Source organism: Mytilus californianus, unplaced genomic scaffold (genome assembly GCF_021869535.1).
Source record: "Mytilus californianus isolate M0D057914Y unplaced genomic scaffold, xbMytCali1.0.p SCAF_3, whole genome shotgun sequence".
Taxonomy (NCBI): Eukaryota; Metazoa; Mollusca; class Bivalvia; order Mytilida; family Mytilidae; genus Mytilus; species Mytilus californianus.
The window spans coordinates 125,508,035-125,610,335 of NW_026262679.1; the positions used below are offsets into that span (position 1 = coordinate 125,508,035).

At 32.4% G+C, this 102,301-nt stretch overlaps 1 protein-coding gene and 1 long non-coding RNA gene across 33 annotated transcripts; both read left to right on the forward strand.

Annotated features, from left to right (window-relative positions):
* Positions 1-28,419: 28,419 nt before the first annotated feature.
* LOC127736098 (heparanase-like) lies at positions 28,420-89,476 on the forward strand. Of its 31 annotated transcripts, none has more exons than XR_007998801.1 (12): positions 28,451-28,619; positions 33,306-33,520; positions 34,294-34,472; positions 34,906-35,079; positions 35,307-35,481; positions 35,820-35,870; positions 36,258-36,455; positions 44,424-44,538; positions 45,228-45,343; positions 47,485-47,625; positions 48,431-48,881; positions 61,638-61,800. XR_007998801.1 is itself a non-coding variant. In XM_052246624.1 (11 exons), exons 2-11 carry the CDS (start codon positions 33,342-33,344, stop codon positions 61,350-61,352), a joined length of 1,494 nt encoding a protein of 497 aa, XP_052102584.1. In that variant the 5' UTR covers positions 28,420-28,443; positions 33,306-33,341; the 3' UTR covers positions 61,353-61,800. The 31 variants fall into 31 exon arrangements, 28 of the variants coding, with proteins under 28 accessions (XP_052102584.1, XP_052102609.1, XP_052102608.1 ...); XR_007998800.1 differs by having other exon boundaries at positions 48,431-48,856; positions 61,613-61,800; XR_007998802.1 differs by lacking the exons at positions 35,307-35,481; positions 35,820-35,870; positions 36,258-36,455; ... (3 more) ...; positions 48,431-48,881; positions 61,638-61,800 and adding exons at positions 56,055-56,229; positions 56,566-56,616; positions 56,999-57,196; ... (3 more) ...; positions 86,647-88,301; positions 88,519-89,476 and having other exon boundaries at positions 28,453-28,619.
* LOC127736110 (uncharacterized) lies at positions 39,340-41,372 on the forward strand. 2 transcript variants are annotated; one of them, XR_007998805.1, is made up of 2 exons: positions 39,340-39,927; positions 40,094-41,372. It is a non-coding gene; the product is annotated as an uncharacterized LOC127736110 (long non-coding RNA). The 2 variants fall into 2 exon arrangements; XR_007998806.1 differs by having other exon boundaries at positions 39,340-39,761.
* Positions 89,477-102,301: the final 12,825 nt, after the last annotated feature.

The window sequence follows — 102,301 nt, forward strand, 5'->3', positions numbered from 1 at the left end:
GTAGGATCAATTACCCACAACTGTCAAATTCAAGGGAATATTTTTTTTCGACCTATTTTCGTATGCAACCGGATGTGACGTACTATGATTTGGTGGTATTACACCTAAAGAAGACTTTTTTGTTAAATAAACTGAATGTGACTTTTTTCCTTTGTAATACTGGTTATTTCAAGCATTCCTGTCAAGTTTTGTCATAATCCGTTCAATAGTTTGAGAAAAATCTAGTATAATGTAAGACGACATCTACAGCGATTCGAGCAAAATTTCTTCGAAAAATCCAAACCAAGCCGCATCATGATAGAATATAGTGTGGACCAATAAATGATCAAATATTTATCTCATCTGCCTACAAACAGTTGAATATGATACAAAAGATGACTGTAGGATGATAAATACTACTAATGGACCTCTTAGTCTTCCTTATAAGGTCTCTTTTGGTCCATTTATACCTCTCATTTCCTCAAAATGTCTACTTTTTAGGCCAATAAATAAAAATTTGGTGGTAAATTTCACTCATTTATGATAGAAATGTTATTATAAACGATTAATTGAAGTATTCAAGCTGAATGAACTATCCGTATAAAAGTTTACTGTCTCCAAGGAGGTTTCAATAAGTCCTTACGTAAAACTTAAATTTACACCGCGTTCCAGAGAAGGACATAAAGAGCTTCTCTTTTGGTGAATAATTTGTTGTTACTGCTTTAAAAATAACTTCATTTACTTAAAACTATATATTTATTTAAGTATTTCTTAGGAAAAATTTTCTAGTATAGCAGAATATAAGAAATAAGGAGAAAAAGCTCCCCAAAACTCTAAGTATGGCTTGTTCTGTCAACTAATATTCATGGTAATGTCCTATTTCAAGGAAATTTTCTCATAAAATGTCTTTTGGAGACTCAATCGACTCAGAATATTTCATTATTTGTAATATTTCACTTAAATAGCAAGAAATTTTAACACATGAGAGTACTCACAAGGTCAAAAGTGCATGTACAGCTTCCCATATTAGGTGTAATACCACCATTGATTTTCCCCAATTAGTCTTTGTTAAATTTGCACTTTTCAAAAAATTGTGCAGAATTTATCTTTGTTTCAAATAAAGAAATACTTGGCATGAGTAAAGTTTTATCCTGTCCAGTACTATAGAAAAAATTTCACATAACATTTCATTGCATATAAGAAAATAACCATCACTGGAAGTTAACCAATCAAATTTCCCCCCTTTTTAACCTGTGTACAAGCTTTAGTAACCATGTAACCTCAAGTTTCCAAAATATTCTATAGAAACCCCAAATAAAAAATTAATTGTGCTTTGAAATACCCAAGATATATGTTTATGACCCAGAAATGTTTTACTGCAATGAAATGTAGGATCAATTACCTACAACTGTCAAATTCAAGGGAATATTTTTTTTCGACCTATTTTCGTATGCAACCGGATGTGACGTACTATGATTTGGTGGTATTACACCTAAAGAAGCATTTTACAGCCTTTAACTTTAGTCTCAGTTCTGAGCTTGTCTTTTATCAAAGAATTAAGTCCTTAACTTTAATGAGTTTCAGTTTCGAACCGTTACATCTAACTGACTAAAATTGATGCAGTCATCTGCGTTCAGTGAGTACCAGTTCCAGCACTATTGTACTGATAAATACTCCAGTAATCACTGTGTCTGGAATTTAAGAAGGTAGACCTAAACTAAGGTACATAGGCCTTAAAAATCACGGATATGTTTACCATTTTCATAAATATACTGTACACTTTCAATTAACAACGATTTTTCGGCGTTAACTTAAGCTTGACATGAGTGCCTATAATGCATTGTTGAAACTGCCCGTACAAACACATTACCGATTTAAAGGGTTACCTCCCTTAACCTAGGTTCATTCCCTTACTAATTTAAATTCACTATTTGTATGCAAGTAACTGATAAAAAAAATATATAGAATTACAGTAGCCAATGTTTGAATAGATTAAATGTACTTTGGTCTCTTGTGGAGAGTTGTCTCATTGGCAATCATACCACATCTTCTTTTTTATACTTAGCTGTATTTGGCAAAACTTTTAGCAATTTTGGGTCCTCAATGCTCTTCAATTAAGTAGTTTATTTGGTCTTTTAGACTTTTCTATTAGAGCGTCACTGGTGAGTCTCACGAAACGTGCGTCTGGCGTACACACATTTTAACCCTGGTATCTATGGTGAGTTTATTGTTATTGGCATGATATAAAACATAATCACAAGCTGAAATAATTCAAGATTGGGTCTTGAATTTTTACTGTACCCGTAGAAATCTTATTCCAAATAACATCAATATCATTACAGTGATATTTTCTATACACCTCATTAATTCAGTTTCGATCCATATAAACCATTTCTTTCTTTGAATAAACTCAATCTAATAGGTCACCAATTTTGCATTACAGAAAGATCTTTAAATATTATCTTTATCTGTACTATAACCATATCATTTTGAATAGTTAAGTACATAACTTCAAACTCAATGAGTTACCAGTTTGTACGCAAGACGCGAGTTGCGTGTTTAGTCTACACATGACTCACCAGTGGTGCTCGAATCAAAACACTTAAAGGCCAATGCATTAGACGTTGAGGAGCATTGAAAACCTAAATTCTAAAAGTTGCGCCAAATAGGAATTATACATGTATTTCACTTTCAATTATAATTCTTTAAACAGTATCTACGATGGCGACCGGAAGCTCATATTAAGAAGAGTAAGTAGAATTAAACTCCTGTCTATGTGTTGAGTTTGAGATCAAATTTCTCACATTCTTTTATATTTTTATATAAATAAGAAGATGTGGTATGAGTGCCAATGAGACAACTCTCCATCCAAGTCACAATGTATAAAAAGTTAACAATTATAGGTCAAAGTACGGCCTTCACCACGGAGCCTTGGCTCACACCGAACAACAAGCTATAAAAGGCACCAAAGTGATTAGTGTAAAACCACTCAAATAGGAAAACCAACGGTTTAATCTATATAAAAAACGAGAAACGAGAACACTCATGAACCACATCAACAAACGATAACAACTGAACATGCTTCTGACTTAGGACAGGTGCATACAAATGCAGCGGGTTTAAACGTTTTAACAGGCGCCAACCTTCACCCTAACCTGAAACAGTAGTGTAACATCACAACATAAAAAGACACACTATAAAATATCAATTGAAATTGCTTACCTCGATCAAAAAGACATATAGACAAAAACAAGTAAACATACACTGAACGAATAAATTTGATCTATGACACAATACCAATACAATATTATTAGAAAAAAGATTTAAAACAATGTCAAAAAGACAACTGTAACCTGGGTCAAAATGGCATAAAATAAAATAACGTACACAGGAAAATTTAAATATATTAATTTTGTTGTTAGGAGTACCGAAATATTTTAAGCATACTTTGATCCTTGGATGTAGAAACATCATAGCATCTGGAATAATTCATCTGGAAATACTTGTTGTCTACATATGCTGATCCTGGATCTTGACAAGCAGTTATTATACTGTTGGAATTGTTACAGATCCCCCCTCTCGACATGGCACCTCCGACCTCATATGTAAACTGGTACATTCCTTCTATTGTTGTTATACAGTTAATATCGATTGGACTCATTCCTTTGAAATATACATAAAACACTATTTTGTATTTCAACATGGTAGATTATCAATAATGATAACAAATACAGTTTTTCCCTGTCCCTGCCCATTTAATGCTATATAATCAATGTGATGCAGAGTTGTCCGACGGTACACAAATAGACAAAAGGTCCAGCTTTTAATTTCAGCTTTTGTAGGTAGGAAAACCTTCATCTATACTTTCTGAAAAAAAAAACGTATGAACTGATTTCCATTCCCCTGAATAACCTCTTCTAAAGCGCAACTATTCTCAAATTAATAACACTTTACTATGCCTGTAGTATATGTTATAATAACATGATAATATAGAAAAATAAATATGACGAATTGGACCCCTAATGGCGGATTTGGGGATGAATGGCGTAGATGGCGTCTCTCTTTCTCTCTCTTATTCATTATCTTTTTCACTCACTTTCCATCTCGTTTAGACACTCGTTTTGACTAACTGGATATATTCCTCTGTATCTCGTTTACTCCCTCGCGTCCAATCACTCTCCTCTCTCTCTCTCTCGTTGACATACTAACTATTGTTTGCTCAATGTCTCGTTTACTGACTCAGTCTCTTTAATAGAAAAATAAACGATATGGGGTATCCATCTATGACCCAAAATCAGTAAATGCACACACTCTAACTCGTTCTTCTGTCACTATTTTTCGCTCTCTGTCTCATTCTGTAAGCATTTTTCGCTCTCTGTCTCGATCAATCACTTGCGTTCTTTCGCTTTCACTCACAAGTGTTTTGGCACTTTCACTCTCTTGAACAATCAGTTAATCTCTTGTTCACTCACAAGCTTTTTTCACTCTCTTTTTTGTTATCTTAATAACACATACTCTCTCATTTATTTGCACCTTCATTCACTCACAAACTACCTCTCTCACAATCACCTACCTTCACTTAGACACACACTGTCTGTATCACTCACTCATTTGCACACGATCTGTCTCACACAGACTCCTTTTCTCTCACCCACACTATCATTCACTATCTGAATCACTCTGTCACTGTCTCACTCAAACTGTCTCTCATACACTCATTCTCTCTCTCATTCACTCACCCACTCACCTCGCGTCTCCGAGTGAATCATCTTACTACTTTAAAATCAAAAAGTAATCAAAGAGAATCATAATGGCTACGATATTAAAGAAGCCTGGGAGTTAATTGGTACACTTACTCCAGTTACCTTCATTAGGTATAAGTACAAAAATTAAGTAGACTGTGCATTACAATATAAAATAGATATTTTGAGGTATTTTCATATTTTTTATTGGACAATTCTATTTTGAATGTAGAACCCATTTAATGTTGTTTCCATTTGCACTTCGCTTGTTTAATATCCTTTTACTTTTCTTGTTCAGTTAGCTCTATATTTTTTTTCCTATATGTGTTCTTAAAACATTAATCGCGATGAAATAAAGGATGCTAACCGTGTTTCCTTTATATTTCATTGTAATTCAACAACATAACAATATATGGCTTCTAGGTATAATATTTTAGATATGTTAAACCAGTTCATGTGTAATCAGTAAAGTATTAGAATATAAACACAACCTTAGGACGCCATATAAAACGAATAAGACGTTTGTTTGGACCTCTCTCAAAATGGGGTAAGTTCGTTTTTATTCTTGCGGATATATATTTCTATAAATCACTACAAGTATTGAACAACACCGCAATCTACACAAAATACCAGTTATTAACGCGCTCAGCAGAAAGCTACAACAAATACCAAAAAAAAAAAACAATAAAAAAGGATAAACGAAGAATATTTAAAGCCTTTCTCGTTTCAGACACAAAATGTGCCATAATACTGATATTCATTTTTCCATTCTCAAAACACCTTCTCAGACACCCATCATAAACAAATAAACCATACAATGCACTGCTGCTTTAGTACTAGCAATTTATATGTACATCTGTTTAGATGCATATAAACTGCACATATAAATATATCGTCAAGTTATCGGAATTCCAATGGGGACTAACTGTGCACAACTTATTGCGGACCTGTTTTTTGTATTGTTATGAGTTACAATTTATGACTAAAATCAGCAAAGACCCATCGAAACAATATCTGATACAAAAATTTAACAATACTTTTAGATATTTGGATGATATATTGGCTCTCAATAATGACAACTTCAGTATGTATACTAAAGAAATTTATCCTGTTGAACTTACTTTAAATAAAGCTAATACTAACAATACCACTGTCCTTTCCTCGATCTTGATATCTATATCATTAACGGGAAGCTTAATACAAAAATTTATGATAAAAGAGATGATTTTTCATTTCCTATCGTTAATTATCCATTTTTAGATGGTGACGTTCCCTTGTCACCATCTTATGGTGTTTATATATCTCAACTTGTACGATTCGCTCGTGAATGTAACAACGTATTAAATTTTAGCGAGAGAAATTTATATATTACTGAAAAATTATTACACCAGGATTTTCGATATCATAAACTAGTCAAATCATTTACTAAATTTTATCATCGGTATAAGGACATCATTCGTAAATATAACTCAACATGCAGACATCTTATACGTTCGGGTATTTCACATCCAATCTTTTATGGTAATATTCTTTACAAAGCACAAAAATGTCAGTATTCACCTCAAAAGCTAACAAAACCTTTAAACAGACTTATTAAGAAGGGATATAGTTACAATACTGTTGTCAGATCATTAAAAATTGCATGTTTTGGCTTTAATATTGATTCACTTATAGGGTCTTTGCATCGGAATTAAACATATTTATTCTAAAACCAGTTGTTGGCATGACACGGGTTATGTTCTTCTCATATATTTTATGACGGTTTAATACTAAACCCCTAACAGGAGGGATTGTGCCTGATATTCATATGATGAAGACATAATCTTTCAATCAGTTTAATTGAGGTCTGGAGCTGGCATGTCAGTAACTGCTAGTAGTCTGTTGTTATTTATGTTTTATTGTCATTTTGTTTATTTTCTTTTGTTTCCTATTCTGACATCGGACTCGGACTTCTCTTAAACTGAGTTTTACTGTGCGTACTGTACGTTGTACGTTTGTTTTTTTCTACATTGGCTAGAGGTATAGGGGGAGGGTTGAGATCTCAAAAAATGTTTAACCCCGCCGCATTTTTGCGCCTGTCCCAAGTCAGGAGCCTCTGGCCTTTGTTAGTCTTGTATCATTTTTAATTTTAGTTTCTTGTGTATAATTTGGAGTTTAGTATGACGTCCATTATCACTGAACTAGTATACATATATGTTTAGGGGCCAGCTGAAGGACGCCTCCTGGTGCGGGAGTTTCTCGCTGCATTGAAGACCCATTGGTGGCCTTCGGCTGTGACTGCTCTATGGTCGGGTTGTTGTTTCTTTGACACATTCCCCATTTCCATTCTCAATTTTATCTATTGAGATGCATGTAAACTGTACATCTGTTGAGATGCATATACACTGTACATTTGTAAAGATGAATATAAACTATACATTTGTTGAGATGCATATAAACTGTACACCTCTTGAGATGCATATAAACTGACTGCATCTGTTAAGATGTATATAATATGTACATCTTCAAAGACGTATATTAGCTGTATATTTGTAAAGATATATATTAACTGTGTATAGACATCTTTTCACGTATGAACAGTTTATATGCATCTCAACGGATTAACATTTTACATACATTTTCACGTATGCACAGTTTATATCTATCTCAACGGATTTAAATTTTATATGCATCTTACTAAATGTACATCAAGATTGCATGTACTAAAGTAGCTATGTATATGTTCCACAAGATGCAAAAATGGAAGGGGAAGAATTTTTTATGTTACCCAGGCGTAAGACTTTAAAAATGCATGTCATTTAATATTTGTTGTTTACAATATGTAAAATAAAATTTGTTATATTTTATTTATTATGTAATTTTTTTTTATTTATTATATATTATGTAAAATTTGTTATTCAATATATAGTATGTAAACTTAGATTTTTATATAAAAATAAGAAGATGTGGTATGATTGCCAATGAGACAACATTCCACAAGATACTTAATGACACAGAAATTAAATTTATAGGTCACCGTACGGCCTCCAACAATGAGTAAAACCCATACCGCATAGTCAGCTATAAAAGGCCCCGAAATGACAATATCCATTTTGATTGTCTATCAGTTTTCACTGAATAAATTGCTATGTAAGGTATACTTTTGGTCATCATTTTTATAAGGGTATATTGGTAATAGACTATTTCATTTAACCAGCTTTAGACACAATGTCACTGGATTGTATAATTTTTGACAGGTTACCTACTTTGTGATAGGACCTTCTGGTACACAGTCAAGTAAGAGCAACTAAAAGAAGTAAAATCAAGCTTACAGTTGGTTCAACTTGGGGATCCAATGATTTTGTAGTGTATAGAAAACATAAAACAGTTAATTTTTAACTGCAATTACACGCTCTCAAGTATACAACTCTTGACAGATATTTATGAAATTCATATCAAAGTTTTATAATAGCAATGTCTCAGACAGATTTCAAAGTCAATACAGATCAACTATTTTTAAGATTCAGAAATATTAATTACAGATCTATAGAAAACTGCTTTGTAAGCACTCTCACACTTACATTTCTTGTAGGTTTGCTTTGAAATTTCTATCAAAGGTGTATATCAGTAATGTCTCTTGTGAGTTTGAAAATCAGCACTGATCTGTTATTCTAACAGGATTATGTCTCTTTGAAATATGATATATATTTAAGATTGCATTTTAAGCACTCCTGAAACTACTATTCTTGTCAAATATTTATATCAAAGGCTTGTATCAGCAAGGTTTTAGAAGAGTTCTGACCAACTATTTGTATACCCCAGTCGAAGAAGGCACTTTTATGGTACACCAATGTCTGTCCATCAACACCTCGTACTATGACTAAAGTTTGCTTTAACCATATATCATATAACTTTAACACAACAGAAGAATTGACAGAAGAAAACTCCTTTTCAATTTTTTTTTATAATTTTTGGCTTTGATGTAAGGCAATTTCGCGTACTAACTCTTGTATTCCTGAATTGATTTCCTCCAATCTTTACTTTATTGTGGGGATTGATGAAAGGAAGCTTTCTTGGGATTTTTTCTTAATTTTCTGGTTTGTTGTTCCAGAGTTATAGAACTTTAACTGTTATATTTAAGTCAATTTTTCACAAATCACACACTCCCCTTATATTTAATTATTTTTTTTCGAAAATCACACACTAACTCCAGTATTCCTAAATTGATTTAATCCAAACTTTACAGTATTGTTGGTATTAATGAAAGGAAGTTCCCTTGTAATTTTCTTTATTTTCCGGTTTGTCGCTCCAGAGTTATGGGACAATAATTGTCAGATTCACAAATTTTTCACGTATTGAACTATAACTTAAGTTTGCTTGGATTGATTTAGTGGGAACTTTACATAACTGTTGGTATTGGGGAACAAAACAAACTGTTCAATTTTCAAAAAAGGTATCCTCAGACATGTTCTTCTACTGAGCCATTTTATTTGCTTATGCGTAAATGCCTTCGAAATATCCCATTTTATTCTTACAACAATTTCAATATGCACAATAAGGGATATTATGCACTCTTTGTGCAGCTGTTTATTACAGGAGTTATGCCCTTGGATATAGAAATATATGGAAACAACATTGTTAGCAATGTCAATTCTTCATTCTTGTAAAAGATGTTTATTAAAAGTTTAAAAGAAAAGAAAATCATTTATACATTACCCTTGGACAGTTCAAATATGTGCAACACAGGGGACTTTGGAACTCTTGTATTGTCTAGCTTGCAGCAGTTCAGTGTTTCTGTTCTTCCGTTTTGTTTCCTCTTATAGTTGATGTGTTTCCCTCAGTTTTGGTTTGTGACGCGGATTTGTTTCAGTTAAATCGATTTATGACTATTGAACAGCGGTATACTACGATTGCCTTTATTTGCAACATTTATGTTGCAGAGGCAAGACATAGTGATCCTACATTCTATTGGGGTTGGTGGCATCACATTTAGGTTCTGTCTATTGTTAAATTATTTAGACACCAGTAACTTGTCTTACTTTCGTGGAATTTCAGACATTTGGACAGGAGAATTTTTATGAACTAAAGAGAGTATCCATGCAGAGCAAAATAAATGAAAATACTTTTTTAACTTTCCTGTTTTTTTCTAATGAAAGGACTTAGATTTTTGGCGGTTAACATTAGATACAGTCTGGTGTTAAAGTTTGTGAGACATCAATTACTTTGAAATCTTCATAGATTTTTATGAATTTTTAGCGGAAGCTTCTTTAAGATTAAGAGATAATGTCTGAAGCAAAATTTTGAAAATATATATATTTTTTTTTTTCAGTAAAGATTTTTGCAGTCAACATTTGCAAAACAGTCGGGGATTGATTTTTTGACATTATAAATTCGTAAACCTTCATGTATTGTTAAGGTGTGGATATTTGTTAAATTGGTTACTCTGAAAAGAACTATATAAACTCAATCATCAAATGTATCTTTGTTCTATTTTCAGGACAGTTGCCTTGAATGGGAAAACATTAAAAGTGAGTCCTGACTTTACTATGTCACAAGTCACAGACATTCCTGAAATGGTTAATGGAACATTCACATTTCCCAGCAATTAATCGTTTGGGTTTATAGTCATATCAGATGCAAATGTTGCTGCATGTAAAAACAGGTTTTTAAATTGTATATGTCCATATGACAGCTTTTATACAAAATCTCAGATCTGGTACAGAATATGTTTAACTGTCAACTGTTTTATGTTTGACTGATTGTGATGCTTGGATTGTAAATATATGAGTGGTCCATTTATAGTTTGAATTAATGTTGTTCTTTTATTTGATTTTCTGTTGTTTATACTGTTTATAATTTAGAGGGTAAAAGGTCAGGACACATCATATCTTGTATTTGATGCCTTATTTTCTGAAGTTTCCGTCTGGCATATGTCTCTTGTCTTTGACATCATTTTAATGGTTCAATGACTGCTTAAAACATAGTGTTTATCACATCGTTTGTTTACTTATTGTGAATAATAGGATAACTTTATTTGATATATAGAATTATTAAAAGATCTACATGTCAGTCAGACAGCAGGGTTCATCTGACCTTGACCATATTTTCATGGTTCATTGGTCAATGTTTTGATTTCTTCGTAAGGTTCATTTTTCAGATACAACAATTACTACTAGGGGGTGTTTAACGACCTTGACTACCCATGAGGGTCTCGCACGGTCGGAAAAAAGTCAATTATTTTTTTAATGTATGGAATGACTGTTAGGTGTACTTATCTGTCTGGCAGGGTTCATCTGACCTTGATCTCATTTTCATGGTTCTTCGGTCAATGTTACGTTTTCTAGTTAAGGTCCACTTCTCAAATACTTTAAGCAAAAGGTCAACTACATTTAATGTTAGACATGAATGTAAGGTGTACATTTCCGTCAGGTTAAGTTGTATGCCCCCGCGCTAGGCGAAGGTGGCATTATGTGTTACACTTTGTAATATTAAGTCAATGAACTATAAGTAATCCTATAGTCTGGGAAAACACCAAGGTCATGGCATCTGTTTACTATCAAATGTAAGTTCTTATCAGATCCTAACTGTTACTAGCTTTATAAAAGCACTGTTTCCAGATCAACATCACTTGCGTGCTTTATACTTGACAAGTAAACATGTACAATGTATATAGTTTAGATTAGAATAAAACATATGTATATATCAAAAGAGTATATATTTGCCTCGCCAATATAACACACTTGGCCGTCCTTCCGTCCGTCTTTCCGTTCCTTCTTTCCGTCCGTCCTTCCGTCCGTTCCAAAAGTATTTTCACATATAATTAAGCAAGCTTGAGCGAGGGCCTTCATGTCCTCAGAAACATTCTTCTTTTATTTGTGATTAGGTCCTTTACACAGACTATAAGCAATATATGGTAACTATATTTAGTTAATGAAATAGTTTTTAGATGTTCAGGTCTGTCTTGTAGGGGCCATATGACCTTAACCTCAGTTTCATCGAACATTGGTCAATTTGAAGTTTTGGTCGTTTATATGTTCATTTCAATTATGTGTCAAAGTATTAAATCTAACTTTGATCGCAGTTTCATGATTCATTGTCAACCGAGAAGGTTTTGTGGTTTGGTCCGTTTCTCAGATATATTAAGCAATAGACTGCATTTGGTTATTGTAAGGTATACATAACATCATGGCAGTATTTATCTGACCTCTGCCTTATTCTCATGAATCCTCGAGCTTGATCAATGTAAAGGTTTCCTGGTCTGGTTGGTTTCTCAGATATTGTAAGCATTAGGTCAACTATATTTGGCGTAACGATTGTAAGGCGAACATGTCCATCTGGTAGGGTTTATCTGACATTGATAATTTTCCATGGTACATTGTCCTACGGTTAAGTTATTGTGGTTTTGTCCGTTTCCCAGATATCCAAGCAATATGTCTACTATATGTGGTGTATGGAATAAGTTTAAGGTCTGCATGTGTGTTTAACAATTGACCATGACCTGATTTTCATGGATCATTTATAATGATCAGTTTATATACCTGTAGTTTAATTTTTATTTTAGAGAAGTTCAACATTTAATGCAACCAAGATCCAAGAAACAGCAAGACTTCTCAACGAATACACCCGAATACACCCTTTAAAGTTTATAAGCAGAAATACTAGAATGGTCAAAAAAGGACCAATACTCTTATACGTAGGAGTCGTTTAAAAGTTTCATCATATGGCTTTTTTGAAATTCTTGTTTTGCTGATCATTTTTGCTGTTAACAGTTTCGATGAATATTATCCTGTCTTATCAACGTTTTCAAACAAGATACTAGTAGCAAAAACGCTAAAATGTGTCATCAAAGGACAATAATTCTTATAAGTATTCACCTAGATCTGTGGGTCAGGTGAATGACTTATATTTAAAACAAGTGCTAAAGAGATGCACAATCTTATGTATACAAGAATAATGATTATATTCATCTGAGAAACATAACTTAAGAACTGTTAGTAACACTCATGAAGTAGAGGCAACATCAGTTGACGACAAAATCTTACTATAGATATACATTGTGTATCTCAATATAGATATACATTATACATCTCACTATAGATATACATTGTAAACCTCAATTTAATTTTCATTCACAATATTGGCCATATTACCAACTGACCTTTTTCGTGATAAAAACAATAGACACTGGAACATATGGATTTCTATATGAGCCAAATATATCTTCTTATTACTAACATGTTGTCCTTTGCTTTATAAGGTCAATGCCTCATTGATATTTATTCAACATCACCTGTGCTAAATGTACAAGTGCAAATTTGTAACTTTAAACATCGAAGGTACCATTCACACGCCAAGAAAATGATTTATTTTCTTCATCTAAAGGTTAAGGTGTGATTGAGATTTGGTTACTCCGCTTCCAAAGATAATATCAGGTCATCTTTTAAGGCAAATATCATAAAAAATCCTTTTTTAACCTACATCTTTGGTTTTATAAATTTTTGTGGAATTACGCTTATAGTTTCTGGTGACCAGGGCCGTTAATTAGAACTTGTATAATAGGAGGCATTAGAATATGCGGGGGTCTTGGGAACTTACAGATCCCCAGATGATATGAAGTTTTTATGTTTTATCTTGCTTGTTTGTCTCACCCTGGAGATATTTTGACTTGGTTTCAGAAAAAAAAAACTGTCAAACGTCATAATTGAAACTGCAATCTTCATCACTGATAATTTCATTTTCATATTTTGAACATTGTTAGTTTATGACCATAATGTGTCAAATTCATAATTTCGTTCTTATTAACTTGCTCCTAATTTTTCGTATCCGGAGAAATGATATACCTAGTGTTCGAACTTAGATACGAATCTTCACAAGGTCACATTTTCAGATTCAAGTTCTATGGACAGCGTTTTTACTCAAGTAAGATTTTTTTATATAAATTTTGAATGTATTTGGAAACTCATTGAACTGCGTCTGAATATCTAAAAAGTGAATTGTGTATATTTTTAGAGATAATATCTAATAAAACATTATGAAAAGGATCTATAAATGTATAGAATGAATGTAAAAAAATCATTGATAAAATATATTGTATGCACCTTGAATATCTCGAAATTCCAGCCACAGAATTACACGGATTCGTTTTCAAGTTCAGTCAAAAATCAAATACAGTCTCGGTAATGTAAAGTGACAAAAGCGTCGAAAAAAAAAATATCATATTTTTCATACATCACTCAAACTTTAAAATGATTTTAAAAGATTGCAAAATTGATCTGGTGACCACTGATATTTTCATATCACTAAACCGAAAATGTTCGCAGCGATAACATATAATTTAAAACAAATAATGTTGACGGAATTATGAGAAATCACAAATTAAATCGAATAAAATGCATTTTTTCCGTCACTTTTTACCTCTAAATTTGAAGGTAGAACTCTATTAGAGACATGTAATAAATACCTCTGGTTCTTTGTATCTCTAGAATCTATATGTCGTCTCGTGCGGTTATTGCCGGCGGATTTACCAAAAACTATGGTAAAATTTACAAAACACCGCAAACCTAGCCAAAACGGATATGAAATATCTATAACATGTACCATTTGTTCAATATTCTAATGCAGTTCAACAAGATTTAAATGCATGCCAAATTTCGTAAAAATCCGATATATCATCCAATGATGTGTACTTCGCCTTAAGAAGTATCTGACTTGTCGATAGTGGTTTGTTTTTGAACTTCATATCATTTGTATCATGAACCTGTTCAAACTGTTTCAACAGCCAATCTTATGTATTCGTTTGTGATCTCTATCCAGTTTCTGCAAGAGTTCATAGGAACTGTTTGTCCTGGTTCAATGGGCATTCTCCTTGATCATGCATCAACTTAAATTCAATGGCGACTTGGGATTTATCTTTCATAACAGGTTTCCTTATATTTTTACGCTTACTCGACGCATTGATGACCTGGTAATCGTGATTGTACCTAGAATTGCCACCAGAATTCTGAAATCTACGACTGACTTGACAACTGTTGACAAGGCCAAGATTTAGGCAGTACAACCGAAAGGGTACAAAAAATGTTCTACTTCACATTTGGAAAGTATTGAAAAAAAGTCCAGCTTTCATTCTGCGTTAGGTTTTGTTATACTGAATTCGAAATGCCATGTGATAAGTTTTTTTGTGGATTGTGAGGACGAATGCAAAGACAATTTTTTGGAAGCATGATGAATGAAATTTGTGAATGGGGTTTGACATGCATGTTTAAGAGGTCACGGGGCACGATAGATATTCTACAGTGTCATGACAGGCATACGGTGTCAAGATAAGAACTCTCAAATAATATATCATTTTTATTATCGATTATTATTTTTTTGGTCGGCTTGCAATAGGAGGCAACTGCCTACATGCCTCCACATAATTTACGGCCCTGGGTGACAGTTAATCTAGAAGAGAGCATTTCAACAATTAATGTCTGTTCAGTAATGCTCGAGGCCAAAATATTAATCCAAAGCTTATTAAAAAGATGAAGAGCTATAGACCAAAAAGGACACAAAAGTATAGCCAAAGCTGGGCAAGAAATCAGAGCTTTGCATGAGAGAGGTATATTCGTAAATGAAAGTATTGCGACTTTCAATTTATACATCGAAATACATTGGGAGAGCTAAATATGAGGAGAAGAGCACTATAAATAGGTCATTTAGTAGGGGAAAAATAACAATGATCTATAAGACAAAAACTATATTCCAGGCATAATAAGCGGAGTTTGATCTCATTCTAGTCTCGTGCTCTGGCGTGCAAAATTGTAAGTCTGGTATCTATGATGAGTTTGCTTACTTTAGTAAAATGATATTCTTGGGTTTTATAAGACAATGAAAATTCATCTTTATAATGTGATAATCATATCAAGAGAAATATAAACTTTATTTTCAATTACAATATTTATGATTGTCATTCTCATTGTTTTGATTCCTCGTCTGAACTTATCATTTGTTTATGTGCCATTTAATATCAAAGAAAGCCAATGATCTTTTATTAAAACAACATATTATTAAACCCAGCGTTGATTCCTTGGCGCGTTCAGGTCATACATTGACTAGGTGGGATTTGTTAAGTTTAACGCTCGTCTGTTATGCCCACTTGATACGTTGTTTAAAATAGACATTTAAACCTACGGAGTCGCCACAGGTTTCTCAATGCCTTAAAACAAATAACTCGAAACAATACTACAGGAGTTCACCTTGAATTTTGATTTACATTGAATACTTTGACATTCTTCACTGGCGTGATTGTTAAGTTTCGATAAACAAATTATTTATGATATCGCACGTTCTTTAAACATAAAAATAAAATGTAACTAACTTTAAAAGTAGTAATGAATGTGTAAACAGTTACCATTCCTAACTTCAAAGCGATTTTACAATTGTGGTTTTTGTCTCGCTTGCGACGAAAGTCGCAGTATGCGAGATATAGGTATAACTTTCCGGCGGCGGCGATGTAAACTTTATAATTCAGAAGGTAGAAGACCTGGATGCTTCATATCTTGTATGCAGATAACTTATGTTACGAAGTTTCCGTCTGTCATATGTCCATTGTCCTTGACCTCATTTTCATGGTTCAGCGACTGCTTGACAAATAATTATAGCTTATTTGTCATTTGAATTTCTCACTTATTATGAATAAAAGGATAACTATATTTGGTATATGGGTTCCTTGCAACGTCTACATGTCCATCAGCCAGGGTTCACCTGACCTCGACCTCATTTCATGGATCGGTGATAAAGGTTAAAGTTACGTGATTAGGTCGTTTCTCAAATATTATAAGCAGTAGGTCAACTATATGTGGTGTATGGAATGATTGTAATGGGTACACGTCAGTCTGGCAGGTTTCATCTGACCTTGACCTCATTTTCATGGTTCATTGGTCAATCTTCAGTTTTTGTGTTTTGGTCTGTTTTTTAAATACCATAAGCAATAGGTCAACTATATTTGGTTCTTTGTAATTCTGTCCAACATGTCATATCTGACCCTTATGTTAATGATCTCTGGTGGCCTCTCTTGGTGCCTTTCATTTATGACATCATAGTATTGACAGAGATGCATGTGGTAAGAAGAGGAGGCCAGTGCCATCATTAACTTTTTTGAGGTATTCGTGTAATTTATTCCTGAGTGATAAAAGATGAGTAGGATCTAGTAGATAATTACCGTATATATGCACAGAATTAGCGTAACTAACATTTAAACTTTTGACTGCTATTGAAAAATTTAATATTAATACTTATATCATAAATTATTTATATATCTATGTATCTCAATGCTTGGAGTTTTTTTCTGATAAAATAAAAAATTACAAAATAAAACTATATTTGGTTTATAAAAGAATCGTAAGGTGTATATGTCTGTCTGACAGGATTTATCTGATCTTGACCTCATCTCATAGAATTTAAAAAATGTTAATAGATATAGGAAGATGTGGTATGAGTGCCAATGAGACAACTCTCCATCCAAGTTACAATTTATAAAAGTAAACCATTATAGGTCAAGGTACGGCCTTCAACACGGAGCCTTGGCTCACACCGAACAGCAAGCTATAAAGGGCCCCAAAAATTACTAGTGTAAAACCATTCAAACGGAAAAACCAACGGTCTAATCTATATAAAAACGAGAAACGAGAAACACGTATGAACTACATAAACAGACGACAACTACTGTAATCAGATTCCTGACTTAGGACAGGTGCAAACATTTGCAGCGGGATTAAACGTTTTAATGGTACCAAACCTTCTCCCTTTTCTGAAACAATAGTATAACATCACAACATAGAAAAACACACTATAAAATATCAATTGGAAGGCTTAACTCAATAAAAAAACGTAAATTAACACACAATGAACGAATAAATTTGACCTGTGACACCTGAATGCAAATACACAGTTAATAAAAAATTACAAGGGATAAATAATTAAAGTCAAAAGTAAATAAACAGGTTTAAACAAAGTTAAAGTATGATATCACTGTGAAATTTCAAACAATTTATAGAAAATCATCACTTTTGAAGTTAAGCTTACATGATACTTTTAGTAAAACCTTTATCTTTAAGATTTTCAACATAAAATCAATGGTCAGTAAAGCAGGCGAGACATTTCAACGTGTGCACTCTTGTCTAAAATTCGTTCTTGCTCTTTGTATCTTTCAGTTTATATCATGTCTAAAATTTTATTTTAAGGACAAATGCATGATTCACTTTAAATCCTGGTGCAATTAAAAAATAGAAAAAAGTATACTTTCGTACGTTCTTTTTCGTACTTGCAAGATATTGGACAGTAGAAAGCTATGTGGACCTAGCTTGATATAATTTGCATTTACTTTATGAAATTGGAATGATCATTCATTTCAATATCCAAATATAATTATTGGTTGCAGTAATTTATTTACTGGAATGTTAGAATCAATTGGTCGGACGTTAATCTGACTTACTCGGCAATCAGACTAGGTCTTGACCATTATCTAGGATAATACATTATAGTTTGATGTATAGGAAACTAGAACTTTTCTATTAACCACTTTAATTAAGAGAAAATACATGAATATGCACCGACCACTCATCTTTTCTGAGTGTGTTTTTTCAGTGACCTCCAATTCAAATTTTCACAGATTACCGGAATGGTATTCATCAGACTTTTTTTCTTTTGTGTCTACGTTAAACCTTACAGTCCATGGTATAAAGCATTAGCTGAATGATCAGATTTGAAAAATATTGATGCTGTCTTAAAAACAAAAGCGAAATACCCGAACAACAACCGCAAGGATGAATAAACAGACTAAAAGTATTCGTTCAGGAATCAGCAGCCAATTGACAAACGATTACATGGATTATGCAAACTGATGTTGGAATGTCAATTTTCGAGAACCAGTTGCATATTTTACCACTTCCGCTTACTGTCAACCAACTATTTTTCGCGACTTAAATAACGCGAATATAAATAGTCGCGAATATATAAAACTTGAATCTTTCCATTCTTATTCAAGGAAATTGTTATGAAATAAGGAATATATCTAGTCATTCGAAGCTCAGATTCCTTGCCGTGCTTTGGCTATACTTTTTGTCCTTTTTGGTTTATAAGCTCTTCAACTTTTTAATAAGTTTTGGATATTCAAATATTTTGACCTCGAACATCACTGAATCGACATTTATTGTCGTAATGTGCATCTGGTGCAGAAAAATTGGCATCGTTAATGTTATTAATTATATATAGCTACATCAAGTAAATTTGAAAATCGCTTAATTACATCGCCGCTATGTCGACTAGAAAGGGTTAAACGCGAAAAAAAAGTATTCGCGAAAATAAGTTGGTTTACAGTAATTTCTAAATTTAAAAATCATTTTATTCATTGTAGTTTTGAATATATAACTTCTTTCATTAATCACATAAGTTTTAAAGAATCGGTAATAGGTTTTATTGTAGCATTCCTTTCTTTTCTACTTTCATTTTCTAAGTTGTTAAAAGCCGCAAGTCGTCTCATGAATATTTACGTCGGCTGATATCAATGGCTGGCTTTACAGTTGTGATATATAAGGATATTTTTGTATCATATTCACAAACACCAGCTGCAGAGTCTTGTGAATAATGTGGTATCTCAGTGGAACATCAATGTTTATCAAAAATCATCTTCCCCATGGGATCCTGTGGATCAGACCTGTTTTTCTTGAGCTATTTTGGTCTTATATATAAAAATGAGGAGATGAGGTATGATTGCCAATGAGACAACTGTCCACCAAAGTTCAAATAAAGTGGATGTAAATAAAGGCAACAGTAGTATACCGCTGTTCGAAACTCATGAATCGATAGAGATAAAAACAAATCCGGGTTACAAACTAAAACTGAGGGAAACGCATCATATATAAGAGGAGAACAACGACACAACAAAAACACAACATTAAAATGTAACACACACAGAAACGAACTATATTTTAAATTTTAGTTTCTTGTGTACAATTTGGAGTTTAGTATGGCGTTCATTATCACTGAACTAGTATATATATTTGTTTAGGGGCCAGCTGAAGGACGCCTCCAGGTGCGGGAATTTCTCGTTGCATTGAAGACCTGTTGGTGACCTTCTGCTGTTGTCTGTTCTATGGTCGGGTTGTTGTCTCTTTGACACATTCCCCATTTCCATTCTCAATTTTATAATATAACAATGGCCATTTTCCTGACTTGGTACAGGACATTTTAAGAAAAAAATGGTGGGTTGAACCTGGTTTTGTGGCATGCCAAACCTCCCGCTTTTATGGCAACGTCAAACACAACACCAAAACGACAACATCACACGACAGGACCACAATACAAATAAATGGGAGAACATATAGGACATAGAAACACACGAATAATAGCTTACAAAAGGTACTAGGCTTAAAATTCAATACGCCAGACGCGCGTTTCGTCTTCATAAGACTCATCAGTGACGCTCAGATCAAAATAGTTAGAAAGCCAAACAAGTACAAAGTTGAAGAGCATTGCTGACCCAAAATTCCAAAAAGTTGTGCCAAATACGACTAAGGTTATCTATGCCTGGGATAAGAAAATCCTTAATTTTTCGAATAATTCATACTTTTGCAAAGTAAATTTATAAAAAAAGGGACCATATAAATAAAGGCAACAGTAGTATACCGCTGTTCGAAACTCATAAATCGATAGAGATGAAAACAAATCCAGGTTACAAACTAAAACTGAGGCAAACGCATCAAATATAAAAGGAGAACAACGACACAACAAAAACACAACATTAAAATGTAACACACACAGAAACGAACTATAATATAACAATGGCCATTTTCCTGACTTGGTACAGGACATTTTAAGAAGAAAATGGTGGGTTGAACCTGGTTTTGTGGCATGCCAAACCGCCCGCTTTTATGGCAATGTTAAATATAACATTAAAATGACAACATTACATGACAGGATTACAATACAAATAAACGGGAGAACATATAGGACAAAGAAACACACGAATAATAGCTAACAAAAGGCACCAGGTTTAAAATCCAATACGCCAGACGTGCGTCTCGTCCACACAAGACTTACCAGTGACGCTCAGATGAAAAAAGTTTGAAAGCCAAAACAAGTACAAAGCTGAAGAGCACCAAGGACCAAAACTTCCAAAAAGTTGCGCCCAACACAGGCAGGGTTTTCTGCCTGGGACAAGAACATCCTTATTATTTAGAATAATTTATAATTTTGCAAACAGTAAATTTTATAAAATGACTATATAATAGATATACATGATAAAACCGAAGTGGGGACTAACTACAGAATAAAAACGGATACATTACATAAAACAACTTAATCCAGCACATAAAAATACACAGCCGAGTTAGCCAAAGCCTCAACGCACAAAGTGACGTCACATTTGAAATTCTAAAAAAACACACAAAGTGACGTCACATTTGAATTTGTAAAAATATTTCCCAAAAATAAGATAGGATTAGGATTGATTCAAGATTAGATTTGTAATACTGACATTACATTTATTAATAACAATGAAAATTACAATACTTATTAATATCAAATTGTGGTAGTAATTAGATAATTAATTGTATTTTCTAGCTATGTCGGTGTTTCTTCTGAATCAAACTGTAAGCCGAATATATCGTATAAATTTCGTTGAACCAAACTAAAATCTAATAAATGAAGGGGGTGATTAATTATCTTTATCATAACACACGAACTATGCAACCGTGCGGCCTTCAACTAATAGTTATTTTGTCTTTTTTAAGTAGATATGGTCTTGTCGTTGGTATAAACAGTTATACTTTAAGTCGGTAGGGGAAAGGGACGCTTTAACTGAAGAACGTTCCCATACTGCACTCGGCTTCTCTATTATTTCCGATAACGCTATTGCAACAAAACTAGGTAACATTTTACTGTATTTCATTCGATGTATGCAATGGTGGTACCGAAGAAATGAACATCACAACCAAGAGGATCAATGGTGGTACCATAGAAATGAACATCAGAACCCAGAGGACCAATGGTGGTACCAAAGAAATGAACATCAGAATCCAGAGGACCATTGGTGGTACTGAAGAAATGAACATCAGAATCCAGAGTACCAATAGTGGTACCGATGAAATGAACATCAGAACCAAGAAGAGCAATGGTGGTACCGACGGAATGAACATCAGAACCCAGAGGACTAATGGTGGTACAGTAGGAATGAACATCAGAACCCAACCCAGAAGAGCAATCGTGATACCGAAGGAATGAACATCAGAACCCAGAAGGGTAATGGTGGTACCGAAGGTGATATTCTCTAGAATGATCATCAGAACCTAGAATATCGATGATGGTACTACAGTTGTGAATATAGTAAAACTGTAGAGCAATTGTGGTACCGAAGGAACGAACGCCAGAATCCAGAAGAGCAATGGTGGTACCGAAAGCATAAACATCAGAACCCAGAAGAGCAATGGTGGTATCGAAAGAATGAACATCAGAACCCAAAACAGCTATGGTGGTACCGAAGGCATGAACACCAGAACCCAGAAGAGCAAAGGTGGTACCGAAGGAATGAACATCAGAACCCAGAAGAGTTATGGTGGTACCGAAAGAATGAACATCAGAACCAAGGAGAAGGAAGTTACAAGCTTCTTAAAGGTACTTACTACTGTCCTTAGAAAATGAGTCATTCCTGGGCATTTTTTTTTAACTTACTCTACGGTACAGATTTTGCTCATTGTTGAAGGCCATACGGTGACATATTATAGTTACAACAGCCACGTCTTTTTGTCTCTTGTGTATAGTTTTAGTGGTAATTATACCACATATCTTTACTTCTGTGTTAGTGGTCTGCCATTTCAGACTTTTTCTGATTAACAAACTCGTCCATACTTTGGATTTAAATCTTTTTCAAAATGTGAAGATTATCTAACAAAAAATGAAGACGCTACAATACGCAAACAAAGTGATGACGGTTGAACAGACGAACCTGTCAAAAACTTTGTTGTGTGGGGTATTAAATGTGCCCCCTCCCACAAAATATATAATAAATAAAAGTACCGATATAGGAGTTTGTTTTTCAACAGAATTATAGGCAACTTATCACACTTTTCTCGGACTGTTTATGACTTTACCACAAATCTGTTGGATGTGTTTTGATTCATTTCTTATGTTTATCTATGAGTTGAAATTGGCTTTGACGGGAGAAATCTGATATAAACCTCTTCGTTCTTATCTGGATAACTGTATGAATGTTGTGAACATTTGAATATCACATTTTTAAAATAAAAGGGTTGCTCATACTCCGTGTCTAGAATACGTTACAAAATTCAGGTACTCGCAATGCTGTTCGTGTTCGTACAAGCCAACAATACAGTCAGTAGAGACTTAAATATTACACCGAACTTCTAAGATGGAAATTATTAATTCTTCTAGATTCATGTTCTTGCGCTCCAAGAAGACTTAAATAGTAAACAGTCGTATCATCACAACATCTCAGCTAAGGTTTCCTCTCAACAATTGTATGTCCCTATTATGTATTGGCTACCTTAACTACACACTAAAAACCTCATCAAATATTATTTCATCATGGGCTGATAGTAGGTGTTCTACAAGAGAGGCGAAAGATACCAAAGGGATATACAAATTCATAAGTCGAAAACAAACAACTGACAATGTCATGGCATAAAGTTAAAAACGAACAAAAGGCAAACATTATAAAAAACACAACATAGAAAACCAAAACCGAGGGTGATAACAGGTGTTCTAGAATGTAAGCCTATCCTGCTTCACATGTTGCTTAAAACTTCCCGTTCTGGACGGCGATGTTCCTGTGAGGTTTATACTTGCATACCGAGAAGAATATTTTTCAACATATTATTTGGTAATTCAGCTTGTGCATGTTACCTTGAGATTTCATCAAAATCTCTTCAACGGTAGATGAATCACAGGACAGTAGTTTATTTTATGCTTTATCCAAAAGGACGTCATTGGTGAATATTTTGGGTTTTTTTTTTAAATAGGAGGAATACGAAATATAGGGAACATTCTTATGTTGTACTGTTACACTACTGTCCCAGGTAAGTGGAGGGTTTGGCGCCATTAAATTAGTTTAACCCCGCAACATTCTGTATTAGTCCAAATAATCATGACGTCTTGAAGGACTATTAGGACTTCGAAGGCGTCACAGAAAAAAATTAAAATAGCCTTTCAAGACGTCATAATTAATTGGACTAATTCTGTATGTGCTTGTCCCAATAAAATATATACCTTTTGCTATTATGTCTTTGCTTCGGAGTACCTATATACGGTGGTGATGCTACACATTGATTAAGTAATAGATATTCTTTTCAATTTGCATTCCGTCATCATGTTCATACTTGCTCTCCTTCTTCATCACTTAAACACCTATTCTACAGAAGGTGACGTGTCCACTACTGTCGTTCTTCTATACATGAGCTGGGTAAAACAAATGTCATTGGCACATGATCTTTAAAATCACATTTATCGATAAGACAATATGATTGGACAAAACGAATTTGTTATTAATTTGTATGTATATAAGAAAAATCAGACATATAATCATTTTAAGGATCCGACAGTTTTATGCAGGTAAGAAGAATTAAAAAAAAACCCAAGAAGATTCAATATTGCTGCTATTGAAAAGTAAATTCTGGTTTTTTGGATTTATTTTTATCGTTTAAAAACGATTAGATAACAATTTGTATTTTTTTTTTCAGATATGATTCAATCATCTAACCTATCTCAGTTCAACGCTACTTCATCGTGCAAGAACAGTGATGTATACTATGAACTTCAGACAGTTATTAATTTTTATTTCATGGAAGTTGGCGCACCATTAATGTCGATAATCGGCTCACTTGGAAATGCTTTGAACTTGGTTGTGTTCATATCATTGCATGTGCGGAAGTCTGGAAAAGTTATGGAAAGATCATCAAATTTAGGTTTAATATTCCTGTCAGCATCTAATCTCTTATTTTGTTTACTCGTGTCTATGTTTACTTTGTTACCTGAACGAGTTAATTTATTTATGACATATTTCTACTTTTTCGCACCATGTTTGATAACATATTTCATATCAACAAGCACTTGGCTTACTGTTGTTATGTCAGGAGAGAGATATCTTGCGGTGCGTTTTCCACTCAAAGCAAAACGGATAATATCATTGAGGAAAACCAAAGTAGCCATACTAACTGTCTTTTTCCTCTGTGTTTTTGCCAATTTGTTCCTTTTATTCGAACATGATATCGATATATTACACAAAAATGGAACAACAAATTATCAGCTGAAGCAAAGGGTTAGCGACACACATATAGCGACCAGACGGATAATATGGGCGATAATATTTGACTTCATACCATGCATTGCTTTGTTTTTTTTCAACATATCTATCATATTCACGATAATCATAATGAAAAAGCGTAGAATCCGATTAACAAGTATTGAAAGTGTGTGTTCTCTTGCTAGACTCCAACCATCTGAAATTATGCAAAGTAAATCATCTCTTCGTAAATGTGTAGGCACGGAGTCTCGGCTATTCTTAAACAAAGGCATTCATTTGATAAAAAGGAAAAGAAGGCCGTATTTATTAGTGTCAAAAAGCGATAGCAGTATTAGTTCTGATACAACTTCAACAAAAATCCGCTCGAATTCCACCTCACAAATAAGCTTAGAAACATGTAATATTCATGTATCGTGTAATAAAACAAAACATTCAAACAAATCCGACTTAGCCTTTTGGAGTCGAAGCAGCAGTTTTACAGATAAGTCTAGTAGAAAAATATGTACCGAATCGGATAAACCCCTAGAACGTAACTCTTGTTCAATGAAACATAAAACACACACAGGTTCAACATATTCTTTCCATCACAAAGACGAAGCATTCAAACAAGATGACTGCAAGAATACAGACGGGTCGTGCAAAACTGGTTTTAAAAAATGTGGCAAAAGACATCCTACGCCTCATATAATAAGACGGTGCAATACTGAGCCAATCATTGGCCATCTAAAGAGAAATGGCAGTTCTTTGCAATATAAAGCATCTAGAAGCAAAAGCAAAGGTAACATGAATGCCATCTTGATAGCCATTTGTGGTACATTCCTTGTACTTGTGGCACCGTCAGAAATACTCAAGTTTATTTATACTTTAAATGCAGAGGAATCAGACAAAAGGACTCATATTTTACATATGATAAAGTCAGTGACTAATTTTCTGCAAACCACAAACTTCTCGGTAAACTTTTTAATATACTGTGTTTTCCATAAAGCGTTTAAATGTACTAGTCGTGGAAGCTAATCGTGCATTTTGTAGTTGAACGACGTTCGTATTAGCCTCTATATACAAATAATTCTTCTAAAAACGAGTTAAAGTTTGTTTTTCTAATGTTGAAGATTCATTAGAATAAAGTAATTTAGTTTCTTTGTGTTATTTTTTATTAGTTGTACCAGGAACATATATATTGACAGTTAGATATACTGTTCCCAGGTTGTACATTTCAAGCGGAATCAATCGGATGTCGTTTCTTAAAAAAAAAACATTACCTACTACATATAAAAATGACTTTTTGTCCCAGTGCAAAGGGAACGCATTTTATATATAAAAAAAACAATGAAACGTTTTGGTAGGAAGAAAATTGTTTTAAGAATTCTGAAAGTATTATTGTCTATGCCGTAGTATCGTAATTCATACAGTAACCTTTGGTGAGGGACTCCGTAAAAAGCTAGCCTTTGATCCATATCATTATGCCGACTATAGATCACTGTAACCAAAGATCCTTGCTGTAACTTATTTTTCTCTTATAAGTAATCTACCAAAAAATTTTAATGCCATATTGAATAATAGGTTATCAAGATTGTTGACAAACAATTAAGTGATTGTCAGTTTGGTTTCAGAGAAAATCACAGAACAGCTGATAGCATCTTTTTATTGAAGTCCTTGATTAATAAATATTTACATAAAGAGAAAAAAAAAAAGATTTATGCCTGCTTTATAGATCTGAAAAGGCTTTTGATTCAGTATGGAGAACTGCTTTACTTTATAAATTATGCAAAATGGGAGTTGGCAGGTTTTTTTACAGAGTTATAAAACAACAATACTTAAATACTAAAACCTCTTTGAAATACAAAGATTATGTCTCAGAATTTTTTTAATATTGCTAGAGGGGTTAAACAAGGAGACACCCTTTATTTAATGTCTTCATAAATGATATTGTAAAAAATTTTGAAGGAAATGATTCAAGTCCGCTTAAGCTTGTAAATAGTAAGGTGGGATACCTCCTTTTTGCGGATGATCTTTTGATCCTATCAGAATCGAAAGAAGGTCTTCAAAACAGTTTAAATAATGTTAAATTATATTGCAACAAATGGCAACTCTCTTTAAATACAAATAAAACAAAATCCATGATTTTCAGTCAGTCCAAACAAAATGGTGAAACATCACATATTTACTATGATAATGAAGTCATAGAGAGCGTATCAGAATATTCATTTTTGGGAATGTTGATAAAATGTAATGGAAATTTATCACAAAGTACTTTAGAGCTGACAAAAAAGGCAAAAAAGTATTTTTTGCAATAAAATCCTATACTAAATCATTGAAAAATCTACCTATAAAAGTAGCAAATAATCTTTTTGATTCTTTAGTAAAACCAATTATGACCTATAATTCAGAAGTAACATATTTGGATACATATATTTCTTTTCATAGACAAAACCCCTATTGAAAATATGCATCTTAAATTTTGTAAATCTACTCTAGGAATAAGAAAAAATGCATCCAATTTAGGAGCAAGAGTTGAATTGGGAAGATTGCCTATAGAATGTTTTATTAAAACACAAACCCTTTTATATTTAGCTAGACTATATAATAACAATATTAATCCATTGATAACGGAAGCTTTTTCTCTAGCACAGTCTCTAGATTTGACTGGAACTTATTCATAGTATACATATGCAAAATATATTGTTGAAGAGACAAATATTGACCTTAATATTCTTTCTACTTGTAAGGACATAAAAGATGTAAATAAAATAAAAAACGATATAAAGTTAAAAATGAAAAATAGATATGAAGATTTAATTGAAACTAAATTTGAAAACATTGATGATAAAAATAAATTTTATCTATATAAAAAAACTTAAAAAAGATTGCAAACTAGAATCTTATCTAAATATATCTAATTTTCAGATAAGGAGATTGATCACTAAATTTAGACTAAGTGATCACTCCCTCTTAATTGAAAAGGGGAGATATTTTAAAATCCCAAGAGAGGAACGACTTTGTCATAAATGTAAAATACTAGAGGATGAGAAACATTTTTCACTCTATTGTGATTATAATAAAACACTAAGAAATACCTTTTTTGAACACATATGTAATGAAATAGTAACTTTAATAATTTAAATGAAGAAGAAAAAAATCATTATTTACTAAATCTATCAACGCCTTTACAAACAAATAAGTTAGGATCCTTCTTGAAAAAGTCATTAGAACTGAGGGCAGGGGACTCTTAATAACAGCTTGTTTGTTTTTATAAATTTTGATGCTGTTTTTATTGTGTATGTTTGATATGTATGTATATATGTTTATTGTGTTAATACATGTTGGTCCCAAACTGTAAAGTTTATACGACAATAAAATATTTGATTTGATTTGATTTGATATAAATTTATCTTAGATAACCTTTACACTTCGTTTCATTCCCCTAGCCTAATATGGACCCTGTATTGAAAGGTAATGATCGTCAAATATAAAGACTGAACATCACCTCCTCATCAAGTCCGCAAGGGCTGTATAGCCAGTCAAGGTCGTTAAAAACTTCCATTTGTTCATCAAGTCCATGGATACAGAATGTAGAATCTCGACAAATTTGAAAAATAACCAGAAGTGACTGTCACGTTATCTTGATTGTAATTGGGTCATGTTAAAACCACCATCTTTATAAGCAAATCTAAATCTTTATTTATCCTGTTTATAGAAAAATTATCATGGTTATTATCATGGTTAACAACTGAGATAACTGTAACACAGCTAGAATATAGTGATAGTAATCTCAGTTAACAAGAAAGTTAAGGCTAACACCTTGCTGATTATAAGTATGAATGATTGATAGTTACTTGCATAATCTGTTAATTCAAGTAGGGCCGTGGGGGGTGTCATCATGAATTCCTGAAAAAAATGAAGTATTCTTTCCTGAATAAAGGCCCAATCCTGACGTCCCGAAAAGTTCTATCCTTCTCCCTTTTAACAATTAATTATCACACGCAGGTTCTACAAGGTGAAAACTAAAATATCATTTAAGAAAAGGGGAGTAGAGTGGGGCGCACATATTCGACGGGGACACAATTTCGCCGTTTTATGATTTTGAGGTGTAAAAACTTCAAAGGATTGCTGAAATGTAAGAAATATGCTGGTAAATTATATTTTTATAACAAATATGATTATTTTTTAAACTTAGAAAAAATTTCAGCACTTAAGTACCGCAAAGGACTGAAAAACGGACAACGATTTTCGGCCAATTTCCTGAATGAAAAAAAGATTTCAAAGAAGTAATTCTTTGACTGATTGCCCTAAATTTCAGTTCTTTACACCTTTAAAATGTCTGCTATTCATCTATAATGAAATTGATTTGATAAATATTGTTTAAAGCTGCAGTTATTTGGTTTTAAATAGATGTGTAAAAACGGCGAATATGTGTCCCCCTATGACAAAACATCAGGAAATTTCTAATAGCCTTTAATCTAACTTTTCAGATGAATTTTTTCAGAGAAACACGTTTTCAAGCTAAGAATATTTTGCTTTTGATGTTAATGTGATCCAAAATTTGTTCCTGTGAAAAAAGTTCCAGTGGAATTTATATCACAGGAAATATGTTCTGGGAGAACTTTTTTCACAGGTAATTTCTATATAATTTGTTCCATCTCTATAAAATAAGTTCCACACTTTACCTGGTTAAATAAGTACCGGGTTGGTGAAATTTGTTCCTTACCTAGTGAAATAAGTTCTGGGTTTTATGAGATTTGTTCCTTACCTCATGTACCTGGTGAAATAAGTTCTGAGTTTGTGAGATTTGTTCCTCACCTGGTGAAATAAGTTCCTTGTCTGTGAAATATGTTCGACTGGTTAAACAAGTTATCTTATATACTGAGCATTTGTCATCAGTGAGTTTAAAGTTATCATTCAAGTGCATTATAAAAATAAGTATTATATTAATAATAATATAATAGATAAAAAGTGTAAATCATCCAGTTTGGATCCTATGGAGTATAGCAAATGTTTAAATATATACTCTGTAAAAAATATCTAAATGACACTTCTGAACCAGAAAAGATTTGATTTTGATTTTTAGCTCACCTGGCCCGAAGGGCCAAGTGAGCTTTTTTCATCACTTGGCGTTCGTCGTCCGTCGTCGTCGTTAACTTTTTACATTTTGAACTTCTTCTAGAGAACCACTGAATGGAATGAAACCAAACATGGCATGAATGTTCCTTATGAGGTACTGACCAAGTGTTGTTACTTTGTAGCGGATTCATCATCCAAGATGGCCGCTAGCGGGGGGACTTAGTTTAACATAGGACCCTATGGGAAATACATACAAATGTCTTCTTTTAGAGAACCACTGAATGGAATGAAACCAAACATGGCATGAATGTTCCTTATGAGGTGCTGACCAAGTGTTGTTACTTTGAAGCTGATCCATTATCCAAGATGGCCGCCAGCGGGGGACTTAGTTTAACATAGGACCCTATGGGAAATACATACAAATGTCTTCTTTTAGAGAACCACATACTGAATGGATTGAAACCAAACATGGCATGAGTGTTCCTTATGAGGTGCTGACTAAGTTTTGTTACTTTGAAGCTGATCATTCATCCATGATGGCCGCCAATGGGGGGACTTCCTTTAACATAAGACCCTATGAGAAATACATACAAATGCTTCTTCTAGAGGTGCACTGAATGGAATGAAACCAAAACATGGCATAAATGTTTCTTATGAGGTGCTGATGAAGTGTTGCTACTTTGTTGCCGATTTACTGTTCAAGATGGCCACCAGGATTTTTTTATTAAATTACAGGCCCAATATTAAACCAAATTTGGCCTCACTCATTATTAGGGTATCTGTTATGATTTTAATCTATTTTTACATGATTTCCAAAACCAAAGTAGAATCAGGTGAGCGACACAGGCTCTTGAGAGCCTCTAGTTTGGTGTTTTAACGCCACTTTTAAGCAACGTGGCGGCCAGTTTTTATTGGTGGAGGAAGCCGGAGTGCCCGGAGAAAACCACAGACCTTCGATAGGAAAACTGACAATCCTAGTCAATTAAGATTGGAGTCGAGTGCACTCGCACGAGCGGGGGTTCGAACTCACAACCTCTATGTTGACTGGCTAGTGATTACAGTAGTAACTACTTAGACCACTCGGCCACCGAGGCACCGAACCAGAAAAGATTAGAATAAGAAAAATCATTCAGAAAAAAAAATATAGTTTAAGAGGAACATATGTACTAATTTGAAAAGGACAAAGTGACTTGATCATTTATAAATATCAAAAGACATGCAGGAAAAAAAAGACACACTCTTTTGAAACTGTGCCATGTCCTAAGTACATGTATGACTAGAACACGGGGCCATCAGACAGTTAACAGGAACCAAGGAGGAATACCGCATAAAGCATAAAAATACAAATTATGATACATTACCATCGCTTTTATTTCTTATCTTCATCCTATAGTTACAGTAAATGCCTTCAATTGCAAATGTATCCCATGCAAGTACACTCAGTACAGCATTCAGCTTGCATTATAATTTAATTGTAACAAGAAAATGTTTCTGTGTGCAATAATGATTGAGCAGAACTTTTTCATTAGTTTCTATGAAATATTTACATGATCGTTTAAAACTAATGTCACAGGAACTCATTTAAAACTTTTTAATATTAATTGAAACAAAATTCATGGAGCTCTGATTTTTGTTCCGGAACTTATTTCACATTTGGCCAAAAAATTAGTTCTGGAACAAATTTTACAGTGCTGGAACATATTTTCTGTGATATAAATTCCGTTGGAACATATTTCCTATGAACAATGATGAAATTTGTTCCGGCAGAACAAATGTCATGCCAGAACAAATTTTTTGTTACATTATCTTCATATAGAAATATCAGTATACTTCAAAAACTTAAAGGTCTGAACATAAACTGCAGAAAACATGGAAAATTATGGCGAAAATTAGCGCCCCACTCTATGTGTAAAGCAAAATTCTAAGGATGAAATATCATCCGACGGAAAAAATGTTACAGATGATGTCGTAAGATTTTTTTCGCAGGAAAATATTTCATTCTGAGATATTTTCCATTACCATGACATTTTATCCTGGAAGTGAAAATATTAAATTGTTTATAAAAAAAACTAAATCTTTGCAAATACTATGGACTAATCATGAATAATAGTGTATTTGAATATAAGCTAATTAAATTAGTGAATAAAAAACAAATAAATGTATTATAATGGGAAATAATTTCACGGATTATAATTAAAAACAATATCCTGAATTAATTTTTAAGTAAATATAATTCTTTTAACATGTTTAAAAGACAATTATCATGAAACATATGAAACAAAACCAGAAGTAATTTCACATATCTTAATTGTGAAATAATATCAAGATCAATAAGAAAATAAGGCAAGTGAAATACTGGTAAAAGTGAGTTATTTTCAGATTTCAGTACAAATAAACTTTAAATTTTATTAATGTGTACATTTATTAAAAGTGCAGTTTAATTTGTTATGTAGTTGGTGATAATGTGACAAAAGAAGATGAATCATAACACAACAATATATAGGAACAAAAACAATGTCAACAGCTGGATAGTATTTACCTGTGAAATAATTTCTGTCTTATTAATTGTCACTTTTTCTTATTAAGTAATATAAAATATTAAGATTAAAGGAAAAATTTCACTATGAAATTGATTTTGAAATATAACATCTATAAAATGAAAATTTCTCATAATTACCTCCCTTTGATTGATAAATTATGTAACTATGTTCTACCTTGGTGACACATTTATCATTATGGTCAGGTATATATAGATTGCAAGTACCTTACATAGTAGACAATGGGATTGTATTTCACAAGCTTCTGTAAAATATGGAATGGAAAAGATTTACTATTAAATACTATCGGTATAAGGTGGATAGAATTTCACTCCTCTGGAAAAAAATCTACCCGTGAAATGCCATGTCTGGAAAAAATTTACTGTGACAAATTCTCCACCGGAAAAAATATCGTCGGAAGAAATAAACCTTTACATAATTATGCACATACAAAGTTAAACTAAAAATTGATTAAAAATGTTTCAAAATATCTCCAGTTCTGAGACCCAACCTGCAGCTGAATGTTTCATATTTAGTCTCTAGTGGTGTCATAACTCTGTCTCAGGCCTGATATTATCATTCTAGTTTTGTATGTAATTTCTTTCAATAATGTCAACATATATTCTTATTATTGAGGGAAATCAAGGTATTGCTCTTCTATTTTGGTCAGAAGGAAACGCTGCAATTCATTCAAGTTGCATATATTTTTCGTTACAGGATAAGTAATTAAAGATCGTAAAACAGGAAAAAAGAATGGAATTTGGATGGAAACAGTTCATTCTTTTGTCCTTTTTGAATGCTGTAATATTAATTGAAGCCATCAACCTGAAGATAGCCACAGACAGAGCTGTTCAGATCGTTTCAGATAAATACCTGAGTATTGCCATAGATACTGGTATCATCCGACATAACTGGGAAAACTTGAATTTCGGGTATGCATCATCAGGGACATTAACAAACAAGTAGACATATGATTGGACTTTTGGAAAAATTAATTAAAACATGCTTGTAAGTCATTCACTTTATTTCAGACAAATATAAAGCTCCTAAGTATTACAAACTGTTATAAAACTTATATATATATAAATTCAACAAGGAAAATATTCTAGATGAAAAGTGTTTCCAACCTTGATAGATTTTAGATGTGTGAACCTGTATAAATCCTGCAAAGAAACATAATTGTGAGTTATGTGCCAATTTTGTTACATGTTAGATATTTAAACCTGTTTGAATCCTACAACAAATGTACAAGATGAATGTAGATAAGTCATCAAGGCTGCTTTGCATATAGGTTCAAAGTCTTTTTACATAAAAATGATCGATTATGGTATTTATTTATGACAACAACTGAAGAAAGTAGTCAAATATTTGTGCCAGGGACTCAGAGTATGTCAGCCAATACAAAAGTTCTCTGGCCTGATCTGTTAAACTGGATACAAAATATATAATGCTGCAATGGACCGTTTTACTATAAAAATACAGATCTACAGATAAACCAAAGCAACATAGGTATAGTACAAAAATATATAGTCTTGTATAGTCCTTCCCCGGATCCATGAAAATTGATACACATGAAAATTGGTACACATGTTAATTGGTACACATGAAAATAAATGAATCCACAGTATTCTGACCTTCGCAGAAAAAGTTTTATCAGATTTTTTTTTCTTCTGAGCTTAATACCAGTGACATGTAATTTTTGTAGCTCACCAAAGGTAGAGTCTTTAGCCAGAGCCTTGTCTCCATGTTATCTCCGTGTAGGAGGGTCAGAGGCTGATTTTATGAAGTTTTCACCAGACACACACAATGTCAGATTCTACAACCAAAGTGGCCTGTATATGTCAGATTATTATGATAATAAATTTGTTAATTTTACGATGTTTTGTAAGTAATGAAGAATGTTAACTTTTTTCTTTTGAAGATCTGTGATGATTTTATTTATATTATTTTTTTCGTATTTAGGAAATATGTATTTATTTAAAATTTTCTTATTAGGCCATACATGTACTTAATAACTTTAAAAAGGAAAGAATTTTATATAAAGAACAATGAAACTTTTTATAGGAAGAGAATTGTCTTTAGGAGTCCTGAAAACTAATAAACCAGTTTACATCTAGCCTCTAAAATTTTAGGATTTTGATTTGTGATATTGTTTTGAATATATATATATTCATTTTTTGTAGCATAGCTTTTTGACAAATTTTGTCACTGGTCTACATAAGCATAATTATCTGTTTTTTTTTACTGCAAGCCTAATATAATTGCTTACATCTTTAAAACATGTCCTTGTATTTTATTTTCACTTTATTTTTTTCAGCAAATCAATGGGATGAGCTGAATCATTTTGTGACAAAGGTTGGTTGGAGTCTGATCTTTGACCTAAACTCATTACTGAGAGAGAATGGACAATGGCTACCAGATAATGCCAAACTACTGATGGACTATACTTCACAGAAAGGTTACAAAATAACTGGATGGGAACTTGGCAATGGTGAGATATTTTGGAACTGATGTAAACATAAGTTTTACTTCACAAGATGATCAACTATTATTTAGCAGAGGGAAATTATAAAACACCTCACTATAAATGGAATTGACCTTAATTTAGAAAATGGATCTACAAGGAATTACATAAATTAGAAATGAATTAAAATCAAGCAATTAAACATCCAGCATATGTGTCCAAAATATGTATACTGTTTCTTGATATCTTTGTAGAGCCTAACTCATACAAACACCATGTAGGATATTCCATATCTGGTTCACAGAGAGCTAAGGACTACAGCAAACTTCACAGTCTGTTAAACCAGTACCCACAGTGGAGAAAAAGTGTCATAATAGGCCCTAGTACCACCCAGCTATCAAAGACATCAGCTGAGAAATATTTCACAGAGTATGTTATTGATGTAATGATAAAGAACAATGTGTTTGAAGATAAAATAATTCCTTCCTCAAAGCTGTTTTGAAATTCATAAGCAACAGAGTGAAAATCACAATAATGAGATTGATTATCTGTTCAATAAAATTATGAAACCCTCATATTGACAGTAAATGATGGTTGAATTGTGTACAACATCCAGTGGCAAATATTACATGGATATCAGAATGAGAACATGTGAACATGGTGAATATGAAATTAATATGAACTCTGCTTATTAGACATGTACATTTAAAATTACTATTACATTTTGTTTAATTCATAGAAATGATTTTAAAATATTGCTTTTTCAGATTTTTACAAACGGGAGGACCAGATATTGTTACAAATCCAACATTTCATCAGTAAGTTTTATTTTACTTATCTTGTGAAAATGTAATGAAAATGATTTTGAAAACAAACAACTTTAACTTTAAAAAATAAAACCAAATCAAAACAAATGAATAGCAATAAATACCACACTCACAAAAAAAAAAAGCAAATACACTTTCTTTCCGATCTATATATATACTAAACATATCATTTACCATTGTGTTATGAAGGAAAAATTTCTTTTGATCTTTTAATTTATGATACAGTTAATATCTATGTTTTGAATCTTGTTGGTTCAATCCAAGGCTGTCAGTATTTTAGACATTTAAAAAAACAAGATATTGAATTTATCCCAAATTTATCCCAACTACAATGGGTTGTTCTTTATGCGTGCTGTATTTTTTTTTTTTTTTAAACAGCTATTATATAAATGGAAGAGAAGCTACAATTGACCAGTTCATGGATATTGACATCTTGAATAGTTTAATGCCTGAGATAAATAAAGGCAATGAAATAGCAAAACATCCTCCATTTGGGAAAACATGGCTCGGTGAAACAGGATCAGCTTACGGAGGAGGTGCTCCAGGACTGTCTGATACCTATGTGGCAGGTTTTATGTAAGTAATGGTGCCCAATTGCTTCATGTTGGTGAGATTTAGAACAAGACATGTACAGTTTTACATGAAGAAACCTGGATGAAGGCTGAATGATGGCTTGTATAGGTATTTACATCCTTGACCATAAAGGCTGTATGATGACATGTAAAGGTATTTACATCCTTGTCCATGAAGGCTGTATGATGGCTTGTATAGGTATTTACATCCTTGACCATGAAGGCTGTATGATGGCTTGTATAGGTAATTACATTCTTGTCTATGAAGGCTGTATGATGTCTTGTATAGGTAATTACATTCTTGTCTATGAAGGCTGTATGATGGCTTGTATAGGTATTTACATTCTTGACCATGAAGGCTGTATGATGGCTTGTTTAGGTATTTACATCCTTACATCCTTACACGCACTCAGTTTCATATTTACTATTTTACATACTAACTGGAATCTGCTTGTATTACGCTACACTCGAACAAAGTGTTGTAGTCGGACTGGAACCAGTTTACATACTTTATTTTATTTACCAAAAAGATATCTTGACCTGTCCATATGTTTTTTGTTATAAAATGCTATTTGGAGCTATCCCTTTGTTATATTTTTCATATTTATTCGAGCTTTCACTTTTATGCACATGTCTTACAATTGTAAACAATCGGTATGTATACATGATAAATAGATCCGTTTTGTTATGGTGTTGGACTTTTTACCCTCCAATGATCAGCAATCGCTAGACAAAATAGTTCTCCTAAATAATGTCAGCCTTTCATGTCATTTCAACTTTACAATCATTAAAAAAAGTGAAAATCGGAATCATTTTGATATCTATTGGATAGAAACTGGTCTTTATCCAGATTTACGAAGATTTTACAAATCGGAAATTAGTAATACGGTTATACCCACGCGGTGCGTATGAATCTTTGTTTACAAAACAGGATTTCGGAACGTCTCTAGTTTTTAGATCGTAAGTCACGATAAACTCAAACTGAAAGTAAACAGTTGTTTGTAAGACGCAGGTTTACTCACCATAAACAAGCTGAAACGTTCAGTATGGCATATATTTTAGGTTAAAGACGGTCCCATTCATTTAAAAAGCATTTTGAAAGTAGACGATGGGATTATTTCAGGTTTGGGGAACGAGTAAATTATCACAAAGTTCATTTCTTGACGACCTCATGATTTCATCATGTGGATGGTACAAATCGATTTTTACTGTTTACTGTCGCTTCTCATGTTTTGTATTTGAACGGTCGTTTATTTTTAAACCCGAACCAGGCATATGCATTCTGTAATTGTGCAAATCTTCGTTCTTTGATCAATTGGCTTATGGATAGTTGTATCAATTTCAACTCTTACATTATTTTTTTTAAAAATATATTTGCATTACACATGCAATGGCAGTACCTTTCCAATTACTATTTATGTGTTGTGTCTAAATTAAAGTTGTAACACTTTATAGTGACTGGAAAGGGTAGAAAAATTCATCAGATGAGAAAAGGCTGAAGATACTTCAAACGGCACCGAATCATTAGATATTGCATCTTATAAAAGGAAACTGAGATTTGGATAGTTCCACTTCAAGGTAAAAATGTTTATCTCTTGTGAAATGAAATAAAAAAAATATTGTAACACTGTAGTTAATTAATAAAGATACTATTACGTGTATTTCTGTATTGGCCTTATTATTGGTCCTCGGCCAGCAGTATTGGCCTTCCGCTTCGCCTCAGACCAATACACCCAAGACATGGACCAATAACAAGGCCAATATAGAAATACTTACTCAATGATATTATAGAATGACAGTATGGTTCAATAGCAGGAATCAGCACCTCAACTACTTTTTACATAAAAATTAACTTCTGGCTTCAACGCTTTGTTCGTCTTGTCTGGAGATCTTGCTGTAGTTCCAGTTCAGCAAGCATTTTAGAGATGTATCCCGTCCATCCTCTTTTGACTTGTAATCTCTGGTGATAGATTTTGCCGCTTGACATTGTATCCTTTCAAGCTTGTTTTTTTTTTTGTTACCGTGTAGGGGTCCCATACTATGGCTCCATATTAAATTATAAGATCCATTCCTAAAGATCTAGATCATTGTTCTAATCTGACACAAATTTCAATAACTGGAATGCTACCCAAGTTGAATATATGGTGACCCACGAGAACAGCATTATCACTATTGAAATTGTGTTTAGTACCATGATTGTTCAATGCCATTAACTTAAATGGAGACAGACATTTGACCTGAAAGACATGAAAGGTGATGTGGGAGTGCAAAATCAAAAACTAACTGACTATGATATATGGTTAAAGAATGAATATCAATTACATGGGTCAACATGGTCAAGGGCAGAGTTATTATAAAATAACAATATGGCAGAGTAGTGGTTTCAAGTTTCATATAAAGCGACCTGACTGACATGAAATAAAAAATCGAAGGAGTATCCCTATTTGTCTAATCTTCAAGGTGAAATAAAACTAGTAAAACAATATTATACTATTGTCTAAATATACAGAAATATAATTTGCTTCAAGTAACAGAAATAACTAGGTCACTAGTAACTTATTTAATGAGTATGTGGGGTATAAGAGCTTGCTAACAACAGGCTCTTCATAATCATTTGGTTTGAAAAGGATACTAGTAGTCTATATTCTTGATTTAGAAAAATGTAATTGCAAGAAAAAAATCACATTACTTAGAATACTTTAGATCATTCAGGTAGTCTTTATTTATATGTACAAAAGAACAGCCAGTTGTCATTGGATATTGTAGATCATCATTCAAATAGTCTTGACCTTTTTAGCTCACCTGGCCCGAAGGGCCAAGTGAGCTTTTCTCATCACTTGGCGTCCGTCGTCCGTCGTCCGTCGTCGTCCGGCGTCGTCCGGCGTCGTCCGTCGTTGTTAACTTTTTACATTTTGAACTTCTTCTAGAGAACCACTGAATGGAATGAAACCAAACATGGCATGAATGTTCCTTATGAGGTGCTGACCAAGTGTTGTTACTTTGTAGCCGATCCATCATCCAAGATGGCCGCCAGCGGGGGACTTAGTTTAACATAGGACCCTATGGGAAATGCATACAAATGACTTCTTTTAGAGAACCACTGAATGGAATAAAACCAAACATGGCATGAATGTTCCTTATGAGGTGCTGACCAAGTGTTGTTACTTTGTAGCCGATCCATCATCCAAGATGGCCGCCAGCGGGGGACTTAGTTTAACATAGGACCCTATGGGAAATGCATACAAATGACTTCTTTTAGAGAACCACTGAATGGAATAAAACCAAACATGGCATGAATGTTCCTTATGAGGTGCTGACCATGTGTTGTTACTTTGTAGCCGATCCATCATCCAAGATGGCCGCCATCAGGGAACTTAGTTTAACATAGGACCCTATGGGAAATACATACAAATGTCTTCTTTTAGAGAACCACTGAATGGAATGAAACCAAACATGGCATGAATGTTCCTTATGAGGTGCTGACCAAGTGTTGTTACTTTGTAGCCGATCCATCATCCAAGATGGCCTCCAGCGGGGGACTTAGTTTAACATAGGACCCTATGGGAAATACATAAAAATGTCTTCTTTTAGAGAACCACTGAATGGAATGGAACCAAACATGGCATGAATGTTCCTTAGGAGATGCTGACCAAGTGTTGCTACTTTGCAGTCGGTCCATCATCCAAGATGGCCGCCAGCGGGGGACTTAGTTTAACATAGGACCCTATGGGAAATACATACAAATGTCTTCTTTTAAAGAACCACTGAATGGAATGAAACCAAACATGGCATGAATGTTCCTCATGAGGTGCTGACCAAGTGTTGTTACTTTGTAGCCGATCCATCATCCAAGATGGCAGCCAGCGGGGGACTTAGTTTAACATAGGACCCTATGGGAAATACATACAAATGTCTTCTTTTAGAGAACCACTGAATGGAATGAAACCAAACATGGCATGAATGTTCCTTATGAGGTGCTGACCAAGTGTTGTTACTTTGCAGTCTGTCCATCATCCAAGATGGCCTACAGCAGGGGACTTAGTTTAACAAAGGACCTATGGGAAATACATACAAATGTCTTCTTTTAGAGAACCACTGAATGGAATGAAACCAAACATGGCATGAATCTTCCTTATGAAATGCTGACCAAGTGCTGTTACTTTGTAGCCGATCCATCATCCAAGATGGCCGCCAGCCGGGGACTTAGTTTAACATAGGACCCTTTGGAAAATACATAAAAATGTCTTCTTTTAGAGAACCAAAAAATGGAACGGAACCAAACATGGCATGAATGTTCCTTATGAGATGTTGACCAAGTGTTGTTACTTTGCAGCCGATCCATCATCCAAGATGGCCGACAGCGGGGGACTTAGTTTAACATAGGACCCTATGGGAAATACATTCAATTGTCTTCTTTTAGAGAACCACTGAATGGATTTGAACCAAACATGACATGAATGTTCCTTATGAGTTGCTGACCAAGTGTTGTTACTTTGCAGTCGATCCATCATCCAAGATGGCCGCTAGGGGGGGGGGGGGGGCTTAGTTTAACATAGGACCCTATGGGAAATACATACAAATGTCTTCTTTTAGAGTACCACTGAATGGAATGAAACCAAACATGGCATGAATGTTCCTTATGAAGTGCTGACCAAGTGTTGCTACTTTGTTGCCGATTTACTGTTCAAGATGGCCACCAGGATATTTTATTAAATAATGGGACCAATATTAATCAAAATTTGGCCTCAATCATTATTTGGGTATCTGTTATGATTTTTATCTATCTTTACATGATTTCTAAAACCAAAGTAGAGTCAGGTGAGCGACACAGGCTCTTGAGAGCCTCTAGTTATTAGTACAAAAGAACAGCCAGTAGTCATTGGATATTGTAGATCATTCCGGTAGTCTTGACCTATTTATTTATACAAAAAAAACAGCCAGTAGTAATTGGATACTGTAGATCATTCAGGTAGTCTTGACCTATTCATTTGTACTGAAAAAAACAGACACATATACGAATATCAATTATATGCTTACGAGACATGTTGCAATGTTAAACTTATTACGGTATGTGAAAATCAAGACTTGCATAAAAAATATCACAATATTAGAGACAGTGGCGTCATTTTTCCTCAGAGCTTTCAGCTCTTTGATTACGTCCTTGACCATGAAGGCTGTATGATGGCTTGTATAGGTATTCACATTCTTGACCATGAAGGCTACTTGTATAGGTATGTAAATCCTTGACCATGAAGGCTGTATGATGGCTTGTATAGGTATTTACATCCTTGACCATGAAGGCTGTATGATGGCTTGTATAAGTATTTACATCCTTGACCATGGCCATGAAGGATGCATGATGGCTTGTATAGGTATTCACATTCTTGACCATGAAGGCTACTTGTATAGGTATGTACATCCTTGACCATGAAGGCTGTATGATGGCTTGTATAGGTATTTACATCCTTGACCATGAAGGCTGTATGATGGCTTGTATAGATATTTACATCCTTGACCATGAAGGCTGTATGATGGCTTGTATAAGTATTTACATCCTTGACCATGGCCATGAAGGATGCATGATGGCTTGTATAGGTATTCACATTCTTGACCATGAAGGCTACTTGTATAGGTATGTACATCCTTGACCATGAAGGCTGTATGATGGCTTGTATAGGTATTCACATTCTTGACCATGAAGGCTACTTGTATAGGTATGTACATCCTTGACCATGAAGGCTGTATGATGGCTTGTATAGGTATTTACATCCTTGACCATGAAGGCTGTATGATGGCTTGTATAGGTATTTACATCCTTGTCCATGAAGGCTGTATGATGGCTTGTATAGGTATTTACATCCTTGACCATGAAGGCTGTATGATGGCTTGTATAAGTATTTACATCCTTGACCATGGCCATGAAGGATGCATGATGGCTTGTATAGGTATTCACATTCTTGACCATGAAGGCTACTTGTATAGGTATGTACATCCTTGACCATGGAGGCTGTATGATGGCTTGTATAGGTATTCACATTCTTGACCATGAAGGCTACTTGTATAGGTATGTACATCCTTGACCATGAAGGCTGTATGATGGCTTGTATAGGTATTTACATCCTTGACCATGAAGGCTGTATGATGGCTTGTATAGGTATTTACATCCTTGACCATGAAGGCTGTATGATGGCTTGTATAGGTATTTTCCCACTTGACCATGAAGGCTGTATGATGTCTTGTACAGGTATTTACCTCCATGACCATGAAGGCTGTATGATGGCTTGTATAGGTATTTACATCCTTGTCCATGAAGGCTGTATGATGGCTTGTATAGGTATTTACATTCATGACCATGAAGGCTGTATGATGGCTTGTATAGGTATTTACCTCTTTGACCATTGGTCTTTGTGGGATTGGTAAACATAAATACCAATAATTACAAATTTTCTTGATAATTATAAATTCATATGATAACTGGAATTACATTGTTTTGGTTTTATGTTGCAAGTCATTTAGGTCAATATGCACATTTAATTTCAGGTAGACTATGATAGTAGTCTTCTCACCAATTCCTCTGTCATATCGTAAACTTAGATGATGGCTTGTTTAGAAACTGAGACTTTTTCACAGATGTGGTTAATTTTTCAGTGAACAAGTGTGATTATGGAAATATAGATTCCACCACTGCAACAAGTGTGTTACGATATTTCTCCACTCGAGACAGTTAAATTTTAATATTTAAAGCGCAAGGCTTGCCGAGCTTTTTAAATAATTAAAATTTAACTGTTGAGAGTGGAGAAATATCGTAATACACGAGTTATAATGGTGGAATCTGTTTTTCTAATAATTTTTATCCTTCCTTTTCAAAGATTTGTAGAAAGTTGTGTTCTTTACATGTGACGTCATCAGCCATAGTCTCCTTTCAGAAGAAACCAAGAAAATTTGACGTCATAATTAAATTTCCACCAATCATTTGCAGAGAACAGCTATTTCACTAGTCAGGAGAACATTTTTTTCGGAATCGGTTGGGAAATGTGAAAAAATTAGAGAAATTCAATTATTTACACACATTCAATAACTCTATAAGTTTTGCATCATTATTGTATGGTCTTCTGGTCTTCAAAACATCTTGAGTAGTTCAGCTCAGTCAATTGTTAAAAATAGCACCATGTACAATGTCATTGCACAGAGATTTTTAGTTTGCATAATGGAATTGTGTTCATCGTTTTGAGGCACATTAAGGATATTGACCCATTTGAGAAAATTGGATAATTCATTCAAGTGTTATTTGGCTCATACTTAACATTGTTGAGGAACTATAGTCTGCTTATTATGGAGGTGCTAAGGATTGTCAAGCACTTTCTTTTCAAAACAACCCTATATTCAGGAGATTTTTATCTAGCGACTAGGGCATTAAATTTACCCTTGTCCGTATGTCCATCTGTCCATACATCTGTTCGTCTGGACGAACTTCCCAAAATTGGTTTCTGTTCTCTAACTTTAGTTTGCCTCAACCAAATGTTATGAAACTTATATACAATGCATATTACCATAAAACACAGATCAGGTTCAAATTTGGGTGGCGTCACTTTTACAGTTCTCTAGTTATGTCCCTTTGTAACGTTATATGCAAGCAGGGGCATCATCTGTGTCCCATGGACACATTCTACATTTATTTAATTATTATGCTATTGGGTATTGATTTAATTGTCAAATGTGTAGTTTATATGCAGGTGCTGCTGAAAATGAATTCAATGTTAATTGTTCAAAACTTGGAAGTCAGTGTTTTGACTACAATGATCCTCAATGTTTTAGAATAGAGTTTGTTATAAACTTTAGAATATGTTTTTATTTATCCAAGCTCAGCTTATTTTGATTGTTGTACTACATTAATGGATGTTATGATAGTTAACTATTTTAAATCATAAATTGTTATATGTTTTAATCCAATGCACATATATTTTCCAATTAGGTGGTTAGATAAACTAGGAATATCAGCAGTGGGTGGATTAGATGTTTTAATCAGACAAACTTTTTATGGTGGTCATTATTCCATAATTGATGACAAAACTAGTGATCCATTACCTGTAAGTACTTGTTACCATAGAAACCTTAGACAGAATATCTATGAAGTCAGTATGTCCTTATTGATGATGTGATATGTTATTTAAAAGTGCTTGCTACCGTAGTAATACAGGTGACATAGGTATGAAACTTTTGATCTTTGACCGTAATCCATTTTAAGAAGCTAAAGATATTAAAAAAATCAGAAAATTTACATATATACATAGCAATTCTTCACCAAATTCCCTCAATCTACCTTCAGAAGCCAATATGAAAATTTGGAGATGGGGTATCATTGTAAATGAACTGGATACCAGAGATGATTAGATCAAAGGATATGGATTTAAGCAACTAAAGGTCTTCAACAATGAGCAAAAACCATACTATAAAGTAGGCTATAGAATGATTCCGTTTGACAAAATGTAAAACATACAAAAAAGAAAACCAATGGCCTGATTTATGATATTATTTAGTTTAAAACTGAGCGATTACCTAGATTTGGGTAAGTTCCTCTTGAAAACTTTATGATCTGATATTTTCAGTACATAATTTATTATATAGATATCTTAAGTTCATCTTTGTTTTGAATGCTACTTAAGATGAGTGATATATATCAGCACCAATAGATATACATATAACAATTGCCATGGAACTTTAAGGAGTTATAATAGATTTAAAACAATATAAAACAAACACTTTCTGTATTTTGTAGGATTATTGGTTATCATATATATATAAAACTTTAGTCGGGAGATCAGTGCTGAATGTTTCAGTTGATGATCCAGAAGGCTTGGTTAGAATGTACTCCCATTGTACTAATGTAAAAAGGTTGGTATAATAACTAATTATATACTACACACAATCTGATTCAGTTACATATTTCAATTGGTTATCTTGAGTGAATCACTGTGAAACAGGGTGATTGCTGATAGTTTTAGATGATAGAAAATATCTTATTTTCAACCTTCTCATTCAATAGGTATATGTATAAGCTATACATAAAGATTTCTCGTATAAATCACCAGCAGGTACAAGCATTCACTATGACGAATGAATCACACACATGTACCAGTATTCACTATGAAAATCAACACCCTTATCTATGTTCTTAATGCACAGATGTAACATTTTTTAGCAACTAGAAAAAGAATTACCCTTAAACAGTGCTACGGTCATCTTAAACTTGCAGTTTGATTATTTTTTGTTCCTGTTAAAGGATTTTTTAATTATAGTTTATTTGCACTCTTTTTAGCTCACCTGACCCGAAGGGTCAATTGAGCTTTTCTCATCACTTGGCGTCCGTCGTCCGTCGTCGTCGTTGTCCGTCTTCGTTAGCTTTTTACAAAAATCTTCTCCTCTGAAACCACTGGGCCAAATTTAACCAAACTTGGCCACAATCATCATTAGGGTATCTAGTTTAAAAAATGTGTCCGATGACCCCGCCAACCAACCAAGATGGCCGCCATGGCTAAAAATAGAACATAGGGGTAAAATGTAGATTTTGGCTTATATCTCTAAAACCAAAGCATTTAGAGGAAATCTGACATGGAGTAAAACTGATTATCAGGTCAAGATCTATCTGCCCTGAAATTTTCAGACAAATCTGACAACCTGTTGTTGGGTTGCTGCCCCTGAATTGGTAATTTTAAGGAAATTTTTCAGTTTTTGGTTATTATCTTGAATATTATTATAGATAGAGATAAACTGTAAACAGTAATAATGTTCAGCAAAGTAAGATCTACAAATAAGTTGTCATGACCAAAATTGTCAGTCGACCCCTTTAGGAGTTATTGCCCTTAATAATCAATTTTTAACAATTTTTTGTAAATTTTTGTAATCTTTTACAAAAATCTTCTTCTCTGAAACTACTGATACAAATTTAACTATACTTGGCCATAATCATTATTAGGGTTTCTAGTTTAAAAAATTTGTCCAATGACCCCGCCAACCAACCAAGATGGCCGCCATGGCTAAAAATAGAACATAGGGGTAAAATGCAGTTTTTGGTTTATATCTCTGAAACTAAAGCATTTAGAGCAAATCTGACAGGTGGCAAAATTGTTCATCAGATTTAGATTTATCTGCCCTGAAATTTTCAGACAAATCCGACGACCCGTTGTTGGGTTACTGACCCTGAGATAGTCATTTTACAAAAATTTTGCAGTTTTTTGTTATTATCTTAGATATCATTATAATATCTAACATGTCTAATATCTAATACTATTAATTATGATTTTAACCTTATTTTACATGATTTCCAAAGCATCACTGGAATACTATCTATTGGTTAAATACTTGATATATAGTCCACTCGTAGCAAAGAAAATTACATTTACCTGCCATTTGAAGACATCATTATAACCACCAATATTATTAACTTATTCAATGAGAAGTTACATATCTTTTTTGAGTTTTGTTTGGGTGAGTAATTTTTGCTAAAGTTGTGGCCTAATTTCTTGAAAATCTCAGTTTTCTGCACTTTATTAAGTAATGCCTTATTCAATTGAAAAGGAATTTGGTAAACAGTCATATCATAAGAATTTACATGTAGAGTTTGAATTTGAAATGATTAGATATTTTGTATAGAATTCTAGCATAAAAAGATAGAGATCAAGTTTGAGTTTTGTTCTGGTTAAGCATTTTTTCTTTCATCAGTAAAAACTAAATGCTAGGGATAGTCCTATATAAATTAAAAAACACCTGTGGTAAACATTACAGCCAGTAGGAGACATTGTATATCGTAGCAATACCCGTGGAGCATGACCTATGAAAGGTCACAACTTTTAAATAACATAATATTATGATAAAACAGATGTAGCCTTTTCATATCGGTCAATACTATTTTTATTATTGTCTTATTAAAGTATATTGACTAAGGTCTGCACCCTCAGTCAATATACTTTAATCAGGTCGATAAAAACTTACATTGACTATGACAATAGGATATAATTGTATAATATATTTTTCAGGTCTAATTATACTGCTGGAAGTATAACAGTATATGGAATGAATCTTGGTAACAGCTTTAAAACAATAAATTTCTCACAATATGGAGATGATGTTACACTGCATGTATATGTATTACAACCCCAGGAGAGCTTAAAATCACAGTAAATATACATATCTGATGTTCAGTAGTTGTTGTTTGTTGATGTGGTTCATAAGTGTTTCTTGTTTCTCGTTTTTTATATAGATTAGACCATTGGTTTTCCCGTTTGAATTGTTTTACACTAGTCATTTTTGGGGCCCTTTATAGCTTGCTGTTCGGTGTGAGCCGAGGCTCCATGTTGAAGACCGTACTTTGACTTATAATGGTTTACTTTTATAAATTTTGACTTGGATGGAGAGTTGTCTAATTGGCACTCATACCACATCTTCTTATATCTATATACATGATATATCCTGAAATGTTATTATATTTTTTTCTTCATTCTTTAGATAAGTGTGAGAAATTCCATAATTTTCTAATGAAGTGTTGAATATTAACTACAAAAGATAAAAAAAATTCTCACAGAATATTAACTACCGGTACAAAAGATAAAAAAAGAAAATTCACACAGAAGTGGAAGAGACAAAGCTAATTGCTGAAAACAAAAAAAAGATTAGACTATTCAGGAAAAATATGATGAGTGGGAAAAAAAGGCTATACAAAATAGTTTTTTATATGCATTATATACAAAAGGAGCCCAACATGTCTGTTCTTTATAATTGAGGCAAGAACACTGTATGTAGCAGTCATCGCAGATGAAAAGTATATAATATGGTGCAACATCCAAAAGGTTCTTATGTTTCCTACAATGAACCATCACTGCGAAAGGATTTCAAATATATCTTGAAATTTGGAATTGATTTCATATTAAGTCATTTGAATATTGGTTTACTTAGGTAAAATAGTCTTATTTCTTTAATTTTCAGGGCAGTAACACTGAATGGGAGACATTTAAAGCTGAATGAAGATTTCACATTACCAAATGTGTTGATCCCTGTGATAAGGACAGGAAATGTAACATTCCCACCACAATCATTTGGATTTATTGTTCTACCAAATTCTAAAGCTGAAGCTTGTCAGACTGTAAAATGATATTAGTCATTTGGAATGTATCTCATGCCTGCAAAAATGTTGCGGAAGCAAGACTTTTTTGTGCTATTTCTGACAACAGAAACATAAAAAAATTGTTGAACTTTGTGATTAGGTTAGTCTTAGGGGAACATCTAATAGTAAATCAATGATATGTGGTGTTAAGTTGTATTAGCATTGACAGATCTCATGGATTTTTAGGCCATGACCCCTTAGTCATGGTCTATTGAATTTGAAACTTTTGCATTGGTTTACATGATGAGGTTTGTTTAAAGGGAACCAATTAAGGTAAGTGATTGATATTTGGGATGCAGTTCAGTTGTATAAGCATTGGAACACATCATTTCCATGAAGATTTTATGACCAAACACCCTCAGTCATAATCCATTGACTATACAAGTTATGCATAATTTAAATATTTAAGTGTTGCCGTATTTCAATTTCATTTTAATGCCCCACCAAGGGGCATTATGTTTTTCAGTCTGTGCGTCTGTCCGTCCGTCTGTCTGTCCCACTTTAGGTTAAAGTTTTTGGTCAAGGAAGTTTTTGATGAAGTTGAAGTCCAATCAACTTGAAACTTAGTACACATGTTCCCTATGATATGATCTTTTTAATTTTAATGCCAAATTAGAGTTTTGACCCCAATTTCACGGTCCACTGAACATAGAAAATGTTAGTGCGAGTGGGGCATCCGTGTACTGTGGACACATTCTTGTTTGCATTATACTATAAAAATTATATACAGGCGAGACATACAGTTTATCACTGTGTTAACAGTTTATTAGTTGATCTTCATGGGGAACATATATAGGGCATAATAAGCTATAGTCATCACATAAAAAAGTCTGTCTTTAGACAATTTACATTTTCATGTTTCTGAAATAACCAAGTCAGTTTCATCAAAATTGGCAGGAAAAATATACGGAAAGTCCTTCTTACAAAACCTTATTTTTTATTTTTTGATCCTTATAAACCAATCTTTGTAAATGTTCTCAGCTGTAGAATCAAGAGAATGAGGATAGGAAGAAACAACAAACAGATGTTGATTCTCATTAGAAAGTTTAAAAAACTACACTTGAAATATTTTGAAACTTAAGGGAATTGATGATTGGACAGCTCTGTACAAATGGTCCTCATGAAATGTGGGGTAAAAAGTGTATCAAAAGTACTGAACTCCAAGGCTAATTCAAAAAAGGGAAGTCCATAAAAACTGACAAAATCAAACGCTATCAATCAACAGAACAAGTGAATGTTGATCCAGTGAAAATCATGGCAGCAATGTTGGCACACATTTTTATTTTTGGAAAAGCACTTATAATATCTTCCCTCAAAGTCTGAAACTACTAAGAAAGGTTCAAACAAACTTGGCAGAAATACTGTACAGAAGGTCCATTACAAATTCTCATTTGGTTCTGATCAAATGAACAAATAACCTACAGGGAACTCTTTCATCTTAATTTGACATTTAAAACAATGACCTCTAAACAATAAGGCAAAATGTTACTAAATTTTTAGGGATTGATGATAGGTGATAATTCTCATAACCTGAATCTCCAGTGGCATTTTAATCTTATAACAAAAAACTCTAGGTGCAATGCTATATATAGTCCTTTTGGTGATTAAAGGTTCTGATCAAATGAACAAATAACCTACAGGGAACTCTTTCATCTTAATTTGACATTTAAAAACAATGACCTCTAAACAATAAGGCAAAATGTTACAAAACTTTTAGGGATTGATGATATGTGATAATTCTCATAACTTGAATCTCCAGTGGCATTTTAATCTTATAACAAAAAACTCTAGGTGCAATGCTATATATAGTCCTTTTGATGATTAAAGCAAAGATCATGGATCTTTTTGATAATAAAACAAAGATCATGGATCCTTTTGATAATTGAAACGAAGATCATACATCCTTTATCACCTTACATCTTTCTTTTATGCGATGAAATTCTAGAAATTTTACCAGAAATAAATAAAGAACTTAAAGTAATTAAATTGATGATACAGACTAATTCATTTCCCAATACACAGATGACACCTATAATACTTGGTAGTTCTCCCAAATCTCTGTATGAATCTCTTCGCTTACTGTAAAATATGCTGAAATGTCTGGTCTCCATATGAACGTGTACAAAACGGAAGTGGTGTGGATAGGCAAAAAGAACTATAGTTAACCTGAGACACCATGTGTGGAAAGTGGGGGTTGGAATGGGGTTCAAGTAAGTTTAAATTACTAGGTATAAACTTTTCTGTCTATTTGCATGAAATGGAATTTTTGAACTATGTTTCAAGAATAAAAAGATATTGAAAATATACTGTAATAAAAATTTGGTCTAAACAAACATTAACACCAGTTGGAAAAATAACAATCATCAAGACACTGATTATTTCACAATTAAACTGACTGTTTTTAATATATCAAGCACCATACAAAAATACTTTTATAAAACAACTAATTGATAGAACTTATTCATTTAATTGGGAAAACAAACCTGAAAAAAATAAAAAAGAGAAATATTATGTCTTGAACATAAATTTGAAGGGCTGAAAGTGCTAGATATTGGCACATATATAAAGGAGTTGAAATAAATATGGATTCGACTTTTATTGTTAAAAAGCAACCAGAAAATAAATAAGCTATTAGAAAATACCAAAGAAAAAATATTGAAAGCCTAGTATATCTAGGCCCAACAAAAACATGTAAAACCCCTTTTGGAAAGAGGTCTTTAAGACTTGGACAGAATTGCAAAATGAACTTATACCAAAAAATGAAAACGAGTTTGTATCAAACTCATTCTGGAATAATGAAAATATCAAAACAGGAACATCATCTATTTTCTATAAAAGATATGGCAGATGAAGGGATCTTTTTGATACATGATCTAATAACTTTTCAACAATTCCAAAATGTGCATAACATTTAGGTAAATTTTCTAACTTAAATGGGGTAATTTCTGCAAAAAAGTCATATAAAAAATCTCTCGATAATATTATATCTATAGACTATCTTTGTAAAACTCCAGGACCAATACTTCCAAATAATATAAGAATATTTCTTTTCTCTAAAAAGGCTCAAAGAGATGTATGTTTATTAGAAATATATTCAATATTATGTATTATATTTATAATACTAAACTTTAATAGCTGTGAAGATAGATGGTCCTTAAGTTTGAACAAACACTTTGATAGGAAAAACGTTCATAATATGGCTTTTTACTCCACAAAACTTCGTTTGGAAAAATGTTCATAATATGGCTTTTTACTCCACAAAACTTCGTTTGGAAAAACGTTCATAATATGGCTTTTTACTCCACAAAACTTCGTTGGTTCCAGTATAGAATAATACACAGAATCTTGAGCACAAATGTTATTTTTAGAATTAAGATAAAGCAAAGCGATAAATGTACTTTCTGTAATGTAGCTATTGAAGATATTGAAGATATTGAGCACATATTTTGGACATGTCATAAAATAGCAGAGCTGTGGATAAAACTCTGTGACTGGATTTATAACCCAACACAAATAATAATTCCGTTAAACATGGATATAATTTGATTTGGAATATTTTAGGAAAAATAGGAAATTCTTCATTCTTAGAACAAAACTATGTGAAAATCAAGTAAAATTTTACAGGACTCAAAAATCTTCAAAAAAATCTAATACCAAAAGTATATGTAGGCCATGTCTTCCATTACAAGAATATTTTTACTAAAGAATTACCTATTTTATATATTATACATTTTATATTGTTATATGTTTTTTTTTGTTATTGTTTTGTGCTTATACCTATGTATGTTTGAATAATTGTTTGTGCTCGTATGAATTTTTATAACAGAAAACCATCCTTGCCAAGTGTATTAAATGCTGTAGTTTAAGACACATTTATCTGTGAATATATACTGTTGCCAAAAGTCCAAATTTCTGTATTATTGTTTTTTGCTTTGGTTTTTATTATTTATTTAATTTGTATTTCTCGTTTCTTTTTCTTTAGCTAAAATATAGGTCTTTATTGCACAATACTATGGAAATAATGGATACAAGATAATATATAAATATATATTTCAGAATTTAGATAACTAACAAGTACTAACTAGTTCTATTTGATTATATACTACTAGCGTTTGACAAGGCCTGGATAAGGAGCACCACTATTTTCTGTATCCAACTAACAATTGTTAAAATTTTCAAGAAAGTATGGCGCAATTTAAAAAAGAAAAAGGAAGACCATGGTTATAATATTAATAACTAAATGTCATCCATTCTCGTTTAAAAGAGATTTATACAGTGCTAGGTATCAAACATTCATGTTTTTGTTTATTTTGATACTGAACTTTAAAGGTCAAAGCTTTTAACACACCAACAAATGACATTTAGGTTCAAGTTCTTGTTCTGATATACAGATAAACAATTTATTTTCATATATCCCAATATTTCATTGGCTAGTTTCCATTTGCCCACTTGTTTTTAAATCTTTTCAGTTATATGGTTTTTATATGTTTGTGTTAATCAAATTTTTCAAGGAAAGATACTGACCCTAGAAAATTGATTAAAAATTTAATTTATATGACTTTGAGTACTTACAGGGTGGGAAACCCAAGTCACATGTGGTGTTTTCATTTCTCTATAAATTGTCTTAATTTTTTTTGAGTAAAATACTATTGCATAGTAAATTGTTGTGCAAAGTAGTTATTGAACTAGAGTGAGCATCTGTCATTGAAGTCATTAACATGCCTACATAAAGTGTCAACAAAATTTTAATGTGAGTCTGTACAACAACATTTTTAGTAAACATAATGTTTATACCTTAAATTCAAAGAGTTTTCAATGGAAGGTACAATGTACATGCAATATTTTGTCCATTAGATGCAAATGCAGAGTATACATCACAAATATTACAGTCTGCTTTGATAATTTTCTTTTTTTGTGTATTTTGGCTGCAGATGTGACAGAGAGCACTTCTTAACAAACTACTGAGTGGAACTGGAAGTGTTTGAGAAACTAACATTTGTTTAGGACTTCAATAACATTAAGAGATAACTATCATTGGGTGTAGTACTTTGCAAAACAATTTATTATCAGATATTAATTATAGTTAAGAGAAAATTAATACAATTTACCTTGAAGTGTGTGTTTTGGTCACATCATTTTTGTGTGTACAAAGCTTTTGTTATTTAGTTTGGCAAGTCTGTTGATAAAGATATAACTTGTATTTTGAACAAGATCAGATGTTGTTATTTAATTTCATAATGAAGAATGTTGTATGCTTTAAGGTATACACATATTTAAATTAAAATATATTTTTGCTAAAAGAATATTGTTTTATATGGAAGAGAGATATGGAGTAAAAGTATGTATAATTTAGATACAATAGTAGTTTACAGATGAGTGAAAACTGGTAATTCCATTTTGAATACATAAAAACAAAGGAAAAAAAAAACACCAGAGGAAATCGTGTGAACCAAACTGTACTGAGACTAGATGCATAGAGAGGGTATATAAGAAGTAACAGTTGTTATCTGATGTTCAAATCTCATAAATCCATTTAGAAATTCAAATCAAGTGAAAAAACGGATGTAATCACATGAACTCTAAAAGAAGCAAGACTAGGTGTGTTGAAAGGGTAAATGTCTCCTGATAGGCTTGCATCACCTGCCATGGGAATCTGTGACACAAATACTATAAAACTGTTAATATGAAATAATTGCAAGATTTGGCAGACACTACCATATATCCACATGTTAAAAGAGTATTAATTTATTTCATGAAGAATTCAAAAGAAAAATTCCATCAAAATCTGAGGAAAAGTAAATGCTGCCCATCAGTGTTCTTCCCATGCTGTTTTATGTCTCTGTTTTTTTCAGAATGAAATTTGTGAGAAAGATGTAGGAAATCTTTTTAAAATGAAATAAGAGCAAAAAATCAAATCTTAGAATTATGAAATTGTTAATGAAATATTGTAAAGTTCCGTGGTTTTCGAGTCAGGATACTCGTGTTACTTATGTGGGCCTCTGGTGAAGTAAGTAATAATAAAAATCATAATGGAAGTTCATAAATTGTATTATTTTCTGCTTCAGTAATATGCAATACAACAATTACAGTGGTTCATAAAACATATAACAATATATAATAAGTAAAACAGCAAGGTGCATTACTCAAGTTTAACTAAGTTTAATAAAACAATTGTTCTAGCGCTCGGTGCGAGAAAACCTACTCGGGACACTGCATACTTGGTGCAAGAAAATCTGCCTGGTGCACTGCATTCAAATATTCAGCATACTAGGTGCATGGTTAGCGATTTACCCGAGCAAACAGTACGTCAGCATTTCGATATGAAGACTTGGTTAATTATCAAGTCTATTAGATATTATCATCAAGCCACTCTTACTTGGTGCAGTAAATTATAGTTTGAGATATACTGCTAACCGCATAGAGATGCTTGAAGAAAAGCTCCCAGTTGGAACATGCGTTCCGTATTTTATACAAAAGCGTTGTTTACTGATGACGTAATACACAAGTTATTCATAAACAAGAACAGGAACACGTATCGCTACATTTGTCGCGTAACACTGAAACTAAATGTAAACAAATACAAAATTAACAATTATACCCATAAATAAAGTTGATATGCAGATTTAAGGACTGTCAAACCACAGTGCGGAACAATATATAAATATATGTATAGACAACTGAAAGTGTAAACAGTTGTACATACTCTGCTACATATTTACAAGCGGGGTACAAATATTTACACAAGCATTTCAATTATTTATATGATTTATGCATTTAATTTTCAATGCTAAATATACTGAAAGTAAAAGCATTTCTATTTCTGTTAATGCTTATGTACATAGATACAGCTTTTCCCCCCAACTTCTTATAATATAACCATGGCAGTACAAATGTTACATCACATTGCAACACAAAAAAGTGAACTAGTCTAATTTCGTATTCTTACCAAAACACTTAAAAAAATATGGGGAGAAGACTGCTGTGTACATTTATTCCACTGTTTTAGAATACTTAAAATGTGTTTTTTTTTCTCTCAGAATTGAATATGGTCACAAGAATTGAAACCAATACACGATAGTTGGGGTATAAATTAGTGTTTTGTATCTAGGCTTAATGTGTTAAAATTACATGAGGATTGGTCATCAGGGCTGTAAATTATGTTGAGGCATTCCTCCTATTGCTGGCAGACCATATGAACGTCAACTGTATAGGGGGAAATGCAGCATATTTTGGAACTGATGTAAACATAAGTTTTACTTCACAAGATGATCAAGTATTATTTAGCAGAGGGAAACTATAAAACACCTCACTATAAATGGAATTGACCTTAATTTAGAAAATGGATCTACAAGGAATTACATAAGTTAAAAGTGAATTAAAATCAAGCAATTAAACACCCAGCATATGTGTCCAAAATATGTATACTGTTTCTTGATATCTTTGTAGAGCCTAACTCATACAAACACCATGTGGGATATTCCATATCTGGTTCACAGAGAGCTAAGGACTACAGCAAACTTCATAGTCTGTTAAACCAGTACCCACAGTGGAGAAAAAGTGTCATAATAGGCCCTAGTACCACACAGCTATCAAAGACATCAGCTGAGAAATATTTCACAGAGTATGTTACTGATTTAATGATAAAGAACAATGTGTTTGTAGATAAAATAATTCCTTCCTCAAAGCTGTTTTGAAATTCATAAGCAACAGAGTGAAAATCACAAAAATGAGATTGATTATCTGTTCAATATAATTATGAAACCCTCATATTGACAGTAAATGATGGTTGAATTGTGTACAGTCCAGTGGCAAATATTACATGCATATCAGAATGAGAACATGTGAACATGGTGAATATGAAATTAATTTCAACTCTGCTTATTAGACATGTACATTTAAAATTACTATTACTTTTTGTTTAATTCATAGAAATGATTTTAAAATATTGCTTTTTCAGATTTTTACAAACGGGAGGACCAGATATTGTTACAAATCCAACATTTCATCAGTAAGTTTTATTTTACTTACCTTGTGAAAATGTAATGAAACTGATTTTGAAAACAAACAACTTGAACTTTAAAAAATAAAACCAAATCAAAACAAATGGAAAGCAATAAATACCACACTCACAAAAAAAAAGCAAATACACTTCTATCAGATCTTTATATACTAAACATATCATTTGCCATTGTGTTATGAAGGAATAATTGCTTTTGATCTTTTAATTTATTATACAGTTAATATCTGTGTTTTGAATCTTGTTTGCTCAATTCAAGGCTCTCAGTATTTTAGACATTTAAAAAAACAAGATATTGCTTGAATTTATCCCAAATTTATCCCAACTACAATGGGTTGTTCTATATGCTTGCTATATATTTTTTTTGAAACAGCTATTATATAAATGGAAGAGAAGCTACAATTGACCAGTTCATGGATATTGACATCTTGAATAGTTTAATGCCTGAGATAAATAAAGGCAATGAAATAGCAAAACATCCTCCATTTGGGAAAACATGGCTTGGTGAAACAGGATCAGCTTACGGAGGAGGTGCTCCAGGACTGTCTGATACCTATGTGGCAGGTTTTATGTAAGTAATGGTGCCTAGTTGCTTATGTTGGTGAGATTTAGAACATTCTATTTAAGAAAATAGTGAAAAAATTAGAGAAATTCGATTATTTACACACATTCAATAACTCTAAAAGCTTTGCATCTTTATTGTATGGTCTTCTGGTCTTCAAAACATCTCAAGTAGTTCAGCTCAGTCAATTGTTAAAAATAGAACCATGTACAATGTCATTGCACACAGGTTTTTAGTTTGCATAATGGAATTGTGTTCTTCATTTTGAGGCACATTAGGGATATTGACCCATTTGAGAAAATTAGATAATTCACTCAAGTGTTGTTTGGCTCATACTTAACATTGTTGAGGGACTATAGTCTGTTATGGAGGTGCTAAGGATTGTCCAGCACTTTCTTTTCAAACAACCCTATATTCAGAAGATTTTTATCTAGCCACGGGGGCATTAAATTTACCCTTGTCCATACATCCATCCGTCCGTACATCTGTTCGTCCGTACAAACATCCCAAAATTGGTTTCTGTTCTCTAACATTAGTTTGCCTCAACCAAATGTTATGAAACTTATATACTATGCATATTACCATAAAACACAGATCAGGTTCAAATTTTGGTGGAGTCACTTTTAGAGTTCTCTAGTTATGTCCCTTTGTAACGTTATATGCAAGCAGGGGCATCATCTGTGTCCCATGGACACTTTCTACATTTATTTAATTATTATGCTATTGGGTATTGATTTAATTGTCAAATGTGTAGTTTATATGCAGGTGCTGCTGAAAATGAATTCAATGTTAATTGTTCAAAACTTGAAGTCAGTGTTTTGACTACAATGATCCTTATTGTTTTAGAATAGAGTTTGATATAAACTTTAGAATATGTTTTTATTTATCCAAGCTCAGCTTATTTTGATTTTTGTACTACATTAATGGATGCATTTATGATAGGTAACTATTTTAAATCATAAATTGTTATATGTTTTAATCCAATGCACATATATTTTCCATTAGGTGGTTAGATAAACTAGGAATATCAGCAGTGGGTGGATTAGATGTTTTAATCAGACAAACTTTTTATGGAGGTCATTATTCCATAATTGATGACAAAACTAGTGATCCATTACCTGTAAGTACTTGTAACCATAGAAACGTAAGACAGAATATCTATGAAGTCAGTATGTCCTTATTGATGATGTGATATGTTATTTAAAAGTGCTTGCTACCATAGTAATACAGGTGACATAGGTTTTGAAACTTTTGATCTTTTACCTTAATCCATTTTAAGAAGCTAAAGATATTAAAAAAATCTGAAAATAACATATCTACATAGCAATTCTTCCCCAAATTCCCTCAATCTACCTTCAGAAGCCAATATGAAAATTTGGAGATGGGGTATCATTGTAAATGAACTGGATACCAGAGATGGTTAGATCAAAGGATATGGATTTAAGCAACTAAAGGTCTTCAACAATGAGCAAAAACCATACTATAAAGTAAGCTATAGAATGATTCCGTTTTACAAAATGTAAAACATACAAAAAAGAAAACCTATAGCCTGATTTATGATATTATTTAGTTTAAAAACTGAGCGATTACCTAGATTTGGGTAAGTTCCTCTTGAAAACTTTACAATCTGATATTTTCAGTACATAATTTATTATATAGATACCTTAAGTTCACCTTTGTTTTGAATGCCACTTAAGATGAGTGATATATATCAGCACCAATAGATTTACATATAGCAATTGCCATGGAACTTTAAGGAGTTATAATAGATTTAAAACAATATAAAACTAACAAAACCTTTCTGTATTTTGTAGGATTATTGGTTATCATATATATATAAAACTTTAGTTGGGAGATCAGTGCTGAATGTTTCAGTTGATGATCCAGAAGGCTTGGTTAGAATGTACTCCCATTGTACTAACGTAAAAAGGTTGGTATAATAACTAATTATATACTACACACAATCTGATTCAGTTACATATTTCAATTGGTTATCTTGAGTGAATCACTGTGAAACAGGGTGATTGCTGATAGTTTTAGATGATAGAAAATATCTTATTTTCAACCTTCTCATTCAATAGGTATATGTATAATCTATACATAAAGATTTCTTGTATAAATCACCAACAGGTACAAGCATTCACTATGACGAATGAATCACACACATGTACCAGTATTTACTATGAAAATCAACACCCTTATCTATGTTCTTAAAGCACAGATGTAACATTTTTTAGCAACTAGAAAAAGAATTACCCTTAAACAGTGCTACTGTCATCTTAAACTTGCAGTTTGATTATTTTTTGTTCCTGTTAAAGGATTTTTTAATTATAGTTTATTTGCACTCTTTTTCTGGAATACTATCTATTGGTTAAATACTTGATATATAGTCCACTCGTAGCAAAGAAAATTTCATTTACCTGCCATTTGAAGACATCATTATAACCACCAATATTATTAACTTATTCAATGAGAAGTTACAAATCTTTTTTGAGTTTTGTTTGGGTGAGTAATTTTTGCTAAAGTTGTGGCCTAATTTCTTGAAAATCTCAGTTTTCTGCACTTTATTAAGTAATGCCTTATTCAATTGAAAAGGAATTTGGTAAACAGTCATATCATAAGAATTTACATGTAGAGTTTGAATTTGAAATGATTAGATATTTTGTATAGAATTCTAGCATAAAAAGATAGAGATCAAGTTTGAGTTTTGTTCTGGTTAAGCATTTTTTCTTTCATCAGTAAAAACTAAATGCTAGGGATAGTCCTATATAAATTAAAAAACACCTGTGGTAAACATTACAGCCAGTAGGAGACATTGTATATCGTAGCAATACCCGTGGAGCATGACTTATGAAAGGTCACAACTTTTAAATAACATAATATTATGATAAAACAGATGTAGCCTTTTCATATCGGTCAATACTATTTTTATTATTGTCTTATTAAAGTATATTGACTAAGGTCTGCACCCTCAGTCAATATACTTTAATCAGGTCGATAAAAACTTACATTGACTATGACAATAGGATATAATTGTATAATATATTTTTCAGGTCTAATTATACTGCTGGAAGTATAACAGTATATGGAATGAATCTTGGTAACAGCTTTAAAACAATAAATTTCCCACAATATGGAGATGATGTTACACTGCATGTATATGTATTACAACCCCAGGAGAGCTTAAAATCACAGTAAATATACATATCTGATGTTCAGTAGTTGTTGTTTGTTGATGTGGTTCATAAGTGTTTCTTGTTTCTCGTTTTTTATATAGATTAGACCATTGGTTTTCCCGTTTGAATTGTTTTACACTAGTCATTTTTGGGGCCCTTTATAGCTTGCTGTTCGGTGTGAGCCGAGGCTCCATGTTGAAGACCGTACTTTGACTTATAATGGTTTACTTTTATAAATTTTGACTTGGATGGAGAGTTGTCTAATTGGCACTCATACCACATCTTCTTATATCTATATACATGATATATCCTGAAATATTATTATATTTTTTTCTTCATTCTTTAGATAAGTGTGAGAAATTCCATAATTTTCTAATGAAGTGTTGAATATTAACTACAAAAGATAAAAAAAATTCTCACAGTATATTAACTACCGGTACAAAAGATAAAAAAAGAAAATTCACACAGAAGTGGAAGAGACAAAGCTAATTGCTGAAAACAAAAAAAAGATTAGACTATTCAGGAAAAATATGATGAGTGGGAAAAAATGGCTATACAAAATAGTTTTTTATATGCATTATATACAAAAGGAGCCCAACATGTCTGTTCTTTATAATTGAGGCAAGAACACTGTATGTAGCAGTCATCGCAGATGAAAAGTATATAATATGGTGCAACATCCAAAAGGTTCTTATGTTTCCTACAATGAACTATCACTGCGAAAGGATTTCAAATATTACTTGAAATTTGAAATTGATTTCATATTAAGTCATTTGAATATTGGTTTACTTAGGTAAAATAGTCTTATTTCTTTACTTTTCAGGGCAGTAACACTGAATGGGAGACATTTAAAGCTGAATGAAGATTTCACATTACCAAATGTGTTGATCCCTGTGATAAGGACAGGAAATGTAACATTCCCACCACAATCATTTGGATTTATTGTTCTACCAAATTCTAAAGCTGAAGCTTGTCAGACTGTAAAATGATATTAGTCATTTGGAATGTATCTCATGCCTGCAAAAATGTCGCGGAAGCAAGACTTTTTTGTGCTATTTCTGACAACAGAAACATAAAAAAATTGTTGAACTTTGTGATTAGGTTAGTCTTAGGGGAACATCTAATAGTAAATCAATGATATGTGGTGTTAAGTTGTATTGGCATTGACAGATCTCATGGATTTTTAGGCCATGACCCCTTAGTCATGGTCTATTGAATTTGAAACTTTTGCATTGGTTTACATGATGAGGTTGGTTTAAAGGGAACCAATTAAGGTAAGTGATTGATATTTGGGATGCAGTTCAGTCGTATAAGCATTGGAACACATCATTTCCATGAAGATTTTATGACCAAACACCCTCAGTCATAATCCATTGACTATACAAGTTATGCATAATTTAAATATTTAAGTGTTGCCGTATTTCAATTTCATTTTTATGCCCCTCCAAGGGGCATTATGTTTTTCAATCTGTGCGTCTGTCCGTCCGTCTGTCTGTCCCACTTTAGGTTAAAGTTTTTGGTCAAGGAAGTTTTTGATGAAGTTGAAGTCCAATCAACTTGAAACTTATTACACATGTTCCCTATGATATGATCTTTTTAATTTTAAAGCCATATTAGAGTTTTGACCCCAATTTCACGGTCCACTGAACATAGAAAATGTTAGTGCGAGTGGGGCATCCATGTACTGTGGACACATTCTTGTTTGCATTATACTATAAAAAGTATATACAGGCAAGACATACAGTTTATCTCTGTGTTAACAGTTTATTAGTTGATCTTCATGGGGAACATATATAGGGCATAATAAGCTATAGTCATCACATAAAAAAGTCTGTCTTTAGACAATTTACATTTTCATGTTTCTGAAATAACCAAGTCAGTTTCATCAAAATTGGCAGGAAAAATATACGGAAAGTCCTTCTAACAAAACCTTATTTTTTATTCTTTGATCCTTATAAACCAATTTTTGTAAATGTTCTCAGCTGTAGAATCAAGAGAATGAGGATAGGAAGAAACAACAAACAGATGTTGATTCTCATTAGAAAGTTTAAAAAACTACACTTGAAATATTTTGAAACTTAAGGGAATTGATGATTGGACAGCTCTGTACAAATGGTCCTCATGAAATGTGGGGTAAAAAGTGTATCAAAAGTACTGAACTCCAAGGCTAATTCAAAAAAGGGAAGTCCATAAAAACTGACAAAATCAAACGCTATCAATCAACAGAACAAGTGAATGTTGATCCAGTGAAAATCATGGCAGCAATGTTGGCACACATTTTTATTTTTGGAAAAGCACTTATAATATCTTCCCTCAAAGTCTGAAACTACTAAGAAAGGTTCAAACAAACTTGGCAGAAATACTGTACAGAAGGTCCATTACAAATTCTCATTTGGTTCTGATCAAATGAACAAATAACCTACAGGGAACTCTTTCACCTTAATTTGACATTTAATACAATGACCTCTAAACAATAAGGCAAAATGTTACTAAACTTTTAGGGATTGATGATAGGTGATAATTCTCATAACCTGAATCTCCAGTGGCATTTTAATCTTATAACAAAAAACTCTAGGTGCAATGCTATATATAGTCCTTTTGGTGATTAAAGGTTCTGATCAAATGAACAAATAACCTACAGGGAACTCTTTCATCTTAATTTGACATTTAAAAACAATGACCTCTAAACAATAAGGCAAAATGTTACAAAACTTTTAGGGATTGATGATATGTGATAATTCTCATAACTTGAATCTCCAGTGGCATTTTAATCTTATAACAAAAAACTCTAGGTGCAATGCTATATATAGTCCTTTTGATGATTAAAGCAAAGATCATGGATCTTTTTGATAATAAAACAAAGATCATGGATCCTTTTGATAATTGAAACGAAGATCATACATCCTTTATCACCTTACATCTTTCTTTTATGCGATGAAATTCTAGAAATTTTACCAGAAATAAATAAAGAACTTAAAGTAATTAAATTGATGATACAGACTAATTCATTTCCCAATACACAGATGACACCTATAATACTTGGTAGTTCTCCCAAATCTCTGTATGAATCTCTTCGCTTACTGTAAAATATGCTGAAATGTCTGGTCTCCATATGAACGTGTACAAAACGGAAGTGGTGTGGATAGGCAAAAAGAACTATAGTTAACCTGAGACACCATGTGTGGAAAGTGGGGGTTGGAATGGGGTTCAAGTAAGTTTAAATTACTAGGTATAAACTTTTCTGTCTATTTGCATGAAATGGAATTTTTGAACTATGTTTCAAGAATAAAAAGATATTGAAAATATACTGTAATAAAAATTTGGTCTAAACAAACATTAACACCAGTTGGAAAAATAACAATCATCAAGACACTGATTATTTCACAATTAAACTGACTGTTTTTAATATATCAAGCACCATACAAAAATACTTTTATAAAACAACTAATTGATAGAACTTATTCATTTAATTGGGAAAACAAACCTGAAAAAAATAAAAAAGAGAAATATTATGTCTTGAACATAAATTTGAAGGGCTGAAAGTGCTAGATATTGGCACATATATAAAGGAGTTGAAATAAATATGGATTCGACTTTTATTGTTAAAAAGCAACCAGAAAATAAATAAGCTATTAGAAAATACCAAAGAAAAAATATTGAAAGCCTAGTATATCTAGGCCCAACAAAAACATGTAAAACCCCTTTTGGAAAGAGGTCTTTAAGACTTGGACAGAATTGCAAAATGAACTTATACCAAAAAATGAAAACGAGTTTGTATCAAACTCATTCTGGAATAATGAAAATATCAAAACAGGAACATCATCTATTTTCTATAAAAGATATGGCAGATGAAGGGATCTTTTTGATACATGATCTAATAACTTTTCAACAATTCCAAAATGTGCATAACATTTAGGTAAATTTTCTAACTTAAATGGGGTAATTTCTGCAAAAAAGTCATATAAAAAATCTCTCAATAATATTATATCTATAGACTATCTTTGTAAAACTCCAGGACCAATACTTCCAAATAATATAAGAATATTTCTTTTCTCTAAAAAGGCTCAAAGAGATGTATGTTTATTAGAAATATATTCAATATTATGTATTATATTTATAATACTAAACTTTAATAGCTGTGAAGATAGATGGTCCTTAAGTTTGAACAAACACTTTGATAGGAAAAACGTTCATAATATGGCTTTTTACTCCACAAAACTTCGTTTGGAAAAATGTTCATAATATGGCTTTTTACTCCACAAAACTTCGTTTGGAAAAACGTTCATAATATGGCTTTTTACTCCACAAAACTTTGTTGGTTCCAGTATAGAATAATACACAGAATCTTGAGCACAAATGTTATTTTTAGAATTAAGATAAAGCAAATCGATAAATGTACTTTCTGTAATGTAGCTATTGAAGATATTGAAGATATAGAGCACATATTTTGGACATGTCATAAAATAGCAGAGCTGTGGATAAAACTCTGTGACTGGATTTATAACCCAACACAAATAATAAGTCCGTTAAACATGGATATAATTTGATTTGGAATATTTTAGGAAAAATAGGAAATTCTTCATTCTTAGAACAAAACTATGTGAAAATCAAGTAAAATTTTACAGGACTCAAAAATCTTCAAAAAAATCTAATACCAAAAGTATATGTAGGCCATGTCTTCCATTACAAGAATATTTTTACTAAAGAATTACCTATTTTATATATTATACATTTTATATTGTTATATGTTTTTTTTTGTTATTGTTTTGTGCTTATACCTATGTATGTTTGAATAATTGTTTGTGCTCGTATGAATTTTTATAACAGAAAACCATCCTTGCCAAGTGTATTAAATGCTGTAGTTTAAGACACATTTATCTGTGAATATATACTGTTGCCAAAAGTCCAAATTTCTGTATTATTGTTTTTTGCTTTGGTTTTTATTATTTATTTAATTTGTATTTTCTCGTTTCTTTTTCTTTAGCTAAAATATAGGTCTTTATTGCACAATACTATGGAAATAATGAATACAAGATAATATATAAATATATATTTCAGAATTTAGATTACTAACAAGTACTAACTAGTTCTATTTGATTATATACTACTAGCGTTTGACAAGGCCTGGATAAGGAGCACCACTATTTTCTGTATCCAACTAACAATTGTTAAAATTTTCAAGAAAGTATGGCGCAATTTAAAAAAGAAAAAGGAAGACCATGGTTATAATATTAATAACTAAATGTCATCCATTCTCGTTTAAAAGAGATTTATACAGTGCTAGGTATCAAACATTCATGTTTTTGTTTATTTTGATACTGAACTTTAAAGGTCAAAGCTTTTAACACACCAACAAATGACATTTAGGTTCAAGTTCTTGTTCTGATATACAGATAAACAATTTATTTTCATATATCCCAATATTTCATTGGCTAGTTTCCATTTGCCCACTTGTTTTTAAATCTTTTCAGTTATATGGTTTTTATATGTTTGTGTTAATCAAATTTTTCAAGGAAAGATACTGACCCTAGAAAATTGATTAAAAATTTAATTTATATGACTTTGAGTACTTACAGGGTGGGAAACCCAAGTCACATGTGGTGTTTTCATTTCTCTATAAATTGTCTTAATTTTTTTTGAGTAAAATACTATTGCATAGTAAATTGTTGTGCAAAGTAGTTATTGAACTAGAGTGAGCATCTGTCATTGAAGTCATTAACATGCCTACATAAAGTGTCAACAAAATTTTAATGTGAGTCTGTACAACAACATTTTTAGTAAACATAATGTTTATACCTTAAATTCAAAGAGTTTTCAATGGAAGGTACAATGTACATGCAATATTTTGTCCATTAGATGCAAATGCAGAGTATACATCACAAATATTACAGTCTGCTTTGATAATTTTCTTTTTTTGTGTATTTTGGCTGCAGATGTGACAGAGAGCACTTCTTAACAAACTACTGAGTGGAACTGGAAGTGTTTGAGAAACTAACATTTGTTTAGGACTTCAATAACATTAAGAGATAACTATCATTGGGTGTAGTACTTTGCAAAACAATTTATTATCAGATATTAATTATAGTTAAGAGAAAATTAATACAATTTACCTTGAAGTGTGTGTTTTGGTCACATCATTTTTGTGTGTACAAAGCTTTTGTTATTTAGTTTGGCAAGTCTGTTGATAAAGATATGAACAAGATCAGATGTTGTTATTTAATTTCATAATGAAGAATTTTGTATGCTTTAAGGTATACACATATTTAAATTAAAATATATTTTTGCTAAAAGAATATTGTTTTATATGGAAGAGAGATATGGAGTAAAAGTATGTATAATTTAGATACAATAGTAGTTTACAGATGAGTGAAAACTGGTAATTCCATTTTGAATACATAAAAACAAAGGAAAAAAAAAACACCAGAGGAAATCGTGTGAACCAAACTGTACTGAGACTAGATGCATAGAGAGGGTATATAAGAAGTAACAGTTGTTAACTGATGTTCAAATCTCATAAATCCATTTAGAAATTCAAATCAAGTGAAAAAACGGATGTAATCACATGAACTCTAAAAGAAGCAAGACTAGGTGTGTTGAAAGGGTAAATGTCTCCTGATAGGCTTGCATCACCTGCCATGGGAATCTGTGACACAAATACTATAAAACTGTTAATATGAAATAATTGCAAGATTTGGCAGACACTACCATATATCCACATGTTAAAAGAGTATTAATTTATTTCATGAAGAATTCAAAAGAAAAATTCCATCAAAATCTGAGGAAAAGTAAATGCTGCCCATCAGTGTTCTTCCCATGCTGTTTTATGTCTCTGTTTTTTTCAGAATGAAATTTGTGAGAAAGATGTAGGAAATCTTTTTAAAATGAAATAAGAGCAAAAAATCAAATCTTAGAATTATGAAATTGTTAATGAAATATTGTAAAGTTCCGTGGTTTTCGAGTCAGGATACTCGTGTTACTTATGTGGGCCTCTGGTGAAGTAAGTAATAATAAAAATCATAATGGAAGTTCATAAATTGTATTATTTTCTGCTTCAGTAATATGCAATACAACAAATACAGTGGTTCATAAAACATATAACAATATATAATAAGTAAAACAGCAAGGTGCATTACTCAAGTTTAACTAAGTTTAATAAAACAATTGTTCTAGCGCTCGGTGCGAGAAAACCTACTCGGGACACTGCATACTTGGTGCAAGAAAATCTGCCTGGTGCACTGCATTCAAATATTCAGCATACTAGGTGCATGGTTAGCGATTTACCCGAGCAAACAGTACGTCAGCATTTCGATATGAAGACTTGGTTAATTATCAAGTCTATTAGATATTATCATCAAGCCACTCTTACTTGGTGCAGTAAATTATAGTTTGAGATATACTGCTAACCGCATAGAGATGCTTGAAGAAAAGCTCCCAGTAGGAACATGCGTTCCGTATTTTATACAAAAGCGTTGTTTACTGATGACGTAATACACAAGTTATTCATAAACAAGAACAGGAACACGTATCGCTACATTTGTCGCGTAACACTGAAACTAAATGTAAACAAATACAAAATTAACAATTATACCCATAAATAAAGTCGATATGCAGATTTAAGGACTGTCAAACCACAGTGCGGAACAATATATAAATATATGTATAGACAACTGAAAGTGTAAACAGTTGTACATACTCTGCTACATATTTACAAGCGGGGTACAAATATTTACACAAGCATTTCAATTATTTATATGATTTATGCATTTAATTTTCAATGCTAAATATACTGAAAGTAAAAGCATTTCTATTTCTGTTAATGCTTATGTACATAGATACAGCTTTTCCCCCCAACTTCTTATAATATAACCATGGCAGTACAAATGTTACATCACATTGCAACACAAAAAAGTGAACTAGTCTAATTTCGTATGCTTACCAAAACACTTAAAAAAAATATGGGGAGAAGACTGCTGTGTACATTTATTCCACTGTTTTAGAATACTTAAAATGTGTTTTTTTTTCTCAGAATTGAGTATGGTCACAATAATTGAAACCAATACACGATAGTTGGGGTATAAATTAGTGTTTTGTATCTAGGCTTAATGTGTTAAAATTACATGAGGATTGGTCATCAGGGCTGTAAATTATGTTGAGGCATTCCTCCTATTACTGGCAGACCATATGAACGTCAACTGTATAGGGGGAAATGCAGCATATTTTGGAACTGATGTAAACATAAGTTTTACTTCACAAGATGATCAAGTATTATTTAGCAGAGGGAAACTATAAAACACCTCACTATAAATGGAATTGACCTTAATTTAGAAAATGGATCTACAAGGAATTACATAAGTTAAAAGTGAATTAAAATCAAGCAATTAAACACCCAGCATATGTGTCCAAAATATGTATACTGTTTCTTGATATCTTTGTAGAGCCTAACTCATACAAACACCATGTGGGATATTCCATATCTGGTTCACAGAGAGCTAAGGACTACAGCAAACTTCATAGTCTGTTAAACCAGTACCCACAGTGGAGAAAAAGTGTCATAATAGGCCCTAGTACCACACAGCTATCAAAGACATCAGCTGAGAAATATTTCACAGAGTATGTTACTGATTTAATGATAAAGAACAATGTGTTTGTAGATAAAATAATTCCTTCCTCAAAGCTGTTTTGAAATTCATAAGCAACAGAGTGAAAATCACAAAAATGAGATTGATTATCTGTTCAATATAATTATGAAACCCTCATATTGACAGTAAATGATGGTTGAATTGTGTACAGTCCAGTGGCAAATATTACATGCATATCAGAATGAGAACATGTGAACATGGTGAATATGAAATTAATTTCAACTCTGCTTATTAGACATGTACATTTAAAATTACTATTACATTTTGTTTAATTCATAGAAATGATTTTAAAATATTGCTTTTTCAGATTTTTACAAACGGGAGGACCAGATATTGTTACAAATCCAACATTTCATCAGTAAGTTTTATTTTACTTACCTTGTGAAAATGTAATGAAACTGATTTTGAAAACAAACAACTTGAACTTTAAAAAATAAAACCAAATCAAAACAAATGGAAAGCAATAAATACCACACTCACAAAAAAAAAGCAAATACACTTCTATCAGATCTTTATATACTAAACATATCATTTGCCATTGTGTTATGAAGGAATAATTGCTTTTGATCTTTTAATTTATTATACAGTTAATATCTGTGTTTTGAATCTTGTTTGCTCAATTCAAGGCTCTCAGTATTTTAGACATTTAAAAAAACAAGATATTGCTTGAATTTATCCCAAATTTATCCCAACTACAATGGGTTGTTCTATATGCTTGCTATATATTTTTTTTGAAACAGCTATTATATAAATGGAAGAGAAGCTACAATTGACCAGTTCATGGATATTGACATCTTGAATAGTTTAATGCCTGAGATAAATAAAGGCAATGAAATAGCAAAACATCCTCCATTTGGGAAAACATGGCTTGGTGAAACAGGATCAGCTTACGGAGGAGGTGCTCCAGGACTGTCTGATACCTATGTGGCAGGTTTTATGTAAGTAATGGTGCCTAGTTGCTTATGTTGGTGAGATTTAGAACATTCTATTTAAGAAAATAGTGAAAAAATTAGAGAAATTCGATTATTTACACACATTCAATAACTCTAAAAGCTTTGCATCTTTATTGTATGGTCTTCTGGTCTTCAAAACATCTCAAGTAGTTCAGCTCAGTCAATTGTTAAAAATAGAACCATGTACAATGTCATTGCACACAGGTTTTTAGTTTGCATAATGGAATTGTGTTCTTCATTTTGAGGCACATTAGGGATATTGACCCATTTGAGAAAATTAGATAATTCACTCAAGTGTTGTTTGGCTCATACTTAACATTGTTGAGGGACTATAGTCTGTTATGGAGGTGCTAAGGATTGTCCAGCACTTTCTTTTCAAACAACCCTATATTCAGAAGATTTTTATCTAGCCACGGGGGCATTAAATTTACCCTTGTCCATACATCCATCCGTCCGTACATCTGTTCGTCCGTACAAACATCCCAAAATTGGTTTCTGTTCTCTAACATTAGTTTGCCTCAACCAAATGTTATGAAACTTATATACTATGCATATTACCATAAAACACAGATCAGGTTCAAATTTTGGTGGAGTCACTTTTAGAGTTCTCTAGTTATGTCCCTTTGTAACGTTATATGCAAGCAGGGGCATCATCTGTGTCCCATGGACACTTTCTACATTTATTTAATTATTATGCTATTGGGTATTGATTTAATTGTCAAATGTGTAGTTTATATGCAGGTGCTGCTGAAAATGAATTCAATGTTAATTGTTCAAAACTTGAAGTCAGTGTTTTGACTACAATGATCCTTATTGTTTTAGAATAGAGTTTGATATAAACTTTAGAATATGTTTTTATTTATCCAAGCTCAGCTTATTTTGATTTTTGTACTACATTAATGGATGCATTTATGATAGGTAACTATTTTAAATCATAAATTGTTATATGTTTTAATCCAATGCACATATATTTTCCATTAGGTGGTTAGATAAACTAGGAATATCAGCAGTGGGTGGATTAGATGTTTTAATCAGACAAACTTTTTATGGAGGTCATTATTCCATAATTGATGACAAAACTAGTGATCCATTACCTGTAAGTACTTGTAACCATAGAAACGTAAGACAGAATATCTATGAAGTCAGTATGTCCTTATTGATGATGTGATATGTTATTTAAAAGTGCTTGCTACCATAGTAATACAGGTGACATAGGTTTTGAAACTTTTGATCTTTTACCTTAATCCATTTTAAGAAGCTAAAGATATTAAAAAAATCTGAAAATAACATATCTACATAGCAATTCTTCCCCAAATTCCCTCAATCTACCTTCAGAAGCCAATATGAAAATTTGGAGATGGGGTATCATTGTAAATGAACTGGATACCAGAGATGGTTAGATCAAAGGATATGGATTTAAGCAACTAAAGGTCTTCAACAATGAGCAAAAACCATACTATAAAGTAAGCTATAGAATGATTCCGTTTTACAAAATGTAAAACATACAAAAAAGAAAACCTATAGCCTGATTTATGATATTATTTAGTTTAAAAACTGAGCGATTACCTAGATTTGGGTAAGTTCCTCTTGAAAACTTTACAATCTGATATTTTCAGTACATAATTTATTATATAGATACCTTAAGTTCACCTTTGTTTTGAATGCCACTTAAGATGAGTGATATATATCAGCACCAATAGATTTACATATAGCAATTGCCATGGAACTTTAAGGAGTTATAATAGATTTAAAACAATATAAAACTAACAAAACCTTTCTGTATTTTGTAGGATTATTGGTTATCATATATATATAAAACTTTAGTTGGGAGATCAGTGCTGAATGTTTCAGTTGATGATCCAGAAGGCTTGGTTAGAATGTACTCCCATTGTACTAACGTAAAAAGGTTGGTATAATAACTAATTATATACTACACACAATCTGATTCAGTTACATATTTCAATTGGTTATGTTGAGTGAATCACTGTGAAACAGGGTGATTGCTGATAGTTTTAGATGATAGAAAATATCTTATTTTCAACCTTCTCATTCAATAGGTATATGTATAATCTATACATAAAGATTTCTTGTATAAATCACCAACAGGTACAAGCATTCACTATGACGAATGAATCACACACATGTACCAGTATTTACTATGAAAATCAACACCCTTATCTATGTTCTTAAAGCACAGATGTAACATTTTTTAGCAACTAGAAAAAGAATTACCCTTAAACAGTGCTACTGTCATCTTAAACTTGCAGTTTGATTATTTTTTGTTCCTGTTAAAGGATTTTTTAATTATAGTTTATTTGCACTCTTTTTCTGGAATACTATCTATTGGTTAAATACTTGATATATAGTCCACTCGTAGCAAAGAAAATTTCATTTACCTGCCATTTGAAGACATCATTATAACCACCAATATTATTAACTTATTCAATGAGAAGTTACAAATCTTTTTTGAGTTTTGTTTGGGTGAGTAATTTTTGCTAAAGTTGTGGCCTAATTTCTTGAAAATCTCAGTTTTCTGCACTTTATTAAGTAATGCCTTATTCAATTGAAAAGGAATTTGGTAAACAGTCATATCATAAGAATTTACATGTAGAGTTTGAATTTGAAATGATTAGATATTTTGTATAGAATTCTAGCATAAAAAGATAGAGATCAAGTTTGAGTTTTGTTCTGGTTAAGCATTTTTTCTTTCATCAGTAAAAACTAAATGCTAGGGATAGTCCTATATAAATTAAAAAACACCTGTGGTAAACATTACAGCCAGTAGGAGACATTGTATATCGTAGCAATACCCGTGGAGCATGACTTATGAAAGGTCACAACTTTTAAATAACATAATATTATGATAAAACAGATGTAGCCTTTTCATATCGGTCAATACTATTTTTATTATTGTCTTATTAAAGTATATTGACTAAGGTCTGCACCCTCAGTCAATATACTTTAATCAGGTCGATAAAAACTTACATTGACTATGACAATAGGATATAATTGTATAATATATTTTTCAGGTCTAATTATACTGCTGGAAGTATAACAGTATATGGAATGAATCTTGGTAACAGCTTTAAAACAATAAATTTCCCACAATATGGAGATGATGTTACACTGCATGTATATGTATTACAACCCCAGGAGAGCTTAAAATCACAGTAAATATACATATCTGATGTTCAGTAGTTGTTGTTTGTTGATGTGGTTCATAAGTGTTTCTTGTTTCTCGTTTTTTATATAGATTAGACCATTGGTTTTCCCGTTTGAATTGTTTTACACTAGTCATTTTTGGGGCCCTTTATAGCTTGCTGTTCGGTGTGAGCCGAGGCTCCATGTTGAAGACCGTACTTTGACTTATAATGGTTTACTTTTATAAATTTTGACTTGGATGGAGAGTTGTCTAATTGGCACTCATACCACATCTTCTTATATCTATATACATGATATATCCTGAAATATTATTATATTTTTTTCTTCATTCTTTAGATAAGTGTGAGAAATTCCATAATTTTCTAATGAAGTGTTGAATATTAACTACAAAAGATAAAAAAAATTCTCACAGTATATTAACTACCGGTACAAAAGATAAAAAAAGAAAATTCACACAGAAGTGGAAGAGACAAAGCTAATTGCTGAAAACAAAAAAAAGATTAGACTATTCAGGAAAAATATGATGAGTGGGAAAAAATGGCTATACAAAATAGTTTTTTATATGCATTATATACAAAAGGAGCCCAACATGTCTGTTCTTTATAATTGAGGCAAGAACACTGTATGTAGCAGTCATCGCAGATGAAAAGTATATAATATGGTGCAACATCCAAAAGGTTCTTATGTTTCCTACAATGAACTATCACTGCGAAAGGATTTCAAATATTACTTGAAATTTGAAATTGATTTCATATTAAGTCATTTGAATATTGGTTTACTTAGGTAAAATAGTCTTATTTCTTTACTTTTCAGGGCAGTAACACTGAATGGGAGACATTTAAAGCTGAATGAAGATTTCACATTACCAAATGTGTTGATCCCTGTGATAAGGACAGGAAATGTAACATTCCCACCACAATCATTTGGATTTATTGTTCTACCAAATTCTAAAGCTGAAGCTTGTCAGACTGTAAAATGATATTAGTCATTTGGAATGTATCTCATGCCTGCAAAAATGTCGCGGAAGCAAGACTTTTTTGTGCTATTTCTGACAACAGAAACATAAAAAAATTGTTGAACTTTGTGATTAGGTTAGTCTTAGGGGAACATCTAATAGTAAATCAATGATATGTGGTGTTAAGTTGTATTGGCATTGACAGATCTCATGGATTTTTAGGCCATGACCCCTTAGTCATGGTCTATTGAATTTGAAACTTTTGCATTGGTTTACATGATGAGGTTGGTTTAAAGGGAACCAATTAAGGTAAGTGATTGATATTTGGGATGCAGTTCAGTCGTATAAGCATTGGAACACATCATTTCCATGAAGATTTTATGACCAAACACCCTCAGTCATAATCCATTGACTATACAAGTTATGCATAATTTAAATATTTAAGTGTTGCCGTATTTCAATTTCATTTTTATGCCCCTCCAAGGGGCATTATGTTTTTCAATCTGTGCGTCTGTCCGTCCGTCTGTCTGTCCCACTTTAGGTTAAAGTTTTTGGTCAAGGAAGTTTTTGATGAAGTTGAAGTCCAATCAACTTGAAACTTATTACACATGTTCCCTATGATATGATCTTTTTAATTTTAAAGCCATATTAGAGTTTTGACCCCAATTTCACGGTCCACTGAACATAGAAAATGTTAGTGCGAGTGGGGCATCCATGTACTGTGGACACATTCTTGTTTGCATTATACTATAAAAAGTATATACAGGCAAGACATACAGTTTATCTCTGTGTTAACAGTTTATTAGTTGATCTTCATGGGGAACATATATAGGGCATAATAAGCTATAGTCATCACATAAAAAAGTCTGTCTTTAGACAATTTACATTTTCATGTTTCTGAAATAACCAAGTCAGTTTCATCAAAATTGGCAGGAAAAATATACGGAAAGTCCTTCTAACAAAACCTTATTTTTTATTCTTTGATCCTTATAAACCAATTTTTGTAAATGTTCTCAGCTGTAGAATCAAGAGAATGAGGATAGGAAGAAACAACAAACAGATGTTGATTCTCATTAGAAAGTTTAAAAAACTACACTTGAAATATTTTGAAACTTAAGGGAATTGATGATTGGACAGCTCTGTACAAATGGTCCTCATGAAATGTGGGGTAAAAAGTGTATCAAAAGTACTGAACTCCAAGGCTAATTCAAAAAAGGGAAGTCCATAAAAACTGACAAAATCAAACGCTATCAATCAACAGAACAAGTGAATGTTGATCCAGTGAAAATCATGGCAGCAATGTTGGCACACATTTTTATTTTTGGAAAAGCACTTATAATATCTTCCCTCAAAGTCTGAAACTACTAAGAAAGGTTCAAACAAACTTGGCAGAAATACTGTACAGAAGGTCCATTACAAATTCTCATTTGGTTCTGATCAAATGAACAAATAACCTACAGGGAACTCTTTCACCTTAATTTGACATTTAATACAATGACCTCTAAACAATAAGGCAAAATGTTACTAAACTTTTAGGGATTGATGATAGGTGATAATTCTCATAACCTGAATCTCCAGTGGCATTTTAATCTTATAACAAAAAACTCTAGGTGCAATGCTATATATAGTCCTTTTGGTGATTAAAGGTTCTGATCAAATGAACAAATAACCTACAGGGAACTCTTTCATCTTAATTTGACATTTAAAAACAATGACCTCTAAACAATAAGGCAAAATGTTACAAAACTTTTAGGGATTGATGATATGTGATAATTCTCATAACTTGAATCTCCAGTGGCATTTTAATCTTATAACAAAAAACTCTAGGTGCAATGCTATATATAGTCCTTTTGATGATTAAAGCAAAGATCATGGATCCTTTTGATAATTGAAACGAAGATCATACATCCTTTATCACCTTACATCTTTCTTTTATGCGATGAAATTCTAGAAATTTTACCAGAAATAAATAAAGAACTTAAAGTAATTAAATTGATGATACAGACTAATTCATTTCCCAATACACAGATGACACCTATAATACTTGGTAGTTCTCCCAAATCTCTGTATGAATCTCTTCGCTTACTGTAAAATATGCTGAAATGTCTGGTCTCCATATGAACGTGTACAAAACGGAAGTGGTGTGGATAGGCAAAAAGAACTATAGTTAACCTGAGACACCATGTGTGGAAAGTGGGGGTTGGAATGGGGTTCAAGTAAGTTTAAATTACTAGGTATAAACTTTTCTGTCTATTTGCATGAAATGGAATTTTTGAACTATGTTTCAAGAATAAAAAGATATTGAAAATATACTGTAATAAAAATTTGGTCTAAACAAACATTAACACCAGTTGGAAAAATAACAATCATCAAGACACTGATTATTTCACAATTAAACTGACTGTTTTTAATATATCAAGCACCATACAAAAATACTTTTATAAAACAACTAATTGATAGAACTTATTCATTTAATTGGGAAAACAAACCTGAAAAAAATAAAAAAGAGAAATATTATGTCTTGAACATAAATTTGAAGGGCTGAAAGTGCTAGATATTGGCACATATATAAAGGAGTTGAAATAAATATGGATTCGACTTTTATTGTTAAAAAGCAACCAGAAAATAAATAAGCTATTAGAAAATACCAAAGAAAAAATATTGAAAGCCTAGTATATCTAGGCCCAACAAAAACATGTAAAACCCCTTTTGGAAAGAGGTCTTTAAGACTTGGACAGAATTGCAAAATGAACTTATACCAAAAAATGAAAACGAGTTTGTATCAAACTCATTCTGGAATAATGAAAATATCAAAACAGGAACATCATCTATTTTCTATAAAAGATATGGCAGATGAAGGGATCTTTTTGATACATGATCTAATAACTTTTCAACAATTCCAAAATGTGCATAACATTTAGGTAAATTTTCTAACTTAAATGGGGTAATTTCTGCAAAAAAGTCATATAAAAAATCTCTCAATAATATTATATCTATAGACTATCTTTGTAAAACTCCAGGACCAATACTTCCAAATAATATAAGAATATTTCTTTTCTCTAAAAAGGCTCAAAGAGATGTATGTTTATTAGAAATATATTCAATATTATGTATTATATTTATAATACTAAACTTTAATAGCTGTGAAGATAGATGGTCCTTAAGTTTGAACAAACACTTTGATAGGAAAAACGTTCATAATATGGCTTTTTACTCCACTAAACTTCGTTTGGAAAAATGTTCATAATATGGCTTTTTACTCCACAAAACTTCGTTTGGAAAAACGTTCATAATATGGCTTTTTACTCCACAAAACTTTGTTGGTTCCAGTATAGAATAATACACAGAATCTTGAGCACAAATGTTATTTTTAGAATTAAGATAAAGCAAATCGATAAATGTACTTTCTGTAATGTAGCTATTGAAGATATTGAAGATATAGAGCACATATTTTGGACATGTCATAAAATAGCAGAGCTGTGGATAAAACTCTGTGACTGGATTTATAACCCAACACAAATAATAAGTCCGTTAAACATGGATATAATTTGATTTGGAATATTTTAGGAAAAATAGGAAATTCTTCATTCTTAGAACAAAACTATGTGAAAATCAAGTAAAATTTTACAGGACTCAAAAATCTTCAAAAAAATCTAATACCAAAAGTATATGTAGGCCATGTCTTCCATTACAAGAATATTTTTACTAAAGAATTACCTATTTTATATATTATACATTTTATATTGTTATATGTTTTTTTTTGTTATTGTTTTGTGCTTATACCTATGTATGTTTGAATAATTGTTTGTGCTCGTATGAATTTTTATAACAGAAAACCATCCTTGCCAAGTGTATTAAATGCTGTAGTTTAAGACACATTTATCTGTGAATATATACTGTTGCCAAAAGTCCAAATTTCTGTATTATTGTTTTTTGCTTTGGTTTTTATTATTTATTTAATTTGTATTTTCTCGTTTCTTTTTCTTTAGCTAAAATATAGGTCTTTATTGCACAATACTATGGAAATAATGAATACAAGATAATATATAAATATATATTTCAGAATTTAGATTACTAACAAGTACTAACTAGTTCTATTTGATTATATACTACTAGCGTTTGACAAGGCCTGGATAAGGAGCACCACTATTTTCTGTATCCAACTAACAATTGTTAAAATTTTCAAGAAAGTATGGCGCAATTTAAAAAAGAAAAAGGAAGACCATGGTTATAATATTAATAACTAAATGTCATCCATTCTCGTTTAAAAGAGATTTATACAGTGCTAGGTATCAAACATTCATGTTTTTGTTTATTTTGATACTGAACTTTAAAGGTCAAAGCTTTTAACACACCAACAAATGACATTTAGGTTCAAGTTCTTGTTCTGATATACAGATAAACAATTTATTTTCATATATCCCAATATTTCATTGGCTAGTTTCCATTTGCCCACTTGTTTTTAAATCTTTTCAGTTATATGGTTTTTATATGTTTGTGTTAATCAAATTTTTCAAGGAAAGATACTGACCCTAGAAAATTGATTAAAAATTTAATTTATATGACTTTGAGTACTTACAGGGTGGGAAACCCAAGTCACATGTGGTGTTTTCATTTCTCTATAAATTGTCTTAATTTTTTTTGAGTAAAATACTATTGCATAGTAAATTGTTGTGCAAAGTAGTTATTGAACTAGAGTGAGCATCTGTCATTGAAGTCATTAACATGCCTACATAAAGTGTCAACAAAATTTTAATGTGAGTCTGTACAACAACATTTTTAGTAAACATAATGTTTATACCTTAAATTCAAAGAGTTTTCAATGGAAGGTACAATGTACATGCAATATTTTGTCCATTAGATGCAAATGCAGAGTATACATCACAAATATTACAGTCTGCTTTGATAATTTTCTTTTTTTGTGTATTTTGGCTGCAGATGTGACAGAGAGCACTTCTTAACAAACTACTGAGTGGAACTGGAAGTGTTTGAGAAACTAACATTTGTTTAGGACTTCAATAACATTAAGAGATAACTATCATTGGGTGTAGTACTTTGCAAAACAATTTATTATCAGATATTAATTATAGTTAAGAGAAAATTAATACAATTTACCTTGAAGTGTGTGTTTTGGTCACATCATTTTTGTGTGTACAAAGCTTTTGTTATTTAGTTTGGCAAGTCTGTTGATAAAGATATGAACAAGATCAGATGTTGTTATTTAATTTCATAATGAAGAATTTTGTATGCTTTAAGGTATACACATATTTAAATTAAAATATATTTTTGCTAAAAGAATATTGTTTTATATGGAAGAGAGATATGGAGTAAAAGTATGTATAATTTAGATACAATAGTAGTTTACAGATGAGTGAAAACTGGTAATTCCATTTTGAATACATAAAAACAAAGGAAAAAAAAAACACCAGAGGAAATCGTGTGAACCAAACTGTACTGAGACTAGATGCATAGAGAGGGTATATAAGAAGTAACAGTTGTTAACTGATGTTCAAATCTCATAAATCCATTTAGAAATTCAAATCAAGTGAAAAAACGGATGTAATCACATGAACTCTAAAAGAAGCAAGACTAGGTGTGTTGAAAGGGTAAATGTCTCCTGATAGGCTTGCATCACCTGCCATGGGAATCTGTGACACAAATACTATAAAACTGTTAATATGAAATAATTGCAAGATTTGGCAGACACTACCATATATCCACATGTTAAAAGAGTATTAATTTATTTCATGAAGAATTCAAAAGAAAAATTCCATCAAAATCTGAGGAAAAGTAAATGCTGCCCATCAGTGTTCTTCCCATGCTGTTTTATGTCTCTGTTTTTTTCAGAATGAAATTTGTGAGAAAGATGTAGGAAATCTTTTTAAAATGAAATAAGAGCAAAAAATCAAATCTTAGAATTATGAAATTGTTAATGAAATATTGTAAAGTTCCGTGGTTTTCGAGTCAGGATACTCGTGTTACTTATGTGGGCCTCTGGTGAAGTAAGTAATAATAAAAATCATAATGGAAGTTCATAAATTGTATTATTTTCTGCTTCAGTAATATGCAATACAACAAATACAGTGGTTCATAAAACATATAACAATATATAATAAGTAAAACAGCAAGGTGCATTACTCAAGTTTAACTAAGTTTAATAAAACAATTGTTCTAGCGCTCGGTGCGAGAAAACCTACTCGGGACACTGCATACTTGGTGCAAGAAAATCTGCCTGGTGCACTGCATTCAAATATTCAGCATACTAGGTGCATGGTTAGCGATTTACCCGAGCAAACAGTACGTCAGCATTTCGATATGAAGACTTGGTTAATTATCAAGTCTATTAGATATTATCATCAAGCCACTCTTACTTGGTGCAGTAAATTATAGTTTGAGATATACTGCTAACCGCATAGAGATGCTTGAAGAAAAGCTCCCAGTAGGAACATGCGTTCCGTATTTTATACAAAAGCGTTGTTTACTGATGACGTAATACACAAGTTATTCATAAACAAGAACAGGAACACGTATCGCTACATTTGTCGCGTAACACTGAAACTAAATGTAAACAAATACAAAATTAACAATTATACCCATAAATAAAGTCGATATGCAGATTTAAGGACTGTCAAACCACAGTGCGGAACAATATATAAATATATGTATAGACAACTGAAAGTGTAAACAGTTGTACATACTCTGCTACATATTTACAAGCGGGGTACAAATATTTACACAAGCATTTCAATTATTTATATGATTTATGCATTTAATTTTCAATGCTAAATATACTGAAAGTAAAAGCATTTCTATTTCTGTTAATGCTTATGTACATAGATACAGCTTTTCCCCCCAACTTCTTATAATATAACCATGGCAGTACAAATGTTACATCACATTGCAACACAAAAAAGTGAACTAGTCTAATTTCGTATGCTTACCAAAACACTTAAAAAAAATATGGGGAGAAGACTGCTGTGTACATTTATTCCACTGTTTTAGAATACTTAAAATGTGTTTTTTTTTCTCAGAATTGAGTATGGTCACAATAATTGAAACCAATACACGATAGTTGGGGTATAAATTAGTGTTTTGTATCTAGGCTTAATGTGTTAAAATTACATGAGGATTGGTCATCAGGGCTGTAAATTATGTTGAGGCATTCCTCCTATTACTGGCAGACCATATGAACGTCAACTGTATAGGGGGAAATGCAGCATATTTTGGAACTGATGTAAACATAAGTTTTACTTCACAAGATGATCAAGTATTATTTAGCAGAGGGAAACTATAAAACACCTCACTATAAATGGAATTGACCTTAATTTAGAAAATGGATCTACAAGGAATTACATAAGTTAAAAGTGAATTAAAATCAAGCAATTAAACACCCAGCATATGTGTCCAAAATATGTATACTGTTTCTTGATATCTTTGTAGAGCCTAACTCATACAAACACCATGTGGGATATTCCATATCTGGTTCACAGAGAGCTAAGGACTACAGCAAACTTCATAGTCTGTTAAACCAGTACCCACAGTGGAGAAAAAGTGTCATAATAGGCCCTAGTACCACACAGCTATCAAAGACATCAGCTGAGAAATATTTCACAGAGTATGTTACTGATTTAATGATAAAGAACAATGTGTTTGTAGATAAAATAATTCCTTCCTCAAAGCTGTTTTGAAATTCATAAGCAACAGAGTGAAAATCACAAAAATGAGATTGATTATCTGTTCAATATAATTATGAAACCCTCATATTGACAGTAAATGATGGTTGAATTGTGTACAGTCCAGTGGCAAATATTACATGCATATCAGAATGAGAACATGTGAACATGGTGAATATGAAATTAATTTCAACTCTGCTTATTAGACATGTACATTTAAAATTACTATTACATTTTGTTTAATTCATAGAAATGATTTTAAAATATTGCTTTTTCAGATTTTTACAAACGGGAGGACCAGATATTGTTACAAATCCAACATTTCATCAGTAAGTTTTATTTTACTTACCTTGTGAAAATGTAATGAAACTGATTTTGAAAACAAACAACTTGAACTTTAAAAAATAAAACCAAATCAAAACAAATGGAAAGCAATAAATACCACACTCACAAAAAAAAAGCAAATACACTTCTATCAGATCTTTATATACTAAACATATCATTTGCCATTGTGTTATGAAGGAATAATTGCTTTTGATCTTTTAATTTATTATACAGTTAATATCTGTGTTTTGAATCTTGTTTGCTCAATTCAAGGCTCTCAGTATTTTAGACATTTAAAAAAACAAGATATTGCTTGAATTTATCCCAAATTTATCCCAACTACAATGGGTTGTTCTATATGCTTGCTATATATTTTTTTTGAAACAGCTATTATATAAATGGAGGAGAAGCTACAATTGACCAGTTCATGGATATTGACATCTTGAATAGTTTAATGCCTGAGATAAATAAAGGCAATGAAATAGCAAAACATCCTCCATTTGGGAAAACATGGCTTGGTGAAACAGGATCAGCTTACGGAGGAGGTGCTCCAGGACTGTCTGATACCTATGTGGCAGGTTTTATGTAAGTAATGGTGCCTAGTTGCTTATGTTGGTGAGATTAAGAACATTCTATTTAAGAAAATAGTGAAAAAATTAGAGAAATTCGATTATTTACACACATTCAATAACTCTAAAAGCTTTGCATCTTTATTGTATGGTCTTCTGGTCTTCAAAACATCTCAAGTAGTTCAGCTCAGTCAATTGTTAAAAATAGAACCATGTACAATGTCATTGCACACAGGTTTTTAGTTTGCATAATGGAATTGTGTTCTTCATTTTGAGGCACATTAGGGATATTGACCCATTTGAGAAAATTAGATAATTCACTCAAGTGTTGTTTGGCTCATACTTAACATTGTTGAGGGACTATAGTCTGTTATGGAGGTGCTAAGGATTGTCCAGCACTTTCTTTTCAAACAACCCTATATTCAGAAGATTTTTATCTAGCCACGGGGGCATTAAATTTACCCTTGTCCATACATCCATCCGTCCGTACATCTGTTCGTCCGTACAAACATCCCAAAATTGGTTTCTGTTCTCTAACATTAGTTTGCCTCAACCAAATGTTATGAAACTTATATACTATGCATATTACCATAAAACACAGATCAGGTTCAAATTTTGGTGGAGTCACTTTTAGAGTTCTCTAGTTATGTCCTTTTGTAACGTTATATGCAAGCAGGGGCATCATCTGTGTCCCATGGACACTTTCTACATTTATTTAATTATTATGCTATTGGGTATTGATTTAATTGTCAAATGTGTAGTTTATATGCAGGTGCTGCTGAAAATGAATTCAATGTTAATTGTTCAAAACTTGAAGTCAGTGTTTTGACTACAATGATCCTTATTGTTTTAGAATAGAGTTTGATATAAACTTTAGAATATGTTTTTATTTATCCAAGCTCAGCTTATTTTGATTTTTGTACTACATTAATGGATGCATTTATGATAGGTAACTATTTTAAATCATAAATTGTTATATGTTTTAATCCAATGCACATATATTTTCCATTAGGTGGTTAGATAAACTAGGAATATCAGCAGTGGGTGGATTAGATGTTTTAATCAGACAAACTTTTTATGGAGGTCATTATTCCATAATTGATGACAAAACTAGTGATCCATTACCTGTAAGTACTTGTAACCATAGAAACGTAAGACAGAATATCTATGAAGTCAGTATGTCCTTATTGATGATGTGATATGTTATTTAAAAGTGCTTGCTACCGTAGTAATACAGGTGACATAGGTTTTGAAACTTTTGATCTTTTACCTTAATCCATTTTAAGAAGCTAAAGATATTAAAAAAATCTGAAAATAACATATCTACATAGCAATTCTTCCCCAAATTCCCTCAATCTACCTTCAGAAGCCAATATGAAAATTTGGAGATGGGGTATCATTGTAAATGAACTGGATACCAGAGATGGTTAGATCAAAGGATATGGATTTAAGCAACTAAAGGTCTTCAACAATGAGCAAAAACCATACTATAAAGTAAGCTATAGAATGATTCCGTTTTACAAAATGTAAAACATACAAAAAAGAAAACCAATAGCCTGATTTATGATATTATTTAGTTTAAAAACTGAGCGATTACCTAGATTTGGGTAAGTTCCTCTTGAAAACTTAACGATCTGATATTTTCAGTACATAATTTATTATATAGATACCTTAAGTTCACCTTTGTTTTGAATGCCACTTAAGATGAGTGATATATATATCAGCACCAATAGATTTACATATAACAATTGCCATGGAACTTTAAGGAGTTATAATAGATTTAAAACAATATAAAACTAACAAAACCTTTCTGTATTTTGTAGGATTATTGGTTATCATATATATATAAAACTTTAGTTGGGAGATCAGTGCTGAATGTTTCAGTTGATGATCCAGAAGGCTTGGTTAGAATGTACTCCCATTGTACTAATGTAAAAAGGTTGGTATAATAACTAATTATATACTACACACAATCTGATTCAGTTACATATTTCAATTGGTTATGTTGAGTGAATCACTGTGAAACAGGGTGATTGCTGATAGTTTTAGATGATAGAAAATATCTTATTTTCAACCTTCTCATTCAATAGGTATATGTATAATCTATACATAAAGATTTCTAGTATAAATCACCAACAGGTACAACCATTCACTATGACGAATGAACCACACACATGTACCAGTATTCACTATGAAAATCAACACCCTTATCTATGTTCTTAATGCACAGATGTAACATTTTTAGCAACCAGAAAAAAAATTACCCTTAAACAGTGCTACAGTCATCTTTAACTTGCAGTTGGATTATTTTTTGTTCCTGTTAAAGGATTTTTTAATTATAGTTTATTTGCACTCTTTTTTCTGGAATACTATCTATTGGTTAAATACTTGATATATAGTCCACTCGTAGCAAAGAAAATTTCATTTACCTGCCATTTGAAGACATCATTATAACCACCAATATTATTAACTTATTCAATGAGAAGTTACATATCTTTTTTGAGTTTTGTTTGGGTGAGTAATTTTTGCTAAAGTTGTGGCCTAATTTCTTGAAAATCTCAGTTTTCTGCACTTTATTAAGTAATGCCTTATTCAATTGAAAAGGAATTTGGTAAACAGTCATATCATAAGAATTTACATGTAGAGTTTGAATTTGAAATGATTAGATATTTTGTATAGAATTCTAGCATAAAAAGATAGAGATCAAGTTTGAGTTTTGTTCTGGTTAAGCATTTTTTCTTTCATCAGTAAAAACTAAATGCTAGGGATAGTCCTATATAAATTAAAAAACACCTGTGGTAAACATTACAGCCAGTAGGAGACATTGTATATCGTAGCAATATCCGTGGAGCATGACTTATGAAAGGTCACAACTTTTAAATAACATAATATTATGATAAAACAGATGTAGCCTTTTAATATCGGTCAATACTATTTTTATTATTGTCTTATTAAAGTATATTGACTAAGGTCTGCACCCTCAGTCAATATACTTTAATCAGGTCGATAAAAACTTACATTGACTATGACAATAGGATATAATTGTATAATATATTTTTCAGGTCTAATTATACTGCTGGAAGTATAACAGTATGTGGAATGAATCTTGGTAACAGCTTTAAAACAATAAATTTCCCACAATATGGAGATGATGTTACACTGCATGTATATGTATTACAACCCCAGGAGAGCTTAAAATCACAGTAAATATACATATCTGATGTTCAGTAGTTGTTGTTTGTTGATGTGGTTCATAAGTGTTTCTTGTTTCTCGTTTTTTATATAGATTAGACCATTGGTTTTCCCGTTTGAATTGTTTTACACTAGTCATTTTTGGGGCCCTTTATAGCTTGCTGTTCGGTGTGAGCCGAGGCTCCATGTTGAAGACCGTACTTTGACTTATAATGGTTTACTTTTATAAATTTTGACTTGGATGGAGAGTTGTCTAATTGGCACTCATACCACATCTTCTTATATCTATATACATGATATATCCTGAAATATTATTATATTTTTTTCTTCATTCTTTAGATAAGTGTGAGAAATTCCATAATTTTCTAATGAAGTGTTGAATATTAACTACAAAAGATAAAAAAAATTCTCACAGAATATTAACTACCGGTACAAAAGATAAAAAAAGAAAATTCACACAGAAGTGGAAGAGACAAAGCTAATTGCTGAAAACAAAAAAAAGATTAGACTATTCAGGAAAAATATGATGAGTGGGAAAAAATGGCTATACAAAATAGTTTTTTATATGCATTATATACAAAAGGAGCCCAACATGTCTGTTCTTTATAATTGAGGCAAGAACACTGTATGTAGCAGTCATCGCAGATGAAAAGTATATAATATGGTGCAACATCCAAAAGGTTCTTATGTTTCCTACAATGAACTATCACTGCGAAAGGATTTCAAATATTACTTGAAATTTGGAATTGATTTCATATTAAGTCATTTGAATATTGGTATACTTAGGTAAAATAGTCTTATTTCTTTACTTTTCAGGGCAGTAACACTGAATGGGAGACATTTAAAGCTGAATGAAGATTTCACATTACCAAATGTGTTGATCCCTGTGATAAGGACAGGAAATGTAACATTCCCACCACAATCATTTGGATTTATTGTTCTACCAAATTCTTAAGCTGAAGCTTGTCAGACTGTAAAATGATATTAGTCATTTGGAATGTATCTCATGCCTGCAAAAATGTCGCGGAAGCAAGACTTTTTTGTGCTATTTCTGACAACAGAAACATAAAAAAATTGTTGAACTTTGTGATTAGGTTAGTCTTAGGGGAACATCTAATAGTAAATCAATGATATGTGGTGTTAAGTTGTATTAGCATTGACAGATCTCATGGATTTTTAGGCCATGACCCCTTAGTCATGGTCTATTGAATTTGAAACTTTTGCATTGGTTTACATGATGAGGTTGGTTTAAAGGGAACCAATTAAGGTAAGTGATTGATATTTGGGATGCAGTTCAGTCGTATAAGCATTGGAACACATCATTTCCATGAAGATTTTATGACCAAACACCCTCAGTCATAATCCATTGACTATACAAGTTATGCATAATTTAAATATTTAAGTGTTGCCGTATTTCAATTTCATTTTTATGCCCCACCAAGGGGCATTATGTTTTTCAGTCTGTGCGTCTGTCCGTCCGTCTGTCTGTCCCACTTTAGGTTAAAGTTTTTGGTCAAGGAAGTTTTTGATGAAGTTGAAGTCCAATCAACTTGAAACTTATTACACATGTTCCCTATGATATGATCTTTTTAATTTTAATGCCAAATTAGAGTTTTGACCCCAATTTCACGGTCCACTGAACATAGAAAATGTTAGTGCGAGTGGGGCATCCATGTACTGTGGACACATTCTTGTTTGCATTATACTATAAAAATTATATACAGGCGAGACATACAGTTTATCTCTGTGTTAACAGTTTATTAGTTGATCTTCATGGGGAACATATATAGGGCATAATAAGCTATAGTCATCACATAAAAAAGTCTGTCTTTAGACAATTTACATTTTCATGTTTCTGAAATAACCAAGTCAGTTTCATCAAAATTGGCAGGAAAAATATACGGAAAGTCCTTCTTACAAAACCTTATTTTTTATTCTTTGATCCTTATAAACCAATTTTTGTAAATGTTCTCAGCTGTAGAATCAAGAGAATGAGGATAGGAAGAAACAACAAACAGATGTTGATTCTCATTAGAAAGTTTAAAAAACTACACTTGAAATATTTTGAAACTTAAGGGAATTGATGATTGGACAGCTCTGTACAAATGGTCCTCATGAACTGTGGGGTAAAAAGTGTATCAAAAGTACTGAACTCCAAGGCTAATTCAAAAAAGGGAAGTCCATAAAAACTGACAAAATCAAACGCTATCAATCAACAGAACAAGTGAATGTTGATCCAGTGAAAATCATGGCAGCAATGTTGGCACACATTTTTATTTTTGGAAAAGCACTTATAATATCTTCCCTCAAAGTCTGAAACTACTAAGAAAGGTTCAAACAAACTTGGCAGAAATACTGTACAGAAGGTCCATTACAAATTCTCATTTGGTTCTGATCAAATGAACAAATAACCTACAGGGAACTCTTTCATCTTAATTTGACATTTAAAACAATGACCTCTAAACAATAAGGTAAAATGTTACTAAACTTTTAGGGATTGATGATAGGTGATAATTCTCATAACCTGAATCTCCAGTGGCATTTTAATCTTATAACAAAAAACTCTAGGTGCAATGCTATATATAGTCCTTTTGGTGATTAAAGGTTCTGATCAAATGAACAAATAACCTACAGGGAACTCTTTCATCTTAATTTGACATTTAAAATCAATGACCTCTAAACAATCAGGCAAAATGTTACAAAACTTTTAGGGATTGATGATATGTGATAATTCTCATAACTTGAATCTCCAGTGGCATTTTAATCTTATAACAAAAAACTCTAGGTGCAATGCTATATATAGTCCTTTTGATGATTAAAGCAAAGATCATGGATCTTTTTGATAATAAAACAAAGATCATGGATCCTTTTGATAATTGAAACGAAGATCATACATCCTTTATCACCTTACATCTTTCTTTTATGCGATGAAATTCTAGAAATTTTACCAGAAATAAATAAAGAACTTAAAGTAATTAAATTGATGATACAGACTAATTCATTTCCCAATACGCAGATGACACCTATAATACTTGGTAGTTCTCCCAAATCTCTGTATGAATCTCTTCGCTTACTGTAAAATATGCTGAAATGTCTGGTCTCCATATGAACGTGTACAAAACGGAAGTGGTGTGGATAGGCAAAAAGAACTATAGTTAACCTGAGACACCATGTGTGGAAAGTGGGGGTTGGAATGGGGTTCAAGTAAGTTTAAATTACTAGGTATAAACTTTTCTGTCTATTTGCATGAAATGGAATTTTTGAACTATGTTTCAAGAATAAAAAGATATTGAAAATATACTGTAATAAAAATTTGGTCTAAACAAACATTAACACCAGTTGGAAAAATAACAATCATCAAGACACTGATTGTTTCACAATTAAACTGACTGTTTTTAATATATCAAGCACCATACAAAAATACTTTTATAAAACAACTAATTAATAGAACTTATTCATTTAATTGGGAAAACAAACCTGAAAAAATAAAAAAAGAGAAATATTATGTCTTGAACATAAATTTGAAGGGCTGAAAGTGCTAGATATTGGCACATATATAAAGGAGTTGAAATAAATATGGATTCGACTTTTATTGTTAAAAAGCAACCAGAAAATAAATAAGCTATTAGAAAATACCAAAGAAAAAATATTGTATATCTAGGCCCAACAAAAACATGTAAAACCCCTTTTGGAAAGAGGTCTTTAAGACTTGGACAGAATTGCAAAATGAACTTATACCAAAAAATGAAAACGAGTTTGTATCAAACTCATTCTGGAATAATGAAAATATCAAAACAGGAACATCATCTATTTTCTATAAAAGATATGGCAGATGAAGGGATCTTTTTGATACATGATCTAATAACTTTTCAACAATTCCAAAATGTGCATAACATTTAGGTAAATTTTCTAACTTAAATGGGGTAATTTCTGCAAAAAAGTCATATAAAAAATCTCTCAATAATATTATATCTATAGACTATCTTTGTAAAACTCCAGGACCAATAATTCCAAATAATATAAGAATATTTCTTTTCTCTAAAAAGGCTCAAAGAGATGTATGTTTATTAGAAATATATTCAATATTATATATTATATTTATAATACTAAACTTTAATAGCTGTGAAGATAGATGGTCCTTAAGTTTGAACAAACACTTTGATAGGAAAAACGTTCATAATATGGCTTTTTACTCCACAAAACTTCGTTTGGAAAAACGTTCATAATATGGCTTTTTACTCCACAAAACTTCGTTGGTTCCAGTATAGAATAATACACAGAATCTTGAGCACAAATGTTATTTTTAGAATTAAGATAAAGCAAAGCGATAAATGTACTTTCTGTAATGTAGCTATTGAAGATATTGAAGATATTGAGCACATATTTTGGACATGTCATAAAATAGCAAAGCTGTGGATAAAACTCTGTGACTGGATTTATAACCCAACACAAATAATAATTCCGTTAAACATGGATATAATTTGATTTGGAATATTTTAGGAAAAATAGGAAATTCTTCATTCTTAGAACAAAACTATGTGAAAATCAAGTAAAATTTTACAGGACTCAAAAATCTTCAAAAAAATCTAATACCAAAAGTTTATGTAGGCCATGTCTTCCATTACAAGAATATTTTTACTAAAGAATTACCTATTTTATATATTATACATTTTATATTGTTATATGTTTTTTTTTGTTATTGTTTTGTGCTTATACCTTTGTATGTTTGAATAATTGTTTGTGCTCGTATGAATTTTTATAACAGAAAACCATCCTTGCCAAGTGTATTAAATGCTGTAGTTTAAGACACATTTATCTGTGAATATATACTGTTGCCAAAAGTCCAAATTTCTGTATTATTGTTTTTTGCTTTGGTTTTTATTATTTATTTAATTTGTATTTTCTCGTTTCTTTTTCTTTAGCTAAAATATAGGTCTTTATTGCACAATACTATGGAAATAATGGATACAAAATAATATATAAATGTATATTTCAGAATTTAGATTACTAACAAGTACTAACTAGTTCTATTTGATTATATACTACTAACGTTTGACAAGGCCTGGATAAGGAGCACCACTATTTTCTGTATCCAAGTAACAATTGTTAAAATTTTCAAGAAAGTATGGCGCAATTTAAAAAAAAAAAGAAAAAGGAAGACCATGGTTATAATATTAATAACTAAATGTCATCCATTCTTGTATAAAAGAGATTGATACAGTACTAGGTATCAAACATTCATGTTTTTGTTTATTTTGATACTGAACTTTAAAGGTCAAAGCTTTTAACACACCAACAAATGACATTTAGGTTCAAGTTCTTGTTCTGATATACAGATAAACAATTTATTTTCTTATATCCCAATATTTCATTGGCTAGTTTCCATTTGCCCACTTGTTTTTAAATCTCTTCAGTTATATGGTTTTTATATGTTTGTGTATATCAAATTTTTCAAGGAAAGATACTGACCCTAGAAAATTGATTAAAAATTTAATTTATATGACTTTGAGTACTTACAGGGTGGGAAACCCAAGTCACATGTGGTGTTTTCATTTCTCTATAAATTGTCTTTGTTTTTTTGAGTACAATAATATTGCATAGTAAATTGTTGTGCAAAGTAGTTTATTGAACTAGAGTGAGCATCTGTCATTGAAGTCATTAACATGCTTACATAAAGTGTCAACAAAATTTTAATGTGAGTCTGTACAACAACATTTTTAGTAAACATAATGTTTATACCTTAAATTCAAAGAGTTTTCAATCGAAGGTACAATGTACATGCAATATTTTGTCCATTAGATGCAAATGCAGAGTATATATCACAAATATTACAGTCTGCTTTGATAATTTTCTTTTTTTGTGTATTTTGGCTGCAGATGTGACAGATAGCACTTCTTAACAAACTACTGAGTGGAACTAGAAGTGTTTGAGAAACTAACATTTGTTTAGGACTTCAATAACATTAAGAGGTAACTATCATTGGGTGTAGTACTTTGCAAAACAATTTATTATCAGATATTAATTATAATTTAGAGAAAATTAATACAATTTACCTTGAAGTGTGTGTTTTGGTCACATCATTTTTGTGTGTACAAAGCTTTTGTTATTTAGTTTGGCAAGTCTGTTGATAAAGATATAACTTTTATTTTGAACAAGATCAGATGTTGTTATTTAATTTCATAATGAAGAATTTTATATGCTTTAAGGTATACACATATTTAAATTAAAATATATTTTTGCTAAAAGAATATTGTTTTATATGGAAGAGAGATATGGAGTAAAAGTATGTATAATTTAGAGGCAATAGTAGTTTACAGATGAGTGAAAACTGGTAAATCCATTTTGAATACATAAAAACAAAAGAAAAAAAAAGACCAGAGGAAATCATGTGAACCAAAATGTACTGAGACTAGATGCATAGAGAGGGTATATAAGAAGTAACAGTAGTTAACTGATGTTCAAATCTCATAAATCCATTTAGAAATTCAAATCAAGTGAAAAAACGGATGTAATCACATGAACTCTAAAAGAAGCAAGACTAGGTGTGTTGAAAGGGTAAATGTCTCCTGATAGGCTTGCATCACCTGCCATGGGAATCTGTGACACAAATACTATAAAACTGTTAATATGAAAATAATTCCAAGATCTGGCAGACACTACCATATATCCACATATTAAAAGAGTATCAATTTATTTCATGAAGAATTCAAAAGAAAAATTCCATCAAAATCTGAGGAAAAGTAAATGCTGCCCATCAGTGTTCTTTCCATGCTGTTTTATGTCTGTGTTTTTTCAGAATGAAATTTGTGAGAAAGATGTAGGAAATCTTTTTAAAATGAAATAAGAGCAAAAAATCAAATCTTAGAATTATGAAATTGTTAATGAAATATTGTAACGTTCCGGGGGTTTGAGCCAGGATACCCGTGTTACTTATGTGGGCCTCTGGTGAAGTAAGTAATAATAAAAATCTTAATGGAAGTTCATAAATTGTATTATTTTCTGCTTCAGTAATATGCAATACAACAAATACAGTGGTTCATAAAACATATAACAATATATAATAAGTAAAATAGCCAGGTGCATTACTCAAGTTAAACTAAGTTTAATAAAACAATTGTTCTAGCGCTCGGTGCGAGAAAACCTACTTGGGACACTGCATACTTGGTGCAAGAAAATCTGCCTGGTGCAGTGCATTCAAATACTCAGCATACTAGGTGCATGGTTAGCGATTTACCCGAGCAAACAGTACGTCAGCATTTTTATATGAAGACTTGGTTAATTATCAAGTCTATTAAATATTATCACCAAGCCACTCTTACTTGGTGCAGTAAATTATAGTTTGAGATATACTGCTAACCGCATGGAGATGCTTGAAGAGAAGGTCACAGTAAGAACATGCGTTCCGTATTTTATACAAAAGCGTTGTTTACTGATGACGTAATACACAAGTTATTCATAAACAAGAACAGGAACACGTAACGCTACATTTGGCGCGTTACACTGAAACTAAATGTAAACAAATACAAAATTAACAATTATACCCATAAATAAAGTCGATATGCAGATTTAAGGAAGGCTTTCAATAATGTTAGGTCCAGGTAAGCAATTCCTTCTGTAAAATACGGATCAGAACATAATTAACAACGGACATCTGCATCTATCAGTGTGGAACGGAGACCGCAGTGATAATATGAACACAACTATGTAATTTACACAAGTTAAAGTCACAGTAATACTGATATAAACTGTCAAACCACAGGGGCGGAACAATATATAAATATATGTGTAGACAACTGAAAGATAAACTGTCAAACCACAGGGGCGGAACAATATATAAATATATGTGTAGACAACTGAAAGATAAACTGTCAAACCACAGGGGCGGAACAATATATAAATATATGTGTAGACAGGGACAGTCTATACTAACTGTATAGAAAGTCCCTGGTGTAGACAACTGAAAGTGTAAACATACTCTGCTAAATATTTACACTTAAAAAAAGCGGGGTACAAATATTTACACAAGCATTTCAATTATTTATATGATTTATGCATTTAATTTTCAATGCTAAATATACTGAAAGTAAAAGCATTTCTATTTCTGTTAATGCTTATGTACACAGCTTTTCCCCCCAACTTTTTATAATATAACCATGGCAGTACAAATGTTACATCACATTGCAACACAAAAAAGTGAACTAGTCTTATTTCGTATTCTTACCAAAACACTTAAAAAAATATGGGGAGAAGACTGCTGTGTACATTTATTCCACTGTTTTAAAATACTTAAAATGTGTTTTTTTTCTCTCAGAATTGAATATGGTCACAAGAATTGAAACCAATACACGATAGTTGGGGTATAAATTAGTGTTTTGTATCTAGGCTTAATGTGTTAAAATTACACGAGGATTGGTCATCAGGGCTGTAAATTATGTTGAGGCATTCCTCCTATTGCTGGCAGACCATATGAACGTCAACTGAAAAGGGGGAAATGCAGCAGCTAAAACTTTCGATCACCATTGCAGGATGAGGATTTTTATCCCATTTGTAGATCACACCTTCAAGCATCTTAACGACAGATTTGCAATGAAACCCAATTGAATGCTTTATGGATTCTATTTTTTTCCATGGTATAGAATAGGCATGATTTTGTGGCCAACTAAGGTCGGACTGAGAAATTTTTGTCTCGCCTGGGACAAAAGTCGCCGAAAGCGAGACATCGGGATTGCTTTTCCGGCGACGGCTACGGCCTTGACGGCGATAACAATTGTTAAGTTTACTGCTTAAGTTAGTTTGATAGGAAATACTTGTGATAGATCATTGATATTTAATATAAAGTTGCATTACTATCAGTACATATCAGTTTGACGACTATTTCGAGGCCCCGCCCCCTAGGTCATGGTCCAACAACTTTGAATTAATTAGCAATTTTCAATGTTAAGTTTTCTGCTTAAGTTAGTTTGATAGAAAATACTTGTGATAGATCATTGATATTTAATATAAAGTTGCATTACTATCAGTACATATCAGTTTGACGACTATTTCGAGGCCCCGCCCCCTAGGTCATGGTCCAACAACTTTGAATTAATTAGCAATTTTCAATGTTAAGTTTTCTGCTTAAGTTAGTTTGATAGAAAATACTTGTGATAGATCATTGATATTTAATATAAAGTTGCATTACTATCAGTACATATCAGTTTGACGACTATTTCGAGGCCCCGCCCCCTAGGTCATGGTCCAACAACTTTGAATTAATAAGCAATTTTCAATGTTAAGTATTCTGCTTAAGTTAGTTTGATAGGAAATACTTGTGATAGATAAATGATATTTAATGTAAAGTTGTATTACTATCAGTTCATATCAGTTTGACGACTATTTCGAGGCCATCCCCCTAGGTCATGGTCCAGTAACTTTGAATTAATTAGCAATTTTCAATGTTAAGTATTCTGCTTAAGTTAGTTTGATAGGATCTACTTGTAATAGATCAATGATAGTTTGAATAAAGTTGCATTACTATCAGTTCATATCAGTTTGACGACTATTTCGATGCCCTGTCCACTAGGTCATGGTCCAGCAACTTTGAATTAATTAGCAATTTTCAATGTTAAGTATTCTGCTTAAGTTAGTTTGATAGGAAATACTTGTGATAGATAAATGATATTTAATGTAAAGTTGTATTACTATCAGTGCATATCAGTTTGACGACTATTTCGAGGCCCTGCCTACTACGTCGTGCTCCAGTGACTGAATTAATAAGCTATTCTTAATGTTTAGTTTTCTGCTTTAAGTCAGTTTGATAAACACTACTTGTGATAGATCAATGATATTTTGTATAAAGTTGCATTACTTATAGTACATATCAGTTTGACGATTATTTCGAGGCCCTGCCTACTAGATAAAGGTCCAGCGACTGAATTAATAAATCATGTTGCTGTCTACCAGATTGTCTTTTTCTGAATTTTATGCCAACAGGCGAGACATATCTTTGTGTCAACAGTCTATTCATGCTTTATTCTGGTTTTCCTCAGATATTTTGAATTGGTTTTGAAAAAATCTTTTTGTACTTTAAAATTTAAAAAGTACTCTATATAACTGATAATTTTAATTATTGAAATCACAGTGTAATATTTGGCTTTTCAAGTTTAGTGAAGATAGTTGGATCATATGTATGGTTTTATTATTGTCTATAGAAGACTAGTGCAGCTTTCCTTCATGAGTTCAAGCGCTTCAGAATTACCACACATTTAATCTGTCAAACATCGTAATTTCTGTATGAAGCTAGTAGTCGCTGTATGATTGACAATAAGACAAACGTATCCACATATACCAAAGAACGAGGATATAAACAACTATAGGTTTTCGTTCATCTTAATGCAGGCGTCACACTGTCCCGAAGTTTACACCAGATGGACACACGGTAAAGGATAAAGGAAATGTTCAAATTCGGGTGCGATCGTAAACACATCGGGCCATTCGTGAGGGCATCTTAATTACGCCATCGTATGACGCCGGTTAAATTTTCAGGCTCCGGCAGCAAATTCATGAGGGGTTGCAAAATCTATGGCACGCCAAAAAATTTCCGAAAGACCTTGCGAAGGGTTTTTTTTCGTGTTGAATTCGTATGTCCATTTTGTCTTTTGTAACGCCTCTGTGAGGGCATCTTGTCAAATCGCGTCATCTTCGTCTTTACTTCGTATGATCATCGGTGTCATCGGGCATTTTTCGTCTCACGAAGACAATTCGAAGGAAAGAAGAAGCTGCCCAATTGTCTTGAGAAGGCCACACGACTACGTGGATCTCTCGCATTGACGTCGTGTAGCCATCGTATTATAATACGATGACATCGAGATGGGACTACCGTGTCGTCGAAAACAGCCGAATTTGAGTAGCTCAAGCATTTCACATATGTCATGGTAGCTTGGACATATTAAAGGCTAGATTCAGAGCATCTTCCTCAGACAGTCCTGAGCAACTCTACAGGACAGAGGCGTGTGTAACCAAGGTTCAATCACAATTAATCACAATTCAGTTCCTGCAAAATGGCATACTTTGATGATGAGACAATCGGGAAAAAGAAGGCAGCAGCATTTCTTCTTTTGATGCATCTCGGAGAAAATGACGAGCAACACTTACACGCACAGCAACTCATCTTACAGGTATAAGTTGTCTTATTTCAATTTGTCATATCTTGTTATTTGCCTTTCTAATATTCGACAATGTCCTTATCTTATTTTGCTTTTTATTTTCCAATGTAGGGACAAACTGAGAAGAAGGAAGAAACCGAGGTCTATGTGGGTCAGTCACAAATTGGCTGTCTGCCACTATAGCACTCTTCTAAAGGAGCTGAAAATGAGAAGGGTTTCTACAACTACATAAGACTTCCCAGAGGCGTCTAAAATGAGGCAGAATAGAGAAGGACACCTGGTACAGAAAGTTTCTACCCTCCTCGTCTCAAGATGTCCATCACTACGACACATGGCCTGCGGTGACAATTATCCAAGCCTGTCCTTCAACTTCATAGTTGCTCCAAACATAATCTCCCTTATCATCAATGATGCCTGCGATGCCACCAAAGCCGAGTTTACTGTTGAGGGGATTCAATGTCCTACTAAAATTGAGATGGGGAATGCCATTGCTGAGAGGCTTGAAAAAAAATGGAAATTTTCACAGTCCTGTGTTGCTCTGGATTGCAAGCATGTGGCGGTCACCAGTCCTTGGAATATTGACTCCATGTACAGAAACTACAAGGGCTTTTTCTCCATTGTTCTCATGGCCATGGTTGACGCAGACTACAAATTTATATCGATTGATGTCGGCTCTGATGCTTCCAGCAACGTTAACGTGCCAGTACCTATAATGGTTCAGAACTGAAGGAAGGCCTGGAAAGTTCGAACGACATATTCAATCTCCATGAAGAGAAGTCTCTACCTGGTGATGACGTTCCTGTCTCATACTTCATAGCAGGGGACAATGCTTTGGGGACGGATGAACCCGTTTTCCTTCAGAAAAATGGAGCACCATGAGAAAATATTTAATTATAGACTCTCCAGAGCCAGGCGTGTATTGGAAAAAACCTTTGGTATTCTGCAAGACGTGCAAAAGTTTCGGGTTTTGCTAAGGACAATGTATCCGAGGACAGAGACATGCAGAAAAATCGTCGTAATTTGTATTAGCTATCTCATCAGACTGAGATATCATAGGACCAGAACTATAATGTCATCACAGGGGCATGGATGACAAAGTACTTCTGGATGTTTACCATGAGATGGCAAGGAACACTGGAACACAGGAGGGGAGGAAAATACAGAGACACAAACATTGTGATGACGAACAAATTATTTTCACATATTGCATTGTAACTTAAAGCAAAATGCTTGAGGCAATATGGGTGGAGTAATAAATTTATTTCTGAAATTTGGATTGAAAATTACTTTATAACCTATTAAGTAAGGATAAAGTTAAAAATAAGGTAATCAAATTAAATTCCCCATGGTCGGCCGAAGGTTTAATACCATTGGAAGGTCTCGTGAACGACCTCGTACTCTCAATACGACATCGTATAGCCATCGTATTGCCCTCTTGTGTCTTGCGTATGAAGATCGAAATAAAAATTCACATCTTTGTGTTTCCTTCGTGTGTGGTTCGGGTTCCATCGTGTGGCCTTCTTTAGGCTGATTATTGGCTGTTGACTAAGTTCGGGACTATCTTCGCCCGAAATTCAAAATTCTATATTTGTATGACCATCTGGTGTCCATTTCGGGACAGTGTGACGCCTGCATTAACAAATGGCAAACCACATACTGTATGATAAGCAGTATATAGTATTGCAAAATGTGAAACAATTCAAGAAATAACTAAATAAACTGTCGACACAGAGATAGGTCTCGCCTATTGACAGAAAATTCAGTTAAAATCAATATGATGCACAGCCACATTGATAGTTAATTCAAAGTTGCTGGACCATGCATGACCTAGGGGGCAGAGATTCGAAACGGTCGAAAACTGGGATGAATTGATAGTAATGCAACTTTATAGAAAATGTCTCTGTCTATCATAAGAAGTTCCTATCAAACTAACTTTAGCAGGAAACTTAACATTGAAAATTGCCTATTAATTCAAAGTCACGAGACCATGACCTAATAGTCGTCAATCGAACATGTTCTGATAGTAATGCAATCTTATAGAACATATCATTGATCTATCACAAGTAGTTCCTATCAAATTAACAAAAGCAGAACACTGAACATTGAAAATTGCTTATTCATTGAAAGTCGCTATAATGGTGAACAAACTGAGATGTACAGACAGTAATGCAACTTTATAGAAAATATCTTTGTCTATCATAAGAAGTTCCTATCAAACTAACTTTAGCAGGAAGCTTAACATTGAAAATTGCTTATTAATTCAAAGTCACGGGACCATGACCTAGGGGCAGGGCCTCGAAATAGTCGTCAATCGGACATTTTCTGATAGTAATGCAATCTTATAGAACATATCATTGATCTATCACAAGTAGTTCCTATCAAATTAACAAAAGCAGAACACTGAACATTGAAAATTGCTTATTCATTGAAAGTCGCTATATCATGACCTAGGGGACAGGACCTCGAAATAGGCTTCAAACTAATATGTACTGATAGTAATGCAACTTTATAGAATATATCATCGATCTATCACAAGTAATTCCTATTAAACTGACTTAAGCAGAAAACGTAACAATTGTTGACGACGCCGCCGCCTGAAAAGCAACAACTATGTCCCGCCTTCCGCGACTTTCGTCGCAGTTGAGACAAAAAAATGATTTGTGTGCATATGGGTATTTTAGCAATGCAACCCAGTCTTATAGTGACCATTATTGATCTGTTTCAAGTTTTAAGTCGCCAATGTTCAGGAAACATTCGCTCAGAACTGCATAACATACAGACAGCGCTAAAAGAAACAATAATACATGTATTTTTATTTTATTTTGGAAGGATGTGCAATCGCTTGTTATATGGGACTTTTTTTATATTGTGTCTTTTAAATTATTTTGTGAATTTCTTGGGGTAAGCCCTTATATTATGGGATGTCATTTCGAAATTCATCAAGATAAAGTCTAGAATGTCATTCATCAAATTCTGGAAATACCGTGGAAATAAATGGCATCCATAAAGCATTCAATTTGGTTCATTGGCACATCTGTTGTTTAAATGTTTGAAGGTGTGATCAACAAGTTGGATAATTGTTTTATCCTGAATTGGGTTTCCAATGTTTCAGCTGCAGTATTTGCCCTACTACATTTGACATTCAGATGTTAGCCGGTTTGTTGATCCTTAATTCATTCCTATTGACGATTTTACATGCGTTATAAAAGAGGCCACTTAAAGCAAGAGTTTCAGCTTCGATATATATTTTTTTTTCTTTGTGGTTCTTTTCCTTCTTGCTTTTATTACCATTACAATTGTTTGGTCTGCCAGCTATAGGAGGCATCTGCCTGCATGTCTCCGCATAATTTACCCGCGTGCATTTCCTCATGTCAACTCCATGTTTTGTAAACTACTTAAGTTATACATGACCAATCCTCAGGCAATTTTAACACATTAATACTGAATTCAAAATACTTATTTATACACCAACTCTCTCGTTTGCATTGTAGGAAATACATACTGAATCAGACAATAAAAATCAGACAAGCACATGGTTAAGTGTACTTATATTAAACTGTTGAAAACGCTTTTATTTGTAGCTGATTAGAAAAAGGAACAAACATTTCATTTACATGATTTATAAACTTCAATGTTTAGAACATGCATGTATCAGACAATCATGAACACATTCAAACCTGTATATAAAGGCCATTTATGAAAACGAGAGAAATATGACCTTAGAAGAGAGTTGACTTTTGAATAGTTCCAAACAAATAAGTATTACAGACGGACAAGGAGAATAATGGTGACTTTACAAGAACGGTTTTTGTTTATAAGGGATGACCTTGAAGGCTTCATATAAAGGTAAGATGTGGTCGGATTTCCAATGACCAAATGACTTAGAAGGCATTTAATCAGAAGCAAATATTCTCTGTTGACACAGAGATATGTCTCGCCTGCAATATTGCTAATGAATTCAAAGTGGCTGGATCATGTACTAGAGGGCAGGGCCTCGAAATGGTGAACAAACTGAGATGTACAGATAGTAATGCAACTTTATAGAAAATATCTTTGTCTATCATAAGAAGTTCCTATCAAACTAACTTTAGCAGGAAACTTAACATTGAAAATTGCTTATTAATTCAAAGTCACGGGACAATGACCTAGGGGCAGGGCCTCGAAATAGTCGTCAATCGGACATTTTCTGATAGTAATACAATCTTATAGAACATATCATTGATCTATCACAAGTAGTTCCTATCAAATTAACAAAAGCAGAACACTGAACATTGAAAATTGCTTATTCATTGAAAGTCGCTATATCATGACCTAGGGGACAGGGCCTCGAAATAGGCTTCAAACTAATATGTACTGATAGTAATGCAACTTTATAGAATATATCATCGATCTATCACAAGTAGTTCCTATCAAACTGACTTAAGCAGAAAACGTAACAATTGTTGACGACGCCGCCGCCTGAAAAGCAACAACTATGTCTCGCCTTCCGCGACTTTCGTCGCAGTTGAGACAAAAAAATGATTTGCGTGCATATGTGTATTTTAGCAAGGCTACCCAGTCTTATAGTGACCATTATTGATCTGTTTCAAGTTTTAAGTCGGCAATGTTCGGGAAACATTCGCTCAGAACTGCAGAACATACAGACAGCGCTAAAAGAAACAATAATACATGTATTTTTCTTATATTTTGGAAGGATGTGCAATCGCTTGTTATATGGGACTTTTTGATATTGTGTCTTTTAAATTATTTTGTGAATCTCTTGGGGTGAGTCCTTATATTATGGAATGTCATTTCGAAATTCATCAAGATAAAGTCTAGAATGTCATTCATCAAATTCTGGAAATACCGTGGAAATAAATGGCATCCATAAAGCATTCAATTTGGTTCCATGGCACATCTGTTGTTTAAATGTTTGAAGGTGTGATCAACAAGTTGGATAATTGTTGTTATCCTGAATTGGGTTTCCAATGTTTCAGCTACAGTATTTGCCCTACTACATTTGACATTCAGATGTTAGCCGGTTTGTTGATCCTTAATTCATTCCTATTGACGATTTTACATGCTCTATAAAAGAGGTCACTTAAAGCAAGAGTTTCAGCTTCTATAAATATATTTTTTTTCTTTGTGGTTCTTTTCCTTCTTGCTTTTATTACAATTATAATTGTTTGGTCTGCCAGCTATAGGAGGCATCTGCCTGCATGTCTCCGCATAATTTACCCTCGTGCATTTCCTCATGTCAACTCCATGTTTTGTAAACTACTTAAGTTATACATGACCAATCCTCAGGCAATTTTAACACATTAATACTGAATTCAAAACACTTATTT

Bases quoted from the DNA above. Each gene is read 5' to 3' on its own strand.
- LOC127736098 (XM_052246624.1), top strand. From the start codon at position 33,342: ATGGAATTTGGATGGAAACAGTTCATTCTTTTGTCCTTTTTGAATGCT. The intron at 34,473-34,905 runs GTAAGTAATGAA...TATTTTTTTCAG, and splicing joins TGTTAATTTTACGATGTTTT to CAAATCAATGGGATGAGCTG. The intron at 57,197-58,192 runs GTAAGTAATGGT...ATTTTCCATTAG, and splicing joins ACCTATGTGGCAGGTTTTAT to GTGGTTAGATAAACTAGGAA.